The sequence below is a fragment of the Polyodon spathula genome, chromosome 2 (assembly GCF_017654505.1).
Source record: "Polyodon spathula isolate WHYD16114869_AA chromosome 2, ASM1765450v1, whole genome shotgun sequence".
Taxonomy (NCBI): domain Eukaryota; kingdom Metazoa; phylum Chordata; class Actinopteri; order Acipenseriformes; family Polyodontidae; genus Polyodon; species Polyodon spathula.
The window spans coordinates 74,023,187-74,167,365 of NC_054535.1; the positions used below are offsets into that span (position 1 = coordinate 74,023,187).

Below are 144,179 nucleotides of genomic sequence, written 5' to 3' on the forward strand. Positions count from 1 at the left end.
GGAAAGGGAAGAACAATTTCTTAAAAAATCAATAAGAGATGATATTTTGGGGGTTTGGACACATGGAGAAGAATCTCTTTTCCAGTTTCATAAAATGGCAAACGAAATACACAGTAATATTAAGGTGGACCTTCGATGGACAAGAAAAGAAATATAATTTTTAGATACCGTAGTAAACCTTGAAAAAGGTTCAGTTGAGACTGACCTCTTCTATAAACCTACTGACATGCACCAGTATTTACACAAGTCCTCTGCACATCCAATACACACTAAAAGGACAATCCCAAAGGGGCTAGGAATAAGAATATGAAGAATATGCTCTAAAGAAAGTGACTATGTAAAACAAAGACATGTATTAAAAACTAATCTTAAAAAAAAAAAGAGGATACAAAGAAAGAAATTATAGAGACAGAGTTAAGAAAAGTGGATAAACTAAAAAGAGACGATCTACTAGATTATAGAAATAGAGATAAAAAGGTCAAGAGAGTCCCATTAGTAATGACGTACTCTAAACTTTTGCTCAACATTTCTAAGATAGTTTGGAAACACTTGCGTATTCTACATAATTCAGAAAAATTGAAAAAAGTGTTTCTTAAGGCCCCAGTTGTTGCATTCAAAAGAGAAGCTAATTTAGGTGATATTCTAGTTCACAGTAAACATAAAAGAATAATTGACAGAATAGGTTCTACAAATACTCGCACTGGTACATGTAAAGTTTGTAAATACATAGACAAAAGTAGAAGTATAATTAAACATAAGAACACCACATATCCACTAAAAACTAATACCTACTGTATAAATAGCAATGTTGTTTATGGAATAGCCTGTGAAAAATGTGATGAAATAAAATATGTTGGAGAGACTGGAACAACTTTATATAAAATAATTCAGAACCACCTTTCATTAATTAGAAATAAAAAAAATGAATGAACCAATAGTACAGCAATTCACCAATCAAGGACATGACATAAATGATGTAAAGTTTGTAGTATTAGAACATCTAAAATTAGATAATGCGACATATAGAAGAATAAAAGAAAGTAAATGGATAAATAGACTGAACACAATTATGCCAGCGGGACTCAACAGAAAAGAATGAACTAATTAATTCCAATAAAATATATAAAAGTTAAAAATAATTAAATAAACAAAATTAATTCAAAAGTTGTGCATGCTGATATGCTGGGGAGACCATATCAAGGCTGATCCTCAGAGCCAGCATTGCATGATAATATAAATATAAGTTTATATAAAATAATGTTAATTAGAATTAATATAGATTTAAAGATATAAGTAAAAGTGATGTCACATATAGAACACCATTACATCATGTAAGAATAAATCATGGATTTGAATATAAACAATAACAAGTAGTTGTCATGCTGTCAAACACCTATAAATACCTCCAATGTTTTGATTCAAACACAGGCTCCCTGAGGGGCTCCCTTGAGAAGTATATGTACAAAGATATATCTTTGAGCTAAAAAAATATATATATATATATATATATATATATATATATATATATATATATATATATATATATATATATATATATATATATAAGATTAATGATTTGATTTGGAAAGCAAGTTGTTTGCAGCTTTTTAAAGTTCCAGTTTTAGGGTAAAATGTTTTTCTTCAATACCACTCTGACTGTTCTTAAGTAACATACAGGTAAGACTGGACAATGTTTGATAAAGCACCCTACTTTGCGTCAAGATAGTTACCGACTGATCGAACCATTGGACAAAAAAGGAGAAAATGTATAATACATGTGAAAGTTACACAATAAAAGCTTATATAAAATAAACAATACATTATTATATTATCTAATTATTATTTATTTATTTCATTAGGTTATCGAGAGGAACAGTAATTCCTCGCACCAAGTAATAGTGAAGCGCGAGAACATCCAGTGACTGTCTATACAGCACGGATAGTTTACTTGTTTTCAAGGTATTGGCGCAGCAAAAGTAAATCAGCTAAAAGCACCATTTCACTTTTAATTTGTAGTTCCCAACACATGTGAAATGTAGAACAAAAAAGTTAATATCTGTCATACAGTAAGAGAATTAAATCGCCAAAGGAAGGTAAAAATGTCCTTCTTTTTCTGCAAACATATTTTTTATGCAGATTTTTGCTGACCCCAGGCACTTTTATCAATGCAAATAATATTACAGGACATCCACGTTTAATGACAATTAACTTGTTTTGTCAACATGGAAATATAGTAGGGAACGCTCTTATTGTGACCTCCTTCTTTCAAAATGCTCTGAAGTGGTGGGGCCAAGGTTGCCCCAGTGGTTTATTGAAACTTGACTTGTGTTTTTGATATCTCCACTTTAACTGGCTGGGCACTTTGATAACTTGAGATTTTTTCACATAGTTTTTGCTTCAGATAAGGATACACACATATAAGAAATAAAATATCTAAATATTGCTATGTGATTAAGGTTGAAGGTTGTTTGGATCAATCTGAAACATTGCAATATCTTTTGGCTTTTTAATTGAATGTTTGATTTTGGCGGTGCAACAGTTTTGGGTTTCTACACAGCTTTAAAATGACTGGTTGTAACATTCATTTTTTTTTAATATGTTCTGTGCAGTGAAACATGTTTGTGATCAGATCTGGCAGTCCAGCAACATACAAATAAACTGTATTCTTAACATCAGTGTTGTTCTTCTAGACTTAAAGCATCATCTCAGTGTTAAATGTCTTGTTCATATATACTGTCATTATTGATAAGGCTTGTGAAAACAGGTATATCTCTCCCTGATTCCATTACAATTCTTATTTGTGCAACCCTTGTTCATCCTGCATTCACTGTGTCTGATCCTGAGTAAAAGTGTGTCTGCTGTCTGTGAAGAGTACATTCCCTTGATAGCATATTTCATTTTGGGCCTCTGCTTGGCATCAAATTACCGTACATTAATAAAATAAAAAACACACATGTTTTACAATATTGGCCTGGAAAGGATTATTTGATGCATTTGCAAAAAGGCTTCCCATGATTTTGGATATGTAATATGTTTCAAGCACTGTAACCAGTTTAAAATAAATAACTCCCTGGGGGCCTAATTGCCATTTTGTTACCACTCATCAGTTTTAATTACAGCACATAGATCCAGTGTTTCAGGAAGCAGAGGTTTATTTCTTCATTATTATTATTTGTGCTATCTACTGAAGTGGCTGAAGGATTTTATGGAGCATAGCTCCATTTACAAGAGATTGAAGAAGAAGAGACAATTCTGTTTTATGAACTGTTTTTCTCAGTGAAAAAATAAATAGTTAAACTTTTGAACTGTAAGCACTTTGCCCTAAGGGTATTTGAAAAATATCATTCCATTTATTAGGAACGTTCCTACTTCTGATTGTTCTTTTAGAGCTTGTTTCCCCCACCAGTCACAGACAAGCTCAGAATTAATTTAATCAGAACCCATTGCACTGAAGTTTAACCTTTAGTGGTCCATTTATTCAGTACAGTAAAACAGGTTTAAAACGCACTGCATATCAACAGGACACTCAGTACTGCATCTCCAGCCAAGCCCCACCCCTTGTTCACTGTATTTATAACATACCTCTTCATATTCATCACATACCTCTTTATGTGATAAATCATCTCCTGATAACTCATTTTATCACCAAACTCCTCAATAATGTGATCCAAGTCATTATTTTATTACTATAACATCTCAAAAAGCTCTGCAAATGTCTGTGATATTCTTTGAGCACTGGATGCGGAAGCAGCTATCTTCTTTGTTTGTGTCCGTGTTATCTCTGTGGTGCAGGGGCTATGTGTATTGCTCAGATCTGCCCCCCTTTTTGTTGGCTCCTATTGGTCTCACTTGGCCATTGAAAGGGTTTCTTGTCTTTTTCCTGAGAAAAAACGATTAGAGACCTGTGCTTGATGTCTTTTTGATGCTGTCGGACAGGAAAGGGAAAATTGTAATGTCAGACCTGTAATGTCAGGACTACAGCAGGATATCTTAGATTTACCTCCTATAAAAATGAGTTACAAGTTTGACTATACAGCCTATAGTCCTGTTAACTCCAATGAGTGTTTCATCTCCTGAATTTCTTTAAATTCTCAGCCTCCTTCACAAACAAGTTTTAACAGTTCAATAGTGGGGAAACTACTTTGACTCTACATGATTAAACTTAACTGGAAGTTTGTTAGAATCATGTTAACATATTTCTGGACAGATCTGGACAATCTAACACCAAATGCAAAACACTATGTTTTGTATCTAATTTATAGATAGTTTAAAAGTTTAAAAATGTCCCTTTATGTGAGTGAAGAAATAAAACATAGTTATAATCAACTCAGTTTGAATTATGACAAATAACGTTCTAGTCTCAAAACTACAACAATGCTACATATTGCATAACCCGGTAGAGAGTCTCAACCCTGGCCATCAAGTACTCCCAACAATTCAGATATTTATTTAAACCAGTTCTTTTTAAAAATTTGTATTGTAGTCTGGTTTTTAAAAAGCCATCCCACTATCTGCCCTTGATGTACAGTCATTCTTCTTTATTTAGATTTAAATACGCTATAGAAGTCACAAAGAAGTCTTTATCTGCTCTTAACATTATTCCTTCTGTTCAGTGATTGATACAGTGAGTACATAGAGAAAACTTTGTCTTTTAAATCTAGTGCTTGCTACTATACAATTGCATCTCTCAGCGAGTTTAAGAAACGATTTAAAATGCTAGCTCTAATGACATGTTTTATTAGTAAATCACGCATAAACATAAAGGCTGTCATTGTTAAATATTCAGTTTGTGGAGACTGCCAAGTATTACTAGTCTTTTAATGAACCGTTTCTCCTCCTTTCCACATTCTGAAATGAAATCTTTAACCTTGTCAGCTGCTTTCCCTGCTGAGTGCTAGATGTTATTAATTGGTGTCGTCTGCATTGAAATGGCCAAAAGCAAAGAACATCCCTTGGTTTTTATTATTATGTTTCGATTAAGCAACATATCTTAAAATGTCACTTTTAATGCCAAACCTATTCAACTCATGTTATTACATTTTCAGTGGGAAGACCTATGTTAAAAAGAAACTTGACCAAAAAGAAATTTGACCAGAATATTAAATAAACCTTTTGCAATGGCAACACATCAGGCTGGTATCATAGCAGAAGTCCATCTGGAACAAATATCTCAGCCAGTTAGCATTTTTTAGTTTTCCAACTTCAATAGAAATAAAAAAAAAAAAACTGAGCAATGCATACATGTATAAAAGAACCTCCAAAACACTTCAGCTGTCATCTTATCTTTTTGAAATGTTATTGTTAAATGAGACAGAAGTGTTTCTGAAACATTCTTATATTCAACGTATATACTGTACTATGAATAAGTATTATTTTCGTCAGTATTACAAACTATATTGGTCTGAGTTTAATCTCATTATCTGGATAAACTAACATGATTTAACCAAGAACTTGCAACTTACAACTGCAGTGCCTTGCTTGTGGTTACTTCTTTGGGGTTTGGGTGACATGAGTGCTTATTAGATTTGGCCGCTGGTCCAGCATCTCAAGAAAAGGAAGCCGCCTCCCTCTGGAAGAGAAATTGATTTGATGAGGCCAGGTCAGCAGGGTTGACTGTGAAGAAGGTAGCCATGGACTGCTCCCCATCAAAGGATATTTTGGTGCCAGTAGGATTGTGTCAGCAACAACTAGGTGAGTTCTTTGAAAATATATTATAATAATAACAGAGGAGGAGTTATGTTTCCAGGCCTGGTTGGTGTAGAAATATTCCAGCCAGCGTGAAAGCACACTGGCACCTTATTAACAATTGTGTTGAAGTGTTAAATTAGTCACTGTTTTTCTGTTTGGTTGCTGGGTTTGTTTGCTGAGAATGTGGGTTTACAGTGTAGATGGTGTATTACAAATATTGGGTAGGGCCAGAGTTAGAGAGTTCTCCCAGCTGAAACTGCATGGACTGAGAAATGCACTACCCCTGAGAAAAGTGTAGGGGAAGTTAGGGCTGTTCCCTCCTGCCTACTGTAGAGCGCTAAGTTGGTAGGGAGAGGTTTGAATGAAAATAAATACTCCCCTTCCTGAAAGGTATAAAGGCTTCTTTGTGTCTGGTCAGTTAGGCAAACTACATTAAACAGAACCAAAGTAACCCCTTATAAATGTTATGGTATATAATAAATAAATAACCTAAAATATATCTGTGGTCTTAATTTGATTCTTTGAAATGTAAAACTAAGCCTCCCAAGGACTAGATTCACTGTTATTTTATGTATTATTTTTAATACATTTGAGCTATTATATAGTTTTTTGTTAATATCCCATTGTGTATAATAAAATGGTGTATTTTTTTTTTTTTTTTTTTGTATATAACAAAACATTCATTTTATATTTCCAAGTGGAATGACATTGTAACTACATTGCAAATAACAACATTACAGTAATTATGTAATGCCAAATATTACATTGAAAGAACAATAAAAAAAAGACCATAAAAAACTGTAAAATGTTTATTCATTTCTCTGGTCACTGTTACCATTATAACGCAGAGGAGATCCAGTCAGCATCAACACACCACATAAACCCTTTCTGGGCATTCTGAAACAAAGCCGCAATATTTCTGTGTGGAGGCAGCTGCCTTCCCATATCCAGCACAATAACACAAGTATAGCAACACTCGCAGAAGCAATAAACTCAATCCCACAGACTATCAAACATACTACAGAACAAAACTTTACTTTAAAACATTGTGACGGCTGGTGCACTGAAAAAAGAGATATCCAAACGGAAAGCCGTGCCCGTGTTTCCAAATAAGAGTCAAACATTTGGTCTGTATATTTTTAACCTAGTAGTAAAACACATATTATTATTATTATTATTATTATTATTATTATTATTATTATTAATATATATAATAATAATAATAATAATAATAATAATAATAATAATAATAATAATAATAATAAAGTACCATATTACAGTCACCGAGAAAATAGTAGCAGTGGTTAGCTTAAATAAAAAAATTACACTGTATAAACACTGTTATACTTTATGCAAAAAAAAATGAAATCATATTAATAAATAATATTAAAAAACACATCCTTGTAGGTTATTTATAATGTTCTTCAGTTCTCTGGCTTTGTTTCCTGTTTTCATAATAGAAGGCAATATGAGTCTCTAAAGCCAAGGATATCAACTTGTACAGATACTGTTAATGGACACAATGGCTGGATCAACCAGGCCCATTTCTTCATGTTCGTTGACACACAGCTGGTAGCCACACCCTCTCCTCCTTTGAATAGGTGGGACCCTGTTATCATGTTTGGCACGTGGGGGAAGCAGGAAACCAACACTACCAGCAATCAGCATGTGCCAGATGCTGTGGATGTAGAAGTAGTTCTCCTCGGTCTCCACAAAGGCATACAGTGCCACAGCCGAGGTGGCGATCACAGTGCCAGGGAAGAGGTAGAAAACCCAACGCTTCCAGGTGGGTGGGTAGCAGCGGCGTCTTCTGATTGTCCGTACAGTCTGTACAAAATGAAAAAGAAAAGAATGAGCTTTAACTTGTGCAACATTGATATTTACTGCAAATACTGCCCGAATGACGATTTGATGACCTGTGCTGCACTGTTGTAGTTTGCCATTCATCCAGGACTGTATAACTCTCACTGGTGATGCAGTAAATGCAGTTGTTCTAAACGCAAGTCATTAAAATCATTGAAAAAGTTTTTCTATTGTACTATGTTTTTTAGTATTAGTATCATTCATTATATTCATCGTCCGTTTACATCCCTTTTCCATGGATTTGCCTCCAGAGCACTCTATCATATTGTTGACAGTCCAGTTGGTTTGCATTTCCCCAAAGGTTGTTCTACCTTCTGTATTTTGTCCTAGATGAAAGAAGTAAAATCATGCAGCATATGGCACTAGCATCTGATGGCTATTACTCACGATTTATATAATTATCATAATCCTTTGATTATATAATATGTGGCCTTGTTATCCAATAAGCAGCTACCCACTCTTTAGTGGCTACTGAGCAAGAGCTATATATATATATAATATGACATATTCTAAATTATTAGCCAACATTTCAAAAATAATTCTAAAAGGGCTGGTAATGGCTTTTAGAAGAGAAGCAAATTTAAATGACATCAAAACCTGTAGAGCACATTTATGGTATGCAAATACAGTTAAATAAAGATAAAAGCGAAATCACAAATAGAGAAAATAGATATTCAATCATAAGAAACTCATCATGCAAAAATAGCAACCTTGTTTATGGTCTGTTTTGCCAAAATTCTAACAAAACAAAATATGTAGGAGTGACTGGTACAATGTTATATAAAAGAATACAGAATCACCTATCAAACATAAGAAATAAAAAAGTAACTGAACCAATAGTTTACAAAAAACAAGCATAACATGAATGACCTAATTTTTTTTTTTGTTTTAGAAGAAATAAGATTAGATAATGTACAATACAGGAGAATAAAGGGAAAAGAAGGATAAATAAACTCCATACCATGATGCCTGATGGATTAAATAGAAAGGAATAGTAGATTGTGATATCAGTAACTATGTAGTAAATGACATCACAAACACATTGATGGATTTGAATAGAAATAAGTGAGTGCAGTGTAGTCACTATGGCATCAAAAGCCTGTAAGTATCTCTACTGTTTGTTTGAAAGAAACTAACTGTGCAGGTGTGTTAAATATACCAAAACTTTGGCTTGGAATGAAAAACAGATATAAATAATCCCCAAATTCTGACACCTTCCTTCTGCTTTTGTTTTATACTCAGGATTGCCAATTGAAAATACAAAATTGATTTTCCATAAATTAGCAACTGAAGGCGAGAGCCCTAATTAAGACAGGCTATTTGCAAATGGCAGTATTGTTCAGTAGTGTACAATAAATATATTACAAAGCTACTCAATCACTGTAAACAATGACTTATCTCTATTTAATGTTAGCAGACTTGAGTTGGGATTATTTATAGTTGCTCATCTTCTAAGAGCTAATGTTTAAATAAAGTTTTTACGAGTAGAATAAAACACATTATCGGGGATGGGGGCTTGTGTCTGTAGCACTATGTAAAAACATTGTTTACAATAATATGTATAAAGATATAGCCTCTTTTAAGGTATTATAGCTCGACAATACAACATTGATATATAAATATAGATAGTGACATACATCTGTATTTTACCTAATGTAACATAACATATTTCCAGAGTATTTATCAATAAACCATATGTATTTTAGTTTAGTTTTACCTTAAAAACAGCTGAATGCTTTACAGAGACAGGTGAACAGATTTACTGTTGAATTGCAGTATTTCACAAAAAAAAACAGATTGTTGCTTTCTAGCTGAGTGATCTAATTTGCGAATCTCAGCAAACATTGACGATGCAAGGCCTTGAAAAAAAAATGACAAGTTGGTAAAAAGGAACTGTAACCATAACTGAGTAGCACTGATTCATAAACACAACACTGATTCATTGCAGTTTTAGCAGTAGAAAAAAATACTGCCCAAGAACAATAAATAAATAAATAAACTCAGTTTGCCCTTGCCTGTAATCCATCAATGATGTTTCCAGGCAACTAGAAGGGGACAAAATAATGCTCCTTTTAAAAAGCAACGGGCCAATAAGCAATGATATGTAACAGATTGGATGGGTTCAATATGGGCCAGGATCTGTAATTACTATTGACATGGTTCAACCTACTGTACCTGGAATACCTTGACTGCCATTCATTTAAAATGATCTTATATGTTTGAATCTCTGCTTTTAAATCTAGCATTTCCTAATACACATTTTGTAAAACAATAAACACTACATCTTTCCCCTGTAAACGTTTTTTCTGTTGTTAATTATATAGGGGGATGCAAAACCTTTTGTTGTACATGGAGCAACACACTAAGATGATCATCAGTTTGCCATGTTCTCCTCTGTGGTTTAGTTAATGAGCACCTGGCATATTCCTCTGCAGATAACTAATATTGCATTTAAAAAAAGAAAGACCGAAACAAAATGAAGCACACAATTACATCCTTTCTCTCTGTCTCCAAACAATCCATTCTATTCCTGTCAAAGCAGGTGCTTCTACTTGCATAGCAATTATCTAATTGACTAACTATGCAAACTGATTTAATTCAGGGAGAAGGAAGCCAGATTTTTAACTCAAAGCTACAAGTAACAGGAGGGACAAATTTCCGCCTTCTTGGGTTCTCATGAGTATCTTATTTTCCGTATTTCCCTGATTGATAAATGGTTGAGCCTGAACAGGTTTTCCTCTTGTCTTTGATTTTTGTTAATCTCGGTTAATGTAAAAACTGTGTATTTGCCTAAGAATCAATCTACGTGTGCAATGCCTAAATACAGATTTATCAGAAACAGACCTCTAGCTCAGTGGTGCACAACTCCAAACATCAAGAACCATTCCAGTCCAGATCTTTATTCCAAGCAGGTCCTAACGTGCTAAGAGTCAATTAACTAATTTAGGAGAATAAATAAATAAATACAGCGCTGCTGTTTTGGTATGATAACTTTACCCATACTGTCTATTTTTACAATTGTTACATTCAAATAGGATCTTTGGTAAATGGTTCAAACTAATTCCACAAGTAGCAATATTATACTGTTTTCCTATAGTTTGTTGACATCTAGTTTATTGTCACCATGGGTATTCATTAAACTGTATTTAGAAGCTTGAGGGAGTATTCAGTTCATGTATTTTGAACTTCTATTCACAGTGCTGATTCAAATACATTAATATCTGGTGAATTAACAAAATAACATAACATTACTCTGAATACCCATTTCACTTAGAAGTATCCTTCCCTGACAGTTAGTAAACACAGTAGCACTGCTGACTTTGCTTGTTTCATTAGTACATTGAACATCATTTGGATGCACTACCATATACCAAGCATAGTCTGGCAGCAGTTCACAATACAAGGGCCGATCAGGATTGACCATGTTAATAGTTCATAGTTGTCTATTGTTAAAAAAATGACACAGGTTTTGCCCTTACCCAAGCAATAGCCATTATCCCTAAGGCAAAAATGCTAGGTCCAAGGAGGTTCCATAGTCCATGTCTGTCAAGCTGCAGGGCCATAGAAAGCACCATAGCACCCAGTAAGTAGAGCACCTTAAAAGGAAAAATCAAGAACAGCATTACAGAGGTGATACAATGGAGGCAGACTGGAAACACAACTGCTGCAGTGGCAAAGACTCAAGGCCTATTGTATGATCCAAATAGCTGTAAGTTGCTGGACAGCAGTTAATCACTGTGTGTCAGCAGGTGACTGAAGAAAATGCCAACCCTAAAGAGAGAGGCAAAGGCTTTTGATCTGCCATTGTAGTTCACAATACAATGCCTCCCTCGAAAGCACTACTCCCAGTAGGCTTTGGCAGTTGCTATTCATGCTGGTTCATAGTGCAACTGAGTGGCTGATTGAATCTGTATAAGTCTATATAGGATTTAAAAAAAAAATGTAATAAGACTTTTCACTTTAAAGAAAGAAGAAATTGACTTTGTTTCAGTCTGCTGATTAGTCACAACTAGGAACTGTATACAATAGAAAACCTGGCAGGCATTACAGGGATCCAATGCTGCACAACAACAGCACAAACACACCAGCCATCGTTTGGATTAGTTCAGGAATAAATATCTGTAGTTACAATAAATACATGTGGAAGTATAACAGTTTAAAATAATAGGACTTGGTGAAATACTATTAGCAATATGACACCTTTTTTGGGTACTTGGATCGCTCTACAATCAGCCATTCATTTGTATTGGATGGAACTAGTCGTCCCCCCATATGTTTCAGGGAGCTGTATATATATATATATATATATATATATATATATATATATATAGTATATATATATATATATATACTGGTATGCATGTATGTGTGTGTACAAGTAACTGGGTCTGCATGTACATACAAGTAATTCAATACAGAATCAGGCACAAGTTATTGTTCTTGTTACACCATCTTTACAGCATTCCGATTCAAATCTTATAAAATAATGAAATGTAGTTCACAGCTTGATTCCCAGCTTTTTTCCTCAACATTTTTTTTAACAAACAAATGCATTTTGGTTGCCATTGCAAAACTACCTAAAAACAACCATATGATCGTTTTACAGCAGCTCTTTGGTATTTTGGGATTCTAAAAGGTTGAGTATTGCTCCCATAAATAAAACACATTTCTGCTTTCTGGCTGGGTGATATAATTGGTGAATCTCACTAACCATTAAAAATGCAAGGCCTTGAAACAGAACATAACAAGTTGATAGAAAGAAACTAACTATGCAGGCTTGATTCATTGCAGTTTTGCCAATAGGGATACACCAGGAAACATTTGCCCTAGAACAAAGACTACTTCTCACTTTGCCCTTGCCTATAATCCATCAATGCTGCTTCCAGTCAACTAGAAAGGGAAATAATGATGTCCCTTTGGGAAAGCAACAGGCCCATAAGCACCTTACATTTCAGATGTGACAGGTTGGAGGAGTTCAATATGGGGTATGTTTATAATGTGCACCTGGGGCAACCTAACTGAACACCATAGCTGCCATTCAAAAAGAAGTTCAAATGCCCTTAAATGTCTAAATTCCACACACATGTAGGAATCAAAGGGTTAATAGCAACTGTAGTTACAAAAGCACACCTGCTTGATGATGGACTGTAGCCTTGCCATAGATATAACTGTAACCCAGACAGACATGAGTGAGCCCAGGAAATCACAGAACTGCAGAACATCGTATTCCATTATGCAGAAAACCACGACCCCAGGCTGGTCACAGGCATGGTAAAACTGAACACAAAGAAAGGGAAAGAGAAAGTACAATGGTTAGACCTCAATAATATTCCAATAGCTTGCTGTAGAAAGAAAATATATACATTTTTTAATTTTTGCAAACTCTCAAACCTATACGTTTCCATTCAATCTGCATTGTCACAAGATAGAGCATCTATTCTATGCACTGCCAAGAATAACTTCTCAAATGTGTTCCTTTCTATTCCTCATTAAAATATCAATCAAGATACTATTGAAAAACCAGGACTGGGAAACCCTGGATACATGATACTCTCTGAACAGCAGCAAGCTGTTTGATCTTTCTAATTCCACAGACTGTTTAGTGGTATTGAAATCCTGGATGGGTATTTCCTCTGTACATACTACATTGATTTTTAAGCTACTGTAAACATTTGGCACTGACAGCTATGTTGTGTTTTTATCTCAAGGCTACTTACAGATAAGTGTTTTGATGTTATTTCTCTCTTCAGATGATCAGTGATAAAAGGTAGCAGATAAAACAAACATTATTATTTGGGAGGGGGTGGTCCTGCTTGCTTAACTCTTGTTAAAGCAAGCAGAGTATTCTACTTTTGGATTTGATGCGGGCAGATACATGAATACAAGGAAGAGTATACATTTTATAAGGACGAATGGCAGTGATGTTTAGAACAATTTTTAGCTTAACCAAACCTCTATACTCTATCAATTCTAAAACACATAAACTGTACTTGGTATTGTATTTACTTATTATGCCCGGCTGGGAGGCATAAGGTGACTTACCAGTCCATACAAACTTTATAATTTTACAAATATTTAGATAACCACATATCAAATGGTGACAAAGCTTTTCAGGACAATCTTTAGCACAATATATTGAAAGTGTCAGGTCTTTGTTCTTTTCCTGATCTTAGCTTTTTGCTTTTTTAATCTCCTGTTCTTCTCAATGCTCACACCGCTCTGCATGATTTACTATCTGTGTCACTTTACAACCAGATTTATAAGACCACGGTCAAATTCAGTGTCTCTTATTGGTTCTAACTACTTAGCTCTGACTGCCTGTGTGCCTTAATTGCTCACCCAAACTGTACAGATGAAAGCACATTTAAAACACAACTCGACAAGATAAGAACCATTGCAGCGGTTTAAACACTTTTTGGGCACCATATTGGACATTAAAATGTGTCCAAGACAGAAATGTTCTGAAACATGTTGTTGTTGTTTAATAAACAAACAAAAGGAAATTAGCAGGGGTAGATGGCAATACTTCACATTTCTACAGCAATGGTGAAGTATTTACTGTAAAAAACCTGCCTTTTTGAGACAACAATTTCAGGAAAAAGCCTATCGGTCTAAAAGTGTCTATAGGTGTATAAGTCGACCCCCCCCTTTTTAGGACCCCGTAAAAATACTTAGAAAATAGACTTATACAAAGGTTTTTACAGTATGTTGATATGTAATATGTTTGTTTTTATTTTATTTTTTTTACCTTTTGTCATCTGCTTTGGTTTAACTGCATTTTTGGTTTTATTTGTAACAGAAATCTCCACTTTGTGTCTAACCTTGTGTTGTTTTAGTTGAAGTGCATTGTCTGCCACTAGTTTTGAGAGCAAAGCTGTACAGATACAATCGTGCATGCATTTGAAGGCCAGGATATCGCAATATCCAGTGATCTCTTTTATACTGTACGTATTAAACCAATATCATCCGGATTACACTCACTTTACTGTGCAATCAAAATCCCCTTACCATAATACTAGCCATGGATTGCCAGAGGTTTCATTTCCAATACTAACTGTTTTTCCTTTAATGGACCACACTGGCACCAAAGCGAGCGAGCATAGGTGGGCTGACTGGCCTTTTCTCACTCTTGAATTTTTTAGGTGCTGTAGAGCTCAATCAAGCAGTTTTGTGTTTGTTGTGTGTGTTTGTAACTGGGTGTCAATTATTTGACTCTGTACATTGTGCAATGCACTGTAACAATTGGTGCCATCTTATCTGAAGTTTTTGGACCAAGCCAAGCCTCTTTTAAAAGAGAGGGAGCATGGAATAATAGAATGCTGTGTTTCCTCCATTTACAAACCTCTATGCATTCAGTTTTTTCTTATTATTACGATTGTATGATTACTAAATGCAACTTCATAAATGTACTGTTGTTTCACAAATGTGTAAATCTGAAAAGAAGCTGATATTTGTTTACTTATATCACATTTCGTTGGAATACTCACAGTAGAAAAGAACATGGTGAAAATGTAGACAGAAGCCTCAAGCAAGCAATGGCTCCGAATGGCTATAGCAACAGGCGGGACAAACATCAGGTTACTAAGACAGAGCAGCAGAGTGGACAGAAGCTGAAATCCATAGGAGTACGCCACTGAGTTATCAGTGCAGCCCCAGCCATCCCATCCTAGAACAGAAAAGGAGTCTGGAGTTATGATAAAGAAGAGTATTGTGATACTGAAACTGTCCATTAGGCATGCCAGATGGTGACTGACAGAATTAACTGTGAGCTGTGAACATGAGCTCTGCATAACATGTACACTGAGTTGTTTAGAAAAGCCATGCCAAAAACACAAAATTTTATTGAATAGATGAGAGAGCATGTTGAAAGGTTTGGAAATTTTATGAATTGATGGGATTGTCAACCATCAGAGAAAACAGCAGATATTTGTCCATATCTCCTCTCCAATTTTTGGCCCAACACTTTGTAATTCTACATGACTTTAACACTGGTTCTATGTGAAAAAGCATATTGTTTAGCTGAGATTTGATGATGCCCTAAACAAATAACCTGGAAAAACACCTTTAATTAGCTCAACTCTGTCTTGATATCATTACTTAGCATGATAAGGAATTGTTACTAGGGTCTGCTAATTACCATATATGGAATACAGTCACTGGGGGCCTATACTGAAACCTGTGGTCAAAGTTACCTGCTTGAACAGTGGTTAATGTAGTGCCTTTTTTTTTTTTTTTTTTTTTTCCTTTTGCCACGGTCCCTTACTCACCTGAAACTAATTGCCACCGGATGTGGACAGTGAATGCTGTGCTGAGCCTGGCGGATATCAAGGAGGTAATGTTGCGTTGCACACTAGAGGGAGGGAGGGAGGGAGGGAGGGAGGGAGTGAGTGAGTGAGGGAGGGAGTGAGTGATGGAGTAAGAAGAAGCACTGGAGAAGAAAGTGATGTGACTGACACTGAGGAAGAGGAAGAGACCGGCACAAGGAGAAACTGTTAAGTTTGTTGCTTTTTATTTTTGTTTGACTTTTTCCTGCTTCAGGCTTCTTGTCACTTGGATATAGCTTTTGTTGGACTGCAGTTTGTTTTTGCTTTGTTCGGGACTGAACTAAATCAGTTTTTATTATTCGGTTTGATTTTTTCCATTTGGATCCTGGCGTGTTGCCTGTCCTGTAATAAGCTACCTCAGTGAGAGGATTACCCAGTTGGATCTACAGACCTCTGTTGTGGAGATTGTGTTTGTTATATCTGTAAAAGACTTTCAGTTTTTTCTTTCTTTCTAGTGGGCTGTTGCAGCCTACTGGAACTAAACCATCTGAGTATGCTTTTTTATTGTTGGCACTTTGCAATATTTAGTTTATTCTAGTAATATGCTGCCTATTTTAAACTCATCTTGTTTTTACTTGCCCTTTCTTTTAATTCTGCGTTCTGAATTGATTGGCTGCATCTCTGTTTAGGTCGGTTATATTATTTTACTTATTTATTGCACTGTGTGTTATTTGGGTTCACTTTGAATTTATTTGATTTCTTATTTGTTTTGAGTTATTGAGATGTGTAGTTTTGTGTTTTGCATTGTTTGAATTTGGCCACGTTTATCTATCTATCTATCTATCTATCTATCTATCTATCTATCTATCTATCTATCTATTTATTTATTTATTTATTTGATATTGTTTGCACACTGGCTAAACCAGTACACATTGCCAACCAGTTATTACTGTGTACAATATTTAAGAATTCTTGTCTAACTGGGGATCAGGTTAAATTTTATTTTATTTTTTTAAGTAACTCATTCATGAAATTCTTATTTGCCAGACTTTTAGTATAATTGCACCAGACTCTAACTGTACAACTGTGTTTTATGTATGTATGCCCCTATCTCTATTGAATTTGTGGTTTAATAAACTTTGGAACCATTTTAAACTTTGCCTGTTTGCCCTCTCAATGAGCACTACTGCACACTGCCTGGGGTTTAAAAGAAACAATTAGGCATTACAGTTAATACAAGCTTTCATCACAAAAGTAAACTAGTTTTGAGGCAATGTGAAATCAAGACGAGTTTGAATTATCCATTAGCAAACATGCTCATTGTAGGCATTATCTTTCATCATTCAAATTGCTATTTTTGAATATTATAAAGCTATATTGAATGTGTCAGACATAAAAGAAGATGTTTGTTACATTGTGAGCAGATGTTGACTGAAACAGAATATTAATCAGTCACAGCCATAAGCATCTGTGATATTAAAATGTGTATTCAAAGGGAATACTTTGGTCTAGCTAAAATAAACAAAACATAGCATATAATTTAAATACAATTGTGAAACAGTAATTTGCATATTTGATGACATTATTTCAACAATTTCTCCATTTAAGCAATTTTATGATGTGTTAATTTCCATGAGCAGACCATGGCAGATCTAATTATATTGTTTCCCATAACTGTTATTAATTACCACTGAAGGCTTCCTTACAAATAAACTCCACAAAGTAAACCACACACAATTATTTAAAATGATAACGACTTTGAGGTACTACAATCTATGAAGTTACATGTATAGTATTTTCTGAATCAAAATTACTTACTATCGTCAGTCAAAGTTGATTTTATTGTTAGGTTTTATAGGGACTACTGTTCACTGGTTCACATTGAAAGACAAGTGACTTAACTCATAACTCCAGTCAAGAGATTACCTTTCTAAGAACATTCGCTATTGATCTTTTTTGTTTGCAGACAGTTCTAACGACTTCAACATACACTTTATTAAACTGTGTGTCACGCTTGATATTGATTGCTCCAGAACGACTCATTATTTGAGTTTCTCCAGCACATTATAGTACCATTTTGTAGAAGAAGAATAACAGCATGTTTTAAACTAACCAGTAATTTTTTCTGCTATGCCTAGGCATTGCATAACTATACAAGAATGGGATAATCTCTCCTCCTATAAGTGGATCTCTGCAGAGCGGAGTACATACATCTTTATGTTGTACAAAATCAATTGCACATCTAATAACAAATGAAGAAAAACTGTTACAACACTTTTGCTGTATTGCAAATTCCAGAAGAAAAAACACACTGAACTTCAAAATTCATTAAAATAAGTACGTTTGCCTGGTTTGCTTAATGAATGCATAATAAAGGCCTATTTGAAAGGATATCGCAAGACCACAAAACTACAATCAATAATGCATCGGGCCCTCTTTCCTTTGCTACGCACGTTGGTTTTCACTGCTGAACCCAGTCTCCTCATATGAACTACCACAGCAGTAAATTAACGTCTTACCTGCTTTGCACTCACAGGCTGCATACAGGAAATTATTTGTGCGAAGGAGTTTACACTGTCCGTATGTCCCACAGTCATTGATACAAGGTGTAAGATAAGACCTCAAATACACTTCAGCTGTCACATTACTGCATACAGCAAACCTTTGAAGAAAAAAAGAGAAATAGAAATCAAACCTGTATTAAAGACTTCTTGTAAAAACGCACTGCCTGTATTATAGTCCTGCAGCTATTTTTCCTATATGCCCAAAGACCACTTTTAGAAAGCCCATTGAAGTAATTGACAAATTATAATGTCTTCTAGACCTTCTGTAATTCATCTGAAGACTAGCAGTCTCTCTCCCACGATGTATGTATATTTGTCCTGCAGGAAGATTAAATTATGTTTCATGCACAAAGCCGTCATAAAAACCCAAGAATAGTTGAAGACTTTTAAAATATATTTTGTAAAGACCCTGATTCTGAGCTCTAGGAAACATTGAAAATTAGAAATTTCAACAAAAACAATGTATCTCCCCAGTGGCAAAATGAACAAGGAACAGTTTGTAAACATGCAGAAAAATGACTATGTGAAAAAGATTAAACTAAAACAACACAACCGTACAATGACCTATTTTTCAATGGACAACAGTAGCCTCGGAACATGACTGAAAGAATCATAAAAAACAGATGTGTACCAACTGGTAATATTCTGGGCCCTATTTATTTATTTAGTAAGCAATTTCTTACTAGTTTTATTCTGTTTAAGATTATTTTATTCATTTCAGACAAAAATGTGCCCTTCCTCTTTATCATCAGTAAATCAAAAATTTACATGAGACCCCAATATTGTAGCGATCTTGGGTCTCAGTACAAAGTGAAGGGGACTGTTAAGTTTTTTTTTTTCTCGAGGAGTTTCTTTAATAAACCAGACAATAATAGTAAAAGTGGTGGAGCCAGGAGCAATGGGTTTACAAAAAAACATACGGTCCCTTAAGAGGCATACTAAATGAGAATATGATTGTATTTTTTTGTGCTGAACTCAGAGATAAGCTTCAGTTACTGTCAAAAGTAACACATTTGCCACACTAGAGACTTTTGTTTCTTATTACCTACAGAATTGATGCTAAAGAGATATTTGCAATGCAATCTTACCCACACTGGCTGACTGTAGTGCTTCAGTCTTCCCCCATCTTAAGGCTGTGTAAGAACACACAGTCGAATAGCTCCATATCCTAAATGCATCTTTGCAATCAACTTAATGATTCTGTCACACTGACAATGACAGATGGGATTTTGTTATTATGCTTATGATGTCCATTGACCTCCAAATAGGGCTGTCAATGAACAGTGTGGATCTAATAGTGATCTCAAGTAGGCTCCCCAACAGTCAGACTAATGCCTGATTATTAATATTGCAACTATTACTTAAACATAAATAAATCAAGCAAATTTGGTCTAATTTATAACACAGTATTTATATTCACTATGCTGGAATGTATTAACAAGATTCCTCAAAAGAAGTTGCAGGAACCAGTGCCAACAAATCTTACCCATGGTCTGTTGTACAGAGGGAGCGCAAACTCAGGTACCAGGTGCCAGTCTGGGGGTATGGAATCCTTAGCTTGGTGATGTTCAAGGTGGTATTGACAGACAACACAAATCCTGCAGAGAATTCTGGGTATGGAAGGGAAATGGGAAATTAAAGGCATTTTTTAAAATAAAATTGTCTACCTAATTTGAAATTCCTGATTATAACTGTGAACGACTAGCCTGTGCCTGGCCTTATCAGGCACCTGATCGATTTTCCTCCCTAACCCACAGGTGGCCAAAGGCCAAAGTAACACTCTTTATGGACCTCAGCCTAGACCGAATACTTGGCATGACCAGGATTCAAATCTGCTAGCCCATGATCACTTGACTCAACCTACATTAAATGCAGTATTGCCTTTGCTGAAAGAGTCACTGGGGTCTCTAATTAAGGGCATTTCAAACAAGAAAAGCAAACCATGTAATATAACTACGTCATCACTTAATTTTTGCTGTAGTCAAAAATTTTATATAGTTTGAAGGAGAGCAAACTAGCACTTAGCACTTGTAAATGTATCGCTCCTTTCCTTATTTTTCTTGTAGTTTCACACTTCTCACCTGATTCGCAGCTCACAGTGGAATTGTCAGCTAATGTTAGAGGTGTTCCATGACTCAAACAGCCAAACACTGTCACATTTTCTCCCATTACTGAGGACTGTGTGAAAACAAAAACATCTCAGTTGTAGTCAAGTATAAAGGCACTAGATCCCCACCCCTTGGATAACTCAGGAAGCATCTAAGGCAGTCCTATTGCCTAAGGTTTAAGGAAGAAAGCATTTGAAATACTTTCTAATTATTATTCCTTTGGATCTCTGACAATGCCACAGATATTTTGTTTCTGAATAAACATATTTCAGTAAACACTTAAAACACAAATGTTATCTGAAAGGGACTCAAGGTCATTTGGAAGGGGGCTCACTAAGGACATTTCAAACCATTGTGTGGAAATTACAAGATGGGTTGTCTGTACGGTGGCTCATTGAGGACATGGAACAAAATAAAAGTATATAAATAAATACACTATCTTTTGACCTTGACATAATGGTTTCAATGTTAAAATTCTCATACACTCTATCTTGTCCTTCATGAGCCACTGTCCATTACTCTCTAGGTTAGACAACATTCATCAGTGAAGTCTTAAAGTTGTTTTTTGTTTTATTTTTCGTTACAATGTCAGTAAAGCTGCTTCCCTTAGCTCATATTTCCATAGTATCCCTAGCTGCTGGTCACAGATAAAAATTCAAACACACTTTTCACTCAAAAATGTAAAAACTCAATATGTATCTTGAAATGAACAACAGCAGAGCAGCTACATCCTTTCCTTAAAAATCAAAAGATAAAGATATTTGTCTAGCAATTCCCAGATCAAATGCATAATTTAAGTACTGCCACAGAGTTCCATTCTCATGGCATATGGCAAATGAAATGTATTAAGACATAGTGAATAAAAGGATGGTTGCTAGTGAGAATGTCATGTCTTTTAAAACAGCAGCATCTTTGAACTAGATTGACCATAGAAGTGCTGCAGGAAGATGAAAGTTAAAACCCATCAATAAGTAAAAAAAGCTCCGGGCTGCTGTGCCTTACTGTGATGAAAGGTACTAGTGCTTCAAGGAATGGATAAAATGGGTGTAAGTAAAGCCATTAAAACTGATATTTGCATTCAGAATAACACTCATTTTCTCTTTAGTGAGCTGGACCAAAGTATCATTCCTTTTGTTTTAACATTAAAAAAACATTAAAATAATACAGTGTGTAGTTTTATTTTATGTTAGCACTTTCACTTTTATAATATATATATATATATATATATATATATATATAATATATATATATATATATATATATATATATATATATATATATATATATTTCTTAAATTGTTAAGGTGGATATATTTCTATAAAAACAATTAAACCAAAAACTTGCCATTTAGTCATTTGCTGTACCAAGGGTGTACCAATATATTTGCAAGCTCACATGCAGTTACATTAACCAGTTTTCCATTGTACCATACCTCTCTCTACTTTTGCATGCATACCTTTACTTTGCCATGCTTTACTACAACTTTCTACGCTTTTCTTTATTTTTTTAATGTTTTAATGAAACCGAGGCATCGCTTACAAGGAGCTCCTGACAATCTAAGGCATAACAACAAACATTATTAACACAATATATTGCAATAGTGTAAAACAATATAGCTTGCATGTGTGGTTCAATCCTAAAACACTAGCTCAGCAAAAATAAAAGATAAAGAAGATTGTTATCTGGCCGTTGGTTAGTGTCTATTTAAGGAGAAGCACTGACAAAAGGTTGTTATTCCCAGATAGAGTGTTTAAAACTAAAGAACATTAGGTCAAAGTCAACCTTCCAGTATGAGGGAAATCATTCCAAGTCTTGGGGAGTTGATATGCAAATTATTATACTTTAATATGTGTTTGAATTCTTGAATCCAGAGAACGTAAACTACAGACAGTGTTCTCCTATCACAGTTTTCAGTTATGATGGTGCAAGAGCTTAAGATAAACACACTGAAACTAATCAGGCACACAAATGATACAGTTCTAGTTAATATAAATAAGACAGTCTCCATAATCTAAAACAAGGGTTATGGTATCAGTCAAAAGTAAACAGATTAAAATAGCATTATCACATTTAAGCAAACAATCATTTCTTAGGTAAAAGTTGCAATGGTCACCTATCCAAAGTCAGAATAAAATGAAAAGCAGTTTAAAAGATCAAATGCTGCTGCTTTATTCCAAGGATCCACTGTATGTAACATATTCCTTTTATACCGCAATACCAATGAAATGGTGTTACGATTAATTTGATTGTTCAAGGCAAGTTTGGTATTTGCAAACCAGTAACATGAATAAAACACTGCCTGGAAAATATAGATTTAAGTGAAAGTATTCATTTTTTCTGTTATCTGTGTTCATTCATCATGAGAAAGGTCATGCATGGAGAACAATATGTATTCTAACCAAGTACTACTAATGAGAATGCCGATGACTTCCATTCAGCAACACTGAATTCCACTTTCAATATCATTTAGTTTATTGTCTTGTGAGATCTTGTGACCACATCTTTCATACTGCAGTAAAATGTCAGCATTGTACTGACTTTTTTGTCACACCAAAAAAAGTATAAAATTAAGTAGATCAGCACCCAGGATTGGCACGCATGTCAAGTTGATAAAGCAAGTGTTTTTTGTATGGTCAAATAATCGTTTGCGCTGATAGTGCAAGTGTTCATCTGCCTTTTAATTATTCTAACTAAAGGGTTTAACAGCTTTCTGAAGTACTGTCCACTAAAGTTTGTAGCTTGGTTAAAGTGACTGCCAGATAACGGCTGTGATCTGTCTTCCAGATGTACTGTTAGCAGGAAACCAATTACAAAAGCACTATAAGAAATTTGAAGTTTAGTAAATCCACTAATAACCTTGCTTATTGGCCTGCCACTCCACAGTATGTAATCTACAGTGAGTCTAACGGAACACTGTATTCAAGTTTACTTGTCATGGCTTGTTTTGTTTTATTTGACGGTAAAAATGTTGGGTAATGTAACCAACACATTCTGCTTCATGTGGCATAGATTGCTCCTTGGTATAAATAAAGAAATAACTGTAAAGACATCTTTTTAACCTATTTGTAGATGAAATTTTAAGAGACTTTGTTCCTGAGCGAACTCTTTTTTTCATTTGCTCTTGCTCATATCGGCTCATTAGTGTCAGGTAATTGCCTTTTTAGGCTATAGCAGGTTGGCTTCTTCTGGCTGTCGGTTTCCATTAATTACTGTCTTACGGAGCCTATCCAGGGAGAAATACTCTGGAGTCTAGCTTTGGCTGACATCCAACACAACCAGATTGCTCCCCTTTCAACCACCACCCGGAGGCTAACACAGAAATCAGTGAATTGTATGTGGGCCAAAGACTAAGATCTTTTTCTCCAGGTGTATAGATATCCTAAGGGTTGAGATTAATCAAGTCAGTTTACTAATATGCTCAAATGTCTTCTTTTTCTTGAAGATCAAATTTGGGGTTTGATGCCATTGTTGAAGAGGAATGCAAATCACTGTCTGAATATTCATCGTTCAAGGAGAAATTCTCAACAGCATTATCACTGCAACAGAACATACCAGTATGTGATCTTTGAACGTGGGACCATGAACGTGGTTCCCCAAGTAAAAACACTTGGAGTAAGGGGATCCTTAGCAAGCAAGGCTCGAATCCTGCTGGGGCTGGGGATCTAGATGGAGCAATGCCTTTGTCTTTTTAATCGGGCGGGGGGGTGGTGGTTAGGGAGCAAAATAGGTTGGGGAGGTTTGCCTGAGCAACCCATAGAGTTTAGGGTTCAGGAACTTAGTAATATCCAAGAAAATAGGGGATTGGCTTGATAGATGGAGTGGAGAGTCACCACTGATCATCAGTCCTCCTGATCGTAAGTGGGTTGCAGTGGTAAGGTGACATTTAATTGGTCATTTCAAATGAGTAGAAAAAAACAAGGGAACAAGATAAAAATAATTATAGTTTATAAAAGGAAAGAAAAAAATATATTTTTAAACAAAATATGGTTTATACTGTGTGAGATTTTGTGTAAGGAGCTCTGTTGATGCTGTCTTATAGACAGGAAGCAGGCGAGGTGGACCAGATGCCACTTTCTTCAAGTCAAGGCCCCTAGTGGGAGGCTAATCAATGATAACTTTACCATTTGAATTCATTTCTCATAAACCTAAACTATTTTTTTTAATCTACTACTACTACAAAAAATTTAAAGCCCAAACTCACTATGAACATTTGATGAATGGTTGCTTAATACTTTCAGAAGGATTCCTAGACTTCCCAGGAGAGAAACCGTGCTTCTGCAATCTTTTCATTTTTCATGCTGTCATTTTCTGCCACAAACCTTTTTTAATTAATAACACAGCACTTTCGTTGTAATTGGCCTGCATTTTAATTGTTACATAAAAAAAAGCTTACCTTTCTGTTTGCTGTTCATGAACATCTGGTCACATGGTTGTACGTTGGTTACACACACACACACGCACGCACACACACACACACACATGCGCACACACTAACACATTGTTACACTACTTGTCAGATAGTTAGTTGCTGTTTCTGGTCTTCGGTGGTGTCAGTCTCCCAGAAGGAGAAAGAGCTCAGTCCTATACCAGCTTTATAATTTTCAAATAAATCAATCCTGTCATCATTACCGTTGGTAACAAGAACATACACAGATTAAGATGGGATGCCTATTTACTTATGACAAGTCTGTAGTTTGCATATGGGGGTGCTAAAATCAGTCCAGTTTAGATCCATTTGTACTATACATTTCAAACATTCTTTCACGTTTTAATGTTTCTGCCAATCAGTAGTATTGAAACAACTGATTAATTTATTGCTATTCATGTTTGTGGTTGTTTATTACATGCACTGTATCTGAATATGCATTAACAATTTTTTGTACTTACCACATTTAATTTAAGCTCCAGGTTTAAAACGCCACCACTGTCTAGAACAGGCATCAGATTAATTGCAAACACTGCTGCTCTGTTTGGGGGGATGGAAATATTTGGTCCAAAAAATATATAAAAGTGAACAGAGAAAGTGTCCAGCTCATTCCGAAGAGTTGGTCTTATTGGCCAACATGTATTCACGATAGAACTGGGCAGCAGATGAGCGTCAGTCTCTTCATTTACAAAGGGGCTATTCCCTGAGATGTTCTGCATCATTGGAGGTAAACCAGCAGCAGGTAGGGAATCTGTGAGGGACAAGCCTATTGGAGAGCCAAATGACTGGGGCATATTGAGGGCTGAGTTTGGAGAGCTGCTTCTGGGTTTGGAACAATCTGAAGGGAATACAAAAAAAAACAAAAAAACACAGAAATGAAAATATCCTCTTGTATTAGACGAGGTGGGGAGAGAAATTGTAAAAATAATTAAAAGCACACAGGTTCATGCACTATTTTTGGTTGCTGTTTGTTTGTACAGCTTAAGACAGTGTGAAGGAATCTCTGAACACCATTTTGAGGAATCCCTCTAACCATCCTAGCAGAAAAATTAAAAATAAAAAAACCCAGCCATCTGCATACTAATATAAGCAGTATCGACACAGAGATCTACACAGGGTTGGAATTCAGTCACACTAATGTGGCTTATGCATTGCAGACTTTATATATATATATATATATAATATCAATATATATATATCTATATATTATATATATTATATATATAGCTGACTGCAATGCTTTGGGTTCTAAATTTAACTCCTTGGCTTTACCTTGGTATTATGAGTTCTAGCATTGATCTGCAACCTGGGAGATATTAAGCATCAAGGTTTGTCATAACTTACTGCGGCTCATAAACTTGAGTGGATTTAACTACATATTTGATGGAAACACTAGTAATAGCACATATCCAGAATGCTTAATTATAAAATGTTAATTACAAAGTTGGCAATGGTTTATAGTGGCATGTACAGGTCTGCACAATGAAACATCCTGAACAGTGGGCATGCTTGCTATTTCAATAAACTGGACCTATTATATGGTTATCTCAAATTAATATGCACAGGGCATATTAATCACTTCTGTATAAACTCAAATGTAGGTAGGTCGCTCTTTAAAATATTAGAGCTGAATAAGGGTTGAAAATAATTGTGTAGGCTCTGAATTACTCTTGAAATTATGCTATCTTAGTAATGAGCTTCCATTGTTCATACTGCAGCACTTCTCTTTGGAGAAGGTTGTGAGGTTAAATCTGTCGTTTGGTTTTGAGATTAATATATAGCCCATAGATTGCTGTACCCTTTATACAGTACTGAAAGTAAAATCTATTTAAACTACTATATACACCATGTTACTTGAGGTATCTGGACACCCTGCTGTTGTCAGTCATGTTACTAATAAAATGTCTGGATTTTGTTGACACTGAAGAACAATTGCACTCTTAAAGCTACATACTTGCCCTCCCCAAACATATCCCTAAAATGAAGTGACGATTTTTATTTGCATTTCAGTTGCTGACTACTTTTTTACTGTGCAAAGGTTATTTCTACCAGGTAGTATGTGCTAAAATGTGGCAAAGGCATTCTCCTAAAAAGCACCATCAGCTAAAATTGATCTACAGCATAGCAATCACTCTTGTGCTCTGCCTAGCAATCACAAGGTATTGCAGTTAAATCATACACAGTGCACTCAATGTATAAAGAGTCCCAGTGTAGGGTTTTAATAACTTGCAAGTGCTATCTGTAAGCTTAGGATACAGATTTATGTAAAGCTGCCTCGTGTTACATTGCATTGCCTTATCATGGCTCAAAACACTGGTCCCTAGGTCCCTACTTATGAAGCAAGCGCAGCACCTATATAATTCTAGGTTTGATGTGAAATGTATTTCACAATATTTCTGATGGTGGGTAACATATGGAATTGTGTTGCGTGTGATCGTAATGCTAGATTTAGGTTCACTGTTACTGTCAGACTTGTTTTCAAGTGAAATTCCTACATTTTGAGTTACATTAGATCTCTTAATTTACCTTTTGCCTGAATTATTTTTTATAAATGAATGAAACAAAGTATTTCCATCACATTTCCAACATATTGTATTTCAAATAATTAAACTCAAACTAATTTCATTCTAATGTGTCAAACCTAAGCCTTTATATGTGAAAGGCACAAACTATTTTGTTACTCACTCCTACACACAAAACAATATAATTAACATTACTGTATCTGCCTAAGGAAAGTCACAGTGTGTATAATATTGACTAAAAGGCAGAAAGTAAAAAAAAAAGCAAAATAATGTAATTGAGAATTCAACAACTTGTCTGAGGGGGCTATTATGTGGTAAGGAGTTAAATACATTATAAAACGTGTAATGGCCTCCTTTTATATCCCGTTTGTTACATGTTTAGCGAGGGCACAGGTAGAAAAGAAGTGAATTCCACTGCGATATTCAGTTATTGATTTGGTACTGAAGAATAACTGGAACAGGAGGTGTTGTGGGTGTAATGATAATTGCATTGACATGTATTTAATTCACAGTTCCAAAAGAATCATATTTTCAAAAAACTACACATTATCAAATACTTTTCTCTCTTTTCCCCTTGGGTGACATTGCTGTCTTAGTCACTGGTCAGCTTGTCAAATGTCAAACAGTCTACTACAGGTTTACTTTATTTGTTTTAAAATCTAAATGTTTCCATGGCACTTGTGATACCATTTTACAGTTATTTCAATGGATTTAATCATTTGCATACTGTAGGACACTCTTACCTACCATGACACCAGGGTGTACCATTTAATATATACTGAGCATCAAAAGAAACAACTCCTATATGTAAATGATATACTCGCGTAGAGCATCTAAATAAATTTGAATACTATATTTAGTTTTCAAAAGAAACTTTGGCAACAGTCAATTTTATTAAAATATATATATATATATATATATTATATATATATAGTATATATATATATATATATATACTATATATATATATTCCTAATGTTTTTGTTAGAGAAAATAATCCAAGGAAGTTCTTAATACCAGTGATTTAAAAAAAAAATAAAAAAACATTGTTTTCAGCATTTTTGAACAGCTTGTTCAGTGGGAAAAACGTACTGGATACTGAAGTAAACTCCAGCTACGTTCCAGCATGAATGTGACAGCGCCACGTTCAACCCCCGTACATCAGAAGCAGTTTAAAGTATATCTACGGAAATTTAAAGCAACATTGTCTGTGTTGATGATTATATATGATAAGTGTATTGGTTTGGTTATTTGGTTATTCTGTTACTATGGTAGAACAATACTGTGTATGCATATAAAACCATGATAACACTTCTAGATGCAGTAAGTCTTCTATATAGAACCAATAAAAAAAGATTCCATACTCATCTGTTTAGGCTTCTGTAGTTTGACATGTGAAATCACTTTAGTTGTATCAGAAATAGTATCTGGCTGTGTATTAAAGAAGCAAATTACTCAATGAGAATGAGTAGACTTTTAGTTCGGGGTCCTGGATGGAAGTATTCTTTCAACATTAGATTTATTTGTATACATAAACATGATTCTAAAGAATGCTGCAATGTAATACAGCCATTTACAAGCTGGACTGGCCCTTGTCGCGCACCTCTTGAAAACGAATCCACTCAAGAATTACTCACACAGACAATAAAAAAGCAATACAAATACATGCACGCAAACCTGTTAGCCCTGGAAAAACTGTAAAAGTTTTAAAACTAGACATGAAATTAAATTGTTAAGAACTTTAAATGTTTTTTTTTTTTTTGTACTTTATTTTTTGTTTATGTCCAGAGCATAATCATTATACAGCTCATCTACAATAGCAAGTCCATTGTTTGTGTACCTGAAGTAGAATGTTTGTTGCCTTCCACATTAAGCCTCAATGGAAGAAAACCAATTAGCAACACCCATTCTGCAGCTATATAATTATCAGGTCTCTAATACACCACATTGTGGCTGCTCACTCAAACTGGCTTTATTATATACACCTTGTTTTTTCATTATATATTTGGCAACAAAATCAAGATTGCATACAAATGAAGATGGAGCTTTGGACCCTGGGGTTGTCATTCTTTCTTATTACCAGTTAAGTGACATTGACAGTGTGCTGTTGTGTGTCATATCCCTTGAAAAGTGGACATTAAGAAGGGTACCATAAAAGGAGAGCTGCAGCTTGTATACTGTTTAAAAAAGACTGATGCACACAGTGTGCTGCTTGTCTTCTGCAGAGATTCAGCAAGCAGTGAATACCCTTGGATATTATGTGGGATTGGCTTGGAATCAAAACATAATTAGCAGCAGGGGATATCAGCTCCAAGCCTTCCAATTACTTTGTTATTATTAGCATAACACACAAACAGGTCCCTTATCCTATTAGACACTAACAAATGCTATTTGGGAGATTTCAAATTAGAATCTTACTTTTTCAGCTTCTTTGAGGTGATAATAAAGGATGCATCAGAGATGCTTTTACATGTATTTGACAATTTATTAGTGTTAAGAGGAGTCATTTAGGAGAAGTCCATCAAAGTACTCAATGATGACCTCAATGACTTATTTCTCATTTAAGCAGCTTGTAACAATATTGCTTTATACTTTATTCATCTTTGGCTTCTGCCTGTACATGTTACAATGTCTGGATGAAATATTATTTTGTGAGCTCTTAGGTGGAAAAAAAAAAAAGACAAATGGTCACCAAGCAGAAAGATGAAAATCATTGCTAGCAATAACAGCCATTACAATCCAGTTTTGCAGCATAAAAGGTTGCCAGGGAAACAGTCCTAAAAGCAGTCTGTTCTTACTGATATGATGCAGTGATTGTTACTGTATCTCAGGGGTAATTTGTTGTATAGTATTGACTTGAAATGTGGACAGTATAACATTCACTCTTTGTACATTTACAGTGCTTATAGTAGGTATTCACCCCCCACCCCCCTTGGACGTTTTCACGGTTTGTTGTATTACAACCTGAAATCTTGATGGATTTAAACTGGATTTTTTTCTTTTGATTTACACAACCTACTCAACACTTTGAAGAGGCAAGATATGTTTTATTGTGAAACAACAGTTAATGAAAAATAAAAAATAAATCTGAAATGTCTTGGTTAGATAAGTATTCACCCCAGTATTGGTAGAACCACCTTTGGCAGCAATTACAGCTGTGAGTCTTTTGGGATAAGTCTCTGACAGGTTTGCACACCTGGATCACACAACATTCATCCATTCTTCTTGGCAAAATTGTTCAAGCTCTGTCAAGTTGGATGGGGATCGTTGGTGGACAGCAATCTTCAAGTCTTGCAACGGATTCTCAATCAGATTCAAGTCTGGGCTTTGACTGGACCACTCTAGGACATTCATTTTCTTGGTTTTAAACCACTCGAGTGATGCTTTGTCTGTGTGCTTGGGGTCATTGTTCTGCTGAAAGGTGACTCTCCGTCCCAGTCTTAGGTCTTTTGCAGACTGAAGCAGGTTTTCCTCAAGGATTTGCCTGTATTTAGCTCCATCCATTTTGCCCTCTACCCTGACAAGCTTCCCAGTCCCTGCCGATGAAAAGCATTCCCATAGCATGATGCTGCCACCACCATGCTTCACAGTAGGGACGGTGTTACCTGGGTAATGTGCTGTGTTGGGATTGTGCGACACATAACACTTAGCATTTAGGCCAAATAGTTCAATTTTTGTTTCATCAGACCACAAAATCTTTTTCCACATCTTTTCAGAGTCTCCCACATGCCTTTTTGCAAAATCCAAGCAGGGTTTTACATGGGCTTTTTTTCAGAAATGGCTTCCTTCTTGCCACTCTTCCATACAGGCCAGATTTATGGAGTACCTGAGCTATTGTTGACACATGGACAATTTCTCCCATCTCAGGATTGCTGTAGGTAACTTTCATAGTTGTCATTGGCCTCTTGGTGGCTTCTCTGACCAATGCCCCTCTTACCCGGCTGCTCAGTGTGGGTGGACGGCCTGCTCTAAGCAGATTCTGGGTAGTGCCGTATACCTTCCACTTCTTAATGATCGACTTGACTGTGCTCCAAGGGATATTCAAAGCCTTTGAAATCTTTTTACACCTTCCCCTGATCTGTGCCTTTCCACAACTTTATCCCTGAGTTGTTTTGAAAGCTCCTTGGTCTTCATAGTATTATCTTTGCTTTGAATGCATTACCTAACTGTGGGACCTTACAGAGACAGGTGTATTTAATCTGAAATCATGTGAACCACTTTTATTGTACACAGGTGGACTCAATTTAACTTATTGTGTGAATTCTGAAGGCAATTGGTTGCATCTGACCTTATTTAGGACTGTCATAGCAATGGGGGTGAATACTTATTTAATGAAGACTTTTCATGTTTTTATTTTTAATTGAATAGTTTTTTCACCCAATTTCACACACTGAAAGTATTGAGTAGGTTGTGTAAAAAAAGGGAAGAAAAAAAATTGAAATGCTTCAAGATTTCAGGTTGTAACACAACAAACTATGAAAATGTCCAAGGGGGGTGAATACTTCCTATAAGGACTGTATAGGGGGATCTGTATGGTTCTATTTTCTGTTACCATGTTTGCTTAAAAATGGTAAATGTACTGAAATTCTGTTTATGCAGTTTGTCAAACTATTTATAATAGTGTATGAATTTGAGGAGGGTCTTGAAAAAGCTTATTTAACTTTTTCACCATTTATTTGTGTTAATTTTCTAGAAAAAAGTTCTGATGATAATATGAAGCAAAATGAGGTGATTCTGAAATGACCGGTTTTCAGGGTTTTCAGGACAACACTCAATTGCAGCTGCATGCAAGCTGATGTAAGGTAAAAAAATAAATAAAAAAACAACAACAACAAAAAATCAGTTGTATTCATTATTGTCTTGGGATGGAAAAAAAATATGTATCCAAAATTCAGTTTTAATTAAATTTAAATTAAATTAAATGGAAATATAAATTGGTCTTAAGACTGTACCATTTTGGCAGAAAAAGAAAAAGGAAAAAAAGAAAGAAAAGTACATTTTAAGCTCTAAAGTGAACCACATTCCATTCTGTTTCTTATCTCTGAATTCCTGGGTTCAATCTAGTGGCACTACATACTGTAATAACTGCATTAGAATACGATGTATGAAGTACAACATAGTAGGACACCATGCCATTGTGCCTCACTCCCCTATTCTAACTGTTGGATTTAGTAATTCTGTAGTATTTTGCAATAGATGTGTTCTCATTTATCTTCTTTCTTTATGTTACTTGTATAAGGAACAAAAGTTCATTACCATTTATATGTAACAGATAAAGATTCAGGGGCGTAACAGTATCAAAACAAGGGATACAGTGTTGCAGATAGCTGTTGCGATATTCCTGTTTCCTTGAGCAACCAAGAATCTTTTCATTTTTATTAGGACAATGTTGTTTTTTGCACAACTGCAAAAAAAACATTTTCTACCCAATGTTAGATAACGGGTCTAATTCTAAGAATAGCAACAGTGTCTCAGTTTGAAAGATTCTACACCAGGATAATTTTAGTGTTTTTTTTTTTTTTTTTTTTTTTTTTTTAATTTCATATTTTCTAATAGACTGGGCTCTCACCAAGGAGCCATCAAAACCAAAAAAACGCATGTAAAGTACACAACTGCCTCTGTATTTTTTTCAAACACTGTACTAGACAAGCTGTGTTTAGTATGGGACAGATTGCAATCAGCAACTCTGAACATTGTCTGGTCCCAGTGGGTTTGGATTGGCATGTGTAAATTCCTTCAGGCCTTTTTCTCAGCAGTTACTTCAGTAGCACATTGCCGTGGCTACCAGGGAAGGAGTACACTTCCAAATTACAGTCCCAAGCTTTTCTATGCTTTCTGCTTTCACAGTTCTTCATATGGTCAGTTTGAGAAGTAAACTCCCTTTTCCCTGCAACAGCTGACCCTGCTGTTGTATAAAACTCACAATACATTTACTGTTTACCATTATGGTAACATCTTGAATTGCTGTGTCTGCTTTTTTGTCTGAAGAGATGTCAGCTCATCATCTAACTAAGGAGCAATTAAATCATTGTCAAACTGCTGATGGTCAACACTAAGCAAATCTATTCTATTTGGGTTAGATGTGGTTGTTAAAACTGTTCGTGTTGACTCAAAGCTGTATTTAGGTTCCCTTCAATTAGTGTGGCACGGGAACGTTTTCAGTTTGTGTTTTTTTATTTATTTTAAATTCTTGACCTTTTATTATTATTTTTTTTATTTACATACAGACCGACGTCATTCAGCATTCATAAATACTGACACGTATTTTTAAAAGGAGCTAACCCCAAAAACACAGCTGCCAACAAAATGTTTTTGCATATACTTTAAGAAGGTTTACATATACTTTAAGAAGGTTTTTGTTTCTAAAGCAATGAATATTTAATAAAGGAACAAGCAGACTCACAGTTCAAAGTGATTTATCGAGTCTACCAACATCACTTTAATGAATTAAATATGCTTCTTCTATGTTCTATTAACAAGAATACAGGTAGTAAAAATGCTAAGCCGAAAAGACTCCACATGCTAAATAAAGACACAGTAGCACTCCATAAATTGAAAACTTAAGATCTGTTTTCTTGAAAGTATATAACCGTTGGCATTTATTTTTTAGTACACCATAAATTATCTGGGTGTACTGCATGCATTTTGTATTATAATTAGCTGTTTGAAGTTTCCATTCTTTAATTATTGGGTTTTACATTTATATACTCATGGATGCAATATATACTGGAATCTGTGCTCTTTGTGATTGATTCTGAAGGTGATTGACAGAGAAAATATCAGGGAAGGGTTGTACTGTTATCCAGGTTATTACACTATTAAAGATACAGCCACACAAGCAGTGCTATTGCAGCAAGCAATGACCCAGTGCTCTATTCAATTATGCAGAGCAACAACCAAGAGATATGTATTGACTGCGGTCAGTTTAAAATAAAAATTATACCATTTTTTTCAAGCTGATTCCATCTCACACCCTGACAGATTAAATTCCACATCCAGTGTGTTCGGCAACATGTTGTGGCAAGAAACATTCACAAAGTTGTCTCAGCTCCTGGCACGCCTGTCATTATAATGAACTTTACTTGCATCCAATCATTCCTGATGCTATCTCTAGTCCATCTCGAACATTTCTGGATGTCAGAGAGGATTACCTAATACCAGCCGTCTGTGTAGAATTTTTAACTACTGCTCCATTTTGAAGGTCATTTCTCCGTTGGGTAGTGTTTGCGTGACTCAATTTGAATATGGCGATCTTCCCAAGGGGCTGTGACTCGTCTGGTGATGAGGTGATATACACTGCAGAAGGCAACCTTGAGCTCCCCCTCCATGAAATATTGGGACATATTATGCCCACACTAGAACATGATTATTGAATCTATATACAACTGAAGTAATTCCAGGGGGATACAGAAAAAAAAAAAAAAAAACCTTTTCATGCTTTCCACTTCCTGCACTTTTTTTAAACATTACTTCTGCATTAAAATTCTGAGGTCACAGAAAAGATCTTATCAGAAACCTGAACCCAGATGCTCCATATACAGTGAATTATCACTTTTACTGCTTTCAGTCTGGGTGTCAGCCTACTCTATTTCTCTGCAGGGTGCAGGGTGCTGCTGGCAGCCGGAAAAGATGAGAAACTTCAAAAGCATGAAAGCAATACCTCAGCACCAGGAAAACTTGTCTAAGGTCTAAAGGCACAGCATTGTATTAGCAGTGGTAAACCATGAGCAATATGACATGACTTTATTGGTGCAATAAACGTTCACCTCCGAACAGTATAAGGCTTCAGATGATTATTACTACTTATCTGTGCTTTAAGCTGTGATCACTGAACATCCTCAACTTACACCCAAACCTAAAGCAGCGAGTAAGGGGACCACATTTATCAAGGTCTTTATATCAAAATGTAATTTTCCACACTGCTGGTTTAAAAAAAAAAAACAACTAATAAACTACTTAGAAGGTGCATTTAAGCACTCAAAAAATATTATATTTCTGTAATTTTACAATTAACAATTTTATTATTACTTCACTAAAAATGGTGAAAATTATATTTTGGTGTCCATTATTTGGCTACCAGTTCGCAACACTAAACATCACTTTTCTCTTAAGCTGCTGAAAGAGATGAAACACTGCTCTGGCCATAGAACTATTACATTCTGTTTTAAATTTGGCTATAAAAAATGGCTAACTTTATTATATAGGCAGATACATTATCTGGACCAACCCCTGCTGTATTGAATGCAGTAAAAAGAAAAAGTAAAAATATACTATAAACTGTTTTATTTGAACAGAAATGCACCGTTTCATTACTTCCATAAAAGCATGACAGTACTATTTAAGTTTCACAAAACAGGCATTTATCTTCTGCAACATAGAATATATATTTCTAGAATAGAATGTAATATATGTTTTTTATCGTGTTCTTGGAATTACCAAGAGACCATTATTGGCGTACTGTATCTCAAAGTACGTGAATGCGTAAGGCACGTGTATAGGTAGGACCAAAACCATGGATTTCCAGAAGAGAAGAGCAACGTTTATGAACCAATTTGATGCTTCACTGGCAGTAAATGTAGTGATCTTAAAACTGGAAATGTGACAGGTAGACCTGGTATTGTAAGTATTGTGATTGCACCATTTTGAGCTGCAATCTATTCAGTAGGGCATTGGGAGGCCAGCAAAAAAGAATTACAATAATCAACTCTTGAGGTTACAGAAGCATGAATCAGGAACAGCATGGGCTTCAACCTAGCTATATTCCTCAGGTGCCAAAAATAAATCTTAGTGATTGAACGCAAGTGGTCATCAAAAGTCAAAACTAACTCCCAAAACCCTGGCATTTGAGGCAGGAAGCTAAACACTACCACGGAAGGGAACAGCAATTCAAATGCCATTGGTCTTGGACCATGCATCTACAAATATCAAATCTTCCCTAATTGTTATTCTCAGCCCTCTGTTTTGCCAACAGTTTTTTTTTTTCCCCCACAAGTTCACCCGTTCATCACTCCTTGACAGATTAATTTCTGCCAGCCAGCATAGCAGTTCGATCGGAGATTGCTGCTGAAGGAAACGCATGGGAGTGCTTTCAAAGTGCTTGTTACTAGTGGCAAATGGAAACATAGCACATGTTGCAGAGCAGGTAAATGATTGTTCAGAGCAGTTTCTTGCTAGTTTTACTCCAATTCAATTTTTTATTCTCCCTCTGATTTAACTTTTCTTCTCTGAAGGTAGATTTCACTAGACTGAGGACCTCTGATGTATAGAATAACTTTCTGAACTAGTTTCCTTTGTCATGAAACTATAAAAACACAGACAATGTCACACATTGTTTCAGGCTCTAACGTGATTCTAGATTCTGACGCCTTCTCCCCTTTGTAATATATTTCTCCTGCTGCGTCTTATTCACATGTTTTCTACAAACCTCTCACGTGGTTCATATGACCTGCTTCTGCACCAAATCTGCTTAGTGTGGCTGCTGTCATAGCAAGCTAGTAATTCAATGACATCCACTTCTTGTCCTTCTTATGTTTAACACAGGCCAGCACCAGTAATCCAATTAATTGGAGAATTGCTGACCACAAGTTTTCTGACCACTAGTTTTTAGTCAGCTGGAAGATGAGACGTGGAAATCATGTGGTGCCTGGCCCAGGGGAGCTCTGAATTGCTCATTTGAACGAACAATAATGCAGAAAATGCAGAAGACTCTTCTTTAGATGGCACAGAATTCCAGTTTAATACTTTCACTCATCTCCGATGAATATTACATGTATAAATCCAGCCCGAATCATAAGATAGTAGTAATAAAAATAAACATATTTATAAATGTACAGCATTTTTTTTTTTTATAAGAACTCTTTGTTGTTATGTTATAAGTATCCCCCTAAATACCACATTTTAACAACTAGGGGTCTGTTCAATTGACCTAAACAGTTGTACAACCTTTATGAGGTTCTAAAAATCAGACATAAACAGATGGGTCTCTTTTGTGTAGTTACAACTATAAAAAATATGTAAAATGCAAGGAAGAGTCCTAGCAATTGAATACCACTCCTTGTTTGAAACATCTGTCTTTTGAGTACAGTACTACTAAAGATCTAGACTGCTGACCCGTACTATTCTAGCTGTCATCAGAATACATGACATAACAGTACTAAGTAGGCTAAGTACTGTACTACTAAAATTAGATATACATGTTGACCAGAGCTTTTGAAGTTTACATGTGAATTGTGATGGAGGAAAAAAAAAACAGAAACAGCAGCATTTGCTAAGCCCCACACAGAACCAGCTTCATGAGAACATATTGCCTTTTTGACTATCAGGTCAACAGCAGGAATCTACTGACAAAGTGGAAGGCAAAAAACAAGAACATGTTTTACTACCATTTTAGAAGGTTTACCTAAAAAAAAAATACATCTAAAATCTAAAAAACAACCTTTATCTATTCTGAAGCAAGAACTACTTACGCTCCTGAAAAAGGAGTAACCGTGGAAACGCCCCAAAGGCTAGAGAATCACATACTGTGAGAGACATTTCAGAAAAGCCAAGATAATGGAGAAAAAAAATATGGCAAGAAATAAAACCCGAAATAAATAATTAAAAGTTCTAGGCAATTTCCCAACATACTGATTTCACCTATTGCGTATTTCTTCAATATATTGGTAGCCTCTAATTTATACAGCCTTAGGTTTTTAATGTCTTTTGTTGAATCATAGCATTGAATTAATTGAGCGGAATGAAACTATTAAGCTTTTTCAAAGCAGAGAACCTGCACTTGTTGTATATCTGTAAAACTAAATTAAAAACACTTCCCTTACAATACTAACTTTTTAAAATGCACACAGTTTTGAATGGTTTTATATCCTCTGCAAAAGGCTCAATGCCTAATAAAGGGCATTAGCATTGACATCATTACTGCCTTTATGAATCTGAACAGCCATTGCAACACTGAATGTAATGAATACTTGTTACACACACCGATGCTTTCATTTCAGGCTACAAAAGGTGCATTTTATAGACAGATTGTAATGATAATTGGCTAATCAAGCTTAATCTTACATCCCAAAATACAATTTTCTTCAGAATTAATGGATTATAATTTTTATTTGGAAGTAACTTCTAGGGGTGTATAATTACATGTAATGTTACTGGGAGATGTTTTTTTTTGTGTGTGTGCCATCAATTCAACCTTCTGTACATTGATGTATTTATCATGTTCACATAAAAGGTACTCTCCCCCATGGAACAGTATTGTGCACACACAACATGGTGTCCCAATACTTCTTATAGAAAATATTGCTGCAGTTGTTGTAATGAGATATGAGGTGGGGGAAATCCTGAGCTTTTAGTTTACAGACTGGTTAGAGCAACTTAATTAATATTCACTGACAGCAATTGTCTATTGAACTGAGATCATCATTCATTACTAATTAAATATATATATATATATATATATATATATATATATATATATATATATATATATAATATATATATATATATATATATATATATATGAAAATAGCATATTAGCTGGTCTTGTACTGGTTGAACTGTTTGTAATCTTGTGCTTGTATGAAGGGAATATTAAGTGTTACATTGAACTGCTGCTTTGTAAACAAGGTGGCTTCACCTCAAAGGGATTGGGGTTTGTTTTTGCTGAGACCTGGCAGGAACTAGGGTTTGTCATTGACATTTCTGAAACAGCAAGCAGCAAAACATCAGCAATTTGATCCATACAGCATTTCAATTCATGATCTACAATACCAGTAACAGACATTTGATATATACAGTGTACAATCTGTATGCGCTGAGGTTGTGCAAATGAAGCAGAAACAGAGCATTTCAGTCTCTGTAAAAATATGTAAACAGGGTCCTATTTTAATTAGTCAACTGAATAGACCCACTCCTGTTTCATGTCATGAATAGGGTTTCTCTGTGATACGCTGCAATACAGAAGGCAATACGTACGCTCTAAATTGGCTAAAAGATCCTACACAGTCTGTATCATTTATGGGGTATAAATGTTACAGACTTGTCAGCTGCTTAATATTAGTTCATAGTTTATACGTGTTCTAAATGTTTATTAGTATTAAACTAAAGGATGTTTACATGTTTAGATACGTTTCCAATACATAACTCATGGAGTTAAGATAGGATAACTCCTGCATGTACCATTGTGGCAAAGTGTCCCGCCCCTGGGCTATTTATTTATGTTGTATGTTGCGTGTAGTTTGTTAATATTGGTGTATAGGTATTGGTGCAACGGATGTAAATGGGTTTGTGTAACATAGGTGATTTAAAATGTATATTTGTATTTAGGCACGAGGATTGCACAGCACTTGACATGCAGGTAAAATGTAATTTGTGAGCACGGGAAATTGCACTTCAATAATTCATATGTAGTTGTACCGAGACTCCAATTGAATGACTGATTAGCAATCGAGTCTCGGTACAGCTGCATAAAAGCAGCATGTTTTCACTCACTCGGGGTTGTGTGTTCGGTGAGTGGAGACTAAGTGAAAGTAAATAGAACTACTGTTTTGACTCACCATGTTTCATCCACTTTTTGATTAGTGTTAGTCCGTTGTGTTTGTCTGTTTTGGCCAATGCGCCGTTTTCTTTTAAAGTGTTTTTGTCTGTTTAAACTTTTTATTTTACAATAAAAGCACTGAGAGGCTCCAGCATCTCAGTTTTTCACCTGCCAGTACCGCATGTCTCTGCGTACTCCTTTCTGGCCTGACGTCACCTTACAGCCAGCCGGTTCACAACCATACAATATGTGTTACTGGTAGTTCTGTAACATAGTAAAACATGGTGCATATGCTTTGTGAATATAGCTCCAACTTTCTGCTGCTAGTAGTACTGACCACTCAGAGTTGGGTTGAGTTATTGTTACAACAATATGAATCTCAGTACATGCCTCAACATTAAAGGTAGAAATTAAGTTTGCCAACATGTTTTGTAAGATCTTGCCCTGGTCTCACATACTGCATTCCTTAAACACAGCAGCAGCATCTCGACACTAATCAATTCCTATTACACTGTGCCATGCCTGCCTGAGCTTTAATGCTCTTCAAGTACCAGCCAGCTTCTTATGATTTAAGGCAGTTCCAGACATCAGAAAATTTAAACATTAATTCATCTTGCAAAATGTGCTTGAGAAAAAAAAAAAAAAAAGCTTTGGCCCCTTTATAATCTTGCTTCTAAAAACTTTTCTATTAACTTAAATGGATACCTACATTTTAATGGTATTTCATTTCTAATTTCAGATGTTTCAAAAGGTTTCACATCTAAAGCGTTACATAAATTATATAAATTGAGCAGCAACATCTGCTTGCCTCGGGAATGATTACTTTTGCCCAGAGGAAACTCCTGTACTTTATATAGATGTCAACATTTAGTACAACTGTATAACACAGCGTTCTTCAGGTTCAGGATTGTGCCAATAAACGTGTCATAACATTTTTACCTATAAGCTAGTAGTAAAAAAGATACAATCTAAAAGTCTGCTGTCATTGTATTATAAACCCTTCTGGCATTGTATTAGAAACACTCCTGTCATTGTATTATAAACCCTCCTCCATTGCATTATAAACTCTCCTGTCATTGTATTAAAAACCCTCATGTCATTGCATTATAAACCCTCCTGTCAATGCATTATAAACCCTCCTGTCATTTCATTATAAATCCTCATTCATTGTATTATAAACCCTCCTGTAATTGTATTATAAACCCTCCTAGCATTGCATTATAAACCCTCATGTCATTGCATTATAAACCTCCCTGTCACTGTATTATAAACCCTCCTGTCATGGTATTATAAACCCCCCTAGCACTGCATTATAAACCCTCACTGCATATGAATTAATTTTTAAACATATAAACTCCCCCTGAGACCAAGAGTGGTTTTAGCCTAATACAGATATCAATCTTTCTTAAAGCAGACACCATTTATGAATGCCCTTTCTGCTAGTCAAGGAACATATTCATCAAAGTGCATACATATTTACACACATGTTAGGTAAAGCCTCAAGTGTATTAGACAATTGAGATATCAACTTACAAGTGACAATTCACAAACTAAATCTGAAAATATACTGCAGTGGTTGGAGTTTACTTATAGAGCAGTAGTAGTAGCTTTAAAAAAAAAAAAAAGATGATGCTGGTATTAAATATTGATTCATCCAAAACAGTTTAATTAAGGAAAAACATTATTATTATTTATTATTATTATTATTATTATTATTATTATTATTATTATTATATTATTATTTATTCAATATAGGCCTTTATCTAAGGCAACTTACAAAGACTAGCACGTGTGAACCATGCATCAGCTGCAGAGTCACTTACAACAACGACTCACCCGAAAGACGGAGCACAACATAGATTTGACAATGACACAAAAAAATAAGAGAATTTATTATATTTGGTACCAACATATTTATTGGTTACAAATCCTTAGATTTGGTATGTGCAAAATATGTAAATGGATCAAATTATTTCACCACAAGCCTTGTACCTCGTGTGAGGGAAAGTAAACCATTGGCTCTGTGCGGCTAAGCTGCTAGAAAAAAAAAAAAAAAAAACATTTCAGGGCCGTGTATCTAATCCCGTCAGAGAGATATCCTGCAAGGAGGTCAGTGACAAGGAGGAGGAGATAGAAAGAACTGAACCACAAAGAGGGTTTTCTGGCAGGCTGCATTACAGGTAAAGACCTTTCTCCACACAACTAATCAGCAGCAATATTGTGGGGTAGATTAATTATTTTCAGTGCAGAGATTAATTTTTCTTCAGAAATAGCAGCAGCTCATTTTGTCAAGCTATTAAAAAAATACAATAGATATTAATGGCAGACTTTACAGCGTGTAATCATTCCCTTTTGTTGTTTCATTGTCATTTTCCCACATCTTCCACCTCACAGCTTTGCTTGTCTGCCTCAGCTTTAGGCTCCTTGCATTTCATGGTTTAAATGTGGTCCAATGAAGCTATAGCACTAGGACAAGAGCTTTAACACTAGAAGACCGTGTTTATGGGCATATCCAGACCACCATGACCGGTCAATTTGACCGGTGTATTAAAAACAACATAAAGATTATAAGGAAAGGACAAACATCTGAATATAAGTCTTAGTTTTATTCAGGAACATCATATAAAGATCTACACAACCGGAACATTGTAAATAACCGGGCATTTGAACAGAAATGTGTTTATATACAGACCTATTACATAATGCAGCAGCCTCAAAAAACTGTAAAAAATTAAATAAACAAATATTTGAAAATAAATGTGTATATAAAGGTATATCACATACATACAAAACTGTACAACTGAAACAATGTACAGTAGCTCTCAAAAGTATTCACCCCCCTTGGACCTTTCCACATTTTATTATGTTACAACATAACAAAGAGATCGCGTCTTACCAACCTGCTCGATTTTTTTGAGGATGCAACATCGACAACGGATAATTGCAAAGCATGTGACATTGTTTATTTAGATTTCCAAAAAGTTTTTGACAAAGTCCCGCGTAAAAGATTAATTCTCAAACTGAATGCAGTAGGGATTTAAGGAAACACATGTACATGGATTAGGGAGTGGTTAACATGAAGAAAACAGAAAGTATTGATTAGAGGAGAAACCTCAGAATGGAGAGAAGTAACCAGTGGAGTACCACAGGGATTAGTATTAGGTCCTCTGCTATTCCTAAATGACACTGAACAAAAACATAAATGCAACATGCAACAATTTCAAAGATTTTACTGAATTACAGTTCATATAAGGAAATCAGTCAACTGAAATAAATTCATTAGGCCCTAATCTATGGATTTCACATGACTGGGAATACAGATATGCATCTTTTGGTCACAGATACCTTTAAAAAAAAAAAGGTAGGGGCGTGCAACAGAAAACCAGTCAATATCTGGTGTGACCACCATTTGCCTCATGCAGCGTGACACATCTCCTTCGCATAGAGTTGATCAGGCTGTTGGTTGTGGCCTGTGGAATGTTGTCCCACTCCTCATCAATGGCTGTGCAAAGTTGTTGGATATTGGCAGGAACTGGAACACGCTGTCGTACACGTTGATCCAGAGCATCCCAAACATGCTCAATGGGTGACATGTCTGGTGAGTATGTAGGCCATGGAAGAACTGGGACATTTTCAGCTTGCAGGAATTGTGTACAGATCCTTGTGACACGGGGCCATGCATTATCATGCTGAAATATGAGGTGATGGCAGTGGATAAGCTGTCCAGGTGGCTGGTCTCAGACGATCCCACAGGTGAAGAAGCCGGATGTGGAGGTCCTGGGCTTGCGTTGTTACATGTGGTCTGAGGTTGTGAGGCCGGTTGGACGTACTTCCAAATTCTCTAAAATGACGTTGGAGGCATTTAGTTCTCTGGCAACAGCTCTGGTGGACATTCCCGCAGTCAGCATGCCAATTGCACGCTCCCTCAAAACTTGAGACATCTGTGGCATTGTGTTGTGTGACAAAACTGCACATTTTAGAGTGGCCTTTTATTGTCCCCAGCACAAGGTACACCTGTGTAATGATCATGCTGTTTAATCAGCTTATTGATATGCCACATCTGTCAGGTGGATGGATTATCTTGGCAAAGGAGAAATGCTCACTAACAGGGATCTAAACAAATTTGTGCACAAAATTTGAGAGAAATAAGCTTTTTCTGTGTATGGAAAATTTCTGGAATCTTTTATTTCTGCTCATGAAACATGGGACCAACACTTTACATGTTGCATTTATATTTTTGTTCAGTGTACATTAATGATTTAGATTCTGATGTAGTAAGCAAACTTGTTAAATTTGCAGACAACACAAAAATAGGAGGAATGGCAAACACTGTTGCAGCAGCAAAGGTCATTCAAAATGATCTAGACAAGATTCAGAACTGGGCAGACACATGGCAAATGACATTTAATAGAGAAAAGTGTAAGGTACTGTGCGCAGGAAATAAAAATGTGCATTATAAATATCATATGGGAGATACTGAAATTGAAGAAGGAATCTATGAAAAAGCCCTAGGAGTTTTTGTTGACTCAGAAATGTCTTCATCTAGACAATGTGGGGAAGCTATAAAAAAAGGCTAAAAAGATGCTCGGATATATTGTGAAGTGTTGAATTTATCAAGGGAAGTAATGTTAAAACTGTACAATGCATTAGTAAGACCTCATCTTGAATATTGTGTTCAGTTCTGGTCACCTCACTACAAAAAAGATACTGTTGCTCTAGAAAGAGTGCAAAGAAGAGCGACCAGAATTATTCCGGTTTTAAAAGGCATGTCATATGCAGACAAGCTAAAAGAATTGAATCTATTCAGTCCTGAACAAAGAAGACTACGCGAAGACCTAATTCAAGCATTCATAATTCTAAAAGGTATTGATAATGTCGACCCAAGGGACTTTGTCGACCTGAAAAAAGAAACAAGGACCAGGGGTCACAAAAGGAGATTAGACAAAGGGGCATTCACAACAGAAAATAGGAGGCACTTTTTTACACAGAGAATCATGAGGGTCTGGAACCAACTCCCCAGTAACGTTGTTGAAGCTGACACCCTAGGATCCTTCAAGAAGCTGCTTGATGAGATTTTGGGATCAATAAGCTACTAACAATCAAACGAGCAAGATGAGCCGAATGGCCTCCTCTCGTTTGTAAACTTTCTTATGTTCTTATGTGAATCAAAATGGATTTAATTAGGAGTTTTTGCCACTTATCAAAACAAAAGTCCATAATGTCAAAGTGAAAAATAAAATCTACAAATTGTTCTAAATTAATTACAAATACAAAACAAAAAATAATTGATTGCATAAGTATTCACCCCCTTCAGTCAGAGGCACCTTTGGCAGCAATTACAGCCATGTCTATTTGGATAAGTCTACCAACTTTGCACATCTGGACACTGCAATTTTTGCCCATTCTTCTCTGCAAAATTGCTCAAGCTCCGTCAAGTTGGATGGGGACCTTTAGTGAACAGCAATTTTCAACTCTTTCTACATTTACTCAATTGGATTGAGGTCCGGGCTTTGACTGGGCCATTCTAGGACATTGACCTTTTTGTTTTTAAGCCACTCCAGTGTGGCTTTGGCTGTATGTTTGGGATCATTGTCCTGCTGGAAAATGAATCTTCTCCCAAGTCCCAGGTCTCTTGCAGACTTCAGCAGGTTTTCCTCCAGGATTTCTCTGTACTTTACTATCCATTTTGCCTATTTTGCCACCATGCTTAACAGTAGGGATGGTGTTTTCAGGATGATGTGCTGTGTTAGGCTTGTTCCAAACATAGTGCTTAGCGTTGAGGCCAAAAAGCTCTATTTTGGTCAGACCATAGAATCTTCTTCCACTTGGTCTCATAGTCTCCCACATGCTTTCTGGCAAACTCTAGCTGAGATTTGATGTGAGCTTTTTTCAACAATGGCTTCTTTTTGCCACTCTCCCATAAAGGCTAGTTTTGTGAAGCACCCGGGCTATTGTTGCTGTATGCACAGTGTCTCCCAGCTCAGCCATGGAAGACTGTAACTACTTAAAAGTCACCATAGGCCTCTTGGTGGCCTCCCTGACTAGTGCCCTTCTCGCCCGGATACTCAGTTTTTGAGGACGGCCTGTTCTAGACAGATTCACAGTTGTGCCATATTCTCTCCATTTCTTAACAATGGACTTTACTGTGCTCTGGGCGATATTCAATGCCTTGGAAATGTTCTTATATCCTACCCCTGATTAGTGCTTTTAAAGAACCTTATTCCGGATTTGCTTTGCTCGTTTTTGTTAGGAAATGTACTAACGAACTGTGGGGCCTCCCAGAGACAGGTATATTTAACCTGAAATCATGTGAAACACCTTCATTGTACACAGGTGGACTCCATTCAACTAACTATGTGACTTCTAAAGACAATTGGTTGAACCAGAGCTTATTTAGGTGTGTCATAGCAAAGGGGGTGAATACTGATGCAATCAATTATTTTTTGTTTTGTATTTGTAATTAAGTTAGAACAATTCGTAGATTTTATTTTTCACTTTGACATTATGGACTTTTTTGAGTTCAGTGGCAAAAACTCCTAATTAAATCCAATTTGATTCCATTAAAATGTGGAAAGGTCCAAGGGGGTGAGTACTTTTGAGAGCCACTGTAAATACGTATCAAAATGTTTTAAAATAAATGGGTTTATATTGCCTTGTCACAAAGATGGCCAGAGTGGGGAACGCCAGACCAGAAACAGGAACCAGGAAATAAACAAAGAGAGAGGTGGAGTTTGGTGGAGCTGAGCGAATGGTTTTGCTCAGCATTTAATGAGTTAACAGAACAGTAAATAAAAAGGTTATAACAAAAGCAGCACACGGCACGTGAGGCCAAAATAAACAGACAAACAAAACGGACTAACACTTAAACAAACAGTGGACTAACAGACAAACAAGGTGAGTGAAAACAACGGTTATATATATTACTTTGTTTCGTTTTCTAGTTCTTAATTCTCTCCTCTCCACATCCGTTCTCCACTCACCGAACTCAGAACCACAAGTGGGTGAAAAGGCTGCTACTGGCCATACTGTCAACAGACGTGCTGACAGTGGGGCGAATCTCTCCTCCCACTGTACCACTGGCAGCGGAAATACTGCCAATGGTGCGGCTGACAGCAGACGTGCTAACAGCTCCCAGACTGACTCCTTCAGCGGGGCAAGTCCAGCAGCAGAAAAGCTGCTGGGGTTGGTGGTCGCCAGACCTCTCAAGATCTCCGGCAGCGAAACTGCTGCTGGAGAAGGTGGTCTCCTGACCTCTCCCCTCTTTTTCATAGCCGGCAGCTCCCTCTGGTGGGACTCCGGCCACACTGACCCCTGCGGCCAAGCAGATCTGACTGCAGCCCTAGGCGAAGCAGTTCCAGCACCCCAGGCGATGCTGAGCGGTGGCAACCCCAGGCGATGCGGAGTGGCTGGCAACCCCACGCAAAGCAGTTCCAGCGACCCCAGGAAATGTGGAGTGGCTGACAACCCCAGGCGATGCGGAAGGGCTGGCAACCCCAGGCGATGCAGAGCGGCTGGCAACCCCAGGCAAAGCAGTTCCAGTGACCCCAGGCGATGCTGAGCGGCTGGCAACACCAGGTGATGCAGAGCGGCTGGCAACCCTAGGCGATGCGGAACACCAGGCAACCCCAGGTGACGCAGAGCACCAGGCAACCCCAGGTGATGCGGAGCGGCAGGCAACCCCAGGTGATGCCAGGCAGGCATCCTTGGGCAAAGCGAGGCAGGCATCCTTGGGCGAAGCGAGACAGGGAGTCAGGACAGTCGGCCGGGAGGTTCTTCCCCGTGCTTCCCTCAGCACCCTATGCAAGGGCTGCTGAGGACTGCCCGGCCGCAGTGGCCGAGAAGAGGGCCAACACCCGCACCCCCAGCTTGTCCTGACTCCCTGCCTAGCTTCGGTGCCTACATAACAACGCACATATACGCAAGTTATGCGTTTATATACAGACATACTACAATCAAAATTACATGAATAAATAAACATTTGAACAGAATGGGCTTTATTTACAATCGTTTACAAAGTCTAAGTGCTGCAATAATCACACAGATACTGTGCTTTTCAAAATATGAAGTACACTTCTTGCATTGTCCATCTTTGCTGCATCAAAATCTTGTGTGGTAAAACTTGCAGTAACTCCAAACAATGCTTTGCTGTTCAGCAATCCATTTGCATTGTATATTGGGGTAGCAATGAATTTCTTAGAAAAACGTGTGACTTATAGTAACCAGTACAGACAGACAGCCTGTCGCCATCAGCTGTCAAGGCTGACTGATGAGCTATCAGAGGCTCTTTGAAACAATAACAATGTCAACAGAAAGCTCACTTGAGGAATGCAGACTGATATAATCAAACTTCAATAAGGCTGCAATTCCTGACTGACAAACACAAGCAATACTGTACCACTGAATTGTCATTTTGACCACTCCTGGTCAGAATAGGTATGACAGTAATTAATCTTGATAATTTTTGCAACTCTTTCTTTGTCAGGGTAATTAGTACATATATTTAGGAAAAGTCAAGAAAGCACAGCTCCTTATCTTAAACACATGCACAGCAATTTAAGTTTAAATTTCAAAAGTGGTCAAAATGGCCGCTTTGGTCATTCTAGTGTTAGTGTTAGTGATGGATATGTCATTATAAACAAAAACACACTGGTGCCTACCTATTATGTTAACTATTAACGATATTCTTAAACAAACGACCTTGAGCTGTGCAAAGAGGCCGAACTTTGACTCAAAAGGATGCTTCACATTGGCTCTGATGCTCCCAGTGTGGGGAAAGAGAAACTGGCAGGGTTTGCTTCTCCTCATCACGCAACAATGAACCCTACTGGCCAGACACACAGCACATCCAGAGTGCATAAAGAGCAGGGCTGAACTCTATTCTGCGGGATCAGTATCCAGCCCACCTGTGTTCTGGATTGCTCCGTGTGAAAGCAATTCTGGCTTTAGGCTTGTGAGATCGGAGGACGCTCAGAACGTCTGTGCTGTGTGGGGACTCGCTGCGGTGAGGACAAAAAGATATTGGTGGAAAATAAATAAAAATAATAATTGATCACTCTAAATTTATATTAAAAAAACAACAAAAAACACAGATAACTGATAGTTTATAGTGTACAGCAGTGTATGAGTACAACTAATTATAATCATGTAATTATATCCAGTTGGATAACTGCACTTACCTTTCACTTGAACTTGAATCTGGAAATAAAAGTTGACATTCCCAATGTATTTGTCAACCAGGATATAGTACCACTGTTCCCAAAATGGAAGCTTAGTCTCCAGCTCACAGCTCATGCGATCTTTACAGTCAGTGTATGTTGAGTTATGCAGAGGGGGTGCCTTTGCTCTCATTTTCAGAAAGACAGGGCAGCTCTCCATAGTTCTGTTACTAATTCTGCAGTCCTTAAGCTGCACCTTGACACTGGAGCTGTAATTGGGAATATACACTCTAGAAGAAAGAAAAAAGATTGTCATTATGTTTATATATATATATATATATATATATATATATATATATATATATATATATATATAGACACACACACACACTTGTGGGGATTTCTCAGTGACTCTCACTATATTTTTATTTACTATTTCTAACTCCAGTCAGACAAAACTCCACGCAGGGTGAAAGTCGACAACAAACTAAATATTTTGGCTTTTTTTTTTTTTTTTTTTTAAGGCATATTTAGTTCTTAAAAAGGTGTTTTACAAAGTGGGGGCATCCCCACAATGTTGTTTTTTCAGGAGTTCAGTGTTTTACTTTGTCGGGACATTTTCTCAAATTTTGTCCCACATTGATAGTAATCCCTGCCCACACACACACATTACCCTTCACTACAAGGTGTCCCCAATACTTGTTAGAAATTATAATGTCATATAGATGGTACAGAGTGTTCACATCAATATCAAACCAGTTTAGTTTATATGTGCTATATTCTCTCCCAGGTTCTGAAGCTCTAACAATCTTTCATCTTAAATCAATAAGAGTTATCCTGCTACATTCCAAAGTCCCGCCCCCTCTAAGTAATGCACATGCAAACACACTCCTTACTTAATAAAACAAATACCAAATGTGAAACTCCTAAAATCCTACTGTATGTACTTTGGGATGATTTGACCAACACACCAGTCCACACTATAGCAATTCAGTACTACACAAATGAATGTCTACAGTGGCAACTTTACTATATTTATTTGCTTATATGGAGTTCTTAATGTTCTTAATACTGCAATCTGGGACACAGATCTTGTAAAAATACTCTTGACTGTTTTATAAATTAAAAACATTACCAACAAGGTGCTGTAGAGTCAGTGTGAGTGTACAGCATGCAGAATACATTTTAAATAAGTACTGGAGGCTAGCACTTTTGCTTAAGGGCTTTCCATTGGGATTCAGCCTATCCATACTGTTTTTCTTTGCATCTGTACCAAAGGAAATAATGTACTTAATAGCTTCACTTATGGTTTCAATGTGTGTTGCCTGTACGGTAGGAAATACATTACTAGAGTAATTTATCTTTAAGTAACAGTTGTGCCATATTCCTTTCCCATAAGTCATTTCTCATGATAAAACATAAACAGAACAATGACACACTACATCTGTAACATTAGTAACAGAGATAAAGCTGTGCCACTTACTTATAGAGCGTGGATTTGTTGTGAACTGGGATCATCTGATCTACCAAGTATCCAGGATAAAGGACAGGAATACCAATCAATCGCTGCACAATTAATTGGGGTTGGAAGAGGTATTGGCATTCTTCATAGAGCCCCTACACAGAGAGAAAAAAAAAAAAAAAAAAAAAAAAACATCCAAGGATTTTTTTTTTCTCTTCCATGCTGAATTGTTCCTGCGGCATAAAAGTGGGTCAAAACAATCCTGTGAACTGAAACCCTCTTCATATTGTGAACTAACATTTACACCCAACCTACCCAAAATACATTGCAGCTGTAGGTCTGTGTTTGTAAATGTTAGGAGAAACTTCTTGTGTTGTAGGATACACTGCCCCTTAGTTCATTTGGTAAGCTATATTCCAAAATGCAATACATTTATATTATACACTTTTAAAACACCACAGTGGGTCATCAAATTGTGTTGAAAGTCACAAACAGTGGTGCAGAACACCACTATCATCTAAACTGAATCTCAAGTGGCCTTAATTATACTGCTGGCAAGTCAAGATGGCTTTCTTCCAATGGCTTCCTTCAGCAAATCTGCATTGACACATTGACAGTGACATCTGCAGCTTTTCCATTCTGACCAATTTCTTTTAGTACTTTGAGGATTGAAATATGCAATTGTGCCAGCTCATGAGAAGACGATGGGTTAGACTGATTGTCAAATATAATGTATGAGGCTTGAACGTAAGAATATTTCCATTACAATCAAGCAGTACGAGCTTTTGTTATACTGTATCTGGATGTATAGTTATCATCTTATATGATCTTTATCAGATTATTGTAACAAGTAGGGCAGGATTTTCAAAAAACAGTGTTATTGTATCAAACTCGTAGTATAGTAACAAGAGCTTTAGTAGCAAGTGATTCAAACAAAATGTGTTAATAAATCAATCCATTAATACTTTGAAATTGAGTCGATGCAGTCATTAATTAACACAATTCTCGTTAAAAAGCTTAATTGTCGCAGGTATCACATATCACTTCCTGTCTCAATGACTTGATAAGGGAAACTCGTTAATCAAAATGCATGTTAACGAGATAAAAAAATAAATGGAAGCATAATTCGCTGTTATGGAAAGTATTAGCGTTCAGGGAGACGGCTCTCGCACCAGCGAGCAGCAGCCAAATTGGAATATCTATTTTGTGTATAATTTATAAACTTAATTTTAAATTGTGCATTTTGTCATGCAGAATGTATATTTATTTAGAACACCACATCTAAAATGCTGATTTACGATTATCTGGCGTGTGGGTAAAAATCGGACAGTATGGCTTAAGAATAAATGAATTAAACCCCACTAGTCATTTCCCCTCATTCAGGTGAATATTTTGCCGCAGCTTACTATATACAACTTTAATAACCCTTTCAGGACCAAGCATTTTTCAGTGGGATGTTCCTCCAGGACCAGGATTAGCTGTATCCTGGCTGTATTTCACTTTCTTCCTATAAAAATTCACTAAAAATCTAATTTTTACAGTAGCATCTTGGTAATGTTGTCCTTTTTTTTCAGAACACTCTGGGGAACATTATAAAGGACTTCTGAAACGATACAAACCTTTTTTTTTTTTTTTTTTTTGCAAACAATAATTTGTTTAATTTTTTTTTAAAAAGTTAAGTATTTTTTACTATGTATTCTGTTTCGAGATACACATATAAAAATCTGTTATTCTATGACCCCTACAGTTCTTCCTGAAAGTTTTGTTGAAAAATATTGATGATTTATTTTCTCAAAATAAATATTCATAAATACAATAATAGTTATTCATTCCATTATTATCAGTAATAAGGAAAAAAATGATACATTTAGTTAATTAAATACTATATGAATAATAAATAATAATAATAATAATAATAATAATAATAAATAATAATAATAATAATAATAATAATAAGTCAAACACATCAGATTTACAGTGTTTCCCCTTTTTTTATTAGCTCTAAACAAATTTCTGTGATTGTTTTGTTTCTGCTGTTGTCTCTTCCTGGCTGCTATAAACTGTCTCCGCATTTAGACACTAAATGCCCCTCTCTGTGACGTCACATGAAAAAAAAAAATTATCTGTTACTTTTTGGCCTCTATGATAAATAAACTCAACATGATTAGCCACCGAACACTTACAGTATTTTAAGAACATTGTATATGCATACAACGTGTGAAGGCGAAAGTGGACATTGTACATAACGTATTCTGACAACATTACGAATACATTTAGACATATTCAATGTCAATGATCTTGATCACATTCCTAGTGCAACGCTGTGTGTCCTTGATGCCTGTTCTTCATTCTTGTGTGGATAAGACACAGGTGTTAAAAGCAAATCTGCAATCACCTAAGGAAACTTTATTGTAATACTTAATATGCCTTTTTCTAGCCCAATATTTAAGTTGTATAATTCAAATAAAATCTACAGTAGATGTCAGCTGTCATAAAATCTACATATGCAGAATTCAAATAGGCTACAGTTGCATTTTTAATTTCTTGGTAGTCACTGGGTGCAAATAACTGTATAACATTTTGGCAATACAACAAACATTCCGTAAGGTTACAAATGGTTAAAATAAGTGAATAAATCTAATTCATAATCACAAGTAAAAAAAAAAAAAAAAAAGCTAATTTTTTTTCAGAAATACAAATATTGAATTATCGAGGCCGTCTGTAAGAAAATAACCCTGGTCGTGCACACTCTCTCTCTCCGCAGTCTGTTAAATGTCTGTTTCAAGGTGAGTTACTCTTTCATTAATTAAAACCCTCCTTTTCCAATTGCAAATTAACTGATGACAATTAACACCGATTTGCTTTTAAATTCCCACGCAAACAAAAGAAACAGTCGCACTGCTCTTTAAGATAGTGACATTATTTTGTAAATCAACATAATTTCGGAAAACACATTGGGACGATTATTTAATAATGAAATAGGCATAACGACCGCTTGGAAATGCCGAAATCAATGCTGCATACTGATTTCTTGATTAATACTGGAGTTATCATTTACAAACTTTTGAAAATCCTGCTCGTAATGTCAACTTTGATCTCTAAAAACTGGATAGTATAGCGAGATGCTTTTGACAATAAACATAAATATATTACATGCTGTATTTCTTACTTTGTGTAGAAAAAATAAGACGACATTTTAAAATGTTTTTACAAAAAAATAAATAAAACAAATGACAAAAATTAATGTTTCACCGAGGGCTGTTAGTGTGGTTTGCATGCTGTAATGCATTGTCATATCAGCGCATTGAATTGACTAGTCAAGCAGATAACTACGTTTCTTATGCTGTTAAGACATGTGCAATGTTATTATGCGGAAACGGATATCAACTTGCAGAACCATAACAATGTTTCGGTATCCGATAGCTTGTATCACACAGATTGTACCGCGTGGAGAATCAGAATTAAGATTTGTCGTTGTTTAGAAGAGCAGGAAAACAGATTTATAGTCGTCATCTTTGTAACCTTACATTTAGCCAACCCTATTAGGTCATTGTATTGCTTTATAAGTCATCATTAATTGAGTATTTGTTCTGGAACATTAAATAAAGTGTTACAGCTTTGATGTAATAACTTTGTCTACCTAAGCAATTTTAGATAATTGCATTAAGGAAGCTCAAATGGCATTTATATTTAATCACATTCTGCCGGGGGGAAGGGTGGAAAAAACACCCATCTGCTCTTTGCCAAGAGATGCATGCATAAACTATAAGGCAGAGCAGATGGTGTTTAAAATGCGCACTGCGTTTCATGTAGAACCTGCACAATAACGGTTATGTTATTGAGTGTGAAATTTGTTATGTTTTATATAATGTTTTAAACTCAAATTTTACAGATTGGTAGTTCCTGCCATCTCAGAAACGGTAGCCATGAAAATAAAATATTCTCCTCTCTTAATTTCAAATAAATAATACATTATCTTTTTTTTTTTTTTTTAACTTGAGTAATGTGAATGTATTAATCCCTGGATTACTTTAACGTTTATTAACAATTCCAAAATTAACCATTTTTTGTTAATTTTTTAATTATATAATTAGTGTTCCGCACTTTCTGGTTTTTATCTTTAAAAACATTTTATCTTGCCACATTTTCCCAAGTTAGCTGGTACTTTGAGAATGTTTGGGCAATCGCTGTGCTGAGGAAAATAGTATATACAGAAGGTACGAACATGACATCAGCACAAAACAAACCAAGTTTATTCGCCTTGAAATCATAAAAAGAAAAGAAAAATGACAGAACTGGGCGGTGCAAGCCATCGTGAGACACATCAAAAATCACACTGGGTATTTCCATAAATGTGTTCCATAAGTTTACCAACTAAAGCATCAACATTTTCTGTCAAATATTCGCGATTAAGATTGTCAGCGTTATGCAGTGTTTTAGCTGATGGACGGTACTGTTGCATGAATTCATCAATACTTTTCTCTCTGCAATAAACAGTGGCTGTCCAGCAAAGCACGGCGCTCTGCTCTGCGCTCTCTTTTATTAAAGTGCATATAAAAGCTGCATAAATGGCTTGCTTGTCTCTCAGTTCACTTTATTGTTTTAGTTTAATGTGTCGTTTATTTTTCAGTATGTTCTTTTATTGTAAGTGAGAACATGTACCTCAGTGCAGCTGTATTTGCAGCGCTATGCATCCTCTACCTCATCAGACCCACTTCTGCTATTTTTGCTTTTTGTATACTTTGAAAAATTTGTTTTCTTTTGAATATTCATAAACTGATTTTACGGTTTCTCCCCATTCCTAATCCACTAAAAATATTATATTTTCGTGTAAGTATTTCAATTTAGTTTTTGATCAAGCTAGTAGTTACTATGCCCAGCAGTTGCCACAATACAGACTTTGATTGGCCGACATAATCAGATATCTGTTTATACTCAATACTCGGCAGTTGGCACACTCATTCCCACTCAGGCTAAAATCATAAAATAAATTGCAATAACAATAATAATAATAATAATAATAATAATAATAATAATAATAATAATAATAATAATAATAACTGTAATATCATCTTGGAATACCATTTACACCATTGTACCTATTTTACATGAATCAAACCTCTTGCTTACTAAATATATTGGTATCCTTAAACTGATAATTATCCATCCTTCAAATGTATGCAAATAATGAGTACCATAAAATGTTATGAAATTCACCACAGTTGCAGAATGACTGTGGAATATTTTCTTAACGTCTAAAACAGGGATTTCAAACTCAAGGCCTGCGGATCAAATATGATCCCCCAATGGTTTTAATCCGGCACTTGTAAAGATGATTTCTCATAAAGTAATTATGCATGTGATGACTTGTCAATTAGGAAATTGCATGTGAAAACTACAAATCCCTTCAGCCATTTCGAACGAAGAAAAGGAAAGAAGTGCGATATTGGCCAACGGCCAATCATAGGCTATGCTATAGCGTTTTTTCCATGTTCCTGTTCTTTCAGCACACTCCTACAAAGATAATAATAACAGCAAACACAGGTCAAAATGGCCAAGAAAATAAAAATCGACAAGGAAGGGAGATTGTTTCAGGAAAGGTGGGAGTGGTAATATTTGTTTGTGGAGCAGAGAAGTTTGATTCTGTTGGCGCTGCAGAATTTTATCCTTTCCTACCAGTCACATTACCACAGCTCCACCTTCAGGCTGCTCAAGTCCTCTCAGTGTTTGGAAGCACATATCTGTGCGAATCTTGTTGAAAGATATATGATTAAAAACAGTGAATTATTATAAATCGGGACAATCGAATATTTATGAGGACCGCGAATTAAACGTGAAGTTATCATATGGCCCATGGTAAAATTGAGTTTGACACCCCTGGTCTAAAAAGTGGTGACTGCAAATGTGATACCTGTATTGGCATTCCAAAGCATGTGTGTATCCACTAAAAAAGTTTAGACTACACTTCAAATGTCTGTTGTTTCTTGGTGGAGACTTTCAGTACCATTATCCTTTAATGTGTCTGTAATGCTTTGAGACATTTGTTTAGAACGGGTCCAACTGTGGAAACAGAAAACATGGAATTAAAAACACTAAATTACCAAGACTAAAAAGATCACTTGTAAAATATGAATGTCCTGGCAGTAAAAATCCACAACAGGCAAGACTAACAATGCCTATAAGCATAATTGCTGGATAAGTGCTGCTTTAGTCTGTGAATCTCTTTGTAGGGAACAAGACAGGAAGACAATTTGCAAAATCAATAAACCCCTTCCAGAAAGATAGTTGTTTTTACTAAATATCCTGTTAGAGCAAGATCCATATCAAAATCAGAATCACATTTTTCCAAAAATAAAAAAAAATACTTTTTTTCTCTTCTAGTTGTCCCTCCTCCAGACAGCTGGACAACATGCTTAGGCCAGGTAGGAATTCTCAATGCCTGTTGTTGAGTAACAGTGTCAATAATTTCCCTCACCAGCTCAACGTGTATTCATGTATGATCAAAAGGGGATTATGACAGGTAGCCAAGCCGTGACATCCCCAGACCAGAAAACAGACAGACACACACACACAGGTACTACAGGTGAAAAAGCGCTTGTGTGCTGTTTTTATTAAAAAAAAACATTCAAACAAAAACACTGCTCAGAGCAAATATAAATGTTCAAACAACAACAAATCACAAACACAAACTGACACCAAACAAATACTGTGCTTCCTGCATGTGTAGCAATTGCTTTCTTTCAGTTTCGATTTTTTACTTTCATTTCTCTTGCTCTCACATACCTCCTCTTTGTGCACGCCTTCTCTGCAGCTAGCGGCTCCCTCTTCTGGGGCTCTTCTGGGGCCCACAGTATTTCCAGCAGCGACTCTGTAGCTGGCACATGCAGGACAGGGCAGCAGCAGTCCCTCGGGAAGCGACGGCAGGTGCAGACCCTCGAGAGGTGATGGCAGGTGCGGACCCTCGGAAGGTAACTCCAGCTCCTCTGGTGGTGGAGGCGGAAGCAGCAGGCAATCTTCCTCTGTCGATGGCGGCAGAAATAGCAGGTAATCTTCCTCTGCTGGTGGTGGCAGGAGCAGCAGATGATCTTTCTCTTGTGGTGGGGGCAGAAGGAGCAGCTAGTCTCCCTCTTGTGGTGGAGACGGGAGCAGCAGGTAGGCTCCCTCTGGCTCTGGAGATTGGTGCGGCTCTCCCTTGGTCACTGGAGACTTGGGCTTCCTTTTCTTGGGCTCTGGCCATGTGGTCTTCCCCTTCTTGGGCTGTGGATGCTCCAGCTCACACCTCTTGGGCTATGGATGCTCTGGCTCCCACCTCTTGGGCTGTGGACGCTCGGCCTCCCCCCTTCTGGGCGCAGGAAGCTCAGGCTCCTCCCACTTGAGTACTGGATGCTCTGGCTCCTCCCACTCCAGGTCTGTATCTGTGTCCCAGTCTTTCTCCAAGCAGCTGTTCTCCTCATGCCCGTAGCGCAGGCAGTTTGTGCACAACTCCAGGTCTTTTTCTAGGTCCTCTTCCCACTACGGGCAGTTGGCCTCCACATGCCCATACGCCACGCAAATGCAGCACATTGGTGTACCGGTCCGGGCCAACTGGGACGCTCCACCTCCCAGCGCTCCCGGTGGATCTGGCCAACCACCTTGTCCATCGCATTCAAGGCCCCTTCTAGTGCAGGGTACTTCCCTCGGATCCCGTTCAGCTGGACCTCCAGCAGAAACTAGACAAAGTCCTGTAGAATTTCACAATGCTGGTTCCCCAGGTGTTTTCTCCCCTCTGATTTTAAGAGGGTAGCTGAACAGTGATGACGTTCCCAGACCGGAAAGCGGACAGAGAAACATACAGGTACTAAAGGTGAAAAAGCACACTGCGGTGCCGTTTTTATTCAAAACAAAAATGAAATAAATATTTGAACAAAAACACTGCTTACAGAGCAAAAATAAAAGGTTTAACAAAAACAAATCATGAACACAAACAAATACCGTGCTTCCTGCACGTGTAGCAATTGCTTTCTTTCAGTTTCGTTTTTACTTTTGTTTCTCTCGCTCTCACATACCTCCTCTCTATACACCCACCCTGAACAATAAAAGCTGCTGGTTTTTATACCAGTGACAATCTCCAGACTAGCAATAAATTAATGAATTAATGAATCTGTAGATGGTCACATTCTGCATGGAGTTTTTAAATATCTGTGTGGTCACCAGCAACTCTGTCTGTAATTAATCCGCTGCCGACCACACATTTTCACGAGATGTCTGGCAGAGACGAACTGCTAACAATCACCCCTGCCTGACCACAACTAAACCAAACAATAACATACAAAAACTTTGCTTTTTAAATAACCAAAAAATACATTTAACTCATAACACACTAATATTACCCGTTTAAATAAACATTTTGCCCTGCCCCCTATTTACACACAGGGCTTTTCTGCCCTGCCACAGGGATTCTAAATGCTCAGCCTTCTTTTCCTGTGCCACTCGTCTTTCAGCAATCATAAGTGAATGTGCTTCTGTGGGTTGTGCAGTTATCAGACTGTGATGCAACATTATAAAGAAGGATTAGGAAAAGGAAGTGATTACCACGTATATTTCTAGAACAACAAACATTACAAGTAATAAACAAAAACACAAATAGTGACAGATATTCTGTGTGTTGTAACAAAAATAGATACAAGAATAAATCATTCCCTTCTTGGTATAATTTTGCCTTACTTTTCAAAGCACTCTTTTCTAATACTGTGGACATGGAACATTAGAGCAATGTGCATGGGCTTTTCCCCAGTGTCTTTTGTTAATCAGTGCTATATACAATTATGCACATTCTATTAGTCTTGCCTTTGATAACACCACACCATTCTTACACTTATCTGTATCAAACAGAATACATTCTTGTTTTTCAATAAATGCATCTTTTTGGAAGAAATAATTATACTGCATCAACATTGTATGTTGGCACAGAAAACAGAATTATAAATTAACATGTATTTTACTTTTCACTTGAGTTGGACAAGTTTTGAAAAGCTACTTTCTGATATCAAGCTTTACATTTAATGATTTAATCTCTAAAGGATCTCTCTTGCATGGACTAGTATTGGAAAATTCTGCAATGAGCGCAAATTCACAAAGTCATTAATATGCAATTAGATCAATATTGTTCTAATATATAACAAGCTTGTGTACTGTATGCTGCCACAACATTTCGAAACTAGGAAAGAGAGGAACAGAATCATCAGGGAATATGCTTATTTAGAAAGTTACAAAAAGAAGAGAAAGTCTGATCATATATAAATTAACAGTACAGTTCTAGGTACTGATATGATGGCTCGCAACAATAGAATGCAATACAAAAGTAATACGCCTGTGTGTCTTTTGTTTGAAAAAAAAAATACATCTTATTAAAACGCATATGTGAGAATGGCAGCTTTGAATCATCTTCGATGCTTTTAGCTGGTAATTTTGACTGCACTAATAATGCTTCACACATGTTTGAGGTGACAAGCTTAGAAATTGTTCAAAGAAACAATCAAATTACTGAATCAATTCTTGCTCAATCTGTGCTACAGTAAGTTTATTTTGTGCACATGAATACACATAATACCATACAAATACAAGAGCAACTGGAAATAATTCAACCTTTTTCAGCTCTGGTGAGAAAATAGCTATTTGAAGGTTCAACTGCAGCATATCATGAACTGGACTTTAGTTTTACTTCTGTATAGAAACACTTCTGACATTCTTTTCACCAGAATTGTTATCATGTACATCTTGCTGTAAGCCTCCCTCAGAAATTCAGTGCACGATTCCACACCTGTCAAAGGACCAAGGAGATTTCCCCACAGCCCTTGTGAAATAGTGACACAGCCAGAACAGGCCATTAACGACATGAGAGGTCGATGAGTATGAAGTACACCCTTTTGAACAAATTGGGATGACACAGGTGAAGCAGACAGGAACAATTCACTTGAAACATTAACTCTATAACATGATACTAGAACAAAGCCTTGTCCAGAAATCAAAGAGCACGCCTGCCACTAAGTGCATGTTGCATGAAGACCACCATAAGAACCTTCTGTGGGCGTAATCTGCACATACAGTGCCATGGCTAAGTGATTGGCTATAACTTTGGGACTTTGACAGAAAAAGGACGTGCAGTTTGCTCCCTAGCTGGACCATCTGCAACTGCAATTCAAGAACCTCAGTATTGTTTGTCTTTAAGATATGGCAAATCCCAGAAGATTATTGATCAGGCTTTGGTGAGAGATTCTAGTGAGAGGATTTACAGTCCTGCTCAGGAGTACAAGAACTCTTTCCTTGCAGAACAGCAATCAAAATGCACAACATATTGATTGGGGGAAAAAACTTCATATTAAAAAAGGTAAGACATTAAACAATAAAACGAGCTGTTTGAAGTGAATGTAAGTGCACAACAGGTATGATGTATTACATTATTTTGTAAGATACTATCATATTCAGCATCAAAATTCAAGGAAACATATGTATTCTTATATGCGTATACTGTATGAGACTAAACAACTTACCAAATACTGTATGTCAGAAACTGTTTATTTTAATACTTTCTGCCATATGAGAAAATGAAGTTAATTTCTGTTGAATGTTTATAAAAAAATAAAATAAAATAATTTTAAAAAATAGTCCAGATATAATAAATCTGTCTGGTTCTTAACAACAGCTGTCACTTTCTATATTCCCACAAGTCATTATATAACATTTAGATGCTTGGAGATGAGATTTACCTTGACAGAAATCTTTCCTTCATCCTTGGGTAAATGTGCAGCAAGGAACCAGTCTCCAGGCAGGGGGCTGGTAATATTGAACACCCCTGTGGTTCTGTTGGGCAGTGTCCAAGTCAGGGTCACTGCAAATGATCCCGGGACAATGGTGTCCTTTGGAAAACTAGTGTGAAAAGGGTTGATAACAGGTGGTGCTCCAGATCTGAAATACCTGCAACGCAGAAAAAGCATAGACCTTACAGTATATAAAAAAGATCACAAACATGGGGGGAAAAACGGAAATAAATAAACATGTGTAGGCATTTTTAAAGTTCAACTCCATTTGAAGTTGTGATACAGTACATTTGTTATACAGTTGCTATAGTAATGCAAGGCAACGTTGAGATCGGAGAGGCTAATGTTGGCATGAATGATGTCAAGCTGGCTGGGTCACAAGACTGAGATTCATCAAATGCAGGGAACCTGTGTAGGGGTAGAAAAACCCAGTTTGCATGTTCATATTTGAATTTTTCAGATACTTAAAGTAGTTGTAAGCAACATGTCACAACAGAAGGCTTTTTGAGGTATGTCGAATATTATGGTGCCCCAGTCAGACCTGATTTGCCAGTTCACAATCAATCAATCAATCTCACTGCTCTGTTCAACCCAAAGTCTCTAACATTTCAGGGGTTCTCTGACCAACCAGAGCTAATGCAATCCGTACATAGCGGCTGCCAGATTGGAATTAAGATTCACATTCACTGCCCGTTATGTCGCAAACAGTCCCTTTACAACTGGTTTGGCCACGTAATCTCCAGTACTGCATGTATTTAAGGACTCCCTGTTCATGATACCAACATAATAATTTACTGTAATGATATTGTAAGAGTGTAACCTTCATCACTGGTATATTCTTTTTGACCTACAGTATAATAGTCACACTTTGTATGCTGTCAATCTATCTGTACATAACAAGCCATGCATCAGCTCCCAAACACGACATTTGAGTGGCATGTCAGCTTTTTAATTTACTCTTAAAAGGTCAGATATTATTAAAGCCTACTGTTTTATAAAAAAAAAAGATCATATAAACAGAGTCTTGTGTGGTATAAATAGAACACACAAATTAGAAGCTAATTTACCCAGCTTTCCCAATCATTTCCACAACCCATGTTTCCTGTTCAGGGATTGCTAATAGCTTTTTAGAATTGCAAATTAACATCTGAACTCACCTACAAGACTTCATTACCTGAGATTTAGTTGTATCTTATTTCTTTCTAGTCAAGACTTTTTGCCTAGTATGATGCTTGCCATTTACTTTTGTGCCTACTCATTTGTGATCTTCTGTTACTGCTGAAAACCTAAGGTAGGTTCTGATTAACTGAAATTCAGGGTTAAACCTAATTATACTAATGGGCCAAGATGACATTATCTTAATTAAATCATAAAATAACGAGGCATTTTAAACAACTTATTATGTAACATTTTTTTTGCTTACTTAATTTAGTTACATTTTACATCAGACCGGTTTATTTCTCATTTAGTTTAATCAAACAATTTCATGTTTTAACTCAGACAAAAACAGAGAAAAGAAGAGTGTGAAATATGGAATATCAGCATTAGAACTGCTAAAACAAGAACCTAGCACGCAGTGTCATTAGTTGAGATGGACAGACTTGTATGCTATTAGAAAAAGTGTGTTCCAAAGAATTCATGTTTTGCATAACCCCCTTTACCTGGACAACACACACATTCCCTAATTGTAGGAGGACTCCATTTACCTGGAGTAACATTCCCATTTACCTGGGTTACAAGGTATATCAACTCATAGTTTATCACTCCTGGGGTGACGCAATAAAATTTGTCACAACCACACTTGTTACAAACCACTCAGATATTGTTGGGTACTAGTTTTGTAACATTAACAGTTTGATTTCCCTTTCAATAAAAGTAGTGTAAATTCTACATTAATATAAAGACAAATGTCTCCAAAATGTGCAGAGCACCAGTATTTCAATGTGACACACGTTTCAATAATTAAACCTTAAATAGTTAGACAAGTGAGGCAGAAAGGCATTAAATACATTCACCAGCATAGAGCTTTACAAGATAAAGATTTAGAGATTTTATTTCTTTATAGCATTATACAATCCTATCATGGAGGAAGGGTACATATCTTCATTTTAAACACAACCTTGCTTGCTTTTTTACTATAGCTTCCCGTGTTCCTGTTGAGAGGAAACATTCCTTTAAAATGCTGTTGGTTGGATCATGAAAATAACCAAGACAATGTCCATATGTACATTCCACATGTGAGACACTGAGTATTCATGACAGACTGTGGAATATGGAGTTCATAACAGAGATGAATACATATACTGGTATATTTATTGTTCTGAAAATAACGGTATACCTATATCTTAATCTGCAGGTGTTATGTTAATTCTGGTTTGGTCTTTTGAGTTTAAACTGAGTATTTTAAAAGCAGAGGACCTGTGTTCTTACAGTGTCATTATAAACCACCCAAACATCTTCACATGTGTGAAAAACACATTGATTACACTTGTAACACAATTTTTTTTCCTGGGTAGTATGTGTAAACACATTGATTACACATGTAACACAATTTTTGTTCCTGGGTAGTAAGTGTTATTTCCTAATTGCTTATGCCTCAAAAGTATAGAAAATGGTTATTATTCCCCACAAACTTTGCTTTTGTGACCAGGACAGTGATATTTTGAAATGTATCTATTTCCAATGAAAAAATGGGCGAATTTGTGTCTTTTTTTTCACATAAAGTCAGAAAAAAAAAACATATGAATCCAAATTAACATGTATTTATACTAAAGTAATACAAAAATGACTACAAAAAATTTAGAAGTGAGTAGTTTTTTGACATTTACGATTATACTGTAAATCACTTTCATGAATCAGCCCCCAAATGTAGTCTCCCATCATGTTCTCATTATACTGTCCTTGGTTCAAAGTCCAGTATATCCTGGTGGAAGCACTCGCCTTGCTCCTCTGAGTACGCTCCCATGTTCTCCTTGAATTTATCAAGATGAGCATCAAGGATATAGACTTTGAGGGACATCCTACAGCCCATTGTGCCGTAGTTCTTCACCAGAGTCTCAACCAGCTCCACATAGTTTTCGGCCTTGTGATTGCCCAGGAAGCCCCGAACCACTGCAACAAAGCTGTTCCAAGCCGCTTTCTCCTTATTAGTGAGCTTCTTGGGGAATTAGTTGCACTCCAGGATCTTCTTTATCTGTGGTCCGACGAAGACATCGGCTTTGACCTTTGCCTCAGACAGCTTAGGGAAGAAGTCTTGAAGGTACTTGAAGGCTGCCGACTCCTTATCTAGACAAATTGTTTCATAAGGCCCAATTTGATGTGCAGTGGTGGCATCAGCACCTTCCGGGGGTCCACCAGTGGCTCCCACTTGACGTTGTTCCTCCCCACAGAGAACTCGGTCCGCTGTGGCCAGTCCTGCCTGTGGTAGTGCGACTTGGTGTCCATGCTGTCCCAAATGCAAAGATAGCAGAGAAACTTAGTAAAACCGCCTTGGAAACCCATTAGGAATGCCACCATTTTAAAGTCTCCTATGGCCTCCCAGCCGTACTCATCATACTTCAAGGCGTCCAGCAAGGTCTTGATGCTGTTGTAATCCTCTTTGAGGTGCAACGAGTGAGCCAGGGGAAGAGACGGGTACTTGTTACCATTATGGAGCAGCACGGCTTTGAGGCTCCTGGATGAGCTGTCAATGAAGAGGCGCCACTCATTCTGGTTACAGACGATTCCGATTGCCTCGAACAGACTGGTCACATTGTGGCAGAAGCAGAGCCCATCTTGACGAGTGAAGAAGCTAGAAAAAGGTTGGTAAGGCTTCCTCTGATCTGCGACTTGCACACTTTCATCCAACAAGTTCCACTGCTTGAGCCTAGACGTCAAAAGCTCGGCATTGGACTTGGTGAGACCAAGATCTCTAATCAAGTTGTTGAGGTCTTTTTGGTTGGGGTAGTATGGGTTTCTCTCCTCAGCTCCACCTCTAAAATTGTCATCTGGATCTACAACGTCTTCCTCGCTCTTGCTGCTCTCTTCTAAAGACGGCTGCTCTCTCTCTGGAGGAGTGGGTATGGGGAGTTCATGGCAGTGTGGCACCGGGGCGACGGATGAAGGAAGGTCCGGATACATGATAGCAGGTGCATTCTTGCCAGTCCGACGTTTGGAAGGGTCCACCATGCAGAAGTAGCAGTTGCTTGAGTGGTCAGTGGGTTCCCGCCAAATTCTTGGGATAACCTCATGGCTCTCTTTTCCCCTCTGTACCAGCCTACAAAAATACATTTATTTCACCCATGACTAATGTGTAAGAGGTTCTCGCAACATTTTTCATATATGATATATTTTTTCAGTAACATTGAAAATTGTAAAACATTTTAAAATTAAAAACTTTTACAATTTTAAAAATGTTAACAAATTTTATAACATAAAATTCCGAGCAACAATTGTCCATCTTACCTTCCAGAGTTTTTTTGCAGTGCTCGCAGGTGAAATGAGGTGCCCAGGGTTTGTTTTGATCCCTGACAGGCATGCCGAAATATGCCTTGTAGGCCTCACACATCTTAGCAGATGCTTCCACGGAGTAGTTTTTCGCTCTTGTCTTGATAAATTGGCCGCAGACATAACAAAATGTGTCTGCCGGACGCTTGCAGCCTCTTGATGCCATCTCAGAAAAATGCAGATATGTATCCACTTAGGCAGCTGGAACTAAACTGAACTGGTGGGCTTAAGGCCCCTGTATTTATACTACTATTTATATTACTGGAAAGTTCTAGAAAGTTCTAAAAGTTACTCCAAGTTTACTCAGCACTGAATCTATCTGGAACATTCTGGAAAATAGGTAAATTTCAAAATATCACTGTCCTGGTCACAAAAGCAAAGTTTGTGGGGAATAATAGCCATTTTCTATACTTTTGAGGCATAAGCAATTAGGAAATAACACTTACTTCCCAGGAACCAAAAAAAAATAAAATTTGTTACACGGTGTTACCTAATGATGCCATGTGTTGTGTTAATTGGTACAAGATGAAGCCCCTCAAGTTTATACATCAGTATAATAATGGAGTATTTAATTATAATCAATTATAATCAAATCATAGGAATTGCTAAATATGTTGGTTTTCATACAACACGTCATAAATCTAGACGGTGATAACGATCTTCATTCTTTTACTCAGTTATGTATATATATATATATATCTATATATATATATGAATAATATATATATATATATTATATATATAATATATATATATATATATATATATGTGCTGTCTACAGATAAGGTAAGTTTAGGAAACACATTAAAATGCCTCTTGTAAGGGGCCATCCAAAATGATCAGCATTTTCTGACAGCGTTCTATGGCAGGGTCCGGCAGATGTAAATAGTGTGTGGGAGAATGTAAGGTTGGCAGGGATGGGGTTAAATCCGTCCCTGCCAACAGTCATAGTTGTAGCCATTCCCCAGTTAGGTAATTGAATGCTAACTGGGGAATGGCCTTATGTATAAAAAGGGGAGAAGACGTTTGTTTTGTGTAGGGACTGTGTAGGGACTGTGTTTTTGGAGATGTATAGTAAAGGCAAATGCCCAGCCTACAGCATTGCTTTGTATTTTGTGTAAACCTTTTGTTTTGGCCCTTGTGCCCTGTTTCTTTGTTTGTCTTTGTTCTATTTGTTTACTAAACGTGCGCAACAGATCTTAAACTGCAACTTAAACTGAGTCTCTCATTCTTGCAGTAACAGCTTGGGACGTGATGCTATCCTACCACACGCACAAAGAGTGCCCAGAAAGGGTGGTCAGTGTACACTTATTTTATAAAAAAAATAATACAATACATTAATAGCTTATTCAGATTCCATCCTGAAACACAGTACTAAAGCCACCAGAGATCTCACTTTTGTCGGAGTTTATGATATTTTATTTTGGTTGAGAAAAGGGATCCTGTTCGCTCATGTTTCATTCAAACAGTGCATGGGCAAGTAAACAAGCTGGGGTTATTTTTCTAACATAATATTGTATATCACAAGCAATAATGTGAATGGAAAATGTACCACTTAACATTAAATTAAAACATTATTTCATTGTTCAGTGTCTGAAAAATGATTTTTTTATTAGTTATACTGTATTCCCCCAGTATGCAAATACATGCACAATTCTTTCAAATAATATTGAACATTTTAATGCTATAGTGCTACTTTGGATATTTTTTCACACTGGACACTGCAATTTCTTACTTACTTTGTTTCAGTGCACTGAAAAATGTTTGTTTTTATCTTTTTAAGTGTAACGACTGTTATTATAACATTTTCCGCTTACATTGTTTTGTCAAAATATTTGAAATGACAAAACAGTGGACTTACTGCAACAACGTTGAATTGCATTTCACCGGTCAATAAATATGTTAATAGCACTTCTTGTTTCAAAATTCAAGGAAACACTGACGCATTCTCATATCTCAAAGCAATGCAAAATTCAGTAGGGTGCAAAATACAGTAGGACAACGGCACCTACTAAAAGTCTAACAGGCCTTCAGCAAAAGGCCGTGACCGTCAACAAAAATTGCAGGACCACAGAGGAAACCAGAAATGACAACAAAGCTGACAAGATGAATTTCAGTGTAAGCGTTGTGAAGCTCAGCCTAAACAGTGGTGTAGCCTCAATAGCCTGAAAGTGCATGAAAACTGTCCATCAACTCTGTTTTATACTAGGATCACACATTAATTTTTTGTTTACTGCTTGTCTTGAGTTCCAATATTGTTGTGATTCACATCTAATTCTCTCATTCAGAAATGTACGTTTATGACAACTGCCACAAGCACATACCAAAAACAAAAACAAAACAAAACAACAAAAAAACACATGTCGCGGAGAGAACATAATGAATAGCCCATGCTCCAGGTGCTGTTAATAATAAATATTAATAATAATAATAATAATAATAATAATCTGTGCTGCATCTTTCACACTGCAAAGTTGGACCTGCTCCATCTGTTCTAGCTGGACAGTGCTATGCAGAAGGAATATCAGTGCTTTAAATTGCTTGATAACCTTTCTGCTTTTGTAGATTCTTCACTGCTGCATCAACATCCAACCTGTAGAACTTCCAACTACACAGAGTAGCTCCAGGGCAATGTCTGATGCTTCAGATTCATTTATCTGCTTGCTGATTGAAAAAAAGCAGTCTCCAAAGTAGAATCTTCTTTGTATCCCAGCCGGAACTGATTAGACTACTTTAAGAAGTCTGCAGTTCTGTTGTGTGTAATGGCTGTAGCCAGCTTGAATTAAAACCTGACCTATCAATCTCACAGCAATCAACCACAGTCATTATCCATCGACTCAACTACCCTGCTGCTTCGTAGGTTTTTAGTTTTTTTTTTTTTTTTTAATCCGACCCAATTGCTGAACAGTGTAACGTATGGTATTTTTCTGTTCTCTGGTCTACAAATTTGGTTTCTTGCCCTAAAAATAATGTGATTGTAAATATTTCTTCGTGCGTGAGTGCACTGTTTATTGCATCTGATTTCCTGTTTCAGTAAAATGCTTTCTACAGAGAACATGTACAATATTTTCCTTTGAAACTAAAAGGCCCTACTCTCAACGTGAAAACACCTGATTTGAAACATGAACATGGATTTTCCCCTTTTTGCTGAGCAGGATTTCCTCCCTAGGTTGGATACTACGCAAACCAACTGTTACAGTCATTACAATTATCTGCACTGTCTTTGACAAAAGCATGCAAGTTGCTTTCCTAACTGCAGCAAACAACCTTAAAGTTTATTTTGCTATAATAAGCTCTTACTTAAAAAAAAACAAGTGGTGATTGATACCAAGGATGTTTGCTATAAATGAGAACATTCTCAAAATAAAACACTCATAAATAATAATAAGCTACTTCAGCATCCCAATAACATTCAAACTTATGCTAATCAACATGAGATAAGCATTAATACATTTTAACACATTTCAGCACACTCAAGCACTCATTTTACTTGACAACCACTGTTGTTTAATAATTAATTTAAAGTGTTTGACCAGGAGGAAAACTTACGAGTAGCTCACTTGTCTGTACAAATTGCACATAATTACTGAAGAGACCAGCAGTCAATTAGATTGGCCTTTAAGAAGAAGAAGAAGAAGAAGAAGAAGAAGATAGGTAAGGTAAGATGAGAAGTCCTGCATCAGTAGATCTTAAATTGTGTGTCGTAGTATACTCAAGCAATAAGTCCTAGCCCATTCAATGCCTTATATGTAAGCAGGACCTTAAAATCCTGTTGCATCCATGTCTTGCTATCCGACATGCATCTATAAAGTGTATTAATAGCAACACCGGTATCTGGTTTAGTTTGTAAATAGATCTGAGTGTCATCAGCATAACAATGAAACCCAAGTCCATGTTGGTGAATAATCTGGCCAAGAGGCAGCATACATAGACTAAATAATAAAGGTCCCAGTACAGAACCATGAGGAACACCTTGCGTAACGATGACAACATCAGATTTATAACAGCCAAGGTTTATAAATTTGCTCCTGTTAGCCAAATAGGAGCCAAACCAACGAAGGGGAATACCAGTGATCCCTAAATATTTTCCCATACGATCCAGTAAGGGCTTATGTTTGACAGTATCAAAAGTTGCACTTAAGTCCAAGAGAAGAAGGATGTTAAGTGACTCAGAGTCAGCAACCATCAACAAATCATTAACTACCATAACAAGGGCTGTTTCAGTACTGTGCTTGTGTCTAAACCCCGATTGGAAAGGTTCAAACAGCTCATTAGATGAAAGATGACACTGTAATTGTGCTGCAACCAGCCATTCCAAGATAGTTATTAAACATTTTCCGGTCCAGACCAGGTTTTTCTTAACACAGGTGTAACAGCAGCAAGTTTTAAACATACAGGTACAAATTCAGATTTCAAAGACTAAAGTTAGTAACAAAGAGCAGAGAAACTGGATTTGATTAAGGATGTAGGAATAGGATCCAAGAGGATCAGTTTGGCAACCAACTGAGCCACATAAGCAGAGTCCACATCAGTAAAATAAGAGAAACTGCCCCAAGGAGGATGAAATGGGCATAACTGGAACAAATGCAGGAAGTGAAGTCAACAACTGCATATTAATATTATCAATTTTTTTTTTTTAAATTGCATGAATATATTGCACTGATCAATAAAGGGAGGAAGAACAGACTTATTAACTAGCTCAAGCATTTTATTAGTAGTGGAACAAAGGACTCTGGGATTGCTGCGGCCATTCTCAGTAAGTTTGGAACAAAAAGAGGCTCCGACAGCCTTAAGGACATCCCTATTGGCCAGCTGATGTTGTTCACAAACCTGTAAATGAACAGTCAGCCCCGTTTTCCTCCACAGATGCTCCAGACGTTGTGCTGCTGCCTTCATGGTCCGCATCTTACTAGTGTACCATGGAGAAGAATGAGCAAAGGAAACTAAACAAGTTTTAATAGGAGCTAACCACTCAATAATATGTGTTAACGTCTCATTATAAGCAGCAGCAGAGTCCTCTAACGAAACTGACAGAGCTACATTGAGTAAAGCTTTTGTAATTTCCTCCAACAACCTAGCTGGGTTACCCCATTTCAGTCTATGAAAAGTCATAATCCGTTTGCTATTTTATTAGGTTGAGGTACTGCCACATCCAATAAAACAGCCTTACGGTCAGAGATACCCAGTTCAATTGCTTGTAAATTGGAAATTCCCAAGCCACAAAAAAAGGCTAATATGTGGCCACAATTATGTGTTGGAAAATGAACATGCTGAGTAAGACCAAAGCAATCCAAGGTAGCTAAAAAGTCAGCAGCAACCGTATAATCAGGGGAATCCACATGTATATTAAAACCACCAAGTAAAAGAATACCACTAGAGGATGGACATAGCAGTGTTAATAGCTCTGAGAACTCAGATACAAACACAGTATTTGGTTCAGGTGGACAATAAACAAGAATTACAAAGCAAAGATCCTTTTATATTAAAAACCATAGACTCAAAAAATGTAACATTCTGCACAGGAACCATGTTTAGACCAACGTTTAAACGATGAATAACTGCTAAACTAGCACATGACCAGAAGTACGAGATTTTTCAGTAAACCATATCCAGGGGGTATAACTTGATTCAACAGCAGAAAGTCATTCGGCAGATGCCAAGTTTCAGTTAAACATAAAAAAATCCACTTTCTGGTGAGAAATGAACTCATTAAGAATCTGAGCCTTATGACTTAAAGTACGAGTATTAAAAAGAACAAAGCTAGTAGAATTTCTTGACAGAAAATGCTTGGGCTTTGAGAAAGCACACATCAGAGTTTTAGGTAGATAGCGGAGACAGCCAAAATCAATACCACGACCCTGGGCAAGCACTGACGACAAAGTGACCAAATAATACTGATATTGCAGATAGAACTATTACTGTAAACCAGTCTATGACTAGGACAGCCTACGGTAAGGACGTCTGCGCAAAATTCCAAGCTATGACAGATATCATATAACTTACTTTTAGAAACAAAAGAAGTGAGGGGTCGAAGACTCAATAACCTTGAAACAGAGTAAGAAATCATGATCAATAGTCAGGACCAATTAAAGTTCAGTTAATGAAAATCCCACTGGTAAATCTAAAGCAGCAGAGCCATCCCACAGCACACATACTGTCCTCACCAGCCATCTGCCGCAGCAGCAAGCAAACCCGAGCCGATAGCACAGACAGCCAACACAGCCAGTGCCGGCCACAGCAACAGCAAGCAGCGAAAGACTGAGGCAAAACAACATGCACAGCAGCAGGCTGCGGCAGCACGGTCTGACAGCAGGCAGGAATCAAGCCACAGCAGGCCACAGGACCAGCAAGACACGACAGCAGGCAGGAGACAAACCACAGCAGCAATGCGCAAAGGCAGGCAGGCAGGAAGGGTAGGACACAGACCACAGGATCAGCAAGACCCGGCAGCAGGCAGGAGACAAACCACAGCAGCAACTCGCAACGGCAGGCAGGCAGCAAGGGCAGCTCACAGACCACAGGACCAGCAAGACCCGACAGCAGGCAGGAGACAAACCACAGCGGCAGGAAGGCAGGCAGGCAGGCAGGTGGGGCAGGACAGGACAGAATACAACCGAAGGAACAACAAACCAGCAGGCAAGCAGCACACAACACAGCCAGACAGGCAGGCGGGCAAGACAGGATACAACTGCAGGAACAGCAAACCAGAAGACAAGCAGGATACAACACAAACCCCAGCAACAAACAGGAGCCCCAGATCTGAGAAAAGTAGCAATCGCCACAGAATTACCCAGAAATGATAAATGAAAAATAAAACAATAAAATATAACTTAAACTGTAATTATAACTATTAAAAACCAACACAAACTAAACTAAGCAAAAACAAAGTTAAAACCAAAAATGTAGAAAATGAGAAGCGGCAGCAAACACTCTCTCCTCTCAGCCTTAGGCTATGCTTGTTATATAAAATTAAATAAAAAAAAGCAGATACATTCATGTCTGTGAATATCACTACTGAGACAGAAATAAAGAGTGTGTCTGTCTGCACCAGTAATATTTGCGGCAGGTAATATTTATTATAAACGATCAAGTGCTTGTCCCATATCAAAATAGTGATGAAAAAGAAACACATATTTTTCCTATGACAGTTTTCTTCCAACATGCACTTGAAAAAGATAAGTGCCATTATTGCAGTAAGGTTCCGAATGCTGTCAAGGTTATCCAGGGATGCTTAAAACCCATTCCTGACCATTAAAACAACTTGGATTATATATCATTAATTCCTCTGCAAGAAAGGGATATGCAGATTATAAAAGGATGGAGTGAAAAACTGATGCTGCTAGAACACATTATAGAATGCCCGAGGTTGCCAAAATTAGGAATACATATATGTTTAATCTTGAGGAAATACTTATTTCGCTTTTTTATTATTTCTAGTATGTCATGCAGCAATTCTGTCCAGTATTTTCTTGCTATAGCAGAAGAGCACCCAAAACTGTAGACTTACATGTTGCTTTGCAAACCAGACCAGCTCCAGATAAGGTTTTTGGTCATTAAGTAATTTACAATTTAGACAATGAGTAAAATGTACTTTGGGTGAGTAAAATGCAACATTACCTTGAAGTCATGAGTACTTTCAATAAATACTGTACATACATACAGCTTTCCTTATTTTCCACCTGACAAAATCCATAGTCTTTTTCACAATGATTTAGTCATGCCTTAATAAGACGTTCTATTTTCACCATCGGTGAATTAGCAAACAAAATAAAAACATAAAAGTAAAAATAACAACAGGCACATGAATGGTCCCCTTTAGAAGAAAAAATTAAAATAAAAAAATACATATATTTACACTATCCTGTCAGAAATGGGAATTTTCACAGGGAACTACATGGCAATAAGTAAAATTTAACGGAAATCGTGAAGTCTTTGATAACCATGAAAAAACAGCCTTACAGCCTTAGTCATGGATAATCGTAGGTATATTTTCAGTCAGTGAGGGAAGAATAGCTGCGCTCAATAGTAGCATCAGACAGATAGTGAGGTAGATTCTATATGATATAATCAGGGCCTCGTTTTTATGTAGGATTCACATCATAACCACAAATAAAGATTATAGCTTTTTTCCTGCTGGGCACGTGTTTCTTTTGTCAACAAGTGAGGGGGCATATCCTCCCCCCCCCCCCCCAACCCCCCACTGACAAAGGGTGATAACATGGAAACTCAAGCTGTGCAGCAAAACTGCTATGCATATTTTGTATGCATTCAATTTGAATATAATTACCAATTCATATTTTTTTCAATGTGTAAAACACCCAGTACGTAGCTTATCTGGAGCGTTGAGTGTAGTAATGGTGTAGAAAAATATCTGAATTACCAGATATCACAGTACTGCTACATCTGCCACATTTGCACATTGCTTATGGTATGTAAGAATGTCCTTAAGAATGATGCTGATTATCATTTGACTTTAATGATTCGTGTCGGCTTAGATTCATGTCAGTGTCACTTTGCAATAGGATTTAGATCTGTTTTTGTATATCTGACCAGATTCCGTTTTTTTATGTCTGTGTAAATTGTACAAATTGTTACATCACAGAGAGATATGGCATTGGAATTTCATCTCACATTTTAGCATATTATTTCAAGACTGTTGCTCAACTTTCAGAGTGAGACTTTAGCACAGAGGACTTCCTACTTTTAAGTACAAAACAATTCCACATGTTTGTTTCAGTCGCTCATTTTATTTTTCAGCTGTTTTCTCCCTCTAGACATTCGTAGCACATTAAAAAGGTCATACTCACACAGTGACGTTACGATCAGGACAGCTGTCTCCGAACGTGCCGCCTTGTTCCTTAAACGTGATAAGGTTCCAGACAGCAACCACGGTGTCATCAGGCATATTAAAATGGAACAGCTCCACACTGGCAAATGACCGGAATGCATTCAGTTTTCGAGGCGTCCGGGTAAAATAATCAGTCACGAAAAGACAATCTAGGAAATGGAACAAGGAGAAAATTAGTTAGATGAAAGATGACTTTTATTCCTTTTGTGCAGGGGATGGGGGAATTAGTTCTAATGTTATTTCAGTTACTTTCTTCTCAGAACCTTGCTACCTGTGATTTAATCACAGTTGATCTAGGTCAGCCCTCCTTGGCATTGATTCAAATACCTTCCTGGAATTAATGTTCTTTTATTCTTCAATACAAGTGTAGGTACTGTAGGACACACAAATTGACATGTCCAATCTACTACAATGAACTACAAAATCAAAAGATGCAACCCAAAATGTTGTTTTTTAGGAATGATTCTACCTTTTGTGGGAAATCTGCATAAAAGTTCAAACCCTTTTTCACCCGACTTAATCATTATTAATAACACTGCCAACAATATCATGTCTGCTAAGATATGATGTAACATTCCATAAAACAGCACACATTACTTAAAACGTTAAACCAATAAGATAGATATTTCTATTAGCTAAATATATATATATATATATATATATATATATATATATATATATATATATATATATATACACACACACACACACACACATATATATATATATATATATATATATATATATATATATATATATATATATATATATATATATATATATATATATAATGTAATTGCCGAATTAACCGTTTCTTATTGTTGGTCCCCACTCCCTAGAGTCCAATACATGCCAAATATAACAGCAAATAACAGAAATATGAATTTATACTGTACAGAATAATATGCTATCACTATTTTACTTCAAATTATGATTGCATTGCAGTCTCCATGTGTCTATGACAGGTACTGTCAACTCATTTCTCATCCAAATCAGGTATGGTGTTTCAGAGCTAGCCATGCCTGATGGTTGTCCCACCTGCCCCTCATTATTTGTGGCAGGTAGTTTAAAGAACATGACGCAGCAAAGGCAGATTTAGCTTTCACCCAAGGTCATTTATATTGTGCTGTTTCAGCTGTCTATAATTATTTATTGGCAGATAAAAGGAGTGTTTTAGAGTGCTGACATTGTCTTAAAGTTACTCTCCAGAGTCAACAGACTTCAGATATTAACACTACAGACAATGGAAACCAGTATGTTTTTATTTCCTTATTTGGCACTGGCAAATTTAGCTCTTATAAAAGATTAAAAAGAAGTAGTACTGGCATTGCCTACTTCAAAGAAAGAACCATGAAAACTTCCCTTTAAAATCTCAAAAGTGATGACTCAAAGACCACTCTGGACAAAACACTTCACTGCACGCATATTTCTATTCCCAACTTCCATTTAGAAATGGTCATGTATCGCTGCTGAAAAAAGGACACACCTTACAGTCTTGCATCACATTGCATCCATGCTGTCCTACAGCCCGCCCGGCCCCTGCACAATACTGACAGGGTTATTGCATGTTTTTCTATTTTATTGTCCATCTGCAGTTAACGTATTTTACTATAAACAAGTCTGTGAAGATATCGGGTTGTATACTGTACATCTTATGGTGAAATGCCCCCTGCTCAATTCAACAGTAATAACAGGCTTGGTGGGCAGGCTATTAATATTCAAATTAAAAGAGTTTGGAGGGCCTGTACTCAGAAGAATAATCATCATTGTTTGTAAAGGCAAGTCTGTTAGGCTGTTTTTTTCTTGACTGTAGGCTTTTTAAACACTGTGTTGTTGTTGTTTTTTTTTTTTTGGTTTTTTTTATGAAACGATCTGAAAGTGTATTTTATATAAAATATGAATTAAGTATGCATTCAATAACCTAATAATAATGTTATGTTCAAACTTACAGCACAGTCCTTTCAGTACATGTTCTTGCTTTCATTTGCTATTGCACTTTTAGTTCTTTGTACTATATATCAGCATATTTTCTGTCAGTGCAGTGTACAGTACTGTGCTGCTTTATTATTTAAATGACTTACACAGTGGCATGTTATGTTTATGGAAACTCAACAGTTGGTAACTAAGAAGAAAAATCTCAAGGCTGATACTTGGAATTTCTCTTTTCATTGTTAACACCCTGTGATGGAGTGACCACCCCTTTGTGTATATTTATTTATCTATGTATGATTATTATTTTCATTTGTATTATCACTGTTATATTGTGTTTTATGTGAGGGCGGACGAAGACCGTCCGTCATATTATTTAGTTAGCTCCGATACAGCGGCTGAGAAAGATTCCAGGCAGATGCCAGCATTCTGACAGCGAATAGTAAGGGGGAGCAGATCAGTAGTTATTGTACGGACTGAGGAATATAGTTAGTTATTAATTCTGCTATAAAATGAGAATGATAAGTTGGATGTACAGATTTTCACCAATGGATTTATGCACGAAATATATGTATTTCCCGTTGCTAGACAAAATGATAGACCCTTGAAATGTGTTTTGTGATATTTTAAATCATAACTTCATCCTTATTTTTTTTAAGTATTTAATTCATATGCAATTTTCCACTGAAGCGTGTGTGTGTGTCATTAGACTGCTGTTTGAGCTCATATTTCCTATATATGTTGAATATTTCCTTTTAGACTTAGTAGTTTTAACATGTAACTAAGCTTAAGCAAATGGCCAATTGCATATTAATCAAATACTTATTTTTAACCATATAAATATTAGTATAAAGTATAAATATTATGTTAAATATATCTATACAAAGTTGCCATTATGTAACAATTTACACGTTTAGAAAAAAAAAGCTTAAATGTGTTATTTATATATAAATAACCACATTATCTACTTTTTCAGTGGTAAATGCACTTAGCATCATGTTCTTTACAAATTCTTAACACGTAAAATATTGTTATGGTGACTTTTGACCCCTAAACAAATACTGTAACATATATTGCAAAACTAGAATAGTTATAATTTCTTAAATTTCTACAAATAAAAATGCCCCTAAACATGCTATAATATGTTATGTTTTGCTCAATTATATACAAAACCCGTGCATATAAAAATGACCCCTCTCTATTTTTTTGTACGGCCACGTGTGTCTGTGTGCCACGCTTCTGGACAATCCTGACGGAGGGAAGAGATGCGTATTTAGGAGCAGGCTGTTGCATTAAAAGAACAACTGACTTTCAATTTAAAAACACAACCAAGCTTGGAGTAAACTTTTTCTTTGAAAAGTTGAAATATTGTATTGTATTTATTTATTTATTTTTTAATTCGGAAAGCTAAAGTCAATAGAGTGAGTCAAGTCCAAGATGGCCGCCCGGAAAAAAACCCTAGCAGGATTTGGTGCGCAAAAAAGCATTTTTACACGTTTAAATCATTTCTTTTTTTTTCTATTTTAATTTTACATATGTTTAGTTAAGTAAAAACTGATAATAATAACCCTTTTTTTTTGTTTGTTGTTGAAATCTAAAATTTCATTTGACCAACCTATTATTATTTGATACTGGCAAAAAAGCCAGTCTTGTATAGCGTAGTTGCCGTGGATGGGGTTAAATCTCCATTATTATAAATCTCATGGGAATGTGGCTGGAGTCTTAATAAGGTCATTTTATGATTAATAGGTAATTAAGGCTCCAGCCACAGAATACAAATGAACCCACTCCGGGCTCATTAGAGAAAGAAAGCTTAGGAGAAAGACGTAAATATAGAGAAAGAGAGAGCAAATGCTACAAAGTTGAAAGGTACTCGTTTTTTACCAATGGTTATTATTGTTTGTGTTCGTTTTGTTTTGGCCAATGTGCCCATTTATTTTGTGTGTTTTGTAAAAGTGTTTTGATTTATTATTTAGTAACTAAACGGCTGCCGCCGTTTCAGCTCCTTACCTCTGTCTGTGTACTGCATCCTGGATGCTGACCTCCCCACCCAAGCCCCTCTAAGCCTACTTTGCCACACACCCTGACAACTTTTTACATGTATAACTTTAAAGTCTGTTTCAAAGCTCTTTTCAAAATGGCCGCTCTAGTGCACTGATAGTGTAAGGATTATTGCCCACATTGTCAAACAGGTAATACAGCAATAACAAACAGAACAGAAAAGCCAGAAACTTGTTATGCTTTTTTTTTGTTTAAATTGCTCTTTCTGTAGTGATTTAGAGGACAGATCTCAAACCCAGTGCACTAGAGCAGCCATTTTGAAAAGAGGTTTGAAGCAGATTTTAAAATTAGAAGTGTAAAACATTGTCAGGATGTTAATAATGAAAAGAGAGATTACAGGTACATTATTTAAACAGTTGTAGCAACACATGTGGATGTGTAACACTATATTTTCGGAACCCCACTACTCACTCTTAAAAACACAAAAAGGATGATACTGTTAGTGTGACTGTTATTCTACGCTATTCATTAATAACACAATGATATATGTTTTATAAATGGATTCTTAAACACAATTATAGTTGCTAATTTCGCTTGCAAATTTCCATTATTTTATAATCTACATATCCTTCATTGTTTGAACTACAAAGCAGTGTAATGACAAAGAAAAGAGATTTCATGAATCCTGCTCTCATTGATAATGCTGATGTTCCCTTGAAGGATTTAACTACCTGTAATAAAATATTTCTTCTTAAAGGCAGAATTCCATATGCAGTAATTTATTACCCACTTATTTCTGTTCTCTATTATTCTCTTAATTTTTTCCTGCTTAAGTTCTAATTTGCTATGCTTACTAAATTGCCCCAGCACAATTATCCCTTTTAAACCACTTGTAAAAGCTGAATTTCTGAATTGGTGCAGTTTTATAACCACAATAGATGAAATAAATTACAACTCTATGTTGTCGTTTTTTAAGCCATTGGTAACCACAGTAACCATGGTAAATATTGAAGTGTAGACAATAACAGTGAATAAGCGAGCAATATATGATCTATACGTGACACCAATGGCAAAGGCACAGCACAGTAGGAATGAATCTGCTGTGTTCTCTCTCATTCAAAGTCAAATGCATTTGTTAAGCACAAATAGAGAATTATCATACTTTTCTAGAGACAACTAATGCTTTTTCTATTATACAGTATTAGTTTTTGTTAAAGTACACTTACAACTTATATTGATTACTGTGAAGCAATTTAGAAACATAAGCTCTTTTACTGTGAATCTGATGGTTGATCAAAGAAAAAAAAAAATCTAAATATTGTACCACGTTTGCTGCAATGTAAATTTTTGAAAATGGGCCACAATGGCTTATACCTGCTGTATATAAACAATACAAATGTAATATGCACTGCAGTACAGCTTGGGGATATACTACTGTATTGCTGTAGGTAGTGTGCATTGCATGCAAACTAGTTTGCAAGGATCCAGGCTATGAATTCCCTCACCATTTATTTTTTATTATTACCATTAATCACCCTGTCACAGGTTTGCAAAAAGCAAACTTTAAATAGTTTAATGGAAGGCTTGAGATAGCGGTACCACCTCAATGTCAAGCCTACACATTAAAATGAATAACATTTTTGTCTCAAGGTCACATTCTTCAATCACCTGCATTTTTTGTGGGTCAATAATTAATGCGGTCTTATCAAAGTGGTCACACCATATCATTTATTTGCACGCTCAATAGCAAAGGCATATACATAACCTTTTATTTTATTTTTTATCTACAGCATGCATGTTATTATTATTATTTAAAACATTACATCTTTTAAACACTTTTCTAGAGAAATGTTTAACCAATTCACTACTGTGAACCAAAACGTCAAAGGCTACAGCATTTGCTATCATAAACATAGCAAGAAAACAGAAAGAAATGAAACCAGACATAAAAAGCAAGCTATTTTATATATATATATTATATATATATATATTATATATATAAATATATATATATATATATATATAATATATGAATGCGCTGTTGTCTTACTGAATAAATGTAGGCTAATTTGAAAGGAGCTATTGTGACATAAGCTTTGTTGAATTATTGCTGGATCACTTGACTAAAGGAAAGGTGATATGGCTAAATGTGTGGTGTATGCAAGAACTGCTTTCAAAAGCATTTTAAATGACCTCCTTGGGGCTGAAAGATATATTTATGTTAAAAAGAAGTACACGATGTTTTTGATATTTCAATCGGAATTTGCATGCAAGAGCATACAAAAACATTGCACATGTTTTAGACTGGACAGTAAGAAAATGCTTGATTACATTATTCATATTGCTTTCCAATATGTGTCTTGAAAGAAGGAAAGAAGGGTCCTTAATACACCTTGTGAACCGAGTGCTAGTTTAGGGATAGCAAGTAGACCAGTATCTGAAGGCCTCCTGGCGTGATCTGGTGTTGACACTGAACGATTGAATCAGTAAATGCAGTGGACACTGGACAAGAGGTAAGATAAACAGTGAAGACAAGGAAATATGTTGAGGGTAACAATACATTACAAAAAACAGTTGAAACTTTGAAAGAAAAAATTTTTAATTTTTTTTTAAAAAGGAGCACAATCAGTTGAGTTTAGTATGAAGCTGGGCTTCTGAAGGAAAACAGCATGAGGGGGTTTTCTGATTTAGGCTGAAGAGCTAAGTGCATATCATCAATATTACTGTCCAAGATGCAATCATTAAGAAGGCACAGAGTACTGGCTAATGATGTGGTGCTAAATAAGGCAAACCAGGCATGCTGTATTATAGCATGGGAAGATAAACCAAATGGAGGTGGGCCCTTGGGAATTGAATCAGATCACATTCAGCATGGAATACAAACATGAGCTGCTGCATGTAAATATGAACCACAATCTGTACTGCAGCATCAACATGTTGCAACAAGTAATGAGAGTCGCAGTGGTCAGGGGCTCATGTACAGTAGCGGCAACCCAAATTAAGAGAAGAAACCTTAACACTGGTGGCTTCTCTATGTGCGCTAAAGAACTGCTACAAAGATCTAAAAAAAAAATCTAAGCTTTTTCTTAATTTTCCCAAATACTAATAAGGGGGCTGCTGCAGTGATTTCATGCATTACACTTCAGCACTGTAATCATAGGATTGCCGAAGGAGTTATTTTTCTATTCTTAACCAGGACAGGTGGTAACTGTCTCTTGTATGCAAATGTATACTGTATTTTGCTTGTGGTAGTCTAATCTACATAGTGAGGTGGGATGGCCTAAAGGGACTTGGGGCCTATGTAGTGTGTTCTGTCATTTTGAGAGAGATTCATTTTTATGCAAATACTCCTTTAAGGCTTTAAACACACTTACATCATATTATACACTTTTTGGTCACTCTTTGTACTAATTTAACAAAGAATGACTTAGAATTATATTTTTTTGTCTGCTAATTGCCCCTTCTTAATTCCAGGAACTGCTGGGGAGCCGGTAATTGGAACACACATTCAGTGGTCTTTTTATAGAAACCCAGCTGGTATATGCAACCCTAGCACAGGTTTACAGCAATTAGAATAATGTAAGAGTATAGACAACATTCACGTGACTTTAAATTTTAACAGGAATGGGGCTTTAAAACTGATTTTGTTTTCACCACTGTGTCAGAGGCTTTACAAAATAGAATTTATGACTTGTTCTGTGAAATTAACAAGCAGGATTATTTTAGACTGCAGTTTAATTATCCATGGTTATTGTACTGTTCTGTGCTAGTTGCTGTTCCGCATATGGAATCTGAATACTGTATAAAGGAGTGTTTTTTTTGTTAATTGTTGGTGGATCCAGCAAGTAACACAGAGCGACAGTCTAAATCTGTAAATCCGTTTATCTTTCACACACTTAACAAAAAAAAACAAACATGTAATGCAAAATGTTATAGTGGTAATATATGTTTGTAAGTCTCTATTTTCAACTTTAATGCTCTTTATTTGATACAATAGATTTCTGTTATTTAATTTAACATTTAATGACACTGTTAAGTCATACTGCAATCATGGTTGATAACAGTAAGTATACTGGTTTGTAACAAAATAAATACATGTGCCACACATAAGCTTGCTCCACATTTATCAGAGCATGCAGTCACACAATTAGCCATCAGTAATTTAATTTAAAGTCTGCAAGAAGACAGCCTTTCACACAAATTACATCAGGTCACTTAAGAGGTTCTTGTTTGTGAAAGTCATACTAGATTGCACAAAGCATGCTGGGTTGTTTAAAGCAGTTGCCTGCAGGGATGCATGTATAGTAACAGGTATGTATAGTAACATTTCCTTGCCTATAATAGCAGCCAAAATTCAATAAGTTTGAATGTGCTAAAATATTCTACAGCATAACATTACCTATATTCATTTGTGTGCAATGTCACGTGTAACAGTATGCAACAGCTAACATACGAAGATTTTAACGGTTATCCATATCTTAGTACAGTATGAATGACCTTCACAACTATAAAAGCCGTAAGAAAGATATATAAAAATACAGTAACTTTCAGCATCCAATAACAAAACCAATTAGAAAAAAATACTCAATTTAATTAACGACCTATTGGTTATTGGTACACGGTTTACCTTGACAGTGAAAGTTAAATCAAAATACAGTAACCGCACAGTTTGCATTAAATACAGATCAATACACCACTGGCCTCTAAATTGAGCTGTATCCATAAACTGCTGACAGACAGCTTCTGATATGTCCTCAAATAGACTGTGGTTAGTTTAACTGGGTGTTCACATGATTGCTGGCAGACACTGTTGTCTCACAATGCCCATTCTTACTGTACACCTGGGACATTTCAGCTGACGTGCTTTTTTGGTGGTTTACATAATGGAGTAGGGGGCTGAATGTATTATTTAAACAAGATGGACACATGTTAATAGCTCTGCAAAGTTGTATCCCTAATGTAGAATTAACAGGACTATTAGTACAAGTAACAGAATTGCATCATTTACAAAGAGGAATGTCTCAAACCACCTCACAATAACCAAGACTGGTAACAACCTGTAGGGTGGAAGTTGAACAGAGGATCTCAATGGGGATGTGTTTGACACATTTCGCTCTTTATGAATCCATGAAACATTATTATCTGTCAGATATTTTAGACCCTATATTATTTGTGTAGCACTTTCTGTTGTTTCTGTTCTTATTTGCTTTGATGAGCACATGTTCAGGTTTTAGACAGGGTGCCAGCAAATCACTGTCTTTGCTTTGGCTGAAAGCATTACAATTGGTATTAATTCTTAATTCTTATTTCATGTGACAATCTTTTCTCCAGACAGTGTGTTTTATGCAGCCACTGTGTTTAGTGCCTTTGTAAATCAATGGAAAGACTTTGTTATGCAAAAAGAAAACAATCTTGATCCAGGACTCAAAACCAAATATACTAAAAGCTAAATGCATGGCAATTTGGAAACCAGTCATAACAATTTTTGGGGAGATTCCAATTGTTGATTTAAACAAATTCTTGGGGTTTGAGTGTTTAATTATTTTGATCTATTTATAAATGTTCAACACATTAAAACAAGACTGAAGGCAGAATGTGCCTGTCTAAATTACTTGCTTGGCTGGAAAGAGGCCAGTCAAACACTCAGTACTCTGTAGTAAATTGTCTTATAATATCTTAAGGCTTTTTCCTCTTTGAGTTTCACACCTCTGATTTGAATACTCAAAGAAGATATTAATGGATTAGATTTACATTAGCTGCAACAATTGATTTGGTTTTAACATAAATCCGGGAGTATATGTATCTAACCAAAGCGTCAGCATTTTTTAATCAACGAAATGTGTTTACAAACTAGCAAAGCTTTACTTTCATGGTAATGAAGTGGCTTGCAACAACGAAACATTATTTTACAGTGTATTGTTACCTATTAAGTCTTTTTGACTTGCTGAACAAAGATGTAATTGAGAACTGTGTAAACGTGCGCTGTGACATGTTTGCTACCACTTCCCCACATGACACGAATCTTCTCTGTTGGTGGATTATGAGTGTGGGTTGGTCATGTGACTAATGACTAGTCCAGACCCAATGAGAAACTACCATTATCTATGGTTGCTAAGGAATAAAAAAACAATTAAAAAAAAATGTAAACATGTCTATTGATGCCAGAATTTAATGTTGCTGGCCTTATGTGATGTACCCCTAATTTGCACCCCTGAGCATTTTGCGCGAACGTAACAAACACATTAAATCTCACGGAAGTCTGGTTGAGTGCGGAGCCCCCTAAACAGTGGGGGCGCTAGCGGCCGCCTCGCTCGCCTTGCCCAAAGGCAGATGGAATTGTGTTTTTGGCTAGTGCTATGTAAAAAGATGCACAAATCCAATATGATGATATTGTTCTATACAGTACCAGTGTAATGGTGCTTTACAATTGCCTACATAAAAACAACATCAAGCACACTTTTTATAGGCGCACCTCAATGCAGTGCATTGCAGGGATTTTAAGCATAGTGAGACCCATGAATAAACAAGGGCCCCTTCTACTTACAATAATAAATGTGTTATAATGTTGTATTTGTTTTATACAGTTTTACGAGTGGGGCTCTAATGTTGACTTTTCTTGTTTGTTGTGTCCACTAAGCCCTTATTAATTTCCTGCTATTAACTCATATAATATATTTACCCTTTCATTGATTTGTATATACCAACCAGGGCTGCAGTTTATCTTGGGAGAGAAATGTTTAGAGAGCACCCTAAACAGATTTCAACTAATTAAAGTGAAATATGCAGCTTTTTATCACATAATGGCTGAAAACAGTGAGGTAAAATTGCTTTAAAAAAGTAAATGGATATTTTTTTTAATACACATGGAAAATGAAATTTCTAGAGCAGCGTCAAATCAAGTCTATAAAGAAAAAAGTAATAATTTTAATTTCTATTACCAGATTTAAAGCATAAAAATAACAAATGTAGCTGTGCTGTGATTAAATGGTTTTAAAAAGCAATCTGCTGCAGTAAGCACCCCAGAGAAACAGCAACATGCTATCTATCTTAAAGAGTAAAAATGCACAGTACACTTCATGTAGAGAAATATTGCCTTTACAGGCTATTCATTGCACACTACTCTCCAGCAAACACTGCAAACAATATTCAGCATAAAAAAAGCATTTGTTATTATGACAATTGTACATAGTCTTATGAACTGGAAACACATCAAATAACTGGCCTTGTTTTACTTGCGTTGATGCACCTTTTAAGGAAACAAACACAACATATACAGAGATGTAATCCAACTGTATTTAATGCAAACTATTCTTTTAAGTGAACAATCACAACATATTCAGACATATTCCTATCATCACATAGATGTGACTCCAATTAGTTGTTGATTAATGATTGTACACAATGGATCACCACAAGCAAATACCAAACTCTGATCTTCATTAATTGTGGCCAATTGGTCCACAAAACACAATTAGTCCATATGACTAAAAACACACACACAAAAAACCCTGAAAAACTTAGAAGTTGTATAAAATGTATTGTTCGAACTACAGAATACTACAGTTACATGGGTAATGGGAGGAAGCAGTTTGAGGGTACTGTGAATCATATGCAGCCTCACAGAGATATTCTACCAAATAAGCATTACCATCGTATAAATCAGAAGTGAAGTGCATGCTTGTACCAGAGCAGCCCAAATGGAATGTGATGTCCTCAGAAAAGGGGTTGGCAATGCATGGGCAGCTCAATAGCCACATATGCCTATTAAAACCTGTTGGTCTGTCAATGCCATCATCAGACTGTCCTCAGAGAAATGGATACATGCAGTTATTCAATATTTTCAAGAGCTGGGCCCCATGATTTACAAATTTAACAATGTTATTGGGCACCACTGAGAGGTATTGACTGTAGGAGGCAAATACAAACACATGGCTGATTCTTCTTTTAAACACAGAACTGTGCCTTATAGAAATGCTTTCGACAGCACTCTTGAAAAGCAATTATCATTTATATTAGGAAAAAGGACTCCACAATACAAAACACACCATGACCACCTTCTAGCATGGGAGTTACAATTTGAAGCTGGCAAACACATAGAAGGGAAATGCACCCATTGTCAGTTTTATACAGAAGCTAGTTCCCTTTAAATTCGAAGATGACCACATTAGGTATGGAATATGCCTGCCTATGATAGGTATTTTCTGAGCTCTCTGTACCAGAGCTGCTGATAGGCCCCTTCCTGGGATAACGCCCTCGGTCCTGCCTACCGAGGGGTTAAAACTGTCATACCGAGGAAGCCATTTCTCTTTTTGCCTCTGAAGGTGGTAAGATAAGACCCCCCTGTGTTGGTATCTGAGCATATTGTGAAAAAAGAGCTCTGAGTTTAGTGCAGCTCCCTTGCCTTTCAGACTGAAAGCTGGCTTGCTGCTTTCACGGCACCAGTGACTTCTGATTTAGCCTTTTTCATCCCAGGAGGCTGATCTGGAGATCTGTGTGCAGGCTCTCGAACACTTCCTTCCAGTGTTGCATGGGAAACATGTGCTTGTCCGAATGGACAACACATCAGTGGTGGTGTATGTCAATCACCAGGGAGGCCTTCAATTCCCCGGGTTGCATCGCATGGTCTTCCAGGCTTCTGATTTGGGCACAACAGAACCTGCTGTCCCTATGGGCGATGCATCTTCCCGGAGTGGCGAACTGGGTAGTGGACCTCCTGTCAAGGGAGGGTGTGAATCCATCAGAGCAATGACTCACCCACAGGTGGTGAAGTGCATTTGGGAACGGTTTCTCCACCCTCAGGTGGTGAAGTGCATTTGGGAACGGTTTGGGAAGGTGCAGGTCGATCTCTTTGCCTCGGCCCTGTGATATTCCTTACACTGCTTCAGAGGTCAACTCAGGACGCTCCTTTACACTTTACCACCAGTACCATTGCTCCTGACCTTCTTGGAGAAGGTCCGGTTAGAGAAAGAGACAGTTCTCCTAGTGGCCCCTCGATGGCCCATTAGAATCTGGTTCTCGATTCTATGCCACCTCATACAAGGCCAGCCCTGGGTGATCCCCATTTGCCTGGATCTCCTCAGTCAGGCGAGAGGCACTCTTTGGCATCCAGAACCTGGCAGGTTCCAATTATGGGTCTGACCCCTGAACGGGACCGCTGGACAGTCCTAGGGCTATGAAACGTGGTTGTGGGTACTCTGGAAAGCGCTAGGGCAAACTCCACTACGTTGCTGTACGTCTATAAGTGGAAGTATTTCCAAAATTGAATTTCCTCTGCCCGGTGCGGGCATTGAGCGGTTACGTGGATAGGACAAGAGCTCTGCATCATTCTGACCAGCTCTTCATCTGTCATGGGATACGGACCCTAGGACAGCCCCTCTCGAAGCAGTGATGGCCGCATTGGATTGCGGTCACAGTTTCTGCAGCGTATGACAGTGCTGGTTTACCCCCACCTGAGAGAGTAGCTGTACAGTCTACTAGAGGGTTGGCTACATCTTGGGCCCTCTTCAGAGGAGCCTTGCTGGCCGATATATGCACAACAGCTAGCTGCACTACGCTGCATACATTCTCCAGGTTTTAATGCTTGAATGTGGTCGATCCTTTCTTGCCTTCAATAGGCACAAGGGTCCTTGAGGTTGTACACTCACATCGCTAACCTTTGGTTATACGGTTCTGATGTGTCTCTTGTATGCTGACATTCCTTTTTCCTCGCGACGGCTCTGGTATACATTATCCCATCCCTAATGTTGCTGGTGGTCATCTTCGAATTGAAAGGGAACATTAGGTTAGTTACCGTAACCCTGGTTCTGCTGCTTTCTAGAATTTTGATTTTTAATTAAATGTCCTTGTTGCGTGCATAAAGCATTCCACAAACTGTTCAACAGTATTTCTTTTTGGAATGCCTTGACATTTAACCAACTCATTAATATATAACACTTGAAATATCCAAAAGTGATTGGGAGTTAAACTGACAATCTTTCCTAAACTGCTAAGAACAGCTGCCATACAGGGATAGGGCCAATAATCCAATACATACTATATGGACATTTGCATCCTCTGAGGTGAAGCTAACATAGTACTTTATATTAAATCTGCCTGTTTGGAGCATTTAATCAGAATACCCTTTCACAACTGAATCAGGAGGTAATCACTGAAGCATACGATAATCTCTTTGATCAAAATTCATGGCATGTTACGTATGCAGGTCTGCATTGCCTTAGAAGCAACAGAATTTAATTGACTACCTGCAGTTATATACCACTTAGATGTAAAGCATATTCCTGATCCTTAGCTGTGCATTTGGTGTTACTTAACCCTTGTAAAAGTTTAACATGGTAATAACATAGCAAAGGGTGATAAAGCATAGTGAAAACATGATAAAGTAAAGGTAAGCATTGTAAACCCCAGAGAGTCTCTTAAATAAATACAGGAAGCAGTAGTAAAGCCATGGGAAAAGCATGGGAAAACTGCAAACTTACAGTGCAGCTTTACTGTGGCTCACTTTTATATGGGAATGCACACCCTGTGATGTGGCACTGGTCACTGAAATGAAGAGGATGACAATTTTGCCATGTTATCATTTTTAATAAGCTATAAAACAGGGCTATAAAACCTTGCTGTAAAACTATTGTCACACATTTAATGGGCAATGTTATATTGCCAAAATGTTATATGACATATTTTCATGTTGGAAGCCAATTGTTTATCAGTCACATTTTTATATACTGTAGAGAGAACAAAGACAGTGACTGAATTTTCAAAGCAGAATTCAGATAAGCGAGACAGCAATCTAAGAACTACAGCAGCATTGGTCTCTGGGGACCTTCCCAGCAAGTTTACCCAAGCTAATGAGCTCAAGGGTGGCAGTCATGTGAATCTTGCGCACTGCCTCCACTGTTTTTGAAAGTCTTTGCAGACCTATACCAGTAGAAGTGCAATTTGAGAGGATTGTTAAATGTGCTCCAAAACGTTTCAGTCTACTGCTCCTTTAAACAGTGGATCTTTACTCATGGGGTGCGGTTCTTCAAATTCTCAAATTCCCACCCCTTGACCGCTATGGCTTAGATGCTTCCTGTGACCCAGTATTTGCCTTTTTTTCCATCATTTACATTAATGACATTCACAGGTAGAAGTCCATAACTGTGTATCTTAACAATAGTCTAAGCCAGGATGTACACCCCCTGTAGGGTGAGCAGGTAAATTAATTAGGTTAATTAGTGCAGTGTTGGAGAAATCCATATTAAATGGTAATCGTTTTGGTTTCTCATTGGGGTTGTGTTGGGTGAATCATTATGAATGCAACATGGCTGAAGTTAGGATTGGCTGGTAAGGTGGTTGATTAAGTGCAATAATATCTTAAACCGTAGCTCTACATTGTTGCTGCATACATGTGTGCAGAATGTTGCTGAGATTTTGTAAGCATGATGGATTTTATTTTAGAAAAGGGTAGCTGGATTGTTATGATGCATTACATGCAGCAGATGGCGATACTGAAATTAGCAATGTGAACATTTCAGGGAAGAAATGTTCCTTATTGCTGCAGTGTTTTTTTTTTTCTGAGGGTTAAAATAGAATGCAAAGGGTTAACTTTGAAAAGAAACTAGAGGAGAAATTGACGGTGTCAAGATGAGAGCAGTTGGGAGTTTTTCTGGGCTACACAGTACCACTGACAGCAAAACCACATTAAGAAATATCATGGGCTGATGCACATGGCAAGTGCTTAGAGAAACAGAAAACCATAACAGAACAAGTCCTCCAGGAGGAGTTTTTATACACTCCAATAAACACCTTGGGTCATAGGAACAACAAAGCCCAGTAAAGCCGTTCAGGCAGATAGTGAAGCTCAAAGAAAAGGTTCCCCTGTCACCAGACTGGACAGTTTCATTTGGGCACAAGCTCATATTGAAGTTTATGTCATTGTGATCAAAGCCTAAATGGGTACAACATTCAAGGTTTATTTTAGCCTTTGTTTCAAATATGAAAATGAATCATAGCGAGACTGAACTGCCACCAGATTCATTGAATTATATTATTCAAAGGTAACTGCACTAAAGTAATCAGCAGTGAGAACATTCCAAAGAAATATTCCAAACTAACACGCTTGGTAAAACAGTCCCCTAAACCCCCAACTTACTGAATACCAGCTGTTACTTGGAAAGAGAGAAAATGACATGCATTAATTGCTCTTTATTTTCTGTTAATCATTACCCAGGTAATATAAAATGTGACTGATGTGGGTGAAAGAGGTTGCAGTGCTGTTAAAATCATTTCATCATTCGCTAGATTAACTGGGTTTGTTGTTACATATTATTCTTCACCATCAGCCAATCAGCTTCCAGCTGTAGCAGGTATAGACAACAGATGTAAGTTAGTGTCGTTGACCAGACCCCCCCCCCCGCCTTTTCCCATCAACTGCTCAACATTTTTCCCCAAACCTTTAAAAAAAGTCCCGGTTTACAGAGGTACCAGACAGCATTCCTTACATTAGTTATATAAACAATTGCCAATCATATAACAAATATGACTCTAGCATAAAAAGTTTCATATAGGCTACTATACTAAATTTAAAGTATGTCAAAATTAGCAGCTGTTAGAGGTTGATGTTCTTTTGTTAGTTTAATGTGAAAACAGTCAGTGATAACAGCACAATATTCAAATAAGTAGAATTCTGCCGGTCCTGGAAATCTGGTCACCTTACGTCAATGCATTAGTATAATGAAATAATTAATCAGTTCAATTAAACATCTTAGAACATGACTGACATAAAGAAACAGATTAAGGAACGACCTGACCACCCAGGAATAGACCTTTACTTGTGCCAAAGGAGGTTATGAAAATAAACACCGCTCCACTTTCCATGTGCATGAAAGCATGACATACAGTACATAGATACTGGTTCTTTCAAACTGTACGGATTTGGAAATATCATGCTGTAGCTGGGAGAGATCTGTGCTGACTCTGCTGGCGTGTTCACAGGGCTGCAGGAAGAGGGCGGCAGTCGTCCAACAACCGCCTGTGAGTCATGGCAGTGACACGGGGAGGTGGGAAAGTGGGTGTGTGGACTTTCCCCCTCTCTGAATGGCTGAGAGGCGAGTCTTGGGAGATTGCTAGCCCTATAAAATAATGCTCCGCTGTTTCCTCAGGTCTGCCCACTTAGATGCACCAAGAGTGCGGAAGCTCTGGTCCAGGACCGTAAAAGAAAGAGTTTCACAGCGAGGCAGTGAGAGCGGGGAACCCTTGGGCAGACCCCGGAGTATTGTAGCAGAGCAGGCTAGTTAGCCGGCAGTGTAGGACGGTGATCCGGGTCACACGGGTAGCGGCGACTGGGATATAGCTGTCAAGTGCAGCACCTTTTTTTTCTTTGTAGTTTTGTTACTGTTTTATTTTCCCTGTTTCTTTGTGCCTTCTGTTTTGAATTATTGTTTCGAAGCACCTGCAAGGGAGCTGGTATTGTGTACCATCGTTTGGTATTCCTGTGGCTCTGTTTACCATCGTTGGTAAGCGGACCACGGACCCACAGCGCCATCTGCCGGCAAAAAGAAAAAGAGCACCCCAAAATAAAACTGGGCACCTGTGCGGTGTTGCCAGATCCACCTGTCTGTCTCCTGTGTCAGTGAATTACCCACCACCCTTCCACACATGCATTGACTTATGCATGGCTGTGGAGCTAGCTCTTTATTTCAATTCTAAGACACTCATCATGATTCAATAAATCCTGCGTAACAAATCCTGTCTTACACAAAAACCAAGCTGACTGGCTGTGTTAGAGGCTAGTTAATAAGCACTGATTTTCAACAGACTTGAGAAAATCAATACACAGTGCAGTATGTAAAACTCATTTACTTTTGCAAACTCCTATTTTCAGTTTTTGCATACATTGCAAATGCTGCAGGCTCATTTGAGCATTAGCTACCTGTGTATCGGAATAAAGCTCAAGACATATATTTTCAGTTATGTATTACATGGCACATATTTCATGAGACTGCTTTTTTTAATGTACAGTAGTTTTACTTTATTAGAACATATAACTGGAGGCAGGTATTATTTGGAATATAGTCCAACATTGACCTGAACCAACAAATGCACAAAAGTTTGATCCTGTCCACTTAGACTTAGTTTAAATCGTTTTAATTAGCACATCCATAATATCAAAGTATATTTTAATGTGGTTAATGATAATGGATATAAGTCATTATTATTATTATTATTATTATTATTATTATTTATTATTATTATTATTATTATTATTATTATTTATTTGAACTGTGTTGCTGTCTTTGTTCCAAGAAACTGTCCTTACTATAATTAATTACACTGTTAATCTGATTAAAAGCCATCTGATTTCAGGAAATGTCAGTTGTACAATTTCAGTGTTTGCTGTATATGATTGTATGCATAAAGCTTTTATAGACCTATTTAAACCAATGGCCATTAATAATGGCCTCCTGAAGCAAGATACACCAAGTTCCAGAAATGCAAGCCATTATACAATGAAGCAGCTGTACCGGGAGTTACTGGCTTTGAAGACCAGCACATTTGCAAATGGTCTAGCAAATTGCTTTAAATTTGAGCAAGACATGTCATGAAAGCATGATCTACCAATACTGCAGTGAAGCAGTAGTGGGGGAGATTGTTCTATGAAATTCCTCCAAAGTGGTACAAATCCAATACCAATCTCATTTGCAGAAGTATGATGCTGTTCCATGGTTAACAATCAAGCTGTTCCGTTTGGTCTTCTGTATTTAAAGTGCATTGAGCTAACACAATTATTCTAGTAAATCTTACCTTATAGGTATTACAGCTATTTTGTAGGTCTCATATCTTCTTAATGTATATGAAAAACACACAGTATGATAAAAATGCGTATGTTTTTTTGTTTTTTTTTATTATATTTTATCTTTTTGTTCTATAGTTCTTGGTGAAGGGAAGATAGCTATCTTGTTAAATAATGACATGGGTAGGTTACCAAATGTTTGGGACTCCTTTTGACAGATGTTTTTTTTTTTTCAAAACATACTTATTTAATTCTTTAAAACAAGCTCTAAGCATTTTGAATTTCTGTCATCTCTTTCCTTTTAATGCCCAGAAGATATTGCATTTATTGTAAGCATTGGCTCTTTGCATTGATAAATATGTAAAAGCAGCAAATTGTATATTTCCTTCAATAATGTATGTGAAAATGCAATCCTGTTAAAAAATGGAATATGGCTAGCATAATGTGTTACTCTTTAATATAAAAAATATATAAGACCTACAAAGTGATGGTAATACATCAGGTAAGATTTAGTGTAGTGATTTAGTTAGTTATAGATCATTTAAGAGTTCAGAGGAAATGTTAGAATTAGTGCTCGGATGTGCTTCGGGTATTCAGTCATAATTTAAATAGTTGCTCGGCTATTCGTTTGTTTTAAAAAAGTAATAAAAGCCATTATATTGCTCTGAACGCAGACAGCAGGGGCGTGACCATGGCCTCTGTGTGTGTGCCTTTATTTTACAGCAAGACCTTACAATATATAACACATTAAAATAGAAAAAAATCTCAGGAATAAAGAATGCGTTGTGTAGGCCTTACTTTACCCCAGTGAATTAACTACAAAACAAAGGATACCAAATAGCAGTTCAAGTTAAATGTTTTTTTGTTTATTCCTGAAATAAATAGTATATAAAGTTGACAACACATTTTTATTTATTTATTTATTTATTTATTATTTATTTATTTATTGCCATTGCCGTTTCTTCACAGTAAACGGTGGCCATAGACACATTTTCATAAAGTAATAATATGAGGTTTAGTTGTGCCTTTTTGTAGCTGAACAAGAAAACAAAAGCTGAAATTTAACTTTAAACACTTCAAATAAAACAAACATGGAAATGGTGTTGTAAAGTGAAGGGGGAAAAAAACTCACCATCTTGGTTCTCGTTTATTACATTACACATAACAGTAAGTCGTAATAAAATACAGCGCCTATAGAAAGTCTACACCCCTTGAACTTTTTCACATTTTGTTGTGTCAGTGCCTCAGAGTTTCATGCATTTAAATTATATAAATTAAAAAAATTATATATTAAAAATACAAAACTGAAAGATCATAATTGGATAAGTCTCCACCCCCCTGTGTTAATACTTGGTGGAAGCACCTTTGGCAGCAATTACAGCTGTGAGTCTGTTGGGATAGGTCTCTACCAACTTTGCACACCTAGATTTGGCAATATTTGATCATTCTTCTTTAGAAAACTGTTCAAGCTCTGTCAAGTTCCTTGGGGAGCGTTGATGGACAGCAATCTTCAAGTCATTGCTTTGGAATGCAGTACCCAGCAGAGGGAACCTACAGGAACCGCTGAATGTGAATCACTACAATTTAACACAGGTGGAGGCCACTTAACTTGATGTGTGATTTTGAAGGCGATTAATTACACCTGAGCTAATTTAGGATTGCTTTTACAAGGGGGGTGGACACTTATCCAACCAAGGTATTTCAGTTTTTATTTTTAATTCATTTTCTACACATTTCTAGAATTTTTTTTTTCAATTGGAAGTTGTGGGGTAGGATGTGTAAATAAATGAAAAAAAAAATATTTTAATGCACTTTAATTCCAGGCTATAAGGCAACAAAAGGTAAAAATTTTGAAAGGGGGTGTAGACTTTTTATAGGCACTGTGTGTGTGTGTGTATATATATATATATATATATATATATATATATATATATATATATATATATATATATATAGTAATACAGCAGGGAGGGGGTTAATATCCTCCCTGCTAAAAACATGTGAAAATGCACATCTGGTTTATTGTTTAATTGTTTAGTTATCCCCTGCACCTGGTGTTAATTGTAAATTAGAGCCAGATGCAGGGTATTTAAAGAAGGCAGCCAGTTTGTTCGGGGCTGCTGGTGTGTGAGGAGCCCGATTGTAGGTGTGCGCAATCGTAGTACAAGGTACAGTGTGAAGACCTTGTGTGCGTTATCGTGTTGACAGGTAAACGGCTTAGCCGTCCTGTGTGAGGTAGAATACGGCTTGTGTTAGTTAGTGCTCCAAGAAAGAGCTAGGTGTTTGTTTGTTTTGTTGATTTTTTCAGCACTGTTAAAATCCATTCGTTTCCTGGGTCTGTTCTTAAAAGGGTAACGAACCGAGAGAGTTGCGAGAATCTTGTCACTATATATATATATATATATATATAAACACACACACAATATGAGGTTTACTTGTGCCTTTTTGTAGCTGATCTGTACAGTCTATATAAAAATCACTACACAACATTTTCAGGAAGTTGGGCACTGTTTAAGCGAGGCATGTCAGACTGACATGCTTGCTTTTTTTTCTGTCCCATGAGATTCTGACTCGTTCTAAAGCAGCACAATGCATTTTTGTCTCCAGATGGCTTTCCATAGAGATCACTGTGCGTGCGCACGCATAGTTTGGTTTGTTTACTTTTTGTTGTTTAAAACTTTTAAATAGCAGCTGTGTTTTGATCCTGTGTTTTGCTTTATATATATATATATATATATATATATATATATATATATATATATATATATATATATATATATATATACACACACACACACATTAATCTCACATATCACAGGGAGCTCTTTTTCATTTGCTTTTTTTTTTTTTAAACTGTTTTGCAAATTCTTGTGAGAAGGTAAGTAAGTGCAAGGTATTTTTGTCATTTGTAGCGAATATGAACATCTGATTTTTGTATGCGAATGCATGTTAATGATTTGTTTGAATATTCGGATATTTGTCCCAGCGCTAATTAAAATAGAAATTATTGGATTTTCTAAAGCTTACTTCCATGATTAGGAACCCTGTACAAAGGCACGCAATAAATGGAGGGTAATCAAGGCCAAACGAAAAGGAATTGAAAAAAATTCTAATTAAAAATATGAGTGCTTGGAACACATGATAATTATATTAGGCAGAGCATCAAGATATTAAGCATTCATCACTTTTTATAGACACAATTAGAATACCACTAGGGACACTGTCATAGTTAGAGCTAGATTCAAAACAATTTTCAATACATTATCCCAGTCATGCAATGTCACAAGGTTCCCTTGCAAGGAGAAGGTCCTCTCCTCGGTGGACTTGCTAATGTATGCAAATCAAAGCTTGTCTGCAGCCCTCCCAGACATTTATCACTGTCGAACATAAAGACAGCTGGGGACTAGCCCTCCTTTAAGCCAGCCCAATTCAGTCCATGACTGCAGAAAATTAAAACCCTTTTGTCTTTCTCAATTACATTTCAGCTAAAGCTTCACGGTGAGCAGTAACAGGATTTCAGAGTAAATGCAATGTTGCTGTATTTAATTAGAAAACATCAGAAAACAAGAAAGAAACATGCTATGAACAAGCAAGCAAAAGCGTGGTAAAGTCACAAGTGCGGAGAAGAAAAGAGATTTAGAACCATGTAACAGTTGTTTACTAGATCAGACATTGTCTGATATCACAGGTAGACACTGGGTACGATTTAGCAAGACCTTTTGGTACTGTACTGTTACAGAACAAGCCTTGGGGAACAGAGTAATGCATACAATGCCAGTAGGAGGTGCTGTTGAAGCTATATGTGCACACCATATGGTTAATTAACTATAAACCATGTGATATGGGTTTCAACAGTGCATCCAGGGCATGTCATTGTGCTCTGCCCAGGTGTTTTTCTGTGTTAGTACCAAAATTAGGCTCACTGTGTTGGCTACTTAGGTCACAGGTCTATACCCCTTTATATTTCAATAATATATTCCTGGATCTCTTAACTGGTTAATATGAACAAGGGCCAAAATAAATAATAACCACTGTTATATAATCAAATACAGCTCCAGTATATTTCTTTTTATAAGAAGAAATGTCAAGCTGGATGCCTCCATGTTTGGATCAGATCAGTACCAAGGGTTCATTTGAACCTTTTCCCTTGCAGCCACGTACATCTGGCTTTCCTGGGAGAAGGAAGAGCTGCGGTCAGCTGTGGTTGCTGTGGATTTCTACCTGGCTGCTTTCATAATGCTGTGTAGACTTTCATATGTAGCAGGAATGAATTACTGTCATTTGTTTGTTTAAAAAATAATTATGCAGCGCATCCTTCTGAACATTAATATTTATTTCTTCAGAGGTTCCCCAGTGGAATAAAAACTTATTGAGTTTTTTGGATAGAGCCAGGATCAATAACCTTGCTGCTCCTCAGCTAGTGCCAGATAAACGCAATCCTTCATTCAGAAAGCAAGCGGATGTCATCTGTCTTTGACATCTCTCTAAAGACCACCATCTCTGGTATTACTACACACAGAATTATTATCCTACAAAAGGACTATACAGTCGGTTTTAGTATTTGAAGCTTAATTCATTCTAACATGAATAATTCACTTACAAAACAGTTACTGTTGAAAAAGCAGAACCATTTGGAGGCAGATGTCTAGCCAATTATGATGTCAATGTCAAGCTTTCTGTTTTCAAGAAATTAATTTGTCAGCCCTGTAATTTTGTTTAGTTTATCTGCCGGCCTACTCCTTTTCAAAGATCCCCATTGTAAAAGAACAGCAAAATGTAATAAAACAAACTAAAAACATGGTAAAGCATAGGTAAGCATTGTAAAGCCCAGAGAGGTATGGAAAAGCAAACTATAAACACGGCAAACCATGTTAAAGTGTGTAAATGCATAGTATAACCGTGGGGAAAGCATGCAAAAATTGCACAATTAACATATCGATTTACCCTGGAAAACCATTATAAAAAATGCACTTTTTACTGGTTAGCTGAGAGCTTTCTTAAAGTGGCGTTTAGACCCTCCACGGTTCATTAAAATATACCCCCTTATCTTTCACATCCAAAGGAGCTGTGTTTTACCTGTAAATGCACTTATGTACGTATATTTAAGAAGCAGTGGTGCAATGTTATAGCTTAGTCATAACAGAACTCCCAAGAATAGACTAGACTGATCTTCAATAACATAACATACATTTGGGTGTGTAGGTATGCTGTGATTTATTAAAGCTATAGCTGTTGACAGTTGCCAATCAACTTTCCATTTCATTGAATTTCCCATGGAAAAAATAAATAAAAACAGAGGTTACCGGCACCCCAACCCTCTCCCATCTGAAGTGAAAATGAATGAATCAACAAATGAATAAAACGTTCAAATTTAGCAATAGAGGAGGCTTGGGGTTTGGACCATGCTAAATCCATCAAGAAAAACAAGTTAGTCATACTTCTCCCTCCTCCAAAGCAGTCAGGGATCTAAAATGTCTGAATGTGGTAATGTCACATCATTCTGTAATTGAAAACTGGGCACTGGGAGAGTTAACAGCTAATAGATGTTGCCATGTTAATGTAATATACTTGATAGAGAGGAAGGAATCTGATCCAATTACAGGTTTACCACTGCTATGGAGATATAGTGTCAATTTCCAGTTCTTATAAGGGAGATGGGCATTGTACTGTATGAATGTAAAATCAAAATTATCATATGTACAAAGAGGCTATTTTGATATATGTTGGTAGTTATAATACAGCCTTATTTAAGGAGAACATTAGGGATTGCTCCACCTGTCATACATTTTAATGGGTCAGGCATGGGTGGCTCATAAGACTTCTGACAGGTCTGGTGCTCACCAGTGAAACTGAATTACTGTACCAAGTGTTCATGCCTGACAAAGCAGTCAGGCCCAGAATTATATAAAGATTGCACATGTTTTACAGTCGTAAAAAAGTCGCTGAGGGTTCTGAATTCTTAGGGTTTATAAAACACATGAAATGGCATAAACACACAATTAAGACGTGATTTGCGGGGGCAATGTCTCTGTGTGCTTTAGCCCTTGATGCAGATGTAATTCTGTATATGCATATGTAATTCTGTGGCATTTCTGAACAAAACTGCTAAAATTGGGAGGGGATTTTGCAAATGAGGTCTATTAAATATTCTGTTAAGCTGCCGGTAATAGTGGCCTCATATTTGCGTGATTATTTTAAGAACTCTGAAAAACAGGCATAAATTTGTCGCAGTCAGACAGTAGGCTATATAAAAGGCAAGGTGATGTGGGAGACTTGTCTGCAGCAAGAAGGAGACATCGTTTTCAAGGTCAAAGAAACATTTAGTAACATTTTGCAAAGAGCTCATTTTTCAACCCTTCTGATTAAGTCAGTTTGAAATTACGGTTTACAATATCGGTACCGTATTGTTTTGCAAACTCCAATTTTCAATACATGTTTCATAGTTTGCATGACAAAACAAAAAGTCTTCAAATAGAGAATATAGAATCCATGTAAAAAAGGTTCTTAGAAGCACCTAAAAAGGTCTCCCCTCAGTGGCAAAGCAAGGTTCTAACGACAGCCTTTACTTCTAGAGTGTAGGCATTACTTAAAGAACGGTGTCAAAAAAGAAAAAGTCTCATATACAATTTCAGTTTTCGTTTCTGGGCACCCTCATCACCATGGCTATTACCAGGCTGAGGTCTTTGTGTGCCATTCATTTTCTTTTGGAATGTGTAGCTTACACACGCAGAGTTGACCCAAATCTGCTATTTACTGTGAGAGGTGTGTAATTCTCCACCGCTAATTGCGGTGAAGGGTATTTAACCCTTTGCGGTCCTATGTCGGACCAGGTCCGACATCAATTTTCCCTTCCAGTCCGATGTCGGACCCTGTCCGACATCAACAAAAAGACATCAAGCACAGGTCTCTATGTCGTGTGTTACAAGTACATCTTGCAAAAATCTCCAATTCCATATTGGTAGATTTCAGTTTTCGTTTCTGGGCATCCTCATCACCATGGCTAGTACCAGGCTGAGGTCTTTTTTTCTCAGGAAAAAGCTGAGAAAACTTTTCAATCGTTGAGTGAGACCGATAGGAGCCGACGGAAGCCGGAAAAAAGGGGTGTATCTGAGCAATACACATAGTCCCTGCACCACAGAGACAACACAGGCACAAACAAAGAAGATAGCTGCTTCCATATCCAGCGCTCAAAGAACATCACGGATATTTGCAGAGCTTTTTGAAATGTTATAGTGATCACATTACTGAGATGATAAAAACAAGTGATAAATCGAGTGATCAGGAGAGAACTTATCAGTATGCATGACTATGAAGAGGTTTATGAAAAATACAGCGAACAAGGGTTGCGGCTTGGCTGGAGATGCAGTACTGAGTGACTTTTGCTATGCAGTGCCTTTTAAACCTATTTTACTCTGCAAAAAAAATCTTTTATACAGCGCGTGTAAAATAAACAGCGCTTGTGAAAATAAATTGGACCTTACGCGCCTGACAAGCGCTGAATAAATGGACCGATAAGGGTTAAGTTGGTTGATTGCGGAATTGCCTGCTTTACCTAATTAGTCTTATAAATGAGGTCGTTATTTAGACGATGAGTGCGGCCGTACTGAACACGCACATTACGTGGTTTTTTGCAGTCGGTTTTTCTCCTTTATAAATTTGGGCTTCAGTGTATAAATACATTGTGAATTAATGGTCTGTCACTGTATAATGAAAAAAATGATGACGGTCTTCACTTTTACTCTAACACTACATTAAAATAGAAATAGCGTTTTCTATTTTTATTTTACATTGCATTTTCTGAGATTACTTCTGTTTCAAATACTTTTGCAAAAGGAAAATTGTTTTGAAAAAAATATTTTATTTTTAATAAATAGAAAAGGGTTTTTTAGACCAATTTTACTTTTACTTCTGAATACAAATATGTGATATGCATGTGGAAACATGTTTACTTTCATTGGTGTGTGTGTGTGTGTGTCGGGGGGTATTAACTAATAATGGCACTAAAAAACAAATGATTTAAAGTAATACAAATAATTATTTAAAAGTGGATGTAGGTAGTAGGTATGACACACTGTAAATAATGTAATAGGGTTATAGTTTACATAGCTACCATTTAGATAACATAGCAATACTTTGCTGTAGTTCAAATTCTTTGGAAGGGTTCCAAAACATTTAAAGTGAGTAAAGCTTAATGCAAACATGCAGTCTCAGACTATTATTATTGTGCTCTTCGGTACCTGGGTCGAGGCAGTACTGGCATGTTATGGAAAACATACACAAGAACGAATCTATTTGTATTGTAAATAGATTTGTGGAACACTATTTTCTATGTTCTATTTAAATAGCTTCCTTGACTAATTTGCCCATCTGTGACTAAAAGAATAACACACCGGTACAAATGTACACATTCTTATTTTAAGGAAAATGACATGCCCATGTGAAGCAACCCACACCACTATTGATTTTTGAGTTTATGGACAAAAACAATGTCATAAGTTGAATTGCATTTAAATGGAAATAAAACCATTCTATTTATTTATTTATTTTTGCAGGGGGTGGGGATTCTTTTGGATTGCTCTTTTATAGCACAGGCTGCATCAAACATAGTTAATGCTGGAAAGCCTGAAGTGCATTGCATGAAAACTTTTTGGTGCAGTTGTAATTAGAAATGCTGGCTGCTCTACCAAGACAGCTCTCGATTCCTCTCTGCTCTCTGCAGCTGAAAGGCACCCCAGGGGTTTCCTCCTCAGGGAGCCTATTTTATGTTGCTACAGTCCCTGAGGCAGGAAAGGGTAAATTAATCATTTACAGCATCATCTGGTGTAAATAACAGATGACAATGTGCAAACATGCTTTGTAAAAAAAAAAAGCCTGTTTCAATATTGGTGGAAATTATACTGATACAATATGCAGCTTAAAGGGGAATTCCTATTAACTGTGAAGAAGAAGAAGAAGAAGAAGAAGAAGAAGAAGAAGAAGAAGAAGAAGAAGAAGAAGAAGAAGAAGAAGAAGAAGAAGAAGAAGAAGAAGAAGAAGAAGAAGATATAACTAGTGATGTGTCAAGCAAACTCAACATTCAGTATAACATAACATAGCAGTAAGGAACCTACTATTTCACACATCAAGTGTAAATTAAGTGTTATAAAAATGCTGAAAAATGTATTAAAACGCAGGGTACACAATTTCTAGTCATCTTAAACCTTCTTCAGCATTACTATCACAGGCTATGCATGAAACACCTCAGCTGTATTGGTTAATACACCCCAAACCAGCTACAGTAACAGAGTGGTAACCAGTATCCATGGCGTGTTATTTTAGCATAAAATCACACCAAATAAAAGGACAACTAAAATATAACTCCCCCCTTTGGGAATAGAGTGGGATTAAAATACATTGTGAGATACATTATTTTATATTTCTTCCACTCTGAATCCCATAGTAAATCTCTACATTTGGTTCACACGTACTTCCAAGACAAAGGGACTCAGGGGAGGGGGGGATAAAGTGATCATGTAAATCCCTCCCCCCCCAACACTAGACAGAGTTGTACCCAGGAAACACATTCTCTCAATGCAGCAGTGAGACAGGTGCTTAAAATGAGGAATTAGATCAATTTAGTACAAATAATAGGTACGGGTTCACTATACATTATTTTGTAATTATGATAACTATTTTATTGTATTCTTAGTAAGTATTTTCTCTATAATATTTCAATTGGTATAATCCCCCCCCCCCCACACCCATCCTTCTTTAGAGTGCTTTGTGTAGCTATCTCGCACTTTATTTTCAAAATGTTGGCAAGCATGCATTGTGGGAGCTGCAAAGAGTGAGAAACAAGCGAGGGAGAGGGGTGTTGGGAACTGATGGTATAATCAAGCAAGACAGAGGGAATGAAATATTAAACCCCTCACACAGCTGACACACTGTGCTAATTATAGAAGCAGAAGCACAACACACATCAGCAGATAAAACAAGCTGAGAATTATAAGCGTGTATATGACGGTCGAAACCAGTTTCTTTGATTTTAATTTTCAGTAACTGAGCTCATTAATGGAAATGCTTCCTTTAATCCGGGGTATAATCTGCTGTACAAAAACAACGCCTGTCACACCTACTTACTTCAGTGTCACAAAAGAAACTTGGCAGTAAATAAGTTCTAGGCATTATTTAAATAGGCTATTGCTAAAATAATTCCATACATCTTGCTTGTCACATTCTCTCATTGAATATATTGGTCATAATGATCACAATGTTGCAGCACCAAAGAGCATTAAAAAATTTTTAATAAAGGGGTGGTGGTGGGAGGAGGGACAGAAACATCATAAAAAAAGATTTGGCTAAACAGTTTTTTCATTTGTGTTATTTACCTGCAAACAGAGACATTATTTCATAGTCATGTTTTGTGTATCAGGGGATAATACAACACTGTTTTTTTAAAGTATAAGAAACTTTTGTTCTGTTCTGATATTTAGCCAATATTATTTCATTTGACTATCAACTGTGCAGTATGTATGTTCAAATGTTATACTAATATTATTTATACCTATTATCAAAGTACATAGTTACATTTGTATAATTTAACATACTCTAAATGCATCATAACTGTGTAATATTAGCAATGCTTACAGTAGCTGTGTTGGCAATTAAAAAGTGAAAATAACACAATTAAGCAGGAACCCGAACACCAACTTTGATGTTGTTTTCAAGTGCCCTCTCATACATAATAGCTCTTCACACCCATAAAGAGAACACAAAACAAATCTGAAAACAGACCAACAACTTCACAGGAACACGGCCTCATATTGATCCTCTAACAACAATATCATATTTAACCCAGCCACTACTGCCAAACGATAAACAAATACCACATTATTACACAATAAAAAGAGCATAATAAAAGGCTTTTAACTGGGTTATTGAATCATCTCTGGAAGGTCAGGTTGAGTTTTACAATGCTGCTACCAGATGGCTATTGAATTTTCTCTTCTTTCGAGCTCCCTTTGCGTGCATTACGAATCTCTCCAATTAATTTCAGCACTGTCCACTGGGGTCAAGCAGTATCTAATTAAATATCATTCAAAACTCTATCGCCTTTTAATGTGTACCAGGGTGCCTCTCCTTATGGAGATAAAAGCCTTGAGTATGCATTCTGCATTATCAGACAAAATCTTGCAGCCTTATCACAAAGACTAGTTATCTGTTTGCTTTTTTTAAGACAAAAGGAAAGAAAACAGAAAGGAGAGTTGGCCAGTTATCAAAGGATTTTGTGCAGAAAGTTTCAAGGTCCCCTTTTTTCAACGTGTTACTGCAGTATGCCTCTAGGTTTTATATATAGACTACACTGTAGCTGGATTCGTAATACTAAAATAATGATTGCAACATATTTATGTTAATACTGTTTTGACAGAAATAAAAAATGGAATTAAAAAAAAACCCATTAAGCTTAAGTTTAAGAGTCAGAAAAAAATGTAACAATAATTTCAATAATCACATACATATTAGTGTTTTAAATATGATAGCCCATAGCCGACAAAGATATAACTGAGGCATTGTTCATACCAGATGTGTGTTACACTTTAGTGGAAGTGTCAGCTTTACTAATTGCAGTATCAGATTGTGAGAGGTGTCTCTTGTTCTGTACATTCGGCCAGCTGTATGTCACACCTACATTTTTGCACACATCTTTAGAACACAATAAGTTATTCAACCAGTGCTGGCTGGTGGACCAAAAAAATAGGGAGGCATAAAAAAGTAACAGGGCTTAGGATCCCTTTAAGACCCCAGCAATTGTATTCGGATGGACAACAATTTTCATATTATTATTATTATTATTATTATTATTATTATTATTATTATTATTCAAGGTGACTTGCAGGTGCTACAGGGCAGTACAGGGTTACAATGCAAAATTAATATTTAACTACATTATAGTTTACAGTAAGTACAAACTGGTTGATTACAATTAACCACATTAGGCTAGAATCACAAAGCCATTTACTCCAAATTGTCATTAGCACGTTTTTGTTTTTTGGGTTTTTTTACACTCACCCAATATAGTTACCAATCCACAAATCAACAACTCAAACATTTAATTCAGAGTCTTGTGATTAGTCTAAGAAATGCAATTATATTTTTGTCTTGTAGAGAAAAAAACTCCCCTAATGACGATCTGGAGTAAATTGCTTTGAGAAACTAGCCCATTATGTCAAGAAGGAAGCTAATCCTGTTGTGCAATTAACAGATTTCCAAATGTTTTATTCAGAATTCTAGTCATCTTAAAAGTCATTTGAATTTTAATGGAGAAAACAAATCACAACATTTTTCACATCCCTACGTCTATGATCGCAGAATTAAAACAGGTGTAAACAGTTGATCTTCTATTGCAAGTTACTTGGCGCTTATTATTTTAATTTACAAGTCTGACTATAAAATCTACACGTAGTAGAACTGATACAATTCCATTTGGTGTCATACTAATCCCTTAGTTGGAATAAGCACAGTACAACATTTCAACAAAATATTAACCTGTTTGGACTTGGAGATACACATGTAATAGTAATATATCCAGCATCACAATCCTATGCTATAGATTACAAGGCTGTAACTAACTGATCATGCACACACACACACACGCACACACACACACACACACACACACACACACACACACACACACACACACAATAAGGCCCGACATGGTGTCTGTATATGCCAAATTAAATATCCTTACACCAATAAAGCAGGCTAATTTCTAACTTTCAACTACACAGTAAGTTAAGCTGAGTAAATTCATGTAATTGAAACATCCAAAAGTAAGTACATCCTTATTTTTGACATTGTGTACATTGCCATGGGAAAGATACACCAGGGGGCGGAGTTGAGACAACACTGAGTTATTTTTTTTTTCATCTCAGTGCAAGACACTGTTTGGGCAGAACAGACAGGAGGAATAAAAATCTATTCAACGGCATCTTGGATTTCAATAATTTTTTAAGGTCTGTGTCGGAGAGGAGTGGATAATGTGCAGACTTGTCATTTTGTGGTTTTCTGTAGCATTTACAAACCACTAAACGGCTTGAAGTGACACAGTCGGGGGGGGGGGATTATTGACAGATTCCCCAGTCTTGTTTTCATTTAGACAGCGGTTTATTCCAGCTTGGAGACGAATGTAGCTTGACATGTTATATTCTTCTCCATGGGCGTTTCTTATATTTCCATAGAGATCCCTGAGTACTGTATAAAGATGTACATTTTCCACAGTTGAGACAATCACTTTTTTTTTGTTCCAGCCAGTCCTGAAAGACAGAATTTTTTTTTCTTCTGTTTTGTTATCTTCCAGTTCATGTAATTGCTCTTCATCCAAACCGACGTGTCTTTTTATAGTTACTGTAAATCTGTAACTGTAAACAAGATGGCTACCTATACTTTACATTCTCAGAGGCAGCTCAGTGATTCTGAATATGTGACAAGGCTCCAACTGTCCGTATCCATCTAATATACAGAGAGCTGGAACCTTGCTCTACTAATCACATTGCTTGATTCATGTTCCATTGCCAGTCCTGGATTTTATATATATGCAGTCAGTCTGCTCTAGGCTGCTGAGTAGAAGGACATGGAAAGTGGTATACTGTGTCTGAGCAGTCACAAAAGAAGGTACTGTGTGTTAACGGTGTTTGTGTAAGGGTGTTGTTTGTTTGCTGGTAAACAGCTTAGCCATCCAGCACATAGTTAGGGACGGAGATAAAGTTTTAGTTAGTGCTCCGAAGTGGAGTTAGGCTTTTGTTTTGTTTTTGTTTGCTTCGTTTTTCTTTATTTTGTATTATTAAAAGTGTGCGCAAGTGCTGAACCTTCAACTCTGTGTGTCTGGGTCTGTATTTTAAAGGGGCAACGAAAGGGTGTGAGTGCAGCTCGGTTTACAATATATATTGTAAAGGAGATGTTCCCCACACAGGCTCTATCAGGCTATTTTCCCTTCAAAACACAAAACACGACCCAACACACAGGAATTGAAAGAAAAAGCACTTCCACGCACTTAAATTTTTACAAAATAAATAAAAAACAATCCAAAAACCTAACTCTGTTTTTGGAGCATTAACTACACACGTCAGGTACCTAATTCTAGAAAGCCAGACAGCTAAGCTGTTTGCCGGCTGGAAAACACACAGTTATCAACACAAAAGGAACATACAGTTACCTTTTTTAATACGATTGAGCACCTCTTCAACTGGGCTCCTTCACACAATTAATGCTTTTTTTATAAGTACTGGCATGCATTCAGAACACTGTAAAGTAGAAAAGTACATATTTTTAATATCCTCTGCAACTTAATCCAATAATGGGTCATGTAATATTGAATAAGAACATTGATGTTTCCATCTCAGAGTTAAAATATTGTATCATAGTCACATTTATTGCATAGTACTCAGGGGAATCATATTGAAATTAACAGAGAGTGCCAATACTTATATACAACATTACAGTATATATCATTTTAATTTAAGAAAATACACTTGAATGCCCTTGTATTTATCATACATACTGACTCCAATCATGTAGAGTGCATAAATGTGTCCCCAGGCAAAAGGAAAAAGTGCTGTTGAAGCATAAAGGTTAATAGCATAAATGCAAATAATTGCCCTTTCTTTCTCAGTGGAACAGTACATTTGGGAGTGTAGGTATGCTGTGATTTATTAAAGCTATAGCTGTTGGCAGTTGCCAGTCAACTTTCCATTTCATTGAATTTCCCATGGAAGACAATTAATAAAAACAGCGGTTACTACATTTTTTGTCCTTTGTCACAATGTGCTATTTCATTATTCTCATCCACTTTTAGAGTTAGGGTTAGGGTTATGGTTAAGGTTAGGGTTAGGGTTAGGGTTAGGGTTAGGGTTAGGGTTATGGTTATGGTTAAGGTTAGGGTCAGGGTTAGGGTTAGGGTTAGGGTTAGGGTTATGGTTAAGGTTAGGATCAGGGTTAGGTAGCACCTTAGAATCCATGGTGAGTTACAAGAACAGGCTGATTCTTTTATTTCTTTATGCAACACTTTCACAGAACAGTGATAGGCCTACATACATCGTTCATCACTTTAAAACTGCATGTCGTGTAGTCACAATTGTCCTATATGGTGGTATGACACTAAAACTGTCTTGCTACTGATACCAAGAAACTATCTTCTGATATGTAGTGTCAATCAAAACTGAACAAAAAATGTTTAGCTAATGGATACCTCTTCAGAAAAAAATAAGAAACACAGTTGATTCTTGTTAATATGAACTTCTAGGGACCTGCAAAAATGTGTCTAAGCCAAATGCATACTGACATTTTTTATTGAAGTTACAGTAACACTGAAATCAAATTCAATTACAGAACAATGAAAAGTAACGCACATTTAAAAGTATTGTTTATGTTATTAAAAATACATTTGGAAGTGAACTTTGAAAAAGTATACATTGAAAATAAACTGCACTTGTAATCCACTCGTCCCATTTTGATCAAGGGCATTTTCAAAACACTAAAAGCAAGGCAACATCAGGGTACTGAGCAAATTGAAAACCCTGATGACTTGCATCCACAGTTTGCTGTTTATAGGCCAGTATTATTGTATCCTGTTTTTTCACAATGGTTGAGAAAGTGTTCACAGTAATGTTAAAATCTGCAGCAACATCTTTCTTTAACTGTCTAGTGGGGCATTATCCACCACTTTCAACTCCACTTTTATAAGTCAAAGTGCATCAGGATTTGTAGTCCCAAATCTGGATGAAAGCTAATGCATTTCCCAATATATTTTACACTCAGCTATTTGGACTATTTGTTCAAATTATTTCTTCTCTGGGACAGCTCCAAAATAATTTGCAGTAACAGGAAATGTGTGTTATGTAAATTCATATCATAAGAAGTAATTTACAATAAGCGACTGCTAAATTTGGCAAGGACCATGCAGAAAATTCATAGTATCAGGAAGTTCATAGTTCATAGTATCCAAGTTCATTTTATTTGTATTCTCTGTATTTGTTTGTAAATCTCTCCTGATATTTTGTCTTCAGGGTGACAATATTTATTAAAATACAGCAGTCTAACCTTGTCTTCAGATTGTCTGTACCCTGAAGGACAAGATAAATAGTAGTTTGCATCAGGTTTTATACAATCTCATAAAACTCTTAACAGGCTAACAAAATTAATTACACACAGTACAGCATGTGCTGAGAGAACATATTGGTGCATTAGACTACTCAGTGCAAGATCTGTATGGAAATCTCGACAGTGTACAATAGCACACAAGGTCAATCATGTCACCTCATCTGCATAGACCATATTGCACTTCCTCAGAAACATATCATTAACGGGAGGAATTTGGCAGACATAATTCCCTGTATAAATGGCACACATATTTGCATCTTGGGAAACTGGGTTTCAGTCCATCCTTGGCTATAAAGGCAGCCAGGATGTTTTCAACAAATGCTTGTGTGTGAAATGACTATTTGAACAGTATTTCAACTGATATTCACTTCCTTCACAACTGTGTAGAACCTTCAAGACAAATGGACAAGGCGGGGGGAGGGGGTGGGTTGTGACAATGATCTAATGAAACTTGGTGTTTGATGAACTGCACTGGCTCTCAAAAGTATTCACCCTGTAGACTTTTCCACATTTTATTGTGTTACAACATGGTATCCAAATGGATTTAATTAGGAGTTTTTGCGACTGATCAACACAAATAAAGTCCATAATGTCAAAGTGAAAAATAAAATCTACAAATTGTTCTAAATTAATTACAAATACAAAACAGAAAATTATTGATTGTATAAGTATTCATCCCCTTCAGTCAATATTTGATAAGAGGCACCTTTGGCAGCAATTACAACCATGAGTCTATTTGGATAAGTCTCTACCAGCTTTGCACATCTGGACACTACAATTTTTGCCCATTCTTCTTTGCAAAATTGCTCAAGCTCCATCAAGTTGGATGGGGACCTGTGGTGAACAGCAATTTTTAACTCTTTCCACATATTCTCAATTTGATTGAGGTCTGGGCTTTGACTGGGACAATCCAGGGCATTGACCTTTTTGTTTTTAAGCAACTCCAGTGTGGCTTTGGCTCTATGTTTGGGGTCATTGTTCTGCTGGAAGATGAATCTTCTCCCAAGTCCCAGGTCTCTTGCAGACTTCAGCAGGTTTTCCTCCAGGTTTTCTTTGTACTTTGCTGCTTCCATTTTGCCCTCTATCTTCACAAGCTTTCCAAGCCCTGACGCAGAGAAGCATCCCCATAGCATGATGCTGCCACCATCATGCTTCACGGTAGGGATGGTGTTCTCAGGATGATGTGCGGTATTAGGCTTGCACCAAACATAGCGCTTAGCGTTGAGGCCAAAAAGCTCTATTTTGGTCTCATCAGACCACAGAATCTTCTTCCACTTGGTCTCAGAGTCTCCCACATGCCTTCTGGCAAACTCTAGCCAAGATTTGATGCAAGTTTTTTTCAAAAATGGCTTTCTTTTTGCCACTCTCCCATAAAGGCCAGTTTTGTGAAGAACCCGGGCTATTGTTGCCGTATGCATATTGTCTCCCAGCTCAGCCGTGGAAGACTGTAACTCCTTTAGAGTTGCCAGTCAGGTTTCCTTGACTAGTGCCCTTCTCGTCTGGATACTCAGTTTTTGAGGTCAGCCAGTTCTAGACAGATTGTTGTGTCATATTCTCTACAATTCTTAATAATGGACTTTACTGTGCTCCAGGGGATATTCAATGCCTTAGAAATGTTCTTGTATCGTACCTCTGATTGGTGCTTTTGAAGAATCTAACCTTATTCTGGATTTGCTTTGAATGTTCCTTCGTCTTCATGATGTAGTTTTTGTTGGGAAATGTACTAACCAACCTCCCAGAGACAGGGTATTTAACCTGAAATCTTGTGAAACACCTTAATTGCACACAGATGGACTCCATTCAACTAATTATGTGACTTCTAAAGACAATTGGTTGCACTAGAGCTTATTTAGGTGTGTCATAGCAAAGGGGGTGAATACTTATGCAATCAATTATTTTCTGTTTTATATTTGTAATTAATTTAGAACAATTTGTAGATTTTATTTTTCACTTTGACATTATGGACTTTTTTGTGTTGATCAGTGGCAAAAACTCCTAATTAAATCAATTTTGATTCCATGTTGTAACACAATAAAATGTGGAAAAGTCAAAGGGGGGTGAATACTTTTGAGAGCCACTGTAGTTGGGCAGAAGTTCCCATCCTTGTTTCCCCATTGTGCCATCTTTAAACTTAATGAGCAATGCATATAAAAAACGTCCGAACAAATAATATTACAAGGCACTTCATCTTCCACAAAGAAGGGGCTTGGAAAAAAAGGCTGTGTTTTGAAAACGTTCTGGATATAATACATTGCCTCACTATTGATGAAATTGGAAAAATTAAGCCAATTTCAATTTTAAGAAAAAATACCCCCTGAATACTTGAAATGGCCTGTTTTAATTTAACATATTACTCAAACTCTACAAAAGAAAATATAAAACAGTTTGACAAATATAGTACTTAAAAATTCCTGACAATATAGCACATGTTTTAGAATGCCTGACACTATAACACATGCTTTTCTGCAACTGGGCTGTATCTCAGACAAGTGAATTGTTTATTTTTCAAATGTATTCTCAGATATGTATTCTATAATACGTACAAACTGTACAGGATCTCTGTGTTGAAAGGCAGTTTGAATAAGACGGCAGTTGGCAGTTGACAGTGTTTCCATATTGAAGACTATGCTTATTATCGGTGTTTGAAAAGGAACAGCCTTAAAGGTGACTCATCTACAGTATGGGTCATTCTGGTGAACAGGCATTGAAAAGTCTTCACAGCTTTGCTGAAGGTATTTCAGTTGAAAATCATTGAAGAATTGTCACATGTTTCCCCAGAGCAACTTAAACACTTGTTTGTCATACAGGTCTACTGTCCTTGAAATGACCTGCCATTGCTCTTGTTAAGAAGTCAGATGATGTCTGCTCTGTGGATCTAGTTAGCACTGTCCGATGCGTTTAGTCCTGCAGACCATTTCATTGTCTTCAGATGATTTCTTCATGGCTGATATGACATTAGCAACGACTCTTTTTAGACCCTCTGGAAGCAGGTTTGGACTTAATAGAATTGTGACTATGTCGGAGAGTTCATTGGATACATTCCTAAAATCTTATTTGGAATACCTTTTAGGGTTCCCAGTCAACCCAGCTCAACACCTACTCAAACCAACTTAAAAAAACAGACAAATCAATTTAAACAAAAGTCGTTGTAAACATCATGCTTGCTAAAATAACTAATTGTTAACGTTGAGTGAAAAGTCTCACCAGGTTGTCTTACAGGCTTTTCTTAATTATATAAACATGTGAAATTGGGACAATGTGGCAGCATATGAAAAAGAGATTGGACTATGTCCATTATGGTCACAACCTGTGTTGATTTTGTTTCCTGTTTCCTAGACAGTGTTAGTGGTATTGTATCAACTCTATCATGTCCACACTATGAGATGATAACCACTACTGACCTATTGAACTGGATCACGATCTGACATTTAAACATGACTTTTGTCTAAAAACAGAGATATCAGCAAGCTGAATATCCCATTGTGTACCATTTTATTTTAATACCATATCATAATTATTTAGATGCCCCAATGCATTAATGGGATGGTATCTAACTAAAAATGAATAATTACTATTAAGAAGCTATTAAGAGGCCCCTTGTAGGAGACCACTATCACACAGTTCGGAATACAGCTAATATTTATGTACCATTTATGTCCTGCATGGTATTGAAGGATGTAACTAATCGATTCTATGGATTAGAAAAACACACACACACACACATTTAACCCAAACAAGTATCGTTTGTTCCTATTACAATTAATAAACCACAGAAGCATACATGATGCAGGTTTGCTTTCCTAAAAGGGGTTAGCATTAGTTTTATCAAACCAGTGCTGTCTCTGCAAATGATTTCAACAAAAAAAGACACAAGACCTGTTCAAAACCTTCTACAATAGGGAACATTCTGGTTTCATCAGTATTTGTCACCATTAATACTTCCTGGTACTCAATTGACAGCCCATGGCATTTAGCCACCAAGGTCCTTCTGAGTGGCCCTTTAGCTGACCCACACTTGTGAAAATGAATATACATACTGTTAAATATTATCAACACTGCAATGATAACACATACTAATTACTCCAGCACAGGCACAGTGTGTCAGGTTTATCAAGGTATTCATGTTAAACGTTATAGAGCAAAAGATTTAAAGCAAATGAATAAAAAATCCCTGTTTTTTTTTTTTTTTGGGGGGGGGGGGGTTGTTATAAAAGGGACTACAACCATAATATTATAAAATAAGTAATAAATATCTTATGATTTGTATGATCATGAGATATTCCGGCTGTCAGAAAGACCAGATAACTCTTGAATGATGTTTATCAGATCATTATGAAGAAGATACATAACAGCATTGAACAGCAATATTAACTATATAAAACATCACTGTGGTCACCTGGTTAAAAACAACATAGTGATGAACAATGTTCCTTATTAGGAATTCTGGACATGCCTGCTGCTTCAGTCAATAGATAATCAATGGCAGCAGTGCTCGAGGTGTGCTCCTATTTGATGTAGGTGGCTGGCTCTATCCCCTGCTGTCTATTGTTCTTTGCTTTCCGAGAGGTCATCTATTTATTTTTTATGGGAAACTTTGCACTTTGCAAGATTGCATGGAACTTACAATGCTCTTTTTACTCCCCATATGCCATCTGTTGTAAACCTAAAGATCCACTCTGAACAATGGCCTCTTTGTTGAAATAGGACTTGGAGAAATCTTGGACAATGACTTCAGTTTTGCACAGAAACCTGAATCCCATTTTTTGCTATAAAGATGTTCTTTTGCGAGCATATGATTCTCCATCAGTGATGAGCCCAAGCAAGTAGCTCAGTTTTAATTACTTATCATGCAAGATCTGGATCCTCATCTTTGCAACAATACAATACGTAGAACTCCACCTACATTTCCTATTACAATAAACCCTGCTTAATATCACTTCTGTTAATGTTAGCCTCCACCTGTTATCAATGGCTTGGCTGCAATATTATGGGGTGTGACAAGATGGCGTTGTCGTGACGTTAAGCCAGGAAGTAGACAGACAACAGTGCTGGGATATGAAATGTGCCAATGTGCTGATTTAATAATAAATAAAACGATGGCAGATTGGCCAAAACAAGCAGACAAACAAACAGTGGACGAACCCCAATAAGTGTCATGCAGATCCTCCCGCACAAGTAGCAATTTTTATTCCTTTGGCTTTTAATTATTTCTTTCTCTCTCTCCCATTCTCCACTGCGAACACCCAACCCTGTGCGTGTGAAACACTGGCTCTTTTATGCAGCTGTACAGAGACTTGATTGCGAATCAATCATTGAATTGAATCTCAGCAGTCTGCACATGAACTACTTTGTGCACTCCCTGTGCCCAAATACTAATATACATTTTATCTGCAAGTGAAGTGATTGTGCAATCCCTGTGCCTAAATACAAATATACATTGAAAATCGCTTGTGCTACATAGCTCACATTAAACCCCATGCACCCATACATACACACCAACAATAACACACCACATAAAACATAAAACACAAAAATACACACAGGGACGGGACACCCCACCACAGGGATACAATTGGTATATGTTCCTGATAATATCACTTTGATTATTATTCACTTTGGGAAATAACAGCATAGGATTAGAAGGGTTATATGTAAGTGAGTTGCTGTAGTATGGGACTGTTCCAACATAGCACACATATCACTGCTATGTGCATTTTTCCAGATTGCTTATGGTTTTAGTTATTACAATGTATTGTACATGTACAATATAGCACAGTACAGCACAGATTAAAATTGTGTTTATTAATGAAAACTGCTGTAATCAGTGTTATATGGGTCCTTATGTCAAATTCCATAGCACAAAAAAAGCAACATATAACGGGTTTGACTGTAATGGAGTGTCAGAATTATCATATCCATATAGTATTTATTCAATATATATTTAGATGTAATAAATACCCATTAATAACCACATGAAATCAGGCTGCCAATCAGGCTGTTTGTTTATCATGCAATATTTAGTGGGAAATGACTGCAGAATCATTGTAACAATCCATAACAATGCTTTTAAAAATATATATTTATTTATTTAGGCCTATTATTTATTGTGTTATAAAAAAAAATACATGCATTAAGTATTGTACAGCATGTACATATATTTATAAAATACAGTATTCCGTACACAACATTTAAATTAAACTGAAACTGCAATACATATGTTCATCCATTCTAAACCCATCTATTCATATGTGGTAATCATCACAAACAATATTCATTTTTGCCTTTTCACTTAAGGAAACAAAATGTATCAAAATCAATCCACTGAAGTAATGGGGATTATGGGGAAAGGAATCTTTAGGGAAAGTGTTTAGAAAAAAAAAATACTTTCATAGATTTCACAAGCAGCTTTTTCATCTAAATTGGACAACATGTAATTTGTTACCTTGGATGTAGATAGCTTTGCCTGTCTTCTTTGTTTCAAGCAGACAGAAATAGCCTTTCCATAAATTTCCCCACAGTTCACAAGTCTGCCTGCCACCTATGATCTAAAGCATGCACCACAAGCTATCCATCAACTTCCCCTCAATGTGCTGCCAACGAAATCGCTATACCAGTGCACTTGTTTCTAACTTGATCACAGATCCACAGCTTTACCACACACAGAAAACGGGCCAATACCAGATTGCATTTTTAATAATGATCAATAGACGAACGTCTTGTTAATAACAACACACACTCAGAAAAAATGTGTCAAGCCAGTGCAAAACTAAATATCTTGTTTCCTCGCCCTGATTCTGCGTGTTTGCTCACATAATTCAATCAAATCTCAGTCAGCTATGTTTGTTGAACACCTATAGCAAAGTGATAGAATAACGTGGCTGAACCACTAGCACAAATTACTGGAGACAGGCGAGCAACATAATTAGTTAAGTTTAAACAGGTGCTGGGTGGTACTGTGTTTAGCATTCCCCACGACTTATTTCATAAATACTTAATGACAAAATCACTAGCCAAGAAGAGAAAGTTATAACGTTTTGTGCAAAAAAACCGAGAGAGTTATGAACAATATGAAGAGAAACAGCAGACAGCGTACAGTGGCAGACCTAATTAAAATGATTAACAACACAAATGTAATCAGGATAATGGAATTATCTTGAAATAAAAATGAAGTACATGTTTAAAATATAGAAAACCATCAACTTGTTACTGAACAGTTATGCACTGACTTACAAGATTAGTAGCAGAAATATTACTACAGCAAAGAAAAACATGTTCTATAGATGCGTTACAGAAGTATTGCACGTAAGGTAAATCTTTTTTTTTTCTTTCTTCATTTTACTTATAAATGACATCCAGAAATTGGCAAATAAACATTGTCAAGTAATGAATTAATCATTTACAGTTCTTAATGTCCAGCATTTATTTATTTTGAGAAAGAAATCAATGTAATTCAGTATAACATACAGACACTAAGAAAAATCTCCCGATCCTGAAACCGCTGTATGGTGTATCAAATGACTTTATTTGCAGATGAGAATATCCCTATTATCACTGCTATTCTCTTATTTCAGAACCGCCACAAAGGACAGCTCCACTGCCTCAGCACCTCTTTCTAACCCCAGTTTATATGACTCACCTCCGAGAGAGAAGAGAAAGGGGCAAACAAGCAACAGGAGCTGTGCGCAGCCCACATCCCGTCCGAGACCTCCCAGCCGCCACATCTTGGTAAACTAAATCGATACCTCCAAAAAGCACGGTGATGATTTTATATCACTAAGGTTTTCCCCATTTTCAGTTATTGCAACAGACCACCTGGTTCATGAATGACGTCATTTAGATAGCGATTCCGAGAATGCTCCTCCCAACATGGCTGGGATTGGATAGTTGACATAATTGAGGCCGAGGTTATTGGCAACTGGTGGTGTCAGTCATTGTTGTAGGGGTTGCCGCAAGTGCAAAACAGAATGTTAATTATTATGAGATATATTTTGAGTATATTTTGTTTTGCTATTAAAAAGCACGAGTGCTATCTGTACAAAATAATCAGAAGTTCCTACTAACCTACACAAAGCACGTATACATATTCAAACCAAGTTAGATACAACGTGGAAAACTTTCCACGGGTAATTATCGGTTTGGTATAGGCCGATTTAGTTATGGTTAACTATCAGTTAACAAAATGATAATACGTTAAAAAAAAAAAAAAAAAAAAGTAAAGCTGCTATATTACTGTCTCAGAGAAACTAAACAGATAACGATATTGAACGTCTGTACAGCAGTGAAGAACACTAATTAAAAAAAAAAGTGTACTGTTGAACCTTGTCTTCTTTAATATTAGCATCATAAGGGTATCCATGTATTATAAAAAATAATAGATGGGCCTCTTCAGTGAGTTACAGGAATATATATATATATATATATATATATATATATATATATATATATATATATATATATTCCTGTGTGTGTGTGTATATATATATATATATATATATATATATATATATATATATATATATATATATATTAATCGAATATAAAATGAATACCAGATTCCTAATGTTTTTGGAGACAAACTGGCGGTGTGAAAGACACATTTTCTTTAAAACACAAGGAAGTTACACATGGAGTTTACTGTATTACTGATTTAAAAAAAAGTACAGCATTCTATAGCAGCAACTTTGTAACAACAACAATGTGCTGTTACACTAACTATGTTGAGAAGTCTTGTAATTTTACATGAAATATGTATCTGTTCCTTTGTCTGCTTTGCCCAGTTGAAAATTCCAGCAACTGCTGGTGACCTGCTGGGAATTGTAGTACAGGCCACCACCAGGTATATCAAATTCTAGACCAGGTTTACAGCAGATTTCATCCGGGAGAATAGACCACACAGTTGACTTTATAAAGGCATTTTTAATAGAACTGGGTTTTTTTTTTGTTTGTTTTTGTTTTTATTCTCTACAATCACAATCACTGACCAGCATACACCAATGATTTAAGTGCTTTGTGATGGTGGTCCACTATGAAAGGCGCTATATAAAATAAAGATTGACTGAATGATGGTTATTGCTGGAATTTTTTTTAATCTATTTATTTTATTCGTAATATGACAGTAATATTGATAAGTAGATCACCCATTTAATGTGGTAAAAACAGCACTAAAATATCAGAACCTGGTACTGAACCATAGCCATTATGATAATTGGGCTGACCAATATTTCAATACAATCAGCAGCTTTTCTGTGAGTACTTGGTGACATAATGTGTAAAATGAGGTGTATGATCACCCCTTTTAAAGGAACCTTTAATAATATAATTATATTAAAGGTAAATAATTATATTCGAATAGTGTATTTGAATAACAGTGCCATATTATCATTTTTTTTACAAGTTGTTTCTTCCACAGTATTACAGTATGGTACAGACATTGAACAGGGAAAGAGTGACCTCTTGTGAAAAAAAGAATCTAAGACCATTTTTTATTGCTTCAGCATTTCAGTGCTGCAAATATGAAAGAAAGAAAAATGCACAGAGGTTATGGACAGACACAGACATATTTCAGTGTGGGCCTTAACCCTTTAAAGACTGTTAAACCTGTTATAGCATAGCATGAGTGAAACAATGCAGCCGCTACTGCCATATTTCGGTACAGCTGACACACTGGCAAATTACCTAATCCAGTAGAGGTGACTGTGTGTGAAATGCAACCAGATCAGTGAACACAGCGACAGTGATCTACATCCCTTCCAAACGTGTTTAAGTTTTAAATAATGTTGATAGAAATGAGCACACAAGGTTTCATTTTATGGGGGTAGTTCTGAATCAACAGCCGGCCTGCAAAACATACCTTACCCACACACTAAAATTCAACCACAATCACCAACATATACAGCTGCATCCTGAGTTGACTGGAACTTGGTGAATAAGTGTCGAGTGGTTGCATTATTAATAAAGCTAAACTACTAAGTGGCCTACTAGACTACACTTTTTAAATTCTTGAATTATGTTGCCTTAGCTACTACCTCTTGTATTAACCTGGCCCTTATTATGCCTTATTAAGTGTCTATACTGTATAATTACACTTTCTGTGGGCAGTAGACATTTAAAAAATAAATAAATAAATAAATCACAATTAACATTAAATAGAGAATGATGCATGGGGTAGTGTGTGATATGAGAATAACTTCTCACTTATCACACACTAAACCCATGCAGTATTTGTCATACTTTGGTGATCATGTTTTTCCTGCCAGAGTTCTAAAGTTCTCTGTTGCTTGTTGTGGAATTCCTTTTAGTTTCATACCGATAGATGGGCATCTTACTTTTAATTATCATATTGATAAACTGGTTTTAAAGTTACAGCCTAAATTAGGCTTTTTCCCTATCTAGCAAGCTAAAGTTAGAGACTGCTACTGTTTCCCTGTTTTAGATTATGGTGATTATATTTACCAGTTTGCTTGTAAGCTGTCTCTACATAAATGAGATGTAGTGTATAACTCATGTTGCAGATTTGTTATAGAGAGTTCCCCTTTGGCACATCATTGTCAGGTGTACAGAAAACCAGACTGGCTCTTGCTTATGAACCAGAGGCTTTTTCAATGGTCTTGTTTTGTGAGGTTTTAAAAGGCCTGGTGCCTCCATATTTGAGTGCTTTGGCAGAAAGTACTAGCATTGGCTACAGTTTACACCCTCATAATTCTGTTAATTTGGCTGTTCCAAGGGTTCAAACGTGTGACAAAATTATCTTTTGCATATCAACTATGTTTCCATCATAAAGATGGCATTTGATCATCTTTCTTTCTCTGGTTTTTGCATATTGTATTTTGGAATTGGTTACAACCTGCCAATGCTTTGCCTTCAGTCCAAGCATTAACAAATAGAGATGTTGTATGTTTTTTGATTTTCTGATCTATGTATGCTGCTGATTAAGTTTGAGCCACACATGTTTTTATTGTGTTGTTTGTACTTGTTATTGTTTTCCATTGTAAATTAGGCTTTGGTCTCAATGGGTATATCTCCTGGTTAAATAAATATAATTGGGATTGGGATAAATATTAAAGGGTGATTGATATGGACAAGAGCCTTTCTTCAGGACAAAATGCCCATGTCCAGCAGGTGTTTTCTGAAATTTCAGGTGTCCTTCATGTTCATTGCCAGCTAAAGTAAGACACATTTTGACAGGATGTAAGGTGGGTCTTAGCCAAGGACGGTTTACTTGGCATCTTGATGAGGTGCTGCGATGTTTGGCCTTAGCATTGGAAGACAAGCGCAGCATGACCAACAGGTTGCTACCAATGGCACCAATATATGACTGTGAACGTGTGGTTGGTAGTGCACAGGTGTAGAGGTGAGGCAGTGATTATACACAACAGTCCAACAACAGCTCAATGGTCAAAACGAAGCTTTATTATTAGTTTTAAATAATACAACTGACTATACACAACAATGTGTACAGCCAGTCAAAACCACATGGGTCAGAATATAATAATACAATAACACACACTTTAAAACACCTACATGATCATCAGTCCAGCAGTGAGTGCTCCAGGTACAAGTGGTGTTATATAAACAGTGAACAGTGAGTAACAGTGCAGTGCAATCTGGGTTATATGCTGGCTGAATAGCAACAGCTCCAGAATATTTAGCCATCTACAAAAACAAACACATCACTTAACACTCACTCTTCTTATTTATTATTTCCATTTTCTCAATGGGTCCTTTCCGTAACCATAGTGAAGGAACAGATCACCGGGGCCACTTCCCCTAAATACCCTCCTTCACGACCTCTTTCTGTAGTGCATCCAATAACATCTCCTCCAATCCGTGACTGACACATCGCCTAACGCATTCAGGTGCTGACTTATGGTATCATGGCCCCGCCTCCTTCCTGGGTGGCCGGCTTCCGACTGACCCTAAAATGAACTACCAAACCATCCATTCCGGGGAGCTCTGCTTCGGCTATACAGTGTCCTCACAGGTCGGGGGGAAGATTGTTGATTAGGATTCATTCACTCTGTCACAGTGACACATGAAGAACAACATTCCTCTATCCAAGGGAGCAACCTCCAAGAAAAGGTATTAAAACCAAAACTCGTCTAGGACAACTGGAAGCTGCTAAAGACTGGAAAATGATGACAGATGTTGGAGAAAGGTTTATTTTCCCACCTGAGATTGCCATCACTAACCTGATACTGTCCTGTGGTCTTGGATCAGCATGTCTTGTTCACCTTTTAGAGTTAACAGTGCTATGGGAGGATGCTGTAAATGAGGCATACAAAAGAAACTTTGGTACACTCAACTAGCTGCTGAAGAGGAACATCGAGGATGGAGAGTCCAGGTTTACCCTGTGGAGGTGGGTTGTCGAGGTTTTGTGACACACTCCACAACCCAGTTTCTCAGAGACATCGGATTCAGTGGTCAAGAGTTGCAAACTTATCTGAAGCAGCAGAGAGAAGAAGCCACTGGCTCTGGTTCGGATGAAAAAGATTCACTCTGTTAACCGAAACGCGGGCAGTAGTCCAACCTCAAGTCACAGTGAAAAAAAAATGAGGGGGGTGTTGGATCAGCATGTCTTGTTCACCTGGTAGAGTTAACAGTGCTATGGGAGGATGCTGTAGATGAGGCGTATGAGAAGAAGAAACTTTGGTATGCTCAACTAGCTGCTGAAGAGGAACAGCGAGGATGGAGAGTCTGGGTTTACCCTGTGGAGGTGGGTTGTCGAGGGGACACACTCCACAACCCAGGAGGGGGTGGAAGAGTTGCAAACTTATCTGAAGCAGCAGAGAGAAGAAGCAACTGGCTCTGGTTGAGATGAAAAGGGGGTTGGGGACCTCAAGCACAGTAGAAAAAAAAACGTTGATGTAAAGAAAGGTAGGTAAGCCGGTCTTAGCTGAGGGGGGGGGGGGGGGGGGGGGGGGGGGGGGGGGGGGGGGGGGGGGGTGATGCTGGGATGCCAGAATCACTGTTGAGCCCTTTTATGGTGTCTTGGGCTAGTCAACGAAACACCAAGGATGGAAGGTGCCCACTTGAAGACCCCAGAGAAGTACTCTACTGAGGCAGAGTGTCCGGCCCCTTTCTATATTATGATTTATTTAATTATTATTGTTTGTGGTGCGGACGAAAAACCCGCCACCACATTTGTTATTTTTTATTATTGCTTGTTTCAAATACATCATGAGAATGCATGACTGTCAGTTACTGTTTGCTTAACTGGCTGACAGGCTCTCAAATTATTAAACTCATGCGGACTATGGCCGAGAGGTAATAAGATAATTACTAGCTAGTTAACCCCTCGGCCAGATTATAAAAGACCTGAGTCTGTTTGAGTGTGTTCAAGAGGCGAAACGAGTCTGGAGGAAAGTAAAACTTTAAAGAGAATAGGAAAACAATTGATAAAAAGTGCTGGGTCTACACCAACATGATACTTACTTGATTGTTCTGTATGTTTGTTTGTTTTGGCCAACGTGCCTTTTTCTTTTGTGGTTTGTGTAGTGTTGTTTTGTTTAAATCTTTTATTTGTTTTGAATAAAGCACTGAGCTGCGAAGTGCCTCAGTTTCACCCGCCAACACTGCCTATCTGTGTTCCTTCCTGGTCTGACGTCACCACCTTAGCCAGCCTGATCCCACCTACTCAGCTCAGTCCACACTATTCGTCATGTTGGTGTGATAGGGAGACCGCACTGTGGTTGATCCCTGGAGCCAGCATTGCAGCCGTTATGTGTGCTGATCCACCAGGGAGGCAAAATAGGCTGATCCCTGGAGCCAGCATTAAACTTCAGCCATCAACACCAGGCAGAAGGATATACACCTCATCGGATGGAAAGAAACGCAGATGGATCACATTAGTTTACAGTAAAAGAAGCTATGTTTTAGTTGGTGCTGATCTTGGGGAGAGCTGAGTCCAATATCAGCATGAGGTTTTAACACCTACTCTCATGTAATGGAAATCTTGGCTGGACTTATTTATTGAATTCCTGATAAACTCTGTCACCTCCAATAGTCTGAGGCTATCCAAAGCTACCTCCAGGGATGGCCTTATTTAACCCAAGTAAAATTTTAATTTTACTCCAAATTATGTTGATGTATTTTTTTTTTTTTTTTCTAAAGTGAGTAAGTAGGCTAAAGAAAATGCACAGACTCGATTCTGTCAATATTAGGTTTACTTTATTTGTATTGAATCAAGTTTCCATAACAGAACAAGCAGATTCAAAGTTTTTACAGTTTACAAGGCATTAAATACCCTGCTGTACAGAGTGTTTCCACTCCCCTATTCCTAGCACTTAACCAATAGCACAGGGACAACACTCTGTGGTTACCTCTTTCTTAGCACTGTGTGTGTAATGTTTTTGTGTGTTCTACAAAAGATGTCTAAAAAATGAAACAGGTTCTCTTCTTTTTTTGGTGTTTTGTCTTTTTACAGGGTAAGTACATGACTTTAAATTAATTTATTATTAATATTATTATTAGTAGTAGCTCTGTGCGTGTGCATTAAATAAAAGTGGGTAGGTTAACACACTGTATAATAATAATAATAATAATAATAATAATAATAATAATAATAATAATAATAATAATAATAAACCAAACACAAAGTTTCAGAATATGGATAATCTGTTCAGAATTTTTAACTAACTTGCTTAATCTAACTAAGCCTTTAGGAATTATTAAATTTACCACCTTATGTATCTGACGCTTTTAAACATTAAGTTTAAAAAATACATAATTCTATGAACACACTCAGCAAATTAATATCCCAAAACATGTTTACTTAAGAATATCTTAAAAAACATTTCTTTGAGTCTATGTATATTTTAGTTATGTAAAGGAAAAATGTACAGTACATACAGTCGGCTACACAAGTAAATGCTTCTCGTCGTATTTCAGTTGTCTATGCACTACATAATGTATTTGTTGCCACTGTTTTTATATATATATATATATATGTATGTATGTATGTATAGGTTTCTTTTATATTTCAAGGTACTTTATTTTAAAATAACTAAGAGCCCAGAAATGTTTAAACAGGAAGTTTCACATACAGACAGCTAGTTTAATCTACGACAGTGAGAGGCATGTGTAAAATAACAGGCACAAAATAAGTCATAAATCATGAAGAAATTATAAAAGATCAAGGGTAAATGCAAAACTTCGATATTATACTGAGATTTGTACATTTGCATACGCAAGTGGTTTGAAAAGAACAGTCGTAACTAAGATACCGCAGCATGGATGAAAATAAGTTATGGGAGTGAAAATTACTTTAATACATCGCGGGTAGGTCTATGAAGTCACAAAAACCTATGAAAAGTCAAGATATGAAAGAAAAATCAATGATACTTTAAGCCCTGTATGCTTGGTCCATGGAATTTTAAATCTCAATTGGATCTAACACAGTTCGTGCTCCTGTAGATTCTAACTGTTTGGCTGAACAAGATCAATTGATTTAGGACAGGTTTCACCACTTGGTCTCTGCCAAACTTCTTCTTGTTGGTGGTTCGTGCAGCCTGCCAATCTTGTCTCCATGCAGCCTTATAGAGGCTTGTGGCTGAGTTGGTGCACGTTCAGCCTTTGGCACTTCGAGACCTTGGTGCACACAGTACTCAGTGCACACGGTGCTCGGTGCGCTCGGTACCTCATAGTGCCTCGGTGCTCAGTGCATGCGGTGCACATGGTGCACATTGCACTTGGTGCTCGGTGCAGTCAGTGACTGTTCTTTTTACCCTCACAGCTTTGCTGTTGTGTGCGTTTATGTGTTTTGTTCTTTACGCTGTCCTGTTCTTTAATTACTGCCTAACCGCGCACACGCTGGATCCTCTCCTTATTGTGTTATGTGTTGTACTGCATCAGCACCGTTCCGTCTCCAACTCAGGAATTTTCAAAATCTTTTATTTCACTCTATGAGCAAGTGTTTTCTGTTTTAGTTAAAACCTTTGATTTATTTTTTGTCTAATAAAAAAGGCACATCTTTTTTTTGTCTAATAAAAAAGGCACATCTTTTAGGAGACCAGCTTCCCCCGCAGAATTTTTGATGCCAGAAATAGTGGCCCGGGCCCCGAAAGAGGGAGCTGCCAGCCACAAAGAAGGAGGGAAGGAGACCACCTCAATCACCTCCATCACAGCCCCGACCATCACCCCTGTGCCACAGCCTGGTGCCTGGGGGTTGGATCCCTCGACCTGGGCTCCCAGACACCCAGGCTCCATGTCTGGACCTTTGGTCGCTGAGCCTGACTCCCAGGTCGTGGCACCACAAGGCACAGGAGGTCACCTGGTCTCCTGCTTCGCTCCCCCTGGTAGCCCAGACATCTCTCCACAGTCTCTTCACAGTCGCCTGGGCTCTCACCTCTACCTGCAGTCCAGAACCATGTTATTGGCGAACTGCACTGTAGTGCAGCACCGTGCGCTCCCCAGTACTGCTGTCCTGATAGCAAATCTCCTGTATGCTATGCGCTACCCTGGGTTGTGTTGACTAAATGTGGTTAAGGCTAGGCGCCTCTTGGTACTTCAGTGCCCTCGGTGCTTAGACGCACCATGCCTTCAGTGCCCCAGTAAGCCAATAACACCTGCACTCGGCACCCCGATTCTTCGGTCCACCAGTACAGTACTCTACCTCACTCAGTGTCCTCAGTGCTTCTGCACCCTTGGTGCCTGAGTGCTTCAATATACAGGTCTACACCCTCTGGTGTTTAAACAACGCCCTCGGGGCCATAGAGACATCAGGCATGGTTAAATTCCATGCTTGCATGTCTTGTACAATGTCCCCCTGCTAGCATGGCTGAGCTATGCACGGCATTGGGAGCCCCTCCTTACCCCCACTCAATCTGTCCCTGAGCCCTTAACAGAGTATTCCCTGTGATCAGGCTACTTCCTCTGACCATACCTTTGGAATGGTGGTAGAGGAATTGCTGCATCGCTTTCACCGAGAACGCAAGGCGTCTCAGCGTGTAGCCTCAATGCTCCCCTCCTGTACTCTAGTATGGGAGAGAACGAGACGCTTGCATTCTTCTTGGGTCTCCAACTGGATTCGCTCACCATGCGAGCCTACCTGTCAGTTGACAGAGTTGCGGCTATTCAAAACTGTCTGGCCCTGTTTCAACAGGGGTCCACAGTACAACTGGTGTTCGGTCAAAAACTATTGGGTCTGATGGCCACAGCTTCATCAGCCATCCAACTGGGGTTACTGCACATGCGCCTCATCCAAGCATTGCTCAATGCCTTTTCAGCTACACCCCAAGCACGACAGACACCCTCGGCGGAAGGTGTTTGCTCATGCTGGGAAGCCCTATGCTTGTGGAGACAAACCTCCCACCTGCGCGAAGGTGTAGTGATGGGAGTGATACACAGCCAACAAGTGGTGATGACAGACGCATCCAACCTGGGCTGGTGTGCTGTCTGGGCAGACAGAGGAGTCAGTGAGTCCTGGACAGACAGCTGGACATCCCTGCACATAAATACCCTGGAGCTCCGAGCACTGCACCTTGCTCTCCAGCATTTCCTTCCTGTGCTCCAGAACAGACATGTCCTCGTTTGCACCGACAACATGTCAGTAGTGGTGTACGTGAACCACCAAGGTGGGCTTCAGTCCCGGGGTTACACCACATAGCCTTTCAGCTGTTGATTTGGGCACAGAAGCATTTACTATACCTCTCGGGGGAAGGTCCTCACCCATCAAAATGGTGACTCCACCCTCAGGTGGTGCAGCACATTTGGGATCGCTTCGGGGAAGCCCAAGTCAATCTCTTTGCCTCGGCAGAGACGACTCATTGCCCCCTTGTGGTTCTCCCTCCACCACTACGGAGGTCCACTATAGACTCAGTATCCCCGGGTGCCAATATTCTGGTGACTCGTTTTCTAAAGGGTGCTCGGTGGCTGTGTCCCCCTAGAAAGGACATCCTCCCCGAGTGGAGTCTAGATGTAGTACTGGAGGCTCTCACTAAGGCCCAGTTTGAGCCTATACATTCCATAGAGCTAAAATATCTCTCTATGAAAACAGCCTTTTTATTTTCCACCACCACCGCAAAGTGGGTCAGTGAGCTACAGGCTGTGTCTGTGCACAGTTACTGTATGCACGTTTGGGATAATGGAAACAGGCTATCATTGCACACTAACTCTGCATTCCTACTTAATGTGACACATATTAGAAACGCTTTCATTTATAAAGAGTAGCTCTTTCTCCTTATCTTAAATCAGGGTTTTTCAACTGGGAGTACACATACTACTGGGGGTACTTCTAAGGATAAGTACAAGATTGACTCAGAAATCCAAAAATAAAATTTTAAGTAAAATAAAATATAATTTTGACTTGACTTCTTCACAGTATTATATATTATCTCCGAAACCAATGTGTAGAGCTATAGGCTGGCTATAGTTTTAGAATTATCATCGACCTGTACACATAAGTGATTTCGATTGCATAGGTCCAGACATGGAGCCTGGGTGTCTGGGAGCCCAGGCCGAGAGATCCAACCCCCAGGAGCCGGGCTGTGGCACAGGGGTGGTGGTCGGGGCTGTGATGGAGGTGGTGGAGGTGGTCTCTTAACCTTCCCCCCTTTTTGGGGCTGGCAGCTCCCTCTTCCGGGGCCCGGGCTACTATTCCCGGCAGCGAAAATGCTGCATGGGGAGCTGGTCTCCTGAACCCCCCCCCCCTTCTTCATGACCAGCAACTCCCCTCTGCATGGCTCCGGCCAAAGCATTTCATGCTCTCCAGCATTTCCTTCCTGTGCTCCAGAACAGACATGTCTTTGTTCGCACCCCGGGGTTACACCACAAAGCCTTTCGGCTGTTGATTTGGTCACAGAAGCATTTACAATACCTCTCGGGGGAGGGTCCTCACCCGTCAAAATGGCAGCTCCAACCTCAATTTGTGCAGCGCATTTGGGATCGCTTCGGGGAAGCCCAAGTTGATCTCTTTGCCTCGGCAGAAACAACTCATTGTCCCCTTGTGGTTCTCTCTCCACCATTGCGGAGGTCCACTATAGATTCAATATCCCGGGGTGCCAATATTCTGGTGACTCGTTTTCTAAAGGGTGCTCGGTGGCTGCATCCTCTAGAAAGGACGTCATCCCCCAGTGGAGTCTAGATATAGTACTGGAGGCTCTCACTAAGGCCCCGTTTGAGCCTATACATTCCATAGAGCTGAAATATCTCTTTATGAAGAGAGCCTTTTTATTGGCCACCACCTCCGCAAAAAGGGTCAGTGAGCTACAGGCTCTGTCTGTGCACAGTTACTGTATGCACGTTTGGGATAATGGTAACAGGCTATCATTGCACACTAACCCTGCCTTCCTACCTAATGTGACTATGGCTTTCCACTTGAACCAATCAGTGGAACTAGAGGCATTCCATCACCTCCCTTTGATCGAGGAGGATAGGAAACTGAAATCCCTCTGCCCAGTGATGGCATTGAGAGGTTATATGGATAGAATGAAAGTGCTGCATCAATCTGACCACCTCTACGTATGCTAGTGAAAGGACCCTGGGTCAAGCCCTCTCGAAGCACGACTGTCCCACTGGACTGTGGACACAGTATTGACTGAGTATAATAATGCCGGCCTACCCCCACCTGGGAGGGTGGCCATGCACTCTACGGGTGTGGCTACATCACGAGCTGTCTTTGTGCCTCATTGACTATTATTTGTACTGCGGCTAGCTGGGCTACTCTGCATACATTCACCAGGTTCTACAGACTTAATGTGGTAGATCCTTCTACCCCTTTATTAGACACAAGGCTCCAAGAGGTTGTACGCGCCCACCACCAACACTAGTTGGCGGTAGTGAGGCATCCCTCGTATGCTGTCCGCTCACGTTTCCTTGTGACGGCTTTGGTATACTTTTCCCAAAAGTATTGGTTGGTGGTTGTCTTCGAATTGAAAGGGAACAATAGGTTACTTACTGTAACCCTGGTCCTCTGAAAGAGAAGACAAGCACCAAACCTTGCAAGGTTGCATCACTCGGATTTGCGGGTTCAATGCACAAGAGAAAGTGAGCTCCGCAGAGCAACTACTTATTCCCTTGGTAGCTGGACCCCGGACGTCACTTCACGGATGGGCCCATCGGCAGCTCTGACATAAATGCTCAGAGAATACCTATCTAAGGCAGGCATATCTCAACAGTATTGCTTGGTGGTCATCTTCTCTCAGGGAACCAGGGTTAAGGTAACGTTTTCAGTCTTGTTTCCTTTGTCCCTATAGGTCAGGTTGTGCTTCTGAGCTCTTTGTTAAGAATCACGTGAGTCTATTTTCTTTAGACTTTCTTGAAACAAGCCATTTTAACTAACACATTTATAATCGTAATTGTTTTATTTGTCAACTTTTGGTTGGCTTCCTGACACTTACCAACAGTACATTTTTTACCACTACATTCATTTATATGCTTCACACATTTGTATTCTTGCAGTTATCCTGTGGTTATACTATGCATTTCCTGTGGTCTGACATGTTTTTTAGAATGCTTTCACTATGCTTTCTTTCACTTTGCTTTTTACTCATATAAAGTACCTGTATATGCAAATGTATTAGAGAACAAAGTGGTTCAAACATGCTTAGTGTAACTGTAACCCATAGTGTTTGTTTATAGTGGGCTTGCAATAAAATGGGCCACTGCATGCACACATATTAAAAACGCTTTCATTTATAAAGAGTAGCTCTTTTTCCTTATCTTAAGTCAGGATTTTTCAACTGGGAGTACACATACGGCTGGGGGTACTTCTAAGGATAGGTACAACATTGACTCAGAAATCCAAAAATAAAATTGTAAGTAAAATAAAATATAATCTTGAATTGATTTCTTCACAGTATTATATATTATCTCCAAAACCAATGTGCAGAGATACAGGCTGACTATAGTTTCAGAATTATCATCCACCTGTACACATACATGATTTTGATTGCAAGGATTTCCACTCTGATATTAGGCATGGCTGCATTAGTGACATATTTATTTATATATTTAATTTACATAGCGGCTTTCATACCATGGCATCTCAAAATGCTTTACAGACAGTATGTATCATGATCAAGTAACAAGACAGAACAGTACAATCACACAATTAACAAAATACAATAATATTAATAATGACAATAAATAGCAAATATCTAGATAAGACATTAAAAAAAATGCACAGGAAATAAGTAAAAAAAAAAAAAAAAATGAAAAAAAAGAACAAATAAAGTACAAAGTTAGCAGATAAAAATAGATACCAGAAACTTTATATCTAGATTAGGTTAAAAAGCTGATCTATAAAAATGAGTATTTTTTTTTTAAAAATGCTGACCGAAGCAGAATCTCTAACAGAGGAAGGCAAAGAGTTCCACAGCTTGGGAGCATTAAAACAAAACACACTTTCTCCTCTCCTTTTCAATTTTACCATTGGGAGGCACAAAAGTCCAGCATTAGCCAACCTTAAAGTGTACAGAGGTTTATATGGAGACAGAATCTCTCTTAGATACTCTGGTGCTGAGCCATTTAGTGCTTTATATGTTAATAGTAAGATTTTAAAATCAATTCTAAAATGTATTAGAAGCCAGTGCAAAGAGGCCAACACAGGAGTTCTCTTTCTGTTCGAACGACAACCATTACCGAATGGGAAGAGCCTCTCTGGCAGTCAATCACTGAGCAAATACACAAAAGCTGCCCTATCAGGGCCCTTCTGTGAGGGCTAAGTCCCTCCCACCTCCTGTTGAAGAGGGATGTACTCAGAGTAGCACATCGCCATTTTCTCTCTCATCACACTGAGACAGGTTGTGGATAGCTTTTGCTTCTACTACCGAATTTGGCTGATTTGTTGGATTTATCCGCAAATTAAAAAATAATTCATGGTAATTCATCGCGCTTCAAGTGTGTCTAAAAGAGTACCCTTGCTTTATTCTCATGTCAGTTTCTGATTAGAGCTGGTTTTGCACCGTGTGAGAGCTGTTGTGGTGCTGTAAGGAGACCCCGCGGGTTTGTGGCGTCATCCTCTACACCGATTTGATCGGTCACAGCGACAAAAAAAAAAAAAAAAAAACAGCTTGGGCCTAGCTCCCCTTTCAATCCTCGGTCTTTCCTAGCGCGGCTGCTCTTGCCCTCGGCGACCACTACGATTGAATAAGCTGCATACCCAGGCATCGACCACGGTTTTTCCCGCCGATCGTGAGGTTGAAAAAACAGCACCTATCCAATCCCGATTGACTCGGCACCGGTGTAAACATCTTCAGCGCTGCCTACAGCTCGGCCCCGACCGTGCCTACCATCGGCACCGATCTTGAAACAGGTCCACTCGGCACCGACTGTCTCGGCATCGACAGCACGTTTCTCAGCGCCATTCCCGGCACCGATTGATTCAGCACCAGTGAACCTCTTCGAGGCCGTCTACAGCCCAGCACTGACCACGCTACATGTCGGCATCGACCTCAGCGCCGATTGACTCGGCACCGACCTCTCGGCACCGACTGTGCTCTTTTTGAAGCCAATCCAGTTTGATTCGGCACCGGTGAACCTCTTCGAGGCCATCTACAGTCCGGCACTGACCACGCTACACGTCAGCATCGACCTCGACAGCGCTCGCCTCGACGTCGATCCCGACACTGACTGATTCGGCACCAGTGAATTGTTTTTAAAAAGCGTCTGCAGGCTGCTCATTGAGCGCAGCAGTTAAAAAAAAAAAACAAAACAAAAAAATAACTGCAAAGCATGTCGGTCCAGTCTACTGGGTCCCTGTCACAAAGACGGCTGGAGTGGGTGACGTCAGAACCAGGAAGGGAATACACCGAGACAAAACAGATGAATTGAAATGACGAGACGCTTGCTTGCGCCAGTTTATTGTAAATAAAAAGGTTTAAACATACACAAAAGGCAGGACACGGCACATTCGCCAAAATAGAAAGACAAACAAAAACGGACTAATACTTTACAAACTGTGAGCAGATCGACAAACAAACACGGTGAGTTTTAAATAAACAAGTATCATGCTGGTCCCACCAGCATGCAGTAGCAATTGATATTATAACTCTTTCTCCTCCTTTCTCTCCCATTCCCTACTCACAGAACACCCAACCACGAGTGAGTGAAAACATGTTGCTTTTATGCAGCTGTACCAAGACTTGATTGCTAATCAATCATTCAATTGGAGTCTCGGTACAACTGCACGTGCAATTCCCCGTGCTCATATATTATTACTTTTTACTTGCACATGAAGTGCTGTGCAATCCTCGTGCCTAATTACATATACATTTTAAACACTCGTGTTACACAGACCCGTTTATATCCTGTGTACAAATGTCTATACACCAACATTTAACAGACCACACGCAACATATAACAGATAATATACACAGGGGCGGGTACTTTGTCACAGTCCTCCATTGGTTTTCACCAGTGTGACTGGTTTACAGCAAAATTGCCCAGGTAGGACGAGCACCGATCCTGCGCCAGGTGCCTAGGGCCAGAGCACGTTACCAAGGCACTGGCAGGTGAGCGGGACTGCTCTCCATGTTGGAAGTTCTCAAGGAGAACTAAGCGACGGAGAGCAGCCCTATACAGCGCTGCCCATACACGTGGGCAGCGCTGTCCGTGCGAGGAGCAAACGCCATGGCCATACTGGTACTTTACCATAACTAGTTGGCGGAAAGGCTGAAGGACAGAGCCACAGAGGCAGACACAGGGGAGCTCCAGGAGGTTACCAAGGCGATGACTGACCTAATAGGGGAGTTAGGTCAGGCATCAGGGAGGTCGCTGGCGACAATGGTGGCCACTCGCCGGCCTTTGTGGCTGATGCAAGCTAAGGTCATAGAGACCGAGAAGGTGGCGCTGCTGGATGCCCCCATTACACTGGGGCAGACTTTCGGGGCGACCATTGATGTGAGCAAGGCCACAGAGGTCACCTTAAACTTCTCTCACCTTCCGGCTTACAGTCAGCACCCAAGGTGGCATGCACAACCTGCTGGGGTAAAAGGGTCTGAGCACCGCCCTCCACCCCAGAGTAGGCAAGCAGACAGAGGTAGAGGCAGAGGCAGGGCCAGCGCCAGGGGATCACCGCAGGCCAGGGGATCACCGCAGGCCAGGGGTAACAGAGACCGCCCCTGAGGGGCCCCAGCTGCCACCAAACCCCCCAACAACCGGACTGACCAACGGCAATTACCCATGGCAAGGCTGCACCCAGAACTCCTGGGTGCTATCGACTGCCTATTTTCACGTCCCGATCCGTCCCACGACAGAAAATAACTGCGCTTCGCCTTTCAAGGCAATGCGTATTAATTCTGCATTCTGTCATTTGGTCTCTTGCTGGCACCCCACACATTTTCAAAGTGCATGGATGCAGCACTGGCTCCACTCAGGCTGCAGGGTATTCAGATCCTAAACTATCTGGTTTGGTTGGTTTGCACGCAGTCAAAAGCACGCGCAGAGGCACACACAAAACAGGTCATACATCAACAGAAGAGCAACTTTGTACCGTTTCAGTCCACAGTGTTCCTGGGGATCAAACTGAACTCTGTTGAGTTGCTGAGAATGCGCCCGCTTCAAGCCTAGGTCAATACGTTCAAGGTGCACCCGGTCCAAGATCGGTACAGACTGGTGCGAGTATCCAGACAATGCTGGAAGACACTGAAGTGCTGGCTCTGTCCTGGCAATCTGTGTCTCGGGTCTCCCCTTGGATCCCCTCACAGAAGGGAAGTGATCACTACAGACGCCTCCAGCCTGGGCTGGGGAGCAGTTTGGAATGGGAGAAGAATAAGAGATCAGTGGAAGGGACTTTGGCAGCAAGCGCACATAAATGCCAAAGAGCTGCAAGCAGTGAACCTGGCGTTATCTCATTTTCGCCAGCAGTTAGTGCACAAACATGTGCTGGTCTGGACAGACAATACTACAGTGGTAGCCTACATAAATCACCAAGGCGGCTTGTGTTCATCGGGCCTACACCACACAGCGCACAGACTCCTGTCCTGGATGTACAGAAACTTGCGTTCCATCAGTGCAGTTCACCTCCCCGGTGTGGACAACAAGGCAGCAGACCTCCTGTCCAGAAGAGCTCCAGACAGCTTGGAGTGGAGGCTGCATCCTCAAGTGGTGAAACAGATTTCGGAGAAGTTTCGACCAGCATGAGTCGACCTCTTTGCCACAGCCGAGTCCACTCATTGCCCCCTATGGTTCTCCATGGAGAGAGACGGGGCTCCCTGGGAGTAGACGCGCTAGCTCACCTCTGGCCACAGGGGCTATTGCATGTGTTCCCTCCGCTACCATTATTACCCCTGACACTAGAGAGGATCAGGGTGGAGAGAGCACAGGTTTTGCTGGTTGCACCCAGATGGCCAAGATGCCCCTGATTTGCTCTCCCCTCCGACATGTTGTCGGATCAGTTGTGGCAGCTCCCACTGAGCAAGGACCTCCTGATCCAAGCGGAGGGGCTATTATGGTACCCGAACCGAGTCCTGCTCCAACTCTGGGTCTGGCCGTTGAATGGAGCCGTTTATTCAGACGAGGTTTGCCAGATGCAGTAGTAGAGCACTAGAGCCCAGTACTCATATAAATGGAAAGTTTTCCAAGACTGGTGCCTTGCCGAAGGTCACGATCCGGTGACTTGCCCGATTGAGATGAAATTAACCTTCTTACAACACTTGTTTGATGCAGGAAAATCAGCGTCCACTTTGAAGGTATACCTGGCAGCAATATCAGTGTGCCATGACAAAACTGACTAGGTGTCCCCTGGGGCACATTTCCTGGCAGTGCAGTTTCTTAAAGGGGCTCGGAGGCTTCGTCCTCCCATGAAAAGTATGGTCCTTAAGTGGGATCTAGAACTGGTACTGCGGGCCCTTATGGGTCCCCCATTTGAGCCCATGGCATCAGCAGTCGAGTAAGCGAGCTTCATGCGATGTCGATTGATGACACATGTATGGCTTTCACTGGAAGTGACTCGTGGGTGACATTAAGAACAAATCCATCCTTTTTGCCAAAGGTGGTATCCTCATTCCATATTAACCAATCAGTGGTTTTGGAAACTTTCAGACCTCCCCCGCATGAGTCAGAGGAGGACCGTAGACAGCACACGCTATGCCCAGTTCGGGCTCTGCGCTGTTATTTGGATAGGATGGTATCCTGGAGACAGTCCAACCAGCTGTTTGTCTGCTATGGATACCGCTCTAGAGGTCAGGCTCTATCAAAGCAACGTCTAGCGCACTTGGTGGCAGATGCAATACGCTTGGAGTATGAACAGACCGACTCCCCGTTATCAGGGGACATTACGGCCCACTCTACCAGTGGCCAGGCAACTTTGTGTGCTTTCCTTCATGGCGCCCCCTTAAATGAGTTATGCAATGTTGCTACATGGACAGGTAGTCAGACATTTGTGCGTTTTTACCGTCTTGATGTTACAAACCGAATGAGACCCTCTGGGCTCTAAAGTTTTGCAGATGGCATGCCCTCAGGCATCATGTGAGCGCTGATGCTATCATAAAGGTGCTGTACAGTCGGTAATCTGGAGCCGTGACAGCTTTGGTACAGCTTTCCCATTCAGTAATGGTTGTTATTCAAACTGAAAGGGAACGTTAGGTTATTACCATTACCCTTTGAGGTCATGTCCCCAGGTGACCTTTGTTTTTGACAGGAGGTGGGAGGGACTTATCCCGCATAGCAGGGCCCCGATAGGGCAGCTTTTGTAGATTTGCTCAATGATTGATGTTCAGAGAGGCTCTTCCCATTTGGTAATGGTTGTCATTCTTTTTTCAGGGAACTAAGGTTATGGTAATAACCTAACCTTATATGAGCCTGTTTTTTTGTTCTATTCAGAACCCTAGCTGCTGCATTTTGAACAAGCTGTAAACATGATAAGACATGATGTGGAAGTCCAGCAAATAAAGCATTGCAATAATCAAGTCTTACTGAAATGAAAGCATGAATTCATTTCTCAGCATCAGCCAAAGAAAGAAAATACCTTATTTTAGCAATGTTCATAGGTGATAAAAAGACACTTTTATAATTTTGGAATATGTTCCTCAAAACTCAAACCAGAATCAAATATAATCCCCAAGTTTCTTACATCAGATGAGGTCAGCTTGCCCAAATCATTGTTTAGGGAGTTCAAGCTCTAGTTGTTGCTGAGAACCTAACAGCAAGATTTGTCTTATCTGAGTTTAATTGCAAAAAATGTTGAGACATCCAACTTTTGATGTCAGCGAGACAGTGTAGTAAGACTGAAATAGCAGCAGAGTCACCAGGTTTTACAGAAATATAAAGTTGCGTACCATCGGCATAACAGTGAAAGTTTATACTACGTTTACGAAGGCTTTCCCCCAGTGGCAGCATATACAAAGAAAATAATATTGGACCAAGAATAGAGCCCTGGGGGACACCACAAGTAATATTGGATAACCCTGATACAGTCTCCCCTAAAGAAACAAAATACTGTCTGTTAGTTAGATATGACTTAAACCAGTTGAGAACGGTTCCAGTCAGGCCAACCCAACTTTTCAGGCGAACAATCAAAACAGCATGAATCACAGTATTAAATGCAGCAGTGAGGTTTAAAAGAACTAGAATGGATCTGGAGTTAGAGTCAGCACTCATCAGTAAGTCATTCACTACTCTGACAAGGGCAGTCTGTACTACGAGCAGATCGAAACCCTGACTGAAATCTTTCAAGGACATTGCTATTGTCCAGATATATGTTAAGATGTTTGACTACTACTTTTTCAAGAACTTTAGCTAAGAAAGGCAAATTAGAAATGGGTCTAAAATTCAAGTCAATAGAATCTAAGTTAGATTTTTTAAGTAAAGGCATAACCAACACAGTTTTGAAGGCAGCAGAAACAATTCCTGTTGACAAAGATCTATTTTTTATAATAAGAATATCATTACACAAAAAACTATATACATCTTTAAGGAATAAAGTAGGAATTGGATCCAATGAACAGGTTGAGGATTTCATCTGCATTACTAATGTATTCAAATAATTCGGAGTAATCACAAACAATGAGTCCAGAACATAGCCAGTCAGTCTCAGGGGTACATTTAAATAAAATACTTAAGGAATTCCTCACACTTTGCAGGAGAAACTTCAGCATAGAGAAGTGCAGCTGGTGGTGGTGTTACTAATTTGTCAATTGTTGAGACGAGTATTCTGGGATTATTTGTATTAACATCAATAAGATTTGAGAAGTAGCAATGTATGGCTGTCCTCAAAGCTTCATAGTATTTTAACAGATGTTTTTTTTTTTTTTTTTTTTTTTTTCCAAATATCATAGTAAATATGCAATTTAGTAGCCCTCCATCTATGTTCAGATTTGCGACATTCTCTTTTCATTATGCATAAGGCACTATTAACCCAAGGAGCATTTTTTTTTTAGAAGGAGCGATTCAAGTTTTAACTGGGACCACAACATCAAATGCACTTGTTAAAAGATGGTTAAAGGTTATTATTATTATTATTATTATTATTATTATTATTATTATTATTATTATTATTATTATATAAATATATTGTGTTTATGTGAGGATGGATGAAGGTCGTCCAACATGATTATTTAGCAGCAATGTTAACCCTGCTTTAGGCATCTGTCTTACAGCGTTTTTAAAGCTGCATTAGTAAATACAATCTGCAAGTATGTTAATCAATGAATTAACTCAGAAGATGGTCACCTTCTGCACAAGGTTCTTAACTAAATAAACAAAATACAAATTTACTGATTTTTGCTCCAAGTCTCTATTTCAACATGCTATTGAATGTATAAAGGTAGTTGTGGAGGTTAGGTGCCATCACATCTGTCTACATGTTTAATGCATTTGACTACCAATTATTTCTCATACTAAAATGTAATGAACAATTTTTTTTTATTTAACAGCTGCCAAAGCCAATGGATGGTCAATGGAAACTGACAAAAGTGTCTTTGGCTATCTTGGAAAAAAAAGTCACTCTGCCCTGTACCATCAAACATCCAATATCCAACTATAAGGACAACATTACTGTCATCTGGAGAAAAGAGCTTTTGATAGACGGGCCAATCATTTTTCAGTGTTTAACTGCCTACTCTACAGATAGAAAGGGCAGCCACTGTGTAAACCAGGTTGGAGACACCCATGAGATTGGTCGCTACAGGTTGGTCGGGAATCCCTGGCAAAATGATCTCTCCTTGCTAATCAGTAATCTGACATACAAGGACACAAGCATGTATTTTTGTCGTTTTCAATTAACAAAAAGAGAAGATGCCTTTGAAGACAAAAGAGGCACAAGACTTCTGATTAAAGGTAACACAAGTACAGTGTTAAGTTACTGATTATAATGAAGTATGAAAGTCAGTTAATCATATTGTATTTTTTAAAGGAGTTAAAGCGACACATTGTATCTGATTAACTATGAGGGTCAGATATCAATGGACATTGACTATAGCCTTCAAAACAATATCTGGTCCAGACCAAGCAAACAAAAGCATGGCCCAAATATTACTCAGCCACCAGCAGTTTGAACAGTTACCAAAAGACAGTCAAGGCAAAGGGCTAACTAGGTGTATTGTTAATACTTCCTTTCCTCATAAATAAAGTAAAAGTCAATGCCAGGTTTGAAAGGTTAACATTAACACTTTTCACTTTTTTAGGACCACCTTGTATAAAACATCTCTCTACAAGTGTTGATAGATCTGGTGTTTATTCAGTAGTGTGCAAAGCCGAAGGACTCCCATTACCAAATATCACATTGGTTGAACATGGAAACATGAATTTGACTATAAACAACCAAAGCTTGATAAAGAATGGAGAAGTAAGGGTACCTGCAGTGCAAAGTAGAACTTACACCTGTGTAACAATTAATGAATATGGAAAAGAAGAATGGACTATTCAGTTTGGTATACTGGAACCTGAGTCAAAGAGCAGTGCAGCTGAACAAGGGAATTTAAACACAATCACCATAGTGTTCATTGTTGTCTCTGGAGTGCTGTTTGGTATCATAATCTTACTTGGCATTCTACTCATTAAGAAAAACCAAGGTAGGTGCTGAATTTGAAAATGTATCTACTGTACCTTTAGGGACCCCATATTTTATTATAACATTACATCTGATGTGATTTCTCCACCAAAATAGGGATAGTATTATTTTTTTCCAGTTAAATACCTCATCTATTTGAATAAATTACCACTTTTTTAATGACAAGTAAAATAAAACCTATTTATGTTGAAAGTTTATAGAGCCAGCAAATTCCAGTAAACTTTATTTGAATTACCAATACTACTGTATCATTTACATTGTCCTATATAAAAGGTGCACATGCTGTACAGTATGGTAAAGGTGTACTTTCTTATTCTTATTCTTATTTTACTATGAAATTAATTACTAATTGCTCCTTCCAGATTTTTCAATGCCATACCATTGCTCTTTCCAGATGTTTCATTTCTGCATGATTGCTCCTTCCAGATGTTTCAATGCTGTATGATTGCTCCTTCCAGATGTTTCAATGCTGCATGATTGCTGCCTGCAGATGTTTCAATGCTGCATGATTGCTCCTTCCAGATGTTTCAATGCTGTATGATTGCTGCTTCCGGATGTTTCAATGCTGCATGTCTGATGCATGCCTGCAATGCACTTTAAGAGCATTGCTTTTCTGTGTTTTAAAATAACTCAAACCTCTAGAAACCTAATGCTTTGATTACCCTCCCCAGTACCCAACCTTGCAGACTTCCTGTCTACACCCACCTCAGTTCAGAAATTCAGCTTTTCAGAAACAGCATTGGTGGTTCAAAATGGACATTGGTTAGTAAGCCTGGTTTTAAAAACTCCAGAGCTCTGAGAGGCAGTTCCAGCGCAACCCCAGGCAGCCTCCAAAACAGGCTCCACCCCAGCCTAAGCAGCCCCAGCAGGGCCCCTGAAGGTTTGCGGCCTCAGACCCACCCCTTCTCTCAACACCAGCTACAATACTGCACCTCAGACTCCTGGGTGCTCGCCACAATACATACCGGTTACGTGCTGCAGTTATTTCTCTGAGTGACCCTCTCCAGGTCTTGGCCCTCAGGCAAGAAGTAAATACATTACTTCACAGACAAGCCACTTCCAAATGGTCAGACAGCGTCACATCCTCCAGTCTCTCCGGCCGGGCGACTGGTTCACCACTATGAACTTAAAGGAAGTGTATATTCACGTTCCTATTCATCCAGTGCACAGGAAATATCTCTGCTTCGCCTTTCAGGGATGCATCTTCGAGTTTTCCATGCTGCCATTCGGCCTCTCCTTAGCCCCCCGCACGTTCCCAAAGTGCATGAATGCCATCCCAGTCCCCTTGCGGCTGCAAGGAATCAGGGTATTGAACTACCTGGAAGACTGGTTGATCTGCTTCCAGTCGCAGGAAGGAGCAATGGCCCACATGGCGATCATGACGTAGCATCTGGCGAGACCGGGTCTCACCCTCAACGATGCCAAAAGTCAATTAATACCGGTTAGTTGGATCTCCAGCTAGACTCCCTTACAATGCAAGCCTACCTGTTATATGACAGAGTAGCCACCATTCACAACTGTCTAACTCTGTTTTGTGTCAGAATTTAGTGGGTCTGATGGCCACAGCTTCATCAGCCATCCAGCTGGGGTTACTCCAAAAAATGCATACGACTCAAACGTGGCTCAATGCCTTCCGGCTACATCCCAAATGCAACAGACACCGTCAGCTGACCATGTCTCTTGTGTGCTGGGAAGCCATGCGCTGGTGAAGCCTCTCACCTGCACGAAGGTGTTAGGATGGGAGTGATCCATAGCTGTCAGGTGGTGACGACAGATGCACCCATCTCGGGTCCAGCAGAGGAGTCTGCAGGTCCTGGTCAAGTCACTGGACATCCCTGCACATAAATGCGCTGGAACAGCAAGCGGTTCACCTCGTCTCCAGCATTTCCTTCCAGTGCTCCAGAGGAGACATGTCCTTGTCCGCACAGACAACATGTGTGTAGTAACTTAGGTCAACTGACAGGGAGGACTTCAGTCCCCGGGGTTGCACCTTATAGTTTTTTGTCTATTGACCTGGGCAAAAAGGAACCTGCTATCCCTTCAGGCTGTTCATCTCCTTGGAGTGGTGAATTGGGTGGCAGACCTTCTCTCGAAGGAGGGTCCTCACCCATCAGAATGGTAACTGGTTACCTCAGGTGGTAAAGTGCATTTGGCAACATTTCAGGAAGGCCAGAGTCGATCTCTTTGCCACAGCAGAGACGACCCACTGCCCACTATGGTTCTCCCTCAACCGCTTCGGTGGTGCACTAGACATCAAAGTCCTTGCCCACGAGTGGCCCAGGATGCTCTTATACATATTCCCACTAATACCATTGCATTCCTAGAGAAGGTTCAGAGAGAGAAGGAGACAGTTCTCCTTGTGGCCCCCAGATGGCCCAGGAGAATCTGGTTTTAAAACCTTTGCCAGCTGCTACAAGGCCAGCCCTGGGAGATCCCACTACACATGGATCTCCTCAGTCAGACGAGAGGCACTGGCACTCACAATCAGGCAGATTCCAACTGTGGGTCTGGGCCCTGAACGGGACCATTTGTCTGCCTTAGGACTCTCAGACACAGTTGTCAGTACACTGCAGAATGCTAGAACCCCCTCCACAAGGTCTATACAGTAAGTGGAGGTATTTTCAAAATTGTTGTATGGCCAGAGATCATGACCCTATCTATTGCCCTATAGCAAGTTTCAGCAAGGCTCGCTAGAGGTGGCCAGGTCCCCCTCTACGCTGAAAGTGTACCTAGCAGCCATATCTGCATGCCATGTCCCCATTGATTCGGTGTCCCCAGGTGCTCATTTCCTGGCGACACGTTTTCTGATGGGCTCTTGGTGGCTACGTCCTCATAGAAAAGGACGCCCTCCCCGAGTGGAGTCTGGATGTGGTATTGGAGGCTTTCACTTAGGCCCTATTTGATTCTATACATTCCATAGAGCTGAAATACAGCCTTTTTTTGATAGACAGCCTTTTTGTTAGCCATCACCTCCGCTAAGCGGGTTAGTGAGCTACAGACTCTGTCAGTGCACAGTGCCTGTATGCGTATTTGGGATGGTGGAAACAGGGTATCATTATGCACAAACCCCACTTTCCTCCCTAAGATGGTTACGGCTTTTCAATTAAACCAGTTGTTAGAATTAGAGGCTTTCCATCCTCCTCCTTTTTCTTCGGAGGAGGATCGGAGATTGAATTCCCTCTGCCTGGTTAGGGCATTGAGAGGTTACAGTGGCTCTCAAAAGTATTCACCCCCCCTTGGACTTTTCCACATTTTATTGTGTTACAACATGGAATCAAAATGGATTTAATTAGGAGTTTTTGCCACTGATCAACACAAAAAAAAAGGCCATAATGTTAAAGTGAAAAATCAAATCTACAAATTGTTCTAAATTAATTACAGATATAAAATAGAAAATAAGTGATTGCATAAGTATTCACCCTCTTTGCTATGACGCACCTAAATAAGCTCTGGTGCAACCAGTTGTCTTTAGAAGTTACATAATTAGTTGGATGGAGTCCACCTGTGTGCAAGTAAGGTGTTTCACATGATTTCAGGTTAGATACACCTGTCTGTGGGAGGTCCCGCAATTGGTTAGTACATTTCCTAACAAAAACTAAATCATAAAGACGAAGGAACATTCAAAGCAAATCCGCAATAAGGTTCTTCAAAAGCACCAATCAGGGGTAGGATATAAAAACATTTCCAAGGCATTGAATATCCCCCAGAGCACAGTAAAGTCCATTATTAAGAAATGGAGAGAATATGGCACAACTGTGAATCTGTCTAGAACAGGCCATCCTCAAAAACTGACTATTCGACGAGAAGGGCACTAGTCAGGGAGGCCACCAAGAGGCCTATGGCAACTTTAAAGGAATTACAGTCTTCCGCGACTGAGCTGGGAGACACTGTGCATATGGTAACAATAGCCCGGGTGCTTCATAAAACATGCCTTTATTGGAGAATGGCAAAAAGAAAGCCATTGGTGAAAAAAACTCACATCAAATCTTGACTAGAGTTTGCCAGAAGGCATGTGGGAAACTCTGAGACCAAGTGGAAGAAGATTCTATGGTCTGATGAGACCAAAATAGAGCTTTTTGGCCTCGACGCTAAGCACTATGTTTGGCGCAAGCCTAACACCGCACATCATCATGAGAACACCATCCCTACCGTGAAGCATGATGGTGGCATCATCATGCTATGGGGATGCTTTTCTGTGTCAGGGCCCGGAAAGCTCGTGAAGATAAAGGGCAAAATGGATGCATTTTATTTTTCACTTTGACATTATGGACTTTTTTTGTGTTGATCAGTGTCAAGAACTCCTAGTCAAATCCATTTTGATTCCATGTTGTAACACAATAAAATGTGGAAAAGTCTAAGGGGGGTGAATACTTTTGAGAGCCACTGTATATGGATAGGATGAGAGCGCTGAGTCAGTCTGACCAGCTGTTCGTCTGTCATGGTGAAAGGGCCCTGGGTCAAGCCCCAGCACAGCAGTGGCTGTCCCACTGGATTGTAGACACTGTCTCGACTGCATATACCAATGTGGGCCTACCCCCCATCTGGGAGGGTGGAGGTGCACTCTACCAGAGGAGTGGCTACATCATGGGCCCTCTTTAAAGAGCTTCATTGACCGATATTTGTACTGCGGATAGCTGGGCTACTTCAAATTCATTCACCAGGTTCTACCGACTTAATGTGCTAGA

At 37.9% G+C, this 144,179-nt stretch overlaps 1 protein-coding gene across 1 annotated transcript; it reads right to left on the bottom strand.

Moving 5' to 3' along the window:
• Positions 1–6,963: 6,963 nt before the first annotated feature.
• Positions 6,964–117,350, bottom strand: LOC121300384 (transmembrane protein 8B-like). The gene is made up of 13 exons (XM_041228966.1): positions 117,187–117,350; positions 74,673–74,862; positions 61,330–61,537; positions 50,606–50,739; positions 49,144–49,412; positions 25,375–25,751; positions 20,461–20,557; positions 19,866–19,989; positions 18,335–18,477; positions 15,039–15,217; positions 12,682–12,828; positions 11,031–11,147; positions 6,964–7,515 (listed from the first exon to the last, which is right to left on the bottom strand). Exons 1-13 carry the CDS (start codon positions 117,269–117,271, stop codon positions 7,180–7,182), a joined length of 2,406 nt encoding a protein of 801 aa, XP_041084900.1. The 5' UTR covers positions 117,272–117,350; the 3' UTR covers positions 6,964–7,179.
• Between the last annotated feature and the right edge of the window lie 26,829 nt (positions 117,351–144,179).

What these genes read in the sequence shown, in the direction of transcription:
- LOC121300384 (XM_041228966.1), bottom strand. Translation starts at nt 117,271, where the DNA reads ATGTGGCGGCTGGGAGGTCTCGGACGGGATGTGGGCTGCGCACAGCTC. An exon ending in AACAAATCCACGCTCTATAA is followed by an intron (nt 49,413 to 50,605) that starts GTAAGTGGCACA and finishes TCTTTCTTCTAG; the next exon opens with AGTGTATATTCCCAATTACA. An exon ending in AGCCTGTGAGTGCAAAGCAG is followed by an intron (nt 15,218 to 18,334) that starts GTAAGACGTTAA and finishes TTTCTGTTCTAG; the next exon opens with GATGGGATGGCTGGGGCTGC.